This window comes from Oncorhynchus gorbuscha, linkage group LG11 (genome assembly GCF_021184085.1).
Source record: "Oncorhynchus gorbuscha isolate QuinsamMale2020 ecotype Even-year linkage group LG11, OgorEven_v1.0, whole genome shotgun sequence".
In the NCBI taxonomy this organism is placed as follows: Eukaryota; Metazoa; Chordata; class Actinopteri; order Salmoniformes; family Salmonidae; genus Oncorhynchus; species Oncorhynchus gorbuscha.
The window spans coordinates 23031075-23152970 of record NC_060183.1 but is presented as its reverse complement, the minus strand read 5'-3'; the positions used below and the strand labels follow the sequence as shown (position 1 = coordinate 23152970).

Sequence of the window (121896 nt, the reverse complement as noted above, 5' to 3'; positions counted from 1 at the left end):
GGTTTGACTGATGACTGGCTCTCTGATAAATTTGAGAAAAGGAGAGCGTGCAAAGCCTCACCGAGCGTTGTCAAATATAATGTCACTGCTCGGAGTTGTCAAGGGTAACGCAGTAGAATGTTCCACAGCATCAATAGCCAGGAGAGCTACAGGTTGAAATGGTTCTTAAACACCTTGAGACCAAACAAGGCACTGCTGCATTATAATGAGGATGGAAAATGATTTACGGTTATGTGCTACATCCTCCAGACAGACCACAGAAAGACTACCTTCATAGAGACATTTGAAATTGAAAGGCTCTTACTGATGACTCACTGTTTTACTTTATTTCTGGAGACAGAGAAGAAGAAAACAAGAAATTAGGCCACCTGTTGATCTCCTTGTAAAAGCTAATAAGTAGAGTTCAACACAGAAGGAAATGACCGCCACATTTTCACTTAAATTCCACTTTCAGGAGTGTCAGGATGCCAGACATGTTGCGGAGATGCCAAAACCTTAACCCTGTCTGCAGACACACACACACACACACACACGCCCTGGGTCAATACTGATTACACACTGGGCAAGTGTGAAGTGTGTCTCTCCGCACCAAGTCACCCAGCTCAGCTGCCTGATCTATCAATACACTGTATCCACTCCATCGTCACAGCGACACACTCCCACAGAGCACCAAATAATGCATGGGATACATTTAAAGACAGGCATGCATGTTGAGAACACTCAACATCCTCACCTCTGACTGAAAAGGCCAGTTCAGTAACACCTGACAGTGTAGTAACCTGGGAACACAACTGATATGACCACGTTGTATGTAGAGCTATCTGATATGACTTTGTAGTCGTCATGAAATTAAACTGTGACAGGGGGCACAGAGAGGACATGAACAGGCAAGAGGTTGCTACTGTAATGTGGATTGGGCAGTCAGTATGTAGCAATGTGTGAGATCCCCCAACAGTTACACTCTGTTTGAAGTTCTGTCATTTACCAAAATAAAAACTATTCCCAATGTGATCTGAAGGCAGCATGTAGACACTGCTACACTGTCCTGGGCATTTGAATGATACGTCTGTCGATCAGGTTACTGTCCACAGACTGTGCCATGCTGTGGGAGAGGGAGACAGAGAGACAGAGAGAGAGAGAGAGAGACAGAGGCAGACAAACAGACAGACAGAGACAGGCAAAGAGAGACAGAAGGGAGGGAGGGAGGGAGGGAGGGAGGGAGGGAGGGAGGGAGGGAGGGAGGGGGAGGGAGGGAGGGAGGGAGGGAGGGAGGGAGGGAGGGAGGGAGGGAGGGAACAGTGGCTGCAAATGGCAGCTTCTGTGACACAACGAGAGAGAAGGGAGTGGGAGAAGAGATGCAGGGAGTGAGTGAGCAAGAAACAGTGAGAGAAAAAGAGAGCGAGAGAGAGAGAACTGCTGCCAGCAGAACTAGATCAGGTTGCAAATATTGATAGAGAGGCTGTTCAGCTAATAAGCAGAGGTAATTATCTCTTTTAATTCAACATTTTTATGGGAAATGTGACAAAGGACTTCAATGTTACTAAAGATTGTCAATGAACAAGAGTGCTGAGGGAGTTCAGAAGATGGGGATACAAAGCCTTTTTTCACATTGGGAAATTGTTAGATACCTTTGTTTACGCCCAGCAACGGAGGACAAACTGAGGACAGAGTGATTCAGTCAAAGAGAAGAAAATACACACATTTGTCATGGTTTTGTTCTTTGTGGGGACCAATTGACCACAGTTGCATTGCACGTATGTGCGATGTATGTAGGAAGAACTCGCTGACTGACAACAACAGAGGAAGGAAAGATAGCAGATATAGAGCTCAATGATGAAGAAATTCAAAGGGTTTCTGTGTCTGTGGCTCAAAAGGATGGAGTGGTTCTACCCTTAGGAATCACAGAGGGAGAGACCAGCTCTGGTGGCTTAAACTCGGAGGGAGAATGATGCTTCAGATTGGTTAGCTGGGATATGAGCCAGGAGGACACTGTGTTTCAGCTCTAAAGTGGGGAAGAAGAAGAACCAGGTGGATAATATAAGGTAAGAAACTTCACATCATGTTTGACTCTGCTCTTTCATCAACTGCTTTTCCTCATCATTGGTGTGATATTGGTGGGGACAGCAATTACGTAATGGGGTTTAGTGTAATAATAAATGCAAAGTCCTTTGTCTTGTCCAATCTAAATTCATATAGTGCAGGTATGTTGCTGTGTAAAAGAGAAGGCAGATCTTCTTGTCGATATGAAAAGTTTATTTCCAAAACGCTTTATCCCCCAATGTTTGTGTTTTTTCATCTGATATGATGACTTATGGGAAGTTTCATGTGTGTGTAAAATATTACTGTTCTCAGATTTTGTATTCATAGATTTGAGATGTGTATGAAAATGTTTATAGTTTTTTTGTGCAAAATGCAACATATCCATTGTTTAGCTGGAAAGGAACATTCGTATTCTGTATATTTGACCGTGATACGTGTTTTTCTCACCTAGCTATCTTATGATGAATGCACCTACTGTAAGTCGCTCTGGATAAGAGCATCTACTAAATGTTTTACATACAGATCTCCTATTACTGTATTGAAAAAAAAGTTTACAAAAAATATATACATTGATGTCACAAATGTAGCATTTGTACAGTTGTTTATTAAAAATGTATTTTTTTGTTGCATTTGACTGTAAAACCAGGCAATACTGCTTATTTCTGAGAGTGAGGGGGATATATGGCATTTAGCAATAAACAGGATTATTTGTTTCTCTGAAATGAAACCATCACGTGATAGATTTGAATCAAATACATGTAATTGAACAACCCCATGCCACAATTAGATCATGAAAAAAAACACACCAATCTCTTTTCTTATGATTTCTTTAAGCAATAAAATCTCATTTACCAACATTTCTGAAAATGGATAGATAGTGTTTTGAAGTATACAGTGAAGTGTTCCTCATTAACAGCCCAGTATATGGATTGTGTATATGATCCTCCTGACACCTACAGTATCACTTCACATCTAAGGCTGGTATGAGATGACTGTATGATGCTTAGCCTACACCTGTTCCAGACGGCGCTACATGTAAAAATACATTTCAATCCACACGTTATGCACACGTTCTACCCTCAGAATTCTAAACGATTGTCTGAGTACCAAATCAACACATATTTCTCTGAGGTTAAATCCATTAAGGAGATCGTATACAATGATTATGGACCACTAGTTGCAATCATGCCAGGTTTTGTTTTGGCATGATGCGCACTAAACTTGATTATTCAACTTGATCATGTATGGATGGAGCTTTGTCCAGCAGACAGCTGTCATGATCAAATCCACAGGAAAGCTGTATTATCTGAGTGAATCTCCTAAAAGTACTGTACTCAAGATATAACCAAAGAGTTTACATTTGATTTAAAAAATGCCAAGAGCATTCAAGTTGATGTACGGCAATGCTCTGTGTTTCCCAGATATATCAATGGTCAGATCCTGCCTGCCTGTCATCTCAATAGCACACCACAAACCTTAGCTTCATATTGCGTACATAACTGATGCCATTAGATTGTCTTGGTTGAATCCATTCATTAAACATACTTGATGTTAGATTTGAATATGTGGTCAGATATGAAAATAGAATAAAAAATTCAAGACATTTAAGTTGTATTATATCATGTAAGCTACTCCTGGCCTACGCAGCATGTCGCACTATGTGCAATACAAATGTACATCTATATTAGAGTTTATGTATAGTAAGGTTCATATTTTATATGTACTACTTATATGTACTACTTACTACATTTATTAAACTGGGGATTTCATTCCGAAGCACTATATGTTGGTAAAGTAGCTTTTATTGTTTAAAGACGTTATGAAAGAGATTGGTGTGTTTTTTCATTATCTAATACATGACCCGGGGTTGTTAAATGACAGACATGTACTTGTTTAAAATGTATCACTTGATGGTTTCATTTCAGAGAGACAAATAACCATGTTTTTTTGCTAAATACCATATATCCCCCTCACTTTATTTTTTGTGTTTTACTAGGCAAGTCAGTGAAGAACAAATGATTGTTTTCAATGACAGCCTAGGAACAGTGGGTTAACTGCGTTGTTCAGCGGCAGAATGACTTACTTTTACCTTGTCGGCTCGGGGATTCATTCTTGCAACCTTTCGGTTACTAGTCCAATGCTCTATCCACTAGGCTACTTGCTGCCCGACTCGCAGAGAAATAAGTAGTACTGCTAGGTTTTACACAGTCAAATGTAACAAATAACCACATTTTTTAAAATAAAGAACTGTACAAATGATACATTTGTGATATCAATATTAAAATAATAATAAGTAAATACGGTAATATGAGATCTGTAGAAAACATTTACATTTGACATTTTAGTCATGAAGCAGATGCTCTTATCCAGAGAGACTTACAGTAAGTGCATTAATCTAAAGATAGTTAGGTGAGACAACTACACACCACAGTCATATATACAGGGTACGAACATGCCATTCCAGCAACAACAAAAAATGGATATATACTGTTTTGCCCCAAATAAATCATTTTCATGCACATCTAAAAATATATTAATAAAAAATATTTTCTGATGAAAAAACACAAATGTGATATAGCGTTTTGTAAATAAACGTCTAATGTTCACTTGCTTGGTGTCATAAGCTAAGAGGTCAATTAACAACATAAACAGCATGGGGTTTCCGAGCCATGGACCTTTATAGAGCCGAGCCTTTGGGACGCCCCCTAGTGGGATTGGCCTGTAATCACTTAATTGATCAAAAGAATACAGGTGGATGAAAAAAAGTGACCACGGGAGATATTCAGACAGATTGTATATATATAGTGTTCAGTAACACATAGAAGTGACGATAGGATGATCGGTAAATCACGGATTTGCAATAAAGCAATGAATGATGAATGATCATGATGCACCCTGCATAAGCACAAATACACACACACACACACACACACACACACACACACACACACACACACACACACACACACACACACACACACACACACACACACACACACACACACACACACACACACACACACACACACACACACACACACACACACACACACACACACGCTTATCTCTTTTGGTTTCAGCTGAACAGTAACTTCAGACGGAATTTCAAACACAAACTATTGTCCTAGCCGCTAGAGTGTGACTTATCAGTCTGTCTTTTATCAGGAGAGACACATAACGTTGTAGAAAATGGCTGACTATCAGAGTTTGCCTTTCCCTTGCCATGGTCAGATCCTGTCTTGAATGAAGTTCACTATGATAGAAATAGAATGAACAATAGTCATTCTATTTCTGTGGTCACTATTATTTTGTCGAATGCATTAAACGTAGTAACAAACTGCCCATGCAACTGGACACGGCAGATGTACAATGCTATACTACGAAGGTGTGCTCCCAAATTGTGTCCCCTGCGGTTAAGTGGTGAGCTACTCAATAGGAAAATATGTAGGTCACTTGAGACTACACGGGTGATGAGGTGAGCCATAGGAAAATACGATGCCACCTGATCCTGAGCTCTTCCTGAACAATGGACAAAGGGTGCTGGCTGTGATCACAGTCGCCGTGTTCAATTTCCTGCTTTCCTTGAGATGGAGTACCCCCTTTTCCTCCCGGCCTCGTGTTCCACCCCCCCCCCCATCCTTCGTCATTTTTTTACACATAATCGAACCCCATCAGGATCATTCAAAAGCATTTCACCTTACCTGCACACTCAAATCACCTCCATGCTTTGTTCACTTATGTATGATCCTGTGTGTTATCCTATATGTGAGTAATAACCACATTGTACTTTCTACAAAGATGCACTCATGAGTTATACTTTGGTTGCTATTTCAGACATAACAAAGTCATCCTGTAGTCAGGTTATTTGAAAGTGAAAGGAATGACAAAGTAGAAATGTAGCAAAGGTTTGCCACACAAGGTATGATTTCTCTCACGTGCCATGGTATTCTTGGCATCGACTCTGCAAATGTCTTTTCACACACACACACACACACACACACACACACACACACACACACACACACACACACACACACACACACACACACACACACACACACACACACACACACACACACACACACACACACACACACACACACACACACACACACGTATGCTGTATGTGTTCGCTGCAACATAAAGGTAACGACTGCATTTTGCCATATTTCCATATCTCAATGAAATCTATATAGCACATAAAGCAAATAGAATTAAAGGCAGAGTTATAGTTGGTGTAGCGGTCTACTTGTGTTGCATTTATAACATAGACAGACATAAAGTAAGGTAAGAGGATTGGTGAAGCTCTATACTGTACATGACTAATCTAGATTCAGCTGTGCTAAAAGAAAATCATCACCTAAACCACCTACTGTCGAATACAAATAACTTCGGCATTCTAACAAAGCAAACATTCTCCGCATTGTGACTTCTAAATTCCATCTCCTGCAAATCCATTAATGCAGCATGTTGCGAAATACTTTCTCCAGCATAGACCTGGAGGCACATAACTAATGACTTGAAGCACACACAGGGGGTTTTACTTTCATTGAATCAATTCATGTGTTGCCTGATATACTACTACAGACAGTATGACATGAGGACCGTTGTCGGCCGTAAGGGGATGGGGAGCAAGCTAGAAGATGGATGGCATGGAATACAAACATAGTGAAATGCTGAAACCTTCCGTAGACTCTGTACATTGCAAGCTGTGTTTTGCGATATTAGTGATTAAGAAAACATATGTATTGGGTTCAAATGATATATGGTATGTGTGCAGTAACAGTAGTGGTGAGACATTATCATGGGATAATCAAATCCTTTGGAAGAGGGCACAAAAGCAGACATAGCTGTCATAATATATTACAGCAGTTGACATAGCAACTCTGTTAGACCTGGCTGTAGAGTACAGCCAACTACTGTGCGTTCATGGTGAATGGAGTGAGACTGAGAGGCTGTGGTAGAGAGAGAGGGAAGGACCGGAGGGATTTAGTAGTGCACGTCGGTGGACGGTTGTACAACGTCAAGCCTTCAGAGTGTTGATACGGGGTATAGGGATGAGACAGGGACTGTCTGGGGATCCAGAGGGACCTGTGGCTGGCTACTGGGGGCCTATAGACACTTTTACCCTGCTCTGCTGGTTACCCTGGAGACTGGACATGATGTGGACCAGGTGACGTCTGTGGCCCAGGTCACATCTGTGGCCCTTCGTAGCCGAGGTCTAGTAAATTAGTAGACAATATCTATACAGAGATGGATAAATCATTACAGATTGGCAAAGGTGTTTGTAAACCTAAGGCTAGTGTGATGTACGGCGTGTGTGGCGCAAAATAAAAAGTTATATACAGTGTGTGTGTTTCTGTGTGTGTTTCTGCGTGTGTGCGTGAATAAATATGTTATTCTTTAGTGTGTACATGTTTTTTTTTTATTCTATACAAATATGTTTTAAATGTGAATTGATTGATCACTTAACCATGAGAAAGGTTTCACATTGCGTCGTGCCTAAGATCAGCCCTTAGCGATGGTATATTGGAAATATATCAAACACCCAAGTTACCATATTGCTATTATAAACTGGTTACCAAAGTAATTATACCCCCCCCCCCCGGGCGTTATTGCTTAAAAATATAGGTGTAAATCTTACACCATCCTCGTTGTTGCGTGATTAATAATACTGCAAATTATACTGAATCAGGTCAAGTAAATAGAGCTTGAAACCTGGCTAAGTAGTGACAGAACATTTTCATTTTTAGACCAAGTGTGTCTCTCCCTCTCCTTCTGTCCCTGTGCTTAACATCTGTGATGGCGCACCCATGAAAACTGTGGCACGCACAGGAGTCCCCTGGGAATCCTGAATTAAACACATGCATACACACACACACACAGGCAAAACAAAAAAAAAGACTTGATCAAATTGAGTGCAATGCTGACATGACAGCCAGAAGAGCTCAGTACGTAAATGAACACACCACTGAGATAGGAAGCTTTACCATGTTGAACTTTCCACTACGTCCTAGTGTTGATGTAGCTGAAATCTGATCATTCTGCTGACTGTGTGTACTATAGCGTACAGAAGGCTGCAAAAAAAATAGTGAATGATGTCTGGTAGCATCTCATCGGTTCTAAGCAAGTGGCCGATAAAAGCACAGGAAACGTCTTGTGAGAGAAGTGTCTGGATCTAGCTAGCTCCTCTCCACTTTGCCCGGCAATCAACAAAAATACTTCTGAAAAGGGCCCTTTGGAGTGAATGTGTGAGTCGTGATCAGGCTTCGGAAGCAGGAGGTAAAGGGGGGGGGGGTGAGTCTTTTGCCATTCATATTGAAAACTAATTCATGATAAAAATCTAGCATTTTGTCAAGAATCATGGTAATAGCACTAAGGCCATAATAATATCACCATAATGTACAAAACATTTAAGGAATCTTATACAGTATGGTGACTACATCATTTAAGGTTTTGGTGTCAATGGATTATGTGAAATGTGGTTATGTGGCATGTGGCAATAGCCTGAAGACTTCTTATGAAAGCCCAGTGGCATAATGGATTATGTGTGCATGAATTACACCTAATAAATGTCTTTGCAGTGCACTTCCCCAGAGTCTTAAATGGTGAAGTACTTTGATACTGATATGCTGTAATATGACAGTTATTTCAAAGTACTGACGTCCGTATCCCTCTCTTCTCTCCTCAGGGAGTGGTCGGCCGAGAGTACAACAACCCACACAGCACACCTTTTCCCTGGCTATGACCGGCTGAGATGGGGCTCTGGCAGTGACACCACTGGAAAGGACCTCTGAGTGATCGCACATTGGGACATCCGGGACCTCCCACCTACTCCCGACTCTGCAGCCCGGGCCTACGTGGCCAGCATGAGTGTGGGGCGTCTCAACCGTTACAGCATTGTGTCATCCGAGGAGGAGGCGCTGCGGCTCACCAACATGCACGGCGGCAGCAGTGGTGGAATGAACGGCTTTGGCAACGGCAAAATCCACACACGCCGCAAGGTCCGCAACCGCTTCGTCAAGAAGAATGGCCAGTGCAATGTGCAGTTTGCCAACATGGAGGACAAGTCATCGCGCTACATGGCCGATATGTTCACCACGTGCGTGGACATCCGTTGGCGCTACATGCTGGTGCTGTTCACGCTGGTGTTCGTGCTGTCTTGGCTGGCCTTTGGCCTGGCCTTCTGGGTCATAGCGTTACTCCACGGCGACCTTGACAACCCGGCTGGAGACGACAACTTCACGCCCTGCGTTCTGCAAGTCAACGGCTTCGTGGCCGCCTTCCTGTTCTCCATCGAAACCCAGTCGACCATCGGCTACGGCTACCGCTGCGTGACGGAGGAGTGTCCTGTCGCAGTCTTCATGGTGGTCTTCCAGTCCATCGTGGGCTGCATCATTGACTGCTTCATGATTGGCGCCATCATGGCCAAGATGGCACGGCCCAAGAAGCGGGCACAGACGCTGCTGTTCAGCCACAACGCAGTGATCGCCATGCGCGACAGCAAGCTGTGCCTCATGTGGAGGGTGGGGAACCTGAGGAAGAGTCACATTGTAGAGGCCCATGTCAGAGCTCAGCTCATCAAACCCCGGATCACTGACGAAGGGGAGTACATCCCCTTGGACCAAATAGACATCAATGTGGGCTTTGACAAAGGCCTGGACAGGATTTTCTTGGTGTCGCCCATTACGATTATCCATGAGATTGATGAGGATAGTCCACTCTATGGGATTGGTAAAAATGACCTGGAGACGGCAGACTTTGAGATCGTGGTCATACTGGAGGGTATGGTCGAGGCGACTGCCATGACCACACAGGCGCGCAGCTCCTACCTGGCCGCGGAGGTGCTGTGGGGTCACCGGTTCGAGCCGGTGCTCTTCGAGGAGAAGAACCTGTACAAGGTGGATTACTCTCACTTTCATAAGACCTACGAGGTACCGTCCACCCCGCGCTACAGTGCCAAGGACATGGTGGAGAACAAATTCCTGGTGCCCACCTCCAACTCCTTCTGTTACGAGAATGAGCTGGCCTTCCTCAGCCGGGACGAGGACGAGGAAGAGGATGTGGTGGGCGTGGGCGTGGGCGGTGGTGTCAGAGTGCTGGCCAACCTGAACAGTCCGGACCGGACCAGTCGACACGAGTTCGAGAGGATACAGACCACTAGGGGACTGGATCAAAGGTCGTACCGCAGGGAGTCAGAGATATGACCCCTGCCCTTGTACCTACCCGGGGTCAACTTTTGATACGTTTTCTTTCCTTCCAAGGGTAAAAATGCAGAACAATGCAAAGTGCCATAGGAAAAGTTGACTACTGTAATAGGTTGGAAAGAAAATAAGGGGACAGTGAAAGGGAAAGAGGGATACTGTTTGGAAGGAAAAGGTGAAAGCAAGAGTACGCAGCTCGCAAAACTGTGGTAGAGAATGTCGTCAACGAAAGGAAAAGGCCTGTGAAGGACCTTATTCCTTCATGGAAACTTGAATATTTTTTTCATAATGTCATTTGAGTTTCAATGATGCATCAAACAGGTATAATGACAAGACCGAATAATCCGATACTAGGTGTTCATATTATTGCTTAGATAAGTTGTTTTGTGTGGAGTACCGTTTTTCAAAAAACATACTTTAAAAATATTTTTGCTATTTCAACTTGCTGTCGGGCACAAATGATAGTGTTACAGTTTAAAGCTACCCATACGCTTCCCACATTGCTGGAATTCCCAATCGCTGTAACGGAGTTCGATGACACTCGATGACAATTCCTGGGAAAAAAAGTGTACTGCAGCATTCAGAAGCAATGAACCATGCTAAATCATTTAACCATCCACGAGCCATTGAAGCACAACGTAGTTTCACAACTTTAATTTGAACCAGTTGTGATGAATACATATAATTTGCACTCTTAGCCGAATTTAGGAGTAGGCCCAATAGTAATGCAGTAAATTAATTTAGAATGGGCAGGGGGGAACATCTCAAAATTCTCTAGAAAGAAAATAAATTGAATTGATCATTTTGATACCGCCTTGCTTAAAACATTAAAATAACACAGGATTATTCTGACCTCAATGAAGTTTGAAGCAACTGTAGGGAAAATATCATTACATTTATTTTTTTCTCTCTTTTTTTAAATTCTCTTTAAAACAAATCTATGCACATCATTAATGATATCAAGGGACAGAAACTGAATGGATTTCCGTAGAAGATGTTATGATGTCGTCCAATCAACATTGCATAATTCTACAAAGAGAACCGGTTTGATGAATGTGTGTCTGAACTCAATGAGGATTGAGGGCCTTCACATGTATAAAGTGTTTCCTCTCTAATATCTTTATAAGTGAAGAGCAGTTATTGTATGCTATCAAATCCCTTTTGATAGAAAAGTTCAAATAGTATGCAGAAAGAATGGTACTTTACCAGGTAAATTGATGTGTGTTAAAGGAATACTCCACTCATGATGATGGTGTAAGTGACAATTTGCTTTTTGAAAGTCCTACATCTTGAAAACTTGCTGACATTTTCGGACGATATCGACAATGGACTAATGAAAAAAATACTAAATATAGTTTAAAATAGTGTATTATTCCTTCAAGCTGTGCTGGAACTGTTATTATCAGTATTGTCCTAATGGTCTACACAGGGTATGCATGTGGGACAAGGTTCAAATTTGTAAAATGATTAATCCCGTGTTTTTAGAAACATACTGTAAGAGCAAGCTATAAACCCCTATTAAGCACGAGAAACTATCTGTGATATGTTGAATAAAGTCCTTAGTTGATTTGATTCAATTACATCTCAGAAGCAATAGGCTTACATGATCAGGTGGACAGACAATATGAAAAGCAATAATACTGAAATGTACCTCCATGTTATGTACTAAACTTAAATGGTGAATGGCACAGAGCTAAATTTGGCTATCATGAGTCTATTTGCGGAACCCGCTTGGCTAGTCTGGTGACTCCATTCCCTCATGGTGCACCTGTTTTATAACTGGCACCACACTTAACTCTCTGACAGTGATGTTTTGAGTCTCGAGGAGCGCTTTCACCAAAACATCACGTATAGACATCTTTCGTCCTTCATTTACTGGAGTGATCTTCAAAGTTCAATAACTCAAGAAGTAGCTGAGCAGCTGAGTTAAGTTGGGTTCGGAACAACATTATATACATTATATTAAGAATGAGTACAATAACAAAAAATATTTGTACGGTCTCAATTTAAAATGCAAATTGGAATGGAAGTAACAAAAGGAGTCATAAATAGGAAATGTGTCTTGAATGTTAATAATCTAGGTTAAACTTCACGCGCAAAATCAAGCAAAAAATTCTAAATTCAAAACCAAATAAATGTCATATTTTAGTATCTACAGATTTGTTTTTGTCTTAGTTACATATACTGACTAGTTTGTAATTTATCAGTATCTAGGTAAAGCAAGAAAACTAAGGTGCATGACAGACTAATTTTAATCTTTGGCATGAATTGTAGTATATGAAATGTATACCTTGAATTTATGCCTACCCATAATGCACTGCTCTACTAAATAGCACACAATATATTATGCTGTGTCATGAAATCATTGAAATCCTCATTGAAATGTGCAGTTCATGTCCCCTAAAATACTACTTTTCCTCTTCCACCAAAATAACTGTCCTTGTATCTAAGAACGGGGGAAGTAGGAGGTATAGTACTGTAAGACTAGCACAAGAAGAAACACCATGGTCATTCAGCTGGCGACAATGACTGATATTTTCCTAGTGGTCCTTTTATCCCAGGGGTATCCTTTGCCCTAAATAATTATACATAATGTGTTGCTTTTTAGAACTTTTAGGCTAAGAGAGATTTTTGGGGAGATAAATGAAGCCTTTTTGTCCCAATCCTAGACTTTATGCTCATTGCCTTCTGGGAAGGCTCTGGTATCCTAATGTGTGACACCTTTGTACCTACTTTTAATGTTTCGGTGGTATCCATGGTAAAGCATCATCAGCTTCTATGCTGCATCATCGGAATGCAAAATTCCATCATGCCTTTTTCTTTTTTATCTGAAGAAGTTTTAATATTACCCAACCTGACTCCATGAAAACAGATAGTGCACTAGCTGTACACAACATCAATAAACTATATTAGGCAACAGCTAAATACACACAAATCAACACATCTGTTTTAAAAGTAAGTTATTTTTAAATGACAGTATTTCATTGAGATACATTAGAATAAAATCATCCATATTTATCGATTTTTGTACCAGAAGAAAATCTGAAGAAATCACAAAGAAAGAGGCAAAAATAGATTTATTGCCTCAGGTTATCAATGATTTGATTTTGTTTCATTTCAGCACAGAAGCTTATGATTAAACAGGTATTTCTCTTAAAGGGATGATTGGAAAACCTTTGACCTCTGTAGAAGTCTTCCTATGGCCCAGGTGAAGAAACGTGCCCTGGGCTTTTATTTTAATGCAAAGTCAATTAAATTATTCGATTAAAACCTAATTGTAAATGAAAACTGGTTGGAGTGCATATTTTGTTAAATTTGCTTACTTCATGTATTTATCATTGTAAAACTGAAAACATTGGTATTACATTACAGTAGTAGCCCACAACACAACAGCTGCTGTGAATTAACGTAATATTCCAGCATTTTGTTTCTCCCACCTAGCAAATTTCTGTGTTACGAATCAACACTAAACACAGGTGGTACTCATAAGGCCTGACTAATCAATCGACCAACTAACAGAGAGCTGTATCATGATGACAAATGTGATCAGACTGAGATCACAGATCAACATCTGTGTTGCCGAGGTGACCAGATGCCTCTCTGGTCTATGGACAATTATTCGATCCAGTCGTTCAATAAATCACTGTGACATACACTCACACAAACAGTCTGGCGGGTTCAGGAGCCTTTTGGGACCCCATGGACCAGAACCGGAGGATAATCAGAGACAGGTGTAGAGAGAGAGATCAATGGAGGAAACAACTAGATGCATCATCATTACTCTACTGACAAAATAATAGAGAAAATGTTGGTTATATTTCTAATACTCGTTTCAATGTCTCACTTCTGGGATTCTCTCTAGCAGATCACGAACTTAACAAACCAATCACACAACGTCTGAGTGGCAAATGAGATGAGCCCCTCCCCTCTTTATAAGGTACCACTCGCCCAATTGTTCTCAGGCAAACCGTGAGGTTAGCGCTGCCAAACGTAGAACCTCAGCTCCTGTCGATAGTGTTGAGTACTGACCAAAAGGAAAGTTTTGCTTAGAGTATAATTGATTTGGAAGCTAGCGTCACACGGCTAGCTATCGAGACTTGGTTAGCCCATGCAGCAAGGCTTTAGCTAATTTAGCTAGCTAGCTGGAAAGCTAGCTAACCACACCCAAGGGCTAGCTCTTGCTGCAAGGCCAGATCAACCCACGTTCACCCGTGCCGAGTTGATTAAACTGACTACCCTAGATTTACAGCTCGACGGTCGAGAGACATACTTTGTTTGTCGAGACACAAAGAACACACACACTTTCTCCAGCTAGCATTGTGCTAACTAGTTAGGCTGTTAGCCAAAAGGCAAGGAAAACTATTTTCTCGAGGAAAACTATTTTCTCTGAGCCATGGAGCCTTCTACCCCTGCACAGGGAGAACCGAGCAGGACTCTTGCCCCACTACTGTCACACTTGTATCCGTGTGGGGCTATGCTATCAGGCAAGGACACACACTCTTTGTGTATCATCTGCCTGGGGGCAGAGCATGCTGAAGCATCACTCGGTAACTCCTAGTCCTGTGTGCACTGTAGGGACTTTCATAAGCCTGCCCTTAAGCCAAGACTGCATAGATCAAACCCTTCACGGGCCCCATCGTCCTCACAGCCTGCGGGTGAGGAGGCTACCCCGCAACTTCAACCCTCATGGACTGAGGTGGAGGAGGCTTACCCGAGGACCTCCAACCGTTGTTAGATTACTCTACAGTGGAGGAAGAAGAAGGGGACCTCATCATCAATGAGTTCGATAGGACTGGACATCGATATCCGATGACCGATTCAGGCTTATTGAAGTCTGCAGACTGGCAGCGGCCATACTCAATATTGAGTGGCACACACCCGTGGGGGGTGGCAGTGCAAAAGGGGATTAATACGACAGGAGGAGTCTCCCCTCTCGCACCGTCTCAGGAAATAAACTTCTCCCAGCTGTCCCAGCTTGCGTGGAGGAAGCCCAGCGCAACTGGGGCAAGCCCTTGTCCACTAAAGTCCAGACCAGGACATCCCTTGGTAGTTGAGCAGGCGCTGGCCAACCACACCAACCCCAGTGCAACGTCACAGACCGGCACTTTTCTGAATCTATCTTCAAGAAGAACATAATGTCCCTACTGTTGGCTTATCAGGCAGATTTGCCGCTGGTACTGCCAAACAGGACCTATGAGAGGAGATCTGCGTCATTGCCGATCTCAACGTCTGTGCCTCCAGAGGACGTGTCATGAGCCTTGCTGTGGTGGGGGAGAGAGCCCTGCAAGTGTGGGAACGTCTCTCATCTCATTGGATAGCGGAGGCTATTATATTTGCTTATAATAGCAAGGGTTTACAGCCCTGGAGGGACTGAAGGCTCATTCCACCAGAGGTGGGCAATGTTCAAAGTAGAGGTCGACCGATTAATCGGAATGGCCGGTTAATTAGGGCCGATTTCAAGTTTTCATAACAATCGGTAATCGGCATTTTTGGACACCGATCATGGCCGATTACATTGCACTCCACGAGGAAACTGCGTGGCAAGCTGACTACCTGTTATGCGAGTGCAGCAAGAAGCCCAGGTAAGGCGCTAGCTAGCATTAAACGTATCTTATAAAACTAGTTAACTACACATGGTTGATGATATTACTAGTTTATCTAGCTTGTCCTGCGTTGCATATAATCAATGCGGTGCCTGTTAATTTATCATTGAATCACAGCCTACTTCGCCAAACGGATGATTTAACAAGCACATTCGCGAAAAAAACACTGTTGTTGCACCAATGTGTACCTAACCATAAACATCAATGCCTTTCTTAAAATCAAAACACAAGTATATATTTTTAAACCTGCATATTTAGTTAATATTGCATGCTAACATGAATTTATTTTAACTAGGGAAATTGTGACACTTCTCTTGCATTCTGTGCAACAGAGTCAGGGTATATGCAGCAGTTTGGGCCACCTGGCTCGTTGCAAACTGCGTGAAGACTATTTCTTCCTAACAAAGAAAGCCAACTTCGCCAAACAGGGGATGATTTAACAAAAGCGCATTTGCGAAAAAAGCACAATCGTTGCACAAATGTACCTAACCATAAACATCAATGCCTTTCTTAAAATCAATACACAGTAGTATATTTTTTTAACCTGCATATTTAGTTCAAAGAAATTCATGTCAGCAGGCCATATTAAACTAGGGAAATTGTGTCACTTCTCTTGCGTTCATTGCACGCAGAGTCAGGGTATATGCAACAGTTTGGGCCGCCTGGCTCGTTGCGAACTAATTTGCCAGAATTTTACGTAATTATGGCTTAACATTGAAGGTTGTGCAATGTAACAGCAATATTTAGACTTATGGATGCCACCCGTTAGATAAAATACGGAACGGTTCTTATTTATGTTATTATTTATGTTATTATATTACAATTAAGTCTATGATTTGATAGAGCAGTCTGACTGAGCGGTGGTAGGCAGCAGCAGGCTCATAAGCATTCATTCAAACAGCACTTTATTGCGTTTGCCAGCAGCTCTTCACAATGCTTCATACCCCACTAAAGTACCTATTAGAACATGCAATAGTCAAAGGTATATGAAATACAAATGGTATAGAGAGAAATAGTCCTATAGTAACTACAACCTAACACTTCTTACCTGGGAATATTGAAGACTCATGTTAAAAGGAACCACCAGCTTTTATATGTTATCAGGTTCTGAGCAAGGAACTAAAAGGTTAGCTTTTTTACATGGCACATATTGCACTTTTACTTTCTTCTGCAACACTTTGTTTTTGCATTATTTAAACCAAACTGAACATGTTTCATTATTTACTTGAGACTAAATTGATTTTATTAATGTATTATATTAAGTTAAAATAAAGTGTTCATTGTTCATTCAGTATTGTTGTAATTGCCATTATTACATATATATATATCTTTATATATATATATATATAAAAATTGTCCGATTAATCGGTATCGGCTTTTTTTGGTCCTCCAATAATTGGTATCGGCATTGAAAAATCATAAATCGTCCGACCTCTAGTTCAAAGGCATCTTATTGCGACACATTTGCAATTCGGCATGTTGGGCCACTCCCTATGAGGTTTTACCGACTGGATGTCACTGCATCTTCGTTGGTGCATACTGCTCTCAGTGCCTCTGAGGTGTGATGCTGTTGGGACTACACTGACTTCGGAGAGCATGTCTGCGATATGGGAATTGGCCATATCCCATAAGTGAGACATCGAAACAAGTATTAGAAATAGAACTTAGGGTTACTTGCATAAGCCCAGTTCTACGAGAATATGAGTGAGATGTCTCACCGCATTTCCATGTTAGCAAGAGCACAAGGAAGAAAAGGCTTACCCTACCATCCAAATCATCTTGTCTCCTGGACTCTGTCCAAGCATTTCAAGGCTTCGTTGAGACAGTGATTTATCAATGACCCAAGACCAGGTCAGTTAATTCCTACCATTGTGTCACTGAGTTGTCATAATGCTGCAGCAAATGTAAATTATCCAAGGGTTGTTGGCAGACACAATGTAAATAACTTAATTTATGTCCCCGTAACTGCCTCTGTTGATCCTACAGCTATTGTATGCAGTAATCATGTGCCTATGAACCAAAGTTTTACTGTTAGCACTGAGACAGTGTGCCCTAGTAGGAAGTCCACTATATGCAGCTCACCATGTACTTTCAGCTCAAATATAAATAACATGAGCATGTCTACTTCTGATACGCTTCCCAGTAAAGCAATAAAAAAACAATCAAACATGCCAGAAAAGTGATAAAAATAGCCTACATTAACATATGTAGCCTTTTGAAACATGAAGTCAATAACTTACTAGTAACATATTCTGACTATCTCTGATAATACCTTTGATGATACAGTGGTAGCAGCACATGGTTATAACATCTACAGAAAAGACAGAAATGCCAATGGTGGTGGTGTTGCCGTCTATATTCAGAATCACCTTCCTGTAGCTTAGAGAGGATCTCATGTGAAACACAAGTAATATAGCTACAGGTTCATCTGCTTCACCTAAAGCCCATTTTTGTTGGAAGCTGCTATAGACTACCAAGTGCTAACAATCAGTATCTGGTTAATATCTGTGAAATTCTTGATAATGTATCTGACATCAACAGAGAGGTAGATTTTCTGGGAGATTAGTCAATCTACCAGGGTAGTTACAAACAGCACAGGAATGAAATCAATGTATTAATCACATCTTTCCTAATGCTGCAGAAATTAGCTTTAAAGCAGTATCCAAATCCATCGGATGTAGTGATCACAATATAGTAGCCATATCTATGAAAACTAATGTTCCAAAGGCTGGGTCTAATATAGTGTGTAAGAAGTCATACAATCAGTTTTGTAGGGATTCTTATGTTGATTATGTAAATAATATTTGCTGGTCTGTGGTGTGAAGAGCAACCAGACGCAGCACTTGACACATTTATGAAATAGCTTATTCCAGTTACTAATAAGCATGCACCCATTACGAAAACGACTGTAAAAACGGTTAAATCCCCTTGGATTGATGAGGAATTTAAAAATTGTGTGGTTGAGAGGGATAAGGCAAAAGGTATGGCAAATACATCTGGCAGCACAACCAACTGGCAAACATACTGCAAATTGAGAAATCATTTGACAATACTATGAAGCAAAGAAACGCTAAAAATATTTGGAGCTTTGGAGTATCTTAAATTACATTTTGGACAAAAAGGCAAACTCAGCTCCCTCAGTCATTGAATCAGACTGGTCATTCATCACAAAGCCCTCTGATATTGCCAACAACTTTAATGGTCTTTTCACTTGCAAGATTTGCAAACTTAGGCATGACATGCCAGCAACAAACGCTGACGCTACACATCCAAGTATATCTGACCAAATTATGAAAGACAAGCATTGCCGTTTTGAATTCTGTAAAGTGAGTGTGGAAGAGGTGAAACAAATATTGTTGTCCATCAACAATGACAAGCCACCGGGGTCTGACAACTTGGAAGGAAAATTGCTGAGGATAATAGAGGATGATATTTGCCACTCCTATTTGCCATATATTTAAGCCTACTAGAAAGTGTGTGCCCTCTGGCATGGACGGATGCAAAAGTAATTCCACTACCTAAGAATAGTAAAGCCCCCTTTACCGGCTCAAGAAGCCGCCAAATCAGCCTGTTATCAACCCTTAGTCAACTTTTTGAGAAAATTATTTGACCAGTATACAATGCTATTTTATAGTAAACAAATTGACAACAGACTTTCAGCACACCTATAAGGAAGGACATTCAACAAGCAAATGATTGAGGATTGGCTGAGAGAAATATATGATAAAAAGATTGTGGGGGCTGTTTTGTTAGATTTCAGTGTGGTTTTTGACATTATCGATCATAGTCTGCTCCTGGAAAAACGTGTGTGTTATGGCTATATTGTGGATTAAAGGTTACCAAACAGAACACAGAGGGTGTTCTTTAATGGAAGCCTCTTCAACATAATCCAGTTAGAATCAGGAATTCTAGAAGAAAAGAAACGCACACCTATTAAGACGAGGTGCTGGCTAGCGGAGTAGAAAACTTGAAAATAAAAGAGAGCCGCACACTCTAGGAGCTCAGATGCTCCTAGAGTGTGCGGCTCTCTTTTATTTTCAAGAATCAGGAATTCCCCAGGGCAGCTGTCGAGGCCCCTCACTTTTTTCAGTCTTTACTAACGGCATGCCACTCACTGGCTTTACGTATGCGGATGACTCAACACTATACACATCAGCTACTACAGCGACTGAAATGACTGAAACACTTAACCCCCCTGGGATATGTGGGACGCCAGGAAAAATGCAGAGTGCCAAATTACTATAAAAATCAAACTTTCATTAAATCACACATGCAAGATAGCAAATTAAAGCTACCCTTGTTGTGAATCCAGCCAACATGTCAGATTTCAAAAAGGCTTTTTCGGCAAAAGCAAACAATGCTATTATCTGAGGATAGCACCTTCATAAACAAAGAGAGAAACCATATTTCAACCCTGCAGGCGCGACACAAAAACGCAGAAATAAAAATATAATTCATGCCTTACCTTTGACGAGCTTCTTTTGTTGGCACTCCAATATGTCCCATAAACATCACAAATGGTCCTTTTGTTCGATTAATTCTGTCGATATATATCCAAAATGTCCATTTATTTGGCGCGTTTGATCCAGAAAAACACTTGCTCAATGTGACTACAAAATATCTCAAAAGTTACCTGTAAACTTTGCCAAAACATTTCAAACTACTTTTGAAATACAACTTTAGGTATTTTTTAAATGAGTAATTGATAAAATTTAAGACGGGATGATCTGTGTTCAATACATGAAGAAAACAAACTGAAGCATGCCTTCTGGTCACGCGCGTCTATCTAACAGTACACTTCAAGTGACCCTCGTTCAAGATGGCGGTACTTCTTCATTGCACAAAGGAATAACCTCAAACAATTTCTAAAGACTGTTGACATCCAGTGGAAGCGATAAGAACTGCAACAAGGTCCCTTAGAAATCTGGATTCCCAATGAAAACCATTGAAAAGAGAGTGACCTCAAAACAAAATATCTGAATGGTTTGTCCTCGGGGTTTCGCCTGCTAAATAAGTTCTGTTATACTCACAGACATGATTCAAACAGTTTTAGAAACTTCAGAGTGTTTTCCATCCAAATCTAATAATAATATGCATATCTTATCTTCTGGGGATGAGTAGCAGGCAGTTGAATTTGGGCATGCATTTCATCCGGACGTGAAAATACTGTCCCCTGTCACCAAGAAGATAAAGAGCTGCTGTTAGTTTCAGGGTAGTGGCATGGAATAAGTTATTCCTAAATATTTGAAAAACTAAAAGGATTGTATTTAGGATAAATCATTCACTATACCCTAAACCTCAACTAAAACTTGTAATGAATAATGTGGAAATTTAGCAAGTTGAGGTGACTAAACTGCTCTGAGTAACCCTGGATTGGAAACTGTCATGGTCAAAACATGCTGATACAGCAGTAGCTAAGATGGGGGGGAAGTCTGTCCATAATAAAGCACTGCTCTGCCTTCTGAATGCACCAAGCTGTTTGTATAAACTACTAGCACACGGCTCAGACACCCATGCATACCCCACAAAGTCCAGAGCATACTATGGAAGGCGCACAGTACTACATAAGAGCCATGACTAAACAAAACTCTATTCCACATCGGGTAACTGATGCAAGCAGTAGAATCAGATTTTTAAAAACAGATAAAAATTCACATTATGGAACAGAGGAGACTGTGAAGAGACACATACACAGGTACAGAAACGCATACGCACACAAACGTTAGCACACACGTACATTGTAATATTGTCGTATGGTGATATTATACATTTTGTATTGTAGATATGTAGTGGTGTAATAATGTTATATGAAGTAATGTTGTATATTTTGTTTTATGTGTAATGTAAGTGCCTTAATGTGTTTGGACTACAGGAAGTGAATGGGTATCGCTAATAAATACAAATGCAGATAAGGAGGTTAGGGGCTCACAACAGGTGTTGTGTGATTGATTCTTCAAGTTACTGATCCGCTACAGCAAATGACATCTCAGTCATGTTCTCATAGAACCAGGGTTACGCAGGTGGACCTAAGTTCTGTTGCTTTGAAACCAGCCTTAAAAGTACTTTTGATATATTCTTATGATATTATGTTGTTGACACAGCACATGCAGTTTTACACCACTTGTGGTAAAATAATCCTGTGTAGGGTATAACTTCCAAGATGGCGCAGCAAAAAGACCTGTTTGTTATCGTTAAGTATTGTCTTTTTCGTATTTCTTTTGTATAAATTTCAATGTTTATTTTCCATTTTCAAAATAACTATACATTCCTGCAACCTGCCTCACCCAGTGTGGTACGGATCAGCTTGTAACGGCTCTCGTTTGTTGAATGAAAAGTGAACCAAGACGCAGCGTGGAAAGTGTTCATGATTTTAATATTCAAAAACACTCAAACAAAATAACAAACATGAAAATGACAGCGAACAGTTCTGTCAGGCGAAAAAAAGGAAAAGAAATAGAAAACATACTTTCCCACCCGAGTCACACTCTGACCTAACCGAACATAGAGTATAATAAGGATCTCTAAGGTCAGGGCGTGACACAGCTATTTCTTTTAGACCTTATAACTGGAACCTCCATCAGAAGCTAGCCAGCTAATTAGCTACTAGCTATTTAGTCATTATTAGCCTCTGCTAGCGGTCTTTACCTTTAGCTCAGACTCCTGCTGCTTTAGCCTGGATAGCCCGGATAATACCTGCCAGTCTGCAAAGAGCGATACCAGCCCTTAGCATATCGGACTGCTTTTTTCCACTACATCACCGGATTTCTGCCACAAGCTCTGGACCATTACACGGGATATTCTAAAGTTAGCTGGTTGCTACCGAGGAGCTATTGTGGCTAACAACCTTGTCCAGAAGCATGCACCAGTTAGCCCCGAGCTAGGCCAATTTCCCAGCTACCAAATGAAGTACACCAACTACAACACTTCTCTTGTCAATTGGCCTGGACCCTTTGTCGACACGGAGCCCGCCGATCCATCACGACTGGTCTGCTGATATAACTCGGCCGATGTGTTCTCAACCGGGCTCTGCGTCATGGATGTTTGGTGATGATCCATCTGCTAGCTCCGGCCTGCTAGCTCCCTGAACGCAGTGACTCCCGCTCGCTCAATGTAATCGACTACCGAACGGTTCCCAGTTTCATCTAGTGCTGCTCATTGGACCCTATGGTCACTCGGCTACACAGCCGATGCCTGCTGTACTGTCCATTAACACGGTACTTCATTTTGTTTATCTGTCTACCCCAGCCTCAAACTCAGGCCCTGTGTGTAGCTAACTGACCCTCTCTACCCATTCATTGCCATATACCCGTTGTTGTCCTAGCTGTTTACCCGTTGTCGTCTTACCCGTTGTTGTCTTAGCTCTCCCAATCAACACCTGTGATTGCTTATGCCTTTCTCTAATGTCAATATGCCTTGTATACTGTTGTTTAGGGCAGCTCTCATTGTTTTATTTTACTGCAGAGCCCCTAGTCTTGCTCAACATGCCTCAGATAGCTACTTTGTCCCACTCCCCACACATGCGGAGACCGCACCCAGAGATGCAACCTCTCTCATCATCACTCAATGCCTAGGTTTACCCCCACTGTACTCGCACCCTACCATACCCTTGTCTGTACACTATGCCCTGAATCTATCCTACCACGCCCAGATATCTGCTCCTTTTATTCTCTGTTCCCAACGCACGAGACGATCAGTTCTTATAGCCTTTAGCCGTACCCTCATCCTACTCCTCCTCTGTTCCTCTGGTGATGTAGAGATTAACCCAGGCCCTGTGTCCCCCCAGGCGCTCTCATTTTGTTAACTTCTGCAACTGTAAAAGCCTTGGGTTCTTGCATGTTAACATCAGAAGCCTCTCCCTAAATTTGCTTTATTCACTGCATTAACACACTCCGCCAATCCTGATGTGCTAGCCGTGTCAGAATCCTGGCTTAGGAAGGCCATCAAAAACTCTGACATTTCCATCCCCAATATTTCACTGGTCATCCCCAAAGCCAACACCTCATTTGGCTGCCTTTTCTTCCACTTCTCTGCTGCCGATGACTGGAACAAACTGCAAAAATCACTGAAGCTGGTGACTTATATCTCCCTCACTAAGTTTAAGCGTCAGCTGTCAGAGCAGCTTACCGATCACTGCAGCTGTACACAGCCCATCTGTAAATAGCCCATCCAACCAACCAACTACCTACCTCATCCCCATATTTGTTTTTCTGCTCTTCTGCACACCAGTATTTCTACTTACACATCTATCACTCCTGTGTAAATTGCTAAATTGTAATTATTTCGGCACTATTGGCCTATTTATTGCCTTACCTCCTTATTTGCTCACACTTATTTACACACACTGTATACAGATTTTTCTATTGTGTTACTGACTGTACGATTGTTTATCCCATGTGTAACTCTGTTGTTTTTGTCACACTGCTTTGCTTTATCTTGGCCAGGTCGCAGTTGTAAATTAGAACTTGACCACAACTGGCCTACCTGGTTAAATAAAGGTGAAAAAATATATATATTTAAAGAGTGGAGGCTGGTGACGTGAAACATTTAGGAGGATGGAAGACCCACAGTATAGGCGCGGACCAAACGGACACGACAAAGGTTGTTTCAAAAATCATCGAAGACAAATTATTGTAGAACCCTTTCCTGCAGCCTCATGAGTGGAATGTTATTCATATTTGTAATTTCATAATTAAATCAACATTTAAAAAAATGTAACTCTGAAAATCATGTCAAATGTCCATGTGTGAAGTGTATACTTTTGTTTCAAAGTAGATTTGTTTAAGACTACCAAGAAACACTGATTTAGCCCACTGCAGTAAAAGATGAACCTATAACATGAATTGTAAAAATACTATGGGGAATGGAAATGAGAGGGCTACTGCACAGGGTTGGAAAGGGATCACAGCAGTGATTGAATGAGGTATTGAGGCATGAGTTGAGGTGTTCAGAGGCTTCAGTGCAGGACAGGCTCATCATCGATGAATGGTGCAGGAGAAGAGCTCGACTCTTCAACTAAGGGCAGGACAGAATTTTCCTGGGAAGGAAAAAACAACAACAATACAGTTAGTTCAAGCAAGGATTAAAATCACCTTAAAATAAACATAGCAGACACATGCTATTACAACAGAGCCATCTGCCATTTGGGCAACAAATTCCTCCATAAAATTAAAACTCAGACATCTAAAAATTCACAAGGTCAAATAGACTTCCCGAGATACGTTCCTGAATAAAGCCCTGATCATCCACATAACCGATGATGACTGACAACTGCGAGCGACAGCTGATGTTTGTTGTATCTTCCATTTGCGATGTGAAAAAGAATCACTGATTCAACCTCTCTTTTAATCTCACTTTTAATGGATGATGCAACGGAAGCCATCAAATCATTCTGAATTGATTTCGACATCCCAGAGAAGACAGTAGAAACTTCCATATGCTCAGCAAGTAAAGCATGGTAAAGTATAATTACCTCTGCAAGCTCCTTGTAGTAGCCAAGTGTTAGCTTAACTTTCCCTCCCGTAAAAGCCAACTCTTACATGCCCGAAAATGCAGTAGTGTTGATGAGCTGCTTGAGACATCCCTGTTTCTTCTTACCTTGCCGTTGTGTTGCGCAGTTTGAATACGCAGACCTTCTTCCAGTACATGATTAATGCATCTTTTTCCCAGAAGCTTGAATCTGATGTAGACTATGTGAGGAGTTCCTCAACAAAATTCCACTATATTGTCATTAGTGTTAGCTAGCTATTCTGACAGAGAAAGCTACAGTCTGCTAGATACTAAAATTAGCAAGACAAATTTAAATAAATTGATTTCATTTTAAATAAAGCTCTAAAACCAAGACAAATATATATAAATCTACCTCCTCCATCTCCTGTAGTTTGAACAAACAAATTTGAATAGAATAATATCCTAAATTCCTCAACTATCCATATTACTATCTCAATCTATCCAACAATGTCATCAACTCACCAAGTTTCTAAATCACACATGTGTAGTACTAGGTTCATTCTCTGATTCTTTGATCGGATGGACAACATGTCAGCTCATACTGCAAAAGCTTTGATTGGTTGGAGGACGTCCTCCAAAAGTCGACGTAATTACTATGGTCTATGAAAAGTGGGTGAGGTTTTCTTATGAAATCAATGTAGCCAGAGAATGGAAAATAGCTGTCCTCCGGTTACACATTTACATTACATTTACATTTAAGTCATTTAGCAGACGCTCTTATCCAGAGCGACTTACAGATTGGTGCATTCACCTTATGACGCCACGGTAATACCCTAGAGGGTGCTGTTGAGACTACTATAGACAATCACAAAACAGTTTTAATTAGGTATTTGGTAACATGTGAATATATTTAGTATAGTTTTATCTGTTTTATAAATTTGGTATTTTTCTAAAATTCACTAAGTAGGATGGTCCTCCCATTCCTCCTCTGAGGAGCCTCCACTTATGGCAGTGGGGTTAACGTGACAGCCGAGTTGAGACATTCGCTCCTAGTTAGGCAAGCTATGTCAAGCTATGTACGGATGGCACTGTGATAAACTGCATCCAGTTTGCTGAGTAGAGTGTTGGAAGCAATTTTGTAGATGACATCGCCGAAGTCGAGGATCGGTAGGATAGTCAGTTTTACTAGGTAAGTTTGGCGGCGTGAGTGAAGGAGGCTTTGTTGCGGAATAGAAAGCCGACTCTTGATTTGATTTTCGATTGGAGATGTTTGACATGAGTCTGGAAGGAGAGTTTACAGTCTAGCCAGACACCTAGGTACTTATTGATGTCCACATATTCAAGGTTGGAACTATCCAGGGAGGTGATGCTGGTCAGGCGTGCGGGTGCAGGCAGCGAACGGTTGAAAAGCATGCATTTGGTTTTACTAGCGTTTAAGAGCAGTTGGAGGCCACGGAAGGAGTGTTGTATGGCATTGAAGCTCGTTTGGAGGTTAGATAGCACAGTGTCCAAGGACGGGCCGGAAGTATATAGAATGGTGTCATCTGCATAGAGGTTGATCAGGGAATCGCCCGCAGCAAGAGCAACATCATTGATATATACAGAGAAAAGAGTCGGCCCAAGGATTGAACCCTGTGGCACCCCCATAGAGACTGCCAGAGGACCGGACAGCATGCCCTCCGATTTGACACACTGAACTCTGTCTGCAAAGTAATTGGTGAACCAGGCAAGGCAGTCATCCGAAAAACCGAGGCTACTGAGTCTGCCGATAAGAATATGGTGATTGACCGAGTCGAAAGCCTTGGCAAGGTCGATGAAGACGGCTGCACAGTACTGTCTTTTATCGATGGTGGTTATGATATCGTTTAGTACCTTGAGCGTGGCTGAGGTGCACCCGTGACCGGCTCAGAAACCAGATTGCACGGCGGAGAAGGTACGGTGAGTGACAGATGAGTGACAGATGTAGGATTAGCGTAGCTGGCCTGGGTTGTGGTGAGCTCAGTGAGCGAGTGACACTGGGATCACCGGGTCTGGAGAAGAATCAGCTCATGGAGTTATGTAATGGGGTTTGGTTGTGTTGGTGAGAGGCTTTGGGGGGTTTTGGGATGTCAGTGTCACATGTATGGGTGAAGTTGCCATATGTTGGATTACTGGTGGATAGTAATAATGGAAACATACGGTATCACATGAAAACAGCCCTCTATGATGGTAATTGCAAGACATAGTCAGTGAGGTTCTGTGCATGATAGGTAGCACACACAGATTCAAAATGGCTATCATCACAAAATGTTAGTAATAGCTGTCATGCTCCTTCAAAGTTCAAGCAATGTTGTAACATGGATTTGTGTTGCAGCATGGTAAGGGTGCACGTGCACGACATGGGAGAAGATAAGCTCTTTTGTAACTGAGACTAATGAGTTAAGGGTCACTTTAATTTCAGATATGTCATACACATGCCACTCTGAAAAGCTTGGACCTAAAGGACTTATTCAGGTTAATGTATCAAGAGTAATCGTAAGGGTTACAAATATACTTTGGTTAACTCGAATGATAAATGTTTGTTTGAACTTGCAATGTCTATTCCAGGGGCAACTTTAGCAGTTTGGGGGTGCGTTTCAAAATGCTGTTAATTATGAAATATATAGGCCATATACAGCTGTTTTTAACACTTGTGCATCACAATTCAGTCAGTGAGGGGCCCCTGGGCAGCTGGTGCCTGTTTCAATTGACACCTATGAAACATAGCAAAGTCTGCTTTTGGTCTATTCTACTCATTCCCCTTACGCATATAGAAGTTTGATGGTGCTGGGAACAAAACATGGCAGAATATTACAAGAAAAAAAGATTGAATGTGTTCTTAATATTTGGCTATTTGGTTAAGTAAAGAAACTCGACCAGAATAACATTTGAAAAGTGTCATTTTCTTCAGATTCCAGCATGTTCCCAGCTGTACCCCCTGTGGCTGGAAAGGCTTGAATTCAAATAGGTCTATTAGCAGCAGTCTGAGCCCCTAGGGTGAGTGTGTCACCACTGCCCCGGCCTCTCCCTTGACACCCACGCCATGGTCCCTGTGAATAAAACCCATTACAGTTTTTTCCAAGCAATTTTTGGATCTGTGTTGAAAAGTATCTATAGCAATGGTCAAATACATTAGCAGAACATCTGATGATTGTCTTCCCTCAGTACCTCTTGCATATCTTAAACCACCTTTTGCAAAACTTTCATCAGTAAATTCACTGATAATGATGACTATAAGTGAGATTTAAAAAAATGGACAGATTGTTTCTCAGACAAGATTATTGTTAAACACACAAACGTCCCTTATTTATAAGATGTATATGTTTGGTTGTAGGCCCACCTCTTTCAAAATGTGTTAGCTGGGGCTGGGGTGTGTCACCAATCAAGCCCCCGAGCACAGGAGTTGAAAATTTACTGACCTAGATTAGAGATAAAACTAGCTAGTTTTAGAATGTTGTGTTGTACAACAGCTGACTAAAGACAGGGCATTCAGATCAAGAACATGACATGTGCAGTTGAATGTTTCCATGGTAACGGTGTTGCTTAATTTCATGATGAAATTTTAAAACAAAGTTGCCACTTGTTGTGGAAAACGAGTGTCATGAAATACATATACCAGAAATAGGGTACAGTTTTAGACTTGTCAGAAATGTCAGCAAACCAGGCTAACTGTGTACAGCAAAATAGCTAGCTAGCACTCTTTGGCTAGCTAGTTAACGTAAACTCACCCCATTCCGTACAAATGTGCGCAACCGTGACATTCAAACGAGGCTGCAAAGAAAACTAATGGGACTGTAGTGACTGTGTTGACTTCAACATCTGGGGTGTGAACTACGTTTCTATTCAAGCGATGATCGACATGGTAATGGCTCTATAGTAATGGAGAAAAATGGAAAAAAACTGACCCTCCGTTACATCGTGACGTGTCATGCCGTAACGTACAGCACGCATAAAGCAACTATTTCTGTCTTACAATCTCTCTCCACCAGGTGTAGCACCAGGTGTAGCACTCTCATCGTTTAAAAACAAGAAATGGACAGTGACGGGGTAAGGGGGGATACCTAGTCATTTTTTGCATCATCACTGTAAGCGATCGTCACTCTCAAAGCCATCGTTTACTTCTGAAGATCACTTTAGCACCACCCTAAAACACCAATTCATATTCGACACAAACCTTCAAATAGGTATGTAATGACACATTATATAAACTCTTTATAGTGTTTTATTTACATTTTAGAGGCGATAAGGTGATAAGTTGGACAGATCGAGTGGAAAAAAGGCGTTTTCCCACACATCTCCTCTCCTTCCCACTACCACGCATTAGTTTCGCTTCCCCACCCGCCATTTTTAAAAAGACCTGAAGGAACTCATTGTCTTCTTCAATCATGCAGAAACGGGCAGCGTGGAGGTCTCGGCATGAATTATGTTGGAAAGGGGAGAAATTGTGCTTTACAATGGTATTGACATTACAGTTGATCTGGAAGTATTACGTTTTTTGGGCGCTAAAATAAGGTCAAATGTACGGACCAAGGCGATGTACAAAAGTGAGTGAGTTTACGTTAGTTGCTTTGCTGAACACAGAACGTTAGCGCACTGCTCTTTAAATGGCTAAATGGACCTGTCTCGTCGCAAGACTTTGACTAAAGTTGATATGTTGAATCTCGAATACTCCAGCCAATGACATGAGACGTTCTAAAACTAGACTGTTCAGATCTATTTACAACCAAATAGCAACATTTCACTTTATATCTAGAAAGATACATAGCAAGCTTGCTATGTCTTACCTTTTCAGCAGGAAAAAAATCTAGTTCTCGGTCAGTTATGAATCCCTTCAAGTTTTTTCCCATGTGTGAACGTAAATCTGAGGTTTACTCTCGTCTTGGCCCGGGGCTCTGTCGCTTCCTTTTTTACATGTCTGCTCTCCAAATTTCTGCCTGAGAACCGCTGCATCATTGCTGCTGGGTCAGGTCGTTAGGCCATCGCGTCTGCAAAGGTGCTGTAAGCTAGCGAACTCCACTAGCCATTAGCCAAGTGTTGGCCATGGGCTAAACTACTAGCTAGCGATCACACCCCCTCCTCACTGATGGAAAACACACCACTCATTGTGCGTGCCACAAAATGAATATAGGGGTTCTCAGGCAGGCTAGGAGTACACTATTGTTGGCATCACATTGGATGAATATAACGAAGGTTACATATTTTACCCACGGTTATGTGAGCTATATGTATCACTCCAATATATTGTTATCACTCCACGGTAGAGGTGAGGGTTTACAGATTTACTCCCTTGTACACCTGTGTCATGGCTGGGGTCCGCCAATACCAGTGCACCAATCGCCAGTGCAACTGGCATGCCATGGTTGTATCCGGTGCCCTTGTGCTCTGCATGGTGTACATTACACCCTCCTGTAGTCCTAACATGGACCATTGGTGCCATTCAGGGGCCAAGCCCACAGACTGAGGCAGTGTGGTCTCGGATGCCACAGAATCCCCCCGACCTGAGACAACAGGGACAGGAGAAGGCTGAACCAGGGTGGTCTGGGCCAGTATGGGGCCACCAGCTGTAGACGATGCTCCACCATCTTGGTCCTGTCCAGCCCTGGTCAATCATGAGCCAGCGCATCCAATCCCAGAGGCCCTGGTGGCTCCGACATGGAGTACCACAGGGGGGCAGTGTGCATTCTTCCGAACTTGTCCCACAGGTGCTGCACCAACTGGGGATGTAGGCTCCAGTCCCAAGGTGGCGGGCCCTCGAGAGCATATCCGCTGCTACATTCAGGATGCCATGTACATGCGCTGCGCGTAGAGACGCTAGACATCCCTGAGCCCAGAGAAGGAGCTCCTGTGTCATAAGATGGAGGCGGTGGGACCTCAGTCCACCCTGATGGTTGATGTAAGCCACCACTGTGGTGTTGTCCATTCTCACAAGTACATGTTTTCCCTTCAGATGTGGAAGGAAAGACAGAAGGGCCCGCAGTACAGCTCAGAGCTCTAGTGTATTGATGAGCCTGTCCCTCCAAGGGGGTAGCCAACAGACGCTGGCCAACCTGTCCTTGGTCACACCACCCCAACCGTTCTGGGAGGAGTCTGTGCTGACCAACTCTCAGCATCTCCGCCCCGCCTGAGAGAGAGGAGCGACAGCGCCACTTCAACAATGCCCTGAGGCACTGTACGGTCACCCGCAGCTGGCGGTGACGGTGACGCTTCGGGTGCAGCCGGTGGGAGTTGAACCACTGTTGAAAAGGCTGGAGATAAAGCAGGCCCAGGGGAATTAGCAACGAGGCCACCATCAGCAATCCCAACAGGCATTGGCATGTCAGGGAGGTTACCATCCGCCCCTGCCGACAGTGGTCGGGACAAGATAAGATCGCCTGAACCCGTCTGGTGGGCAAGCGTGCTCTCATGAGGATTGAGTCCAGTTCCATGCCGATGTGGGTCAGGAGCATGTCTCTGTCTGACGGGACCTGGGTCCTGGTCGTGGCACAAATTGGCCAATCGTCCAGGTAATTGAGGATCAACAATCCTCGGGACGTGAGTAGTGCCAGGACAGTGTCCTTGCACTTTGTGAATGTGCTGGGTGCCAAGGAGAGACCGAAGACAAGAACCATGAATTCGTAAGCCGTTCCTTCGAATGCGAATCAGAGGTACTGCCAATGAGCTGGGTCCATTGAGCTGGATGAACAGGAACATGGAAGTACGCACCCTTAGGTCCAGCGTCACAAAACACTGGTCCCTGTACACGGCCTGCAACACACTGGCTTGGGACAGCATGTGGAACCTCAGTACCTTCAAGTACCCATTGAGGTTGCAGAGGTCCACAATTGGTCGAAACCCTCTGTCTCTTTTTGGGACCACAAAATAAGTGGAGTAGAACCCACCTAGCCATTCTGATATCTCAATACTGTGGATGGCACCCTTGTCCAAGAGTGAGGAGTTTTCTGGGGGGTCAGCAACCATGGTGACACGAAGGCCCCTGAAGGACGGGGGCCAACACTGGAATTGGAGTTGGTACCCCTTGAACATTGTGGACAACACCCACGGGGACTCTTCACCCTCCTCCCACTTTGCCCTTTGAGACCGGTAGAAGCAGCCAAGGCCAGGGAAGGGTGTGTCAGGAGTCCTGCCGGGGCCCGCCTCAGAGAAGGGCTCCACCTCACGCTGTGCCCCTCCCCGCTGTTGTCCCTCAGCCCATCACCTGTCGTTCGGGTGCAGGCGGGTGGCAACGGTCTGTCAGGCGGGTGGCAACGGTCTGTCTGCCTGAGGAGGTGGAATGAACCCTGTCCCTACGAACCTCTCCTGCAAGGCCTCGCAGAACTCAGCAGAGATGGGGACAGGTGGAGAATCATCACTGTCCACCAGTTTGATGTACAGTGAAGTGGCTACCCAACTGAGTAGGCTCCTCATAGCCTCTCAAGCCGCTGTGGGCGATTAAGCCCAGCTGCCGGCTTCTGATGGACGGTCAGCCTGGTAGCCCCGCTCACAGTGGAGAACAGTGCCAGCATTGTCCCCCAGAATAATCCTATCACTGGCCAACAGGGAACAGCTGTCGTCGCCTTCGAAGCTATCAACCTTCTGACGCAGGGCATGCACCCTCCGTCCAAAGTGGTCCCAGCAGTTTGCCTCCTGCCCCCATCCAGGACTGGCATCAGCTATGCTCTACCTGCATTGGCTCCCGCCACACTTCCTGGGAGGGGTACTGGGCGCAGTACAGGGACCAACAGCTCGCTGGCGCACCACTCCTAATGGAAGGAGCTCGTCTCCAGCCTGAGCCCGAGCCCGAGCCTGGCCACCCACTCACGCATGGTCTCCAATCGCACTAGGGTCAGGAGTTCTGAGAACACCACACAAAACAGGCATCCAGTAGCGCACTCCACCGCCCTCCCTGCGTGGCTCAAACCCAGGCAGTGCATACACGAGGTATGTGGATCCCACCATCAAACCTGTCACAAAGGGAAGCCATAAGCTCAGCCAAGCCAACAAGGCCTATGAGCATGGGTCCAACGCCCTGGGAAAGCTTATGTCATGACCCGCTTGGAGGTATAGGAACCTGGTGAAGGATAAACTATCCAGTACCAAAAAACAGGGAAGACCCGTGTGGTAAAAGCAGGCATATAAAAAAACAGCAACCAGTTAATGGATTTGATTTTTATGTCATTTATTTATGCCAACTGCAATATTACCTAGCCGTTTAATATCCAAGCAGTAAAAACAGCACCATATGATGGAGTAACCCCGTTAAGGAACTCCAAAGCTAATGTCTCAACATAGTGAATAGTCCAACATGATACACTCTGCAGGGGAAAGAACAAAAAATAAAAAAACCTGCATGGTAATTAGCAGAGAACCAGACATTTAAGCAATTCAGAACACACACATAGAACAAGCCAGTCGGCAAGTTGTGTAAGGTAAATGACAGTTTGTGGCAGCAAGAGCCACCATACTAACAGGCTGACCACACCGCTCGCATCACGTGCGTTGCAAAATAAATTTAGAAATCTGTGTTATTCAATTATTGCAGCCACACTGCTCGAGTGTCTGCGTTGCCACGGGCTAAAATAGAAATGCGTTCTATTTCTGACGCAGATCGCACTGCAAGTCCTGCCTCTCCCATCTCCTCATCGGTTTATAGAAGCAGGTACCCACGTGCCATCTCCTCATTGGTTATACTCACGTGGGTGACAAAGACGAGCGAGGTCAGTGGCGGTAATGCACCTAATTTATGAAGGTTGCCAATTGCAATATAAAGTCAAGAGAAGAAAAAGCCTGGAAGGAAGAGAGTTGACTAGAAACGATTCGGTTGACCGTTTTGTGGGTGGATTAATTGGCGGAGTAGAGGACCTTGTGCATTTCAGGTAAAATAACAACTCAATGTTTATATCCTAGGACAAATTAGCTAGCACAGCAAGCTAGCTAAATAGGACAACTTAGCTAGCAAGTGCAAGCTAGCTAGCTAAATTGCCATAAAGGTTTAATAATGCTTTTTCGACCTGTCCCCAAATGAATGTAATTGTAGTTCGTTTTGATATTTTAACCTGCGTGTCGTGATGGCGTTTGGTGTGGGGGACAAAATAAATGTATGCACGATGGCGTACGAGCACAGCCGGTTTGGGTTCCATGTAATGGATGCTCACAGAGTCATAGGGTCGCTTAGGGTCCCAGGAACTCAGTCAGGGTCTAAACTTACTGTTATAGTAGAATGCAAAAGGTGCAATTTTTCTCTTGTTATGTCAGTCGCTGACAGTCACTCAGGCATGCAGGGCCCTGTGAGAGCTAAACTCATGACTATGATTATATTTCCATTATTAGCAGCATCTAGGCTGTCCACTTTGAAGAAGCTGAGACAGAATGGCTATATAAGGAATGGAACATATAGGACCAGGGTCCTGCTACCAGGGCCCTGCTACCATTTTAACCTATACAGCTGTCAGATGTGGGCGTTAAGTAGCAAGAACTGAGATTGAAAGATGGAGAAAGGTCAAGGGAAGCTATTTTCATATAGAGGGAGGGGACTCTATACGTTATGCAAAGACAGAATCCTATAAAGGCAGGACTCTGTAAAATGAGAATTTAGTCTTCACCATGGAAGGGCTCGTCTTTGTTACTTTGTATTAAAGTCTATTTTGAATTCACAAGTTCTAGTAAGAGTGTTATATTTCTGAGTCAATATCAAGATACACTCAGATATCATACACTCAGATATCATTAACATGGCATTAGTCATAGCAAAATGCGTAGAATTGCAGGAAATCAGCTGTAAAACTGAACATTTTTTCTCTGCTCCATGGCAAAATTTGTAGAGTAACATGAAATGTGTCATGAAATTGTCACACTCTGATCTGTTTCACCGGTCTTTGAGCTTGTCTCCACCTCCCTCCAGGTGTCGCCCATCTTCCTCATTATCCCCAGTGTATTTATAGCTGTGTTCTCAGTTTGTCTTGTCAGTCTGTCTTCTTGCTTGCTCAAGTTCTGTTTCCCCGGTTGTGACCATTCTGCCTGCCCTGACCCCGAACCTGCCTGTCGTTCTGTATCTGCCAGACTCTGACCCGTTTGTGAACCTCTGCCTGTCCTGAGTCTGCCTGCGGTTTTGTGCCTTATTGACTCTGCCCTGAATTACGGACCTCTGCCTGCCTTTGTCTTTTGCCTGCTCCCTATTTGAGTCAATAAACATTGCGTTAATCTTTTTGCAGGCAGTAGTGTTCTTTTGATGAATCTACTTGTATTTATGTTTTGAGAAGGCAACTACATTTTGAAAACGCATTTACTGTTTTGCACAAGGCCCCAGAGTTCTGTGTCTTGTGAACTCTGTTTTGAAAATTGACAATTGTTCCAAAGAAATGCTTGTAAACAATTGAGGAAAACTGTAATTAACATACGGAGGCTGCTGCCTGCCATGTGACCACCCCGGCCAAGAAAAATTAGCCCGCAGCTGGGGAACCATACACTGAGACCTCCCCAATGTGTACCTGCCTGGCCCTCCCCTTTATATGTTTCCCACCTGTTTTTGAGGCACCCAGAAAATATGTAATCAGGTTTTTTTGATGAAATTGTGAAAAAAATTGAAAGAGTGAGGATGACCTCCAAGGGAATGTCAGCCCCTTCGGTGGTCCAAATTAGCATATCCACACACACCCCGGTCAGCTGGGGGCTTTCATTCACATACTATGAAACAAGGAACAACCCAACAACACACACATTCCTTTCAAGAGAGGAGACTGACAGACTATGGGAGCCAGAGTGTGTAGTACATTACTGTACAGTCAGCCATGCTCTGTGTGCCTGCCATATAGGTTAATTAGCCCCACATCACACTCCCAATGGCCGGGGCTCTTGGTGACAGTAAAACGATGGGCAGTCGTGTTGAAGGGGCTATATAAAGCACTATCATGTCAAGCTGTACGGCTCTCCGGCCGCTTTCATTGCTCAAAGTACTCGCTATTAGTTACCAAGATGTTATCACTGAGTGATATAGACTTTTAGCTCGGAGGTCTCTAGCTATTCAATCAGCCTACCTCCGCTTTTAAATACATTAATAGAACATTCTTCCACTGCAAATCCACCACCTTGTGAACAGTGTTTGATGCCAGAAGGCAAGATGGATTATTATCATATGTACAATTGCATCACAATTAGGCCGAACCTTTATAAAGCCAACATTACTACGTGGTAAACATAGCCCTGAATCCAGGGGCCTTGCACCAAGGTAGAAAAATATTATCAATATATTCTAACATGAGAAGCATTGGCCAACTTTATCACAATGAAATTCAGTATCAATGGTTTTTAGAATAACTTTAGTTAGCTCTATCTTAGCCTAGTATAGTGCCCTGTGTGGTGAAGTCATGAGAAAAGACCAGCAGCTCTTTGGTCTGTCTGGGAGGGAACTGGCATCTGTCATCAACTGCTCCAATAGCCCTTTCACTGGGAGAGAGCAGGGATTTGATTCTCATCTCTTTAGCCCTCCATCCACCCATCCCTTCTCTCCATCCATGCCAGCTGGAGTAGCATCTTTCTATTACTGATATCACTGTGTCCCAATTGGACACAGGCCCTTCTCCGGCCGAGACAGAGTCTCCTGTGTAAGGCAAAATGGGGGCCATTGTAGAGGGGGGCTCTGGGGAAAAGAACATCCACACAAAGACAGGCTGGGTTGGAGGCGTGGGGTGTTCGGGGAGACAGCACCTCGTCCAACCTGTCTGGCTATTCCCCTTTAAGCCAGGCACAACAACAACCAGGGAAACCTGACCTCACAGGACACCTCACTTGTGTGGGAGGTCCACTTTCAAAACATAGTCATGATAGGACTGATGTTATTACCCGATTAGTGATAATCATGATGACATGGTATCATTTTGAGAATAAAATAGTATAGTATGGCACAAGCTAATATAAGCTAAAAGTAGCCAGTAACCCTCAAGAGTGTCAGTCAAATGGAGTTTCAGCATCCTGCATTTAATGGCATGCACGTCACTACCTTTCAACTCCAATGGTTTGTATGGTCACTAAGGGCACTTAAGGATGGGCCATTGGCAGAACTCTAATATGGCGCCTGAGACGGGCACACAGAGGACATTGCTGCTGACAAAGACAAGTGAAACTGGAGACACACAGTGACAAGTCCCCATTGCTACAGACAAGGACCTTACTGAGAACCCCAAAAAATGAATGACCCTATTACATAAGAATTTCTTTCTCAAGTCATTTATTCTCTTTGGTAATCTAATGTGGTATAGTTACATTATGTAATATGTCAGATAACACTTGTTGTTCTTAGATTTTCCAACATTAATTTAACGGCGGTATATTCAAAACAACCCCTGAAGGGGGAGGGGGGGCAGTAGACCTATTGTGGCATTTTCAGTGTCATATGTTAAACCATTAAATTAGTAATTGTGTATCAATATCAGCTGTATTGTTATTCTACACCTATCATCTGAAGATTTGTTCGCGTTCCAAGTTCTCAACTAAACTGTGACAAAGGAGCGCAACATAAGTGTGAAAGGCGTGACATCTAGTGGCGAAAATTGGCGGTTTGAACGAAAGTAACCAATGGGCCTGTTGTTTCATCAAAACTGTCTCTCTTGACCAATCAGTGTATACGATGTTTTTCTCGTAGTTTAAACAAAAGATGGCGTTCATTGTCTTGTAAATCCAACATTATGCTACATTTATCTATTAAATTCATACATTGTCGACGTTTCATGTAAGTATTTATTTAACTGGTTATTTATCTAGCTAGCTACGTATCATAGTCTTCACATTGAGTATGCCAAGGCTCTCGGTGCAAGCTAAAACAGTAAGATACTGTTTTACTTTGCTGTGGAAGACAGCTTGCTAGCTAGTCGTTGTTACTAGATATGTCAAATGTACATTGCAATACGTCAACAACTTTCCTGCAAACAATCTACACGGTGAACAACAAAAACTTATCTAGAAAGGCACTCTGGGTACGGTAGTTTCATACTAGTAACGTTATGTGCATGATGCATAATTGCTCTGGTAAATTACATGACGTTATAGTTTTTTAAAGTTCTTCAACATGACCTTTCCAGAATGTTGTTTAGTGATGGCTTCAATATACTGTTGTTACTCGCCAAATAGTGAAAAGCGACATCTCACCAAACTAAAGATGTCGGTAGTGTGTGAACGACCTGTTATCTGTTAGCTTCGACCGCAACTAAGGATTCTGAGAGGACATTGCGTTGGTAGCGTGGTAAGTTTGGAAATTAAACTTTTGTTCTCGTATTGTATCCCGTGTTATATAGCAGCTTTTCAGGAACACAGAACACTTTTTTCACGAGGATATGACTTATTTAGGTCAAGATAAGGTGGTCTTAGTCCCTTTCGGAGACACTGACAGCCAAATACTCCATCAAAAAGTGAATAGATTCTTACTTGCAATGCCTTTCGTATCACATCAAAATAATTTCACAAATGCAAAATACATACTTTGTCCCAGTTGCAGCCAACAGTATTTTTCAGCGACCACACGTTTCTGGCGGCCTTCCGTTACACCCGGGTGTTCAGAGCATTTCAAATAGCTAATTAGCACTGGCAGTTTGGGAACGCTAACATTAACCCTATAAAATTGTGTATCAATTTAACGTTTCGGTTTATTTCTCGCTGATATGAAAGACAAGGTCATTGTGCCAAAAAATCAGGTGGGGCACTTTATAAAACTCCCCCATACAAAGAGGCTTTCCTCCAATGACTCAGGTGTAATGTAATGGAATTGAGTCACGATCAAGAGCTAGGACTTACTATGAGATATCTTCTTTTCAAGTGATCAGAAAAGGCAGAAAAGTTAATGGACAGGTCAATGATTCCCATGTCAATAAGAAACCAAATCATCTGTCTGGAGTCTTAAATTCCAAATAAAATTGTATTTCTTACATGCTTCCTAACCACCGGTATATACCAACAGGGAAATACTTTCCTTCGGGCCTTTTCCAATAATGCAGAGTTAAAGATACAATACAAATATACATAGTGACACAAGGAAGAAATACACAGTGAATAATGTGTAAAAATAACATGTCCTATATACAGGGAGTACCAGTACCGAGTCGATGTGCATGGGTACGAGGTAACTGAGGTAGATATGTACATATAGGTAGGGGTAAAGTGACTAGCTAACAGGATAGAGAAGACTTGAGTTGTAGCAGCAGCAGCATATGTGAAGCAGCAGAGTGGGTGTGGGTAGAGTCCAGGGTGTGCATAGTCAGTGCAAAAGAGTTAGTTAAAAAGGGTCAATGCAGGTAGTCCAGGTAGCCATTTTATTAGCTATTTAGCAGTCTTGTGGCTTGGGGGTAGAAGCTGTTTAGGGTTCCTGTTGGTACCAGACTTGGTGCACTGGTACCACTTGCTGTTCGGTAGCAAAGAGAACAATCTGTGGCTGAAGTCTTTGAGGCCTTCCCCAGACACTGCCTTGTATAAAGGTTCTGGATGGCAAGGAGCTCAGCCCCAGTGATGAGCTGGGCTGTATTCACCACCCTCTGTAGCACCTTGTAATTGGGTGTCTTACAGTTGCTGTTCCAAGCAATGACGCAGCCAGTCAAAATGTACTCAATGGTGCAGCTGTAGAACTATTTGAGGATCTGAGGGCCCATGCTAAATCTTTTTTTAGCCTCCTGAGGGGGAAGAGGTGCTGTCGTGCACTCGTCACAATTGTGTGGCTGTGTGTAGACCATGTTAATTTTTTAATGATGTGGTCACCGTGGAACTTGAAGGTCTTGACCCGCTCCAGTACAGCCCCATCGATGTGGATGGGGGCGTGCTCGTTTCTCTGTTTCCTGTAGTCCACGATCAGCTCCTTTGTCTTGCTGACATTGAGGGAAAGGTTGTTGTCCTGGCACCACACTGCCAGGTCACTGACCTCCTTCTTATAGGCTGTCTCATTGTTGTCGGTGATCAGTCCTACCATCGTCGTGTCATCTGCAAACTTGATGATGGTGTTGGAGTCATTCGTGGCCACACAGTCGTGGAACAGGGAGTACAGGGGGGGACTAAGCACACATCCTGAAGGGCCCCTGTGTTGATGTTCAGGGTGGCGGAAGTGTTATTGCCTACCCTCACCGCCTGGGGGTGTCCTGTCAGGAAGACCAGAATCTTGTTACAGAGGGAGGTGTTCAAAATTCAACACTTTGTCCAATATCTCAAGATACAGTGGTCATGTTGTTATATTTTCAGGGCTGATGTAGAACACGGAGATTATTCAAATAAAAGTAAAATACACACACCAGGAGGGGTAACAGAGTAGATATAACTGGGATTTTCGTGAACAAAAAAGCAGAGTTACTAATTAGTAACATTTTGGCTGTATATATCACAGGTATGTTGTATTTTTAGTAGCCCAACTGATTAAGCCTAGAGAGACAAATAATACCTCCAACCTTGTGCCCTTGCCACCTGCATGCGCACACACACACACACGCCACACAACGAACACATTGCTTAACACAAGACACAAACTTCTCAGCATCTGCACACATTTACACATCACTCCCACCATCACACACACCAGGGTTAGAAAAGCTGATAAAACTTACTGTTAACTTCCCCAAAAAATCCTATTGGAAAATAATGCATTTTATATTTATTGCTGGAAATACCAGTGCATTGAAATACATTTGACCATCATGCTTATTGGTCTAAAGGTTAATTTGCATAATGTAGTGGAATTAAATTGCGCACAACTATCAGCGCACAGCATACAGAGCCTGTTTTGAGCAAGATTTCTCCTGCAGCTCCTAAACTGGTTGCTGCTGGAGTAAAACGTGCGCTTTTATAACCTCATTCATTGCGCAACAATTCTAAATGCAAACGCATGATAAAAAAAACCTAGTATTGTTATTGCCTCCTATTTACCATTTCAGTGCAGGCAACAAGCTGACAGCGCATCACCCACCACTTTTCAATGAGAGCTGGGGGCAGTATGCATTTTGAAAACATACTTAATTGTTTGAAACCTGAATGTTTTATTTATGAGGCATGTTTTACCTTTATTCAAAGTAGCCTATAGGGAAAATCCGACCATGAAAACGTGGAGGCAATTATTTTATAAAGACTTCATAGGCGGCGCAGTGAGTTTCGAGTTTGATTAAGCTTAGGCTACAATTTATCCTACAATTTCTACAGTTCTGCTTGCCCGTTCTGATTTTAATTTACGCATTTTCGTGGAACACCTTCATTTCATTAATAACGTTTTAGTTTCTCAAAGTCATTGTCACGTGTTTAGTCATACAAATCTGACTTAAAATGATACAAATCAAGAAGTTAAAAGTCAACTAATGCGAGATCATCAGCCTCTACCGTATGGACACATTGTGATCTGTTGGCGGCTAAATATGTTAACTCGTAGCCTGTAGGCCAATGCAGCATTGCTTTTTCACACTGAGGATTGGTGATTATGGAGGGGGAGTTTGATAAAATCTTTCTTCCAATAGCTTACTTTGAGAAACTATAGTTTTAATATATTATCATTTGCAATGGATGTTAAAACCTCTTTAAGCTAGGGGGCAGTATTTTGATGTTTGGATGAAAAACGTGCCCAAAGTAAACTGCCTATTTCTCGGGCCCAGAAGCTATAATATGCATATAATTGGCAGATTAGGATAGAAAACAATCTAAAGTTTCCAAAACTGTCAAAAAATTGTCTGTGTGTATAACAGAACTGATATTGCAGGAGAAAACCTGAGGAAAATCCATCCAGGAAGTGCTGTTTTTCTGAAACTACTCTTCCATTGCAATCCTCCATTTAAAGGGATATCAACCAGATTCCTTTCCCTATGGCTTCCACAAGGTGTGAACAGTCTTTAGACGTAGTTTCAGGCTTTTATTCTGAAAAATGAGCGAGAATGATCACATCATGTCAGTGGATAGCCAGATGTCCTCAGATTTATGCATGCGCGTGCGCCTGGAGCGAGACCTTTTCTTTCTCTCTTCTATTGAAAATGCTACCGTCCGGTTGAAATATTATCGATTATTTATTGTATAAACAACCTGAGGATTGATTATAAACAAATATTTGACATGTTTCTACGAACTTTACGGATACTATTTGGAATTTTCATCTGCCCGTCGTGACCGTATGAGCCTGTGGATTTCTGAACAAAACGAGCCAACCCAATGGAGGTTTTTGGATATAAAGAGAATCTTTTTCGAACAAAACAAACATTTATTGTGTAACTGGGAGTCTCGTGAGTGCAAATATACGAAGATCATCAAAGGTAAGCGATTAATTTGATTGGTCACGAAAGTCAGAAAAGCAATCTACTTTGCCTGCTAGCTGTTTGTGATGCTTTGTCTGCTGAGAGCTGTCCTCACATAATCGCATGCTTTCACCGTAAAGCCTTTTTGAAATCTGACATGCCAGGTGGATTAACAACAAGTTGTGTTTTGGTATATTGCAATTGTGATTTCATGATAATGAAATATTTTTAGGCATTTTAATTTTGCGCTATGCAATTCCCCTGATGTTGACAAATTATCCCGCTAAAGGGATCTGTGCGCCAAGAGTAAAACATTTTTTTTAAACTCTCCTACATTTCTGTGCAGTGGTGGAAAAAGTACTCAATTTTCATACTTGAGTAAAAGCAAAGATACCTTAATAGAAAATGACTCAAGTAAACGTGAAAGTCGCCCAGTAAAATACTACTTGAGTAAAAGTATTTGCTTTTAAATATACTTAATTATCAAAAGTAAATGTAATTGATTTGAAACAATCCACAGCTATTTGTTTAAAGAAGCTAATGATCCTCAATTCCTTTGCGGCTAAGTCATGCTTTCTGGTGAAGTATTTTATTTATTTCTGTATAGAAAGGAGTAATTACGCTGTATATAAAGAACAAAATGTAAACGCAACATGCAACAATTTCAACAATTTTACTCTGTTATATTCATATAAGGAAATCAGTAAATTGAAATAAATTCATTGGGTCCTGATGTATGGATGTATGGACCTTTCGGTTACTGGCCCAATGCTCTAACCACTAGGCTTTCCGCCCCAGTAGCCATTGAAGGTGAGCATTTTCCCACTGAAGTCGGTTACAATGCTGAACTGCAGTCAGGTTAAGACACTGGTGAGGATGACAAGCACCCAGATGAGCTTCCCTGAGATGTTTTCTGACAGTTTGTGCAGAAATGATTTGTTTGTGCAAACCCACAGTTTCATCAGCTGTCTGGGTGGCTGGTCTCAGACGATCCCGCAGGTGAAGAAGCTGAATGTGGAGGTCCAGGGCTGGCGTGGTTACACACGGTCTGCGGTTGCGAGACCAGTTGGACGTCCTGACACATTCTCTAAAACGAAGTTGGAAGCGGCTTATGGTAGAGAATTTAACATTTAAATTCTCGGGCAACAGCTGTGGTGGATGTTCCTTCAGTGAGCATGCCAATTGCACGCTCCCTCAACTTGATCACAGAAATGTTCCATATGCACAAAAAACGTATTTCTCTCATATGTTGTGCACAAATTGGTTTACATCCCTGTTAGTGAGCATTTCACCTTCTGCTACCATTTCTGTCAAGCCGTCTTCTTCGCATACAATTTGATGCATATGTTCGATAAATCCACCATATGCACCACACAGAACGCACTGCAACTGCCTATTCAATGCAATGCTGCAAGGCAAAAGCAGCGTTCCATTAGAAATGAATGTACTTCTGGTGTACCAAAACGAATCCCTTCTTAGTTGCGGCAGAATCCCTTAGTTGTGGTCAAATAAGCTAGTTCTTTGTGTGTGCAAGGTGTAATTTATCCAAAATAAACAACTTTTGAACACTTTTTCTGTTTACCGCCAGACTACTTCTGGTTCATGTGCATGCGTTGGATCTGCACTACGAGCTTCATTGAGCATCCGACGCTACATGCATGGGCTAGCATCAAAGTGAGCCAGCAGTGTCACCAGGCACAGCTTTGTGGCTGCAGTTTCACCAAGATGTACATAATGGAGCTGATCCATCTTATGACATTTTCATATGCTAAAAACTCTTCATTTACATGTATTGCATGTGTTTGATAATGTGTTTAGCTCTTGTCGGTAAGAAGGTGGTCAATTTGAAACAAGCCATACTCCAGGCTTAGAAGGAGCCTAGTCCCATGTGGCTCCCTTTCCACCTCAACCTGGTAGGTCAGCTGACTTGTGTTGATCATCCATGTAAATGTATGCGATGTGGAAAGTAAACAGTTAATTAATATGATTTCAGGGTATGAAATAAGTCATTTCTTTATTTCACTATGTTCCAGAGGCTCTTATGGAGCAGGCAATGATTGGCCCTTCTCCCAACCCGCTCATCTTGTCCTACCTAAAGTATGCCATCAGTTCCCGGGTATGGTTGACATTTTGAAACCCATCGTTTATCCTATACATAGCGTCAAAATAGACATGATCTGTATTCTTTGGTTGTAGCGATATTAAAGGGTTAATCTTCATATTCTGCACATAGTAGGAAAGGCAATGTTCAAGATTGGCTAGTGTGCTTGATTTATTATGCACAATAATTACAAATGGAAATGTCTTTCCTCAGATGGTGTCTTATTCAAGTGTACTCTTAGCCATCAGTTTGGCCACCTTTTTATACCTCTCTGGCTAATACCAACTGTCTGACCACTACTAGACATGCATACTTTCATCGGCTGACAACTTGTCTGACAAATGCCCCTGTTTGATGATTTCTCCAGGGAGCTCTGCGTCAAGTCCCTGTTGTAGATTCTGGACATGTGCTCCCACCGTCTCAGGTGCGCATCCTTTCAATAGTCCTTCCTTTAAATTGGGCATTGGTGTTAGCTCTGGAAAATGTTTCATCCTGGCTCTGCGTATAAATAGATGCAACCTGACAAAGATGACATACCTTCTATTCACCATTTGTTATTAAATATGGTTAAAGTACTATTCGGTATGAGTCTGCTGCTCAAATAATTTTCTCAGGGCTAAAGAGAGTGAGTGCATTTCTGATGTCAAGTCACCTTTTCATATTGAAAAATAATCTGCAGAATAATCCCAAACCTCAATTTGCATGGCAGTGTGGTTGCTGACAGGCTGTGCCTGGTACTGCGAGAGGCTCGGGGAGCTGGGGCCAGCGGCCAGCACTGAAGCCAGCCATAGGGCCTGCCAGGAGAGGCTAAGGGACCTGGTGAACAGGACCAAGAACAGGGCCCTGGTCCACATCGCATGCCTGGAGAACCAAGGTCAGTCAGCAGCGACGGAATCTTCTAAGGGATTTTCCTATCACTACCTGTGCTTGGCTGCATTTTATTGTGATCAAACTGAAATGACAGTAAAATATTAATATTGTTGTTGTAGCATTTGATTGAATGGATTTCATTGGTATTGTTAGAGTTGCGTAAATTGAAATCTGGTATCAGGATAAATATAACAATGAGTCACTGATTTTATACTATGTATTTTTTATTAGCTATGTAATAAATGGCAAATGCAACTTTCGTATATACGGGCTCACTGTAATGCCACGCAGGGCAGAACAGAGAACTGACAAGATGTACATAAACAGTTGTTCTTATACTGTGATAGACATAGGCCAACAGACGGGTTGGAACTATCACAGTAGAGGCTGGGCGTGGTTTAAACTTGCCCAGCCTATTGCAGGTGCTCAGGCGGGTCCCCGCCTCTTGGCGCTTCTTGGAGTCCTCCCTCCATCGATGTATAGATCCTTACTGTTGTGGTATCACCCCCTAGTTATAACAGTTGCTCAGTTCCTGTTATTGTGTTGTTCAGTATTTTTCCATCTCATCTCACTTTGTAAGATACAGCAAGTCACACCAGGTGCTCAATATTGTTACATGCAAAAACAAGGACAAAGCATCTGCTGGGCTGTTATCTACAGTTTTGCAACATGCAGGTCACACCATGTTACTCAGTTCTTGTCACACACAAACAGGCAAGTAGCAAGCAGTTGTTTAATCTCATAATGATGCTCCAGTGCACAAATGCAGACACCTCACACAACCAACATCAGATAATATTTAATCATATATATGCTAATGGCTATAATGTAAAATACAGAATCCAACCGTATGTTTAACTCCACATCATATTTGAGGGCTTGGCTCCGTCCATTGTATGTGTATTCTTTCAGTTAGTAGGATAAATCTTACTTTGTCTTATACTGATTTTCTGCTTTTCCCCTGATATGTTTTAAAAGCCTCCTGGACCAATGTGGAGCAAGCTTTTCTCAAAGTGACAGAGGGCCTCAACAGTCTAACCAATCAGACACTGAGAGGCAAGCTGGAAGTGTGTATTTCATTGGTGAAGAGGTGAGAATGTAGCACTTTTGGAGCAGAAGCCATTGCCTTTGTAAACAATAATTGAAGCCACAATGGCTGTTTAAAAAAAATAATCATCTGACCTATCTTCCCCCTCAGTATTCCTACGATAGTGTTGGAACAGTCCGACCCCCTGCATCACTCATCGTTCCCCTCGGTCCACGCCTTCATCGTGCTGGAAGGAACCATGAACCTGACGGGGGAGACTCAGCCACTGATGGAACAGCTGATGATGATCAAGAGGGTGCAGGTGAGCCTTGATTGGTCTAGAGCACGGTTTCGTAAATATTGGTCGGGACCCAAAGTGGGCCCTGGCCATGTGAGAGGTGGATCACGAGTAGTGAGAATAAATCTATAATCACACACTATTTATACTTAATTTGGATCACGGGAGGACAGTCAATTTATAATTTGGGTTCTTGAGCTGAAAAGGTTTAAGAACCCCTGGTCTCGAGTTAACGTATGCAAAGCACATGCGAGTTTCACTTTAAATTGAGGTAAAATTGTAATTCAGTTTACTTTCTGAATTGAAATGGAATACTGACCCCCCCCCCCCCCCCCCATTGTGGTGCGTTCCCCTGTGCAGCGTATCCCTGCGCCACGCTTTGTGTTGGAGATCTGAAGACGTGTTTCACTGGCCTCATAGTCACCAGAGGGCACTGAAGAGCTTGAAGTGGACCGCCTTCACCATCCTCGAGGTACTTCTCACAATGAAGGCCGGATAGTTACAGGATGTGAATGTCTTATTTTCCTTGGAGCCCGTGAACCATCTCTCATCTCTAGATCCCCCCCCCCATGTTCTCCTCAGACTGAAGAAGTATCCCCAGGGAGAGAATGTACAGTACAGATATAGTGACTGAGTTATTCTCTTGACATCATAACAATCAATGGTTATAATGTCTGTTTCAAGTTTATTTACCAGTAAAAAATACATTCAGTCACCACTGAATGAAATGAATGTAGGCTAGTGAATACTGCTGGTCTAGTCTCTGTCAATCTGCAGCAGGACTTCATGGACGATGTGAACATTGCCTTTAAATACCCTCTGAAGCTCACACCACTGCTGGACATGGCTGACGAGCAATGCATGTGAGTGATCCAGAACATAAGAAGCATGGTAATCATGTTTTATGCCATGGCATTGTTGAATTCTCGTTTCTGATTGGCTTGAAGGGCATGCTAGAGCGTGCATTATTTCCCTATAAAGCACAGTAGAATTCAATGGTTATAGTTATTGCTTACATGTTCCAAGTGTGAGCTGCTTTTGAAAGCAATGTCAAACATTGTTGAATTCGATTTTCATAATAGCAAGTTAGGACTGATGGTTTGGTTAGCTAAATAGCAAGTCTGTTTGTTGGTTACCAAAGCAACTAATGTAGCTATCTAGAAAACATGCTAGCTACTTCAGTGGATGTTCAACACATTTCTATCTGTAAATTAGCACATCTCTAGTGGCAAATGTGTTTTTTTATAGCCATGGTATAAAAGGTGTTTTTTTTATAGCCATGGTACAAATGGGATAATCAAGGGAAAGGAGATACCTAGTCAGTTGCTCAAGTTAATGCATTCAACCAAAATGTGTCTTCTGCATTTAACCCAACTCCTCTGAGTCAGAGAGGTGTGGAGGGCTGCCTTAATCAACCTCCTTGTCATCGGCGCCTGGGAAGCAGTTGTTGTTGGCAGTTAACTGCCTTGCTCAAGGGCAGAACCTCAGATTTTTCCACCTTGCCGGCTCGGGGGTTCTACCTAGCGACCTTTCAGTTACTGGCCCAACGCTCTTGACCGGTAGGCTATCTCCCCCTTTCACACATTCCTATCACTACATCACTGTCTGTCTGTCAGTGTATTTTTCTCTCTTTCTCGTGTAACCTTCGGGGTGAGGACAGGGTGTACTCCCCACGGCTGAAGACTGCAGAAAATGCCAACATCCAACCCAGGCCTCATCCTGTGAGCCGAGCCCACCGTCACCAACATCCTCAAGGTCCTCCTTCTCCCCATGCCAACCCTACCTAGCCTTAAAGTCAGCAGGGTCATGATGTTCACCAGGAAGTCCATTGCAAAATGTGTGTTTTAATGAACACAATGCTGACTTTTACCCGCTACTATATCCCTGGATTAGTACTGATGATAAGACCGTTAGTTCACCTTGTCATGAAGTCATATCACACTGTCATCGCTGTATCTGTCTTCCCCTGTTGTGTTAGACAGTGGACGCAGACCACTCCCAAGTCTCCAGAGGGCTTGCTGGTTGTGCAGTGACACATGCTGTCTGGAAAAGGCATGGACCCCCTCCTGGCTGCATATTGCAGCCACGGGAAAACTCACATCCTTTGCCCGGATGTTCATCAAGTGAGACAGACATTAACATACTGACATGTATTATATTAAAGTCCATTAGGACAGTTCAATCCACTGTATTGACAGACTCAAATGATGTTACTGTGGAGAGTCTTAAAGATGCAATCTGTAATTTGGTATTGGTTACTCCAGCCCCATTCCTCAGCTTAATAGCAAACCAAGTGGCGGGGCAGCCGTTTTGGTTGAAGAACAAATTACGGATTGTGGCTTTAAAGTCCAAATGGGAATGTCCAAATGATGGAAGAGGAACATAATGTTTGCAGGAGATGATTTTTTGATGCTTTGTCTTTGCTCTTCAGGCTGAATGAGTTTCTGAAGCACTTCAGTGGAGAAGGATGTGAGTACATGAGTTAAGAATGTTTCACAGTTCCAGTGTTACTGAGTATGGGACTTTTTGAATGAGATTTTACATTAATGTTGAAGACCTGCTGAGTGTGGGAGCTATTGAAACCAATTTAATATTAACATCGGGCACTATTTGTTCTATCTCGTTGTTGCCAAGTCGTCCTCGGTGCGAGCCCTGCTGTTCGACATATCCTTCTTCATGCAGTGTCACGGGTTGCAGACCTACGGATCAGAAGTTGGTCTCACACCTAGTACTAATGCTATCTATCATAGGGATGTAGGTCAGTATTCATAAAGTGTCACAGAGCAGGAGAGCTGATCTAGGATCAGGTCCCTCCTGTCCATGCCAAATTACAATGACACTTATCCTGAAGAGTTTGCATCATTGTCCTGCTCTTTCAGCACAACACCACTAGGTGGCCAACCACCCAATAGCTTTCTGCCTGTGCTGTCTGAGTGGCACAGCTGCAAGTGGCTTTGCCACATTTATATGATGTGTAGTATGATTCATGTAACATAAGTGTCATGGTCAGAACCTGGTCCTCAAATAAATGGATGTTATGTCCCCCACTCCCTATTATTATATGATATGAATCCATGTTGCGACCCCTCAAGGTGATCCTGTCGGACCTCGGCCCCTCGGAGGAGAGCAAGACCCTGAACCCAGACCACCCCCGCTTTAGGATGGAGTCTGGCAAGGTGGAGAGCCTGGTGGCCCTCCTCAACAATGCCACTGAGCTGAAGCTAGTGTGAGTGATATTTCAGAATCAGACTGTCTTTGTGTTTCTCAGCTGCTGGGTGAAAAAGGAGGAAGGAACAAGCCCATGCTATGGTTAAAATGTTGTTCCCCATGTTCATTTTTTATTCTATTTTTAATTTATGAGTGTAATTTAAACCAGTGAGTCCTTTCTGCACCTTCTCTTTTCCCTCCTACAAATCTTGGCATGACTCATTGTTTTCCTGAAGCTGTACTGATTGTTTTGTACCGCTGTGTGTGTCAGTCAAATGAAGTGGCACGAAATCTGCCTCAGCACACCTGCAGCCATCTTGGAGGTGTTGAACGCCTGGGAGAATGGTGTGCTGTATGTGGAGGCCGTGCAAGTGATTCCAGTATTGTGTGTCATGGTCTATTTTGCTCTCGGAACCATGTCGACAGTCAACCGTTGAACCACAAAAGTGAACTTGCTCTTGCTGTAGTGGAAAATGAGTCATAGCATATGACCGCTGGCATTATGACTTGAGGTTGCATGTGTGCTGTTTTTAGTCCCTTCCTCATTTAAACCATTCATAAAGTTAGGTAATTTTTTGTTTGCGTGGCCTGTAAGCATGTTCAGAGTTCACACACAGTGTAGAAGATAACAGACAACATTAAGGGCAAGGTGTGCATCATGGCTATCTGTGCTGTGGCCTGGCTGGTAGCCCATGTGAGGATGCTGGGGCTGGACGAGAGGGAGAAGCCCCAGACCATGATACGTCAGCTCATGACCCCGCTGTATGAGGAGAACACACTGCAGTTCTACAACGAAGGGTACACACACACACACACACACACACACACACAGATGGATGCTCGGTACACACACCAGACTCGGGTTCAATACATGTGTATTTGATTATTATTTAATATTTATTTTCTGTGTGATTGACTATTTTCAAATAATGTGGCCCAAATCAACTACTATTGGAAGTATTTTCGAATAATTTCCTATAAATAAATAGCTTACTATTTGATAGTATTTTCAAATACCATGGTTAAATGAATAGAAGTTCATTTGAGTCAGTCTTTTTGAGTGTTTTCAAATACATGCCAATACTTTCCAAATGTATTTCTAAATACTTTCCAATATTCAACTACATATTTGTCTATTCAAATAAAATATATCTGAATACTTCAAAATGTACAGTACCTGTTAAAAGAACACTCAACTTTTTCATTCAAGGGTTTTTCTTTATTTTGACAATTTTCTACATTGTAGAATAATAGTGAAGACATCAAAACTATGAAATAACACACACGGAATCATGTAGTAACCAAAAAGTGTTAAAACAAATCAAAATATATTCATATTTTAGATTCTTCAAAGTAGCCACCCTTTGCCTTGATGACAGCTTTGCACACTCTTGCCAGTCTCTGAACCAGCTTCATGAGGAATGCTTTTCCAACAGTTTTGAAGGAGTTCCCACATATGCTGAGCACTGCTTTTCCTTCACTCTGCGGACCAACTCATCCCAAACCATCTCAATTGGGTTGAGGTCGGGTGATTGTGGAGGCCAGATCATCTGATGCAGCACTCACTCATCTCCTTCTTTTTCAAATAGCCCTTACACAGCATGCGGAGATCATCCTTTCACCTACTCTGCGTCTCACAAAGACACGGCGGTTGTAACCAAAAATCTCAAATTTGGAGTCATCAGACCAAAGGACAGATTACCACTATACTAATATCAATTGCTCGTGTTTCTTGGCACATGCAAGTCTCTTCTTCTTATCGTCCTTTAGTAGTGGTTTCTTTGCAGCAATTCAACAACGAAGACAAGATTCGCGCAGTCTCCCGAGTGGCGCAGCGGTCTATGGCACTGCATCTCAGTGCTAGAGACCCCGTGTTCGATTCCAGGCTGTGTCACAACCGGCCGTGATTGGGAATCCCATAGGGTGGCGCACAATTGCTACGTCGTCGTTAGGGTTTGGCCAGGGTAGGCGGTCATTGTAAATAATAATTTGTTCTTAACTGACTTGCCTACTTAAATAAAAAGTATCCTCTGAACAGTTGATGTGGAGATGTGTCTGTTACTTGAACTCTATGAAGCATTTATTTGGGCTGCAATCTGAGGTGCAGTTAACTCTAATGAACTTATCCTCTGCAGCAGAGGTAACTCTGGGTCTTCTTTTCCTGTGGCGGTCCTCATGAGAGCCAGTTTCATCAAAGCAGTTCAAAGCTTTCGCTCTGTATGGATGTTGCCTGTAATTGATGGCTTCTGGTTGGGGTATGTACGCACGGTAACTGTGTGATGTGATGCAGATACTGGGACGAAGATGTTGTCAATGTCACGACTTCTGCCGAAGTCGTTGCCTCTCCTTGTTCGGGCGGTGCTCGGCGTTCGACGTCACCGGTCTTCTAGCCATCATTGATCCTTTTTTCATTTTCCATTGGTTTTGTCTAGTCTTCCCACACACCTGTTTTCTATCCCATTTATTACCTGTTGTGTATTTAACCCTCTGTTTCCCCTCATGTCTTTGTCAGAGATTGATTTGTTGTCAGTGTAGTGTGATTGTTTGTATAGGTGCGCGTCGGGTCCTCGTACCCATGTTTTGTTTGTTTGTTACATTTATTGTTATGGAGCATACTCTTGGAACTTTATTAAAAAACTCCATATTTACACTCCATTTGACTCTCCTGCGCCTGACTTCCCTGCCACCTATTACACCTATGCATGACAGTCAATGCGCTAGTTAATGAAGCTGGTGACTGTGGTTAACTGCTTAATGTTTCGAACGAATCCCGGAACATATTCCAGTCTGTGCTAGCAAAACAGTCCTGTAGTGTAGCATCCGCTTCATCGGACCACTTCCGTATTGAGCGCGTCACCAGTACTTTTTGAGTGTTTGCTTGGAAGTGATTTGCCAAATGGAGGGCAAGGGAGGGCCTTGTAAAGAGTAATCTAGAGTTTTGTCACCTCATTGCACAGGTGACGTGCTGCCTCTCGTTCTTCAGGTCGGCAAACAGCTGGAAGAAGTAGTGCGGGTCTGTTTTCATCTGGAGCATGTTGCCACTCATCAGGTTGAGGAGGGACAGGCAGCGGTCCCAGGAGATCTCCCTGACGGTCTCCACCAGGAAGGGTCTCAGTGGGTAGGAAGTCTCGTTGCAGAAGCAAGTCCGATAGAAGCAGGTGATCACAACGTCCTGCAGCTGGTGCTCTGTTGCCACCTCCAAGGAGACCACCTTGCAACAAAGCATTAAGACAAAAACCACATTGGCCGGGGCGAGGGTGCTCTGTTTCCCCCAGCCATGGCCAAGCAGGAAGTGGTCCACACTCTGCAGCCACAGTTCTGGGTCATTGGGACAGGTTCTGGAGCCGGGAGCAGTGCTTGCACAGGAACTAACCCAGGCAACACAGTGGCTCGCCAGTGGAGGCCTGGACCATCACCCTCTTGGGTGTGTCAGAGCCTCAAAGTGGGAGCCTTCTTGACCTGCGAGGAGGTGTTGTCAGAGCCCTTTACTAGGTCTGGGGTGCTCTGATCCTGGGTGAGAGTGGACAGGTTGGTGCATGACTGTGGCTTCTCCAGGATCTCGTTGAGGTGGATCATGTTGTTTTGGTTGTTCTAGTTAGGCAGCACCTTCTTGGAGCACTTCTTCCACTTGATCTTGAGCGAGCGGCGCTGCATCTGTTCTTGTCTTTGGCGTTGTTGCTGTACTGAACTGCCATGTCGTGCCCCACTACATTTTCCCACTTATTCAACGCCATTGTGCATCGACATTAGATTTATGTGTGTTCGTAAATGTGAGAAATATAATACAATTGATTTGTTCCTGTCTTGGCTAAGTAAATGACTTCTGTGTGGCTGCTAGTGCTAGCAAGCCTATTGTGTTGCATTTCAGTCTACAGCGTATGAATAACGTGCTTGCTGATGGTTTTGCATTGATCTGCAGTACCAGTCAAAAGTTTGGACATACCTACTCATTCCAGGGTTTTTCTTTTATTTTTTACTATTTTCTATGTTCTAGAATAATATTAAAGAAATCAAACTATGAAATAACACACATGGAATCATGTAGCAACCAAAAAAATTGTTATAACAAATCAAAATATATTTTAGATTATAGATTTTTCAAAATAGCCACCCTTTGCCTTGATGACAGCTTTGCACACTCTTGGCATTGTCTCAACCAGCTTCATGAGGTAGTCAACTGGAATGCATTTCAATTAACAGATGTGCCTTGTTAAAATGTAATTTGTGGAATTTCTTTCCTTAATACGTTTGAGTCAATCAGTTGTGTTGTCAGGGATGCTATCCAGAAGATAGCCCTATTTGGTAAAAGACCAAGTCCATAGTATGGCAAGAAAAGCTCAAATAAGCAAAGAGAAACGACAGTCCATTATTTTAACCTCCGCTGGATCGGTGTCTCCCCGATAAACATGTTTTTTTCTTTATAATGTTTTACCAGTGTGACGACCCTCCCATTCTGTCTGCCGAATTCTTTCTCTTTGCTCTTGTTTTCCTTAAGTCTTTGTTGAGAGCTTATTGTACTGAGATGGATAAGGATTGGGAGGAGGGGTTGCCTTGGTTACTGTTATCCGCTAAGGAGGTTTCACAGGAGAGCATGGGTTTCAGTCCAAATTACCTTGTGTTTGGACATAAGTCGCACCCTATCTGTTTTCCAGGATGACTGGAAGTCTCCCGAGCCCCCTCAGTCCCTGGTATCTTATGTGTGTGATTTCCGGCGATGCCTGTATGCCGCTGGTGAAATGGCTATCTTCACAGGAGAGGATGAAGGGCATATTTGATCTGGGAACTGAGCCTCGTCACTTTAGTCCAGGTGACGGGGTTCTTGCTCTGCTGCCAATTGTTGGTTCTCCTTTTCAAGCCAAGTTTCAAGGTCCATATACGGTTATGCGTCAGTGCACTGAGCAAAACTATCTAGTTGCCACTCCAGAATGGATTGAAGCACCTCAACTGTGTGAATTTGTTAAAACCCTATTAAGCACGTTCCTTCGATGCTGAACAGGGGGAGTCTACAAAGGATGGAAAACCTGTTCTTTTGGCTGATACCGTTATTTCGCTGGGTTCTTGTCATGCTAGGTCTGTGCATGGGGAGGAAGATGTTCCTGGTCCCGACGATTGCATACTGCAGGGTAGATTGAAAAGACAGTCTTCTCACTCCACTACCTGTTGATGGGATTTCTAGGTTTGTTTTCTGATACACGTACAAACTTAGTAGAACACGTTATTGACGTTGGAGATACTGACCCCATTCTTCAGCGGTTCTATAGAGTTTCTTCAGAGAAACTACATTGTCTGGATGCTAAGGTCAGGTACATGCTGAAGAGTGATATAGCAGAGCCTTCTTTCTCCAGTTGGGCTTCTCCATGTATCTTGGTCAATAAACTGGATGGGACAAACAGTCACTAAGCCAGATTAATTTCCTCTTCCTCGGATAGAGGACTGCGTTGATCAAGTCAGAGCAGCTAAGTTTGTGAGCAAATTTGACCTGTTAAAGGGCTATTGGCAGGTGCCACTGACGAGTAGGACACGTGAAATCTGCCTTAATTACACCCTCTGGTCTGTACTCCTATTCGATTGAGTTTTGGCCTGCGTAATGCTCCTGCCACTTTTCAGCGACTTGTGGACAGGGTGAATGTCCATGTGACTGACCACTATTATTTTGTGTTTGGTATTTCGTCCTGTTCTATTGTTCCTGTCTGTTCCCTTCTGGTCTCGTTTTCTTCTTTCCTCTTAAAGGTTGCTTCTTGTGTGCAAAGGTTGCTGAGGTCTGGGGAGGACGAGGTTTGCTGGGGCAAGTGGGAGCGTGAACACGTACCCCTCATGGATTTGGTACGCAGGCTGGGTCAATTTGGGAAGCAGGCTGGGTCAATTGGTTTGTGATTGGTATGGTGTTCCGGGGTCCATGTTGGTCCCTGGTTTTATGGGGGGGGGGGACACCTGGGTCCGGGTGTGTCCCAGGATAAATGCACCACTTCCCCATTCATTGAGGAGACTCTCTCCATGTAGACACAGATTTTGGTTCTGGCAATTTGCGTTGGCACCTTTCAACACCCCTCATTATCATTTATGCACGCAACCACTCACTTACACTACTGATTACTGACACACATGTCATTGTTAATTGTATTTAGTTTACCTTAGTTAATAAATATATTTTGTTATTCCTTATCTCCACGTTGTCTCCCTTTTTTGTTACGAACTTTGAGCCGGTTCGTGACACCAGATCTAATGTGATGTATTTTCCTACATTAATTTCACATTTCCACAAGCTTCAGTGTTTCCTTTCAATTGGTATCAAGCATATGCATATTCTTGCTTCATGTCCTGAGCTACAGGCAGTTAGATTTGGGTATGTCATTTTAGGCTAATTTAAAAAGTGTCCGTTCCTTATTAAGACATGACGGTCAGTCAATCTGGAAAGTTTCAGGAACAAAAAGTTTCAAGTGCAGTTGCAAAAACCATCAAGCGCTATGATGAATTGACTATGATGAAACCATCACAGGAAAGGAAGACCCAGAGTTAACTCTGCTGCAGAGGATAAGTTCATTAGTTACCAGCCTCAGAAATTGCAGCCCAAATAAATGCTTCATGGAGTTCAAGTAACAGACACATCTCAACATCAACTGTTCAGAGGAGACTGCCTAAATCAGGCCTTCGTGGTTGAATTGCTGCAGAGAAACCATTACTAGGGTACACCAATAAGAAGACTTGCTTGGGCTACACCAGGAATGGACATTAATAATAATAATAATAATATAATAATAATAATAATAATATAATAATAATAAATATAATAATAATAATAATAATAATATATGCCATTTAGCGGACGCTTTTATCCAAAGCGACTTACAGTCATGTGTGCATACATTCTACGTATGGGTGGTCCCGGGAATCGAACCCACTACCCTGGCGTTACAAGCGCCATGCTCTACCAACTGAGCTACAGAAGGACCACTTCAAGGCACACTTAACCAGCATGACTACCACAGCATTCTGAAGCGATACTCCATCCCATCTGGCTTGCGCGTAGTGGGACTATCATTTATTTTTCAACAGGACAATGACTCAACACACTTTCAGGCTGTGTAAGGGCTATTTGACCAAGAAGGAGCAGGATGGAGTGCTGCATCAGACGACCTAGCCTCCACAATCACCCGACCTCAATCCAATTGAGATGGTTTGGGATGAGTTCGACCGCAGAGAGAAGGAAAAGTGACATATGTGGGAGCTCCTTAAAGACTGTTGGAAAAGCATTCCAGGTGAAGCTTGTCCGGAGAATGTTCAAGAATGTGTGCAAAGCTGTCATCAAGGCAAAGGGTGGCTACTTAGATTCTTCAAAAATATTTTTGGATTTTAACACTTCTGGTTACTACATAATTCCATATGTGCTATTTAATAGTGTTGTAGAATAACAGCGAAGACATCAATGTAGAAAATAGTCAAACAAAAAACCTTGAATGAGTAGATGTGTCAACTTTTGACTGGTACTGTATGTCCCAGAATGTCTGTGGAAACTGCTTTAGGTGCACATTGTTTAATCCCCCTATTTGAAATGGGGGGGGGATAGAAAACAGTTCATGTCTCAAGCCTCACTGGAGGAATAAATGCGCTACAAACATAAATTGCCCTTTTCATGTAAAGCTCAACATGAGAAACTTTATTGATACGAGATGACGCTAGAGAACAAGGCTGACGTTTGATGTATTCCTAACCAATTGTGTTTTTTTTGTCTTTGCGTTGTTTATCTTATTTTCTACATAATGTTGCTGCTACCATCTCTTATGACCGAAAATAACTTCTGTGCATCAGAAATGCGATTACTCACCATGGACTGGCAGATCCCTTTTTTTCCTTTAACGAGTCCGACGAGCCCGACTTGAGTTTTTTACTGCTTCCCCAGGAACAGGCCCAGATCCCCATCATTTGTGTGAAGAGAAGGCAGAGAAAAAGGGGCCAGAGGGCGAGCTGCCTTCTGAAAATTCGTAGGCGATTGTATAAACCCCACTTCCTTCCATTCTGCGAGCAAATGTGCAATCTTTGGAAAATAAAATTGATGACCTACGCGGAAGATTAAACTACCAACCTGACATTCAAAACTAATCTCATATGCTTCAGGGAGTCGTGGCTGAACAGAACAGCGGCATCTGGTAAGACAAAGGACGACGGACTATGTATTTTTGAAAATAACAGCTGGTGCACGATATCTAAGGAAGTCTCAAGGTTTTGCTCACCTGAGGTAGAGTATCTCATGATAAGCTGTAGGCTACATTATCTACCGAGAGAGAATTTCATCTGTATTTTTCATAGCTGTCTACATACCACCACAGACTGATACTGGCACTAAGACATCACTGAATGAGCTGTATTCCGCCATAAACAAACAAAGGCGCTCCTAGTAGCCGGGGACTTTAATGCAGGGAGCTTAAATCCGTCTTACTAAATTTCTATCAGCATGTTAAATGTGCAACCAGAGGGGAAAAAACAATGGACCACCTTTACTCTTATTATTCTATCCTCCTGATTCCTGCTTACAAGCAAAAGCAGGAAGCACCATTGACTCGCTCAATAAAAAAAGTGGTCAGATGAAGCAGATGCTAAGCTACAGGACTGTTTTACTAGCACAGACTGGAATATGTTCCCGGAGTACACCACATCAGTCATTGGCTTCATCAATAAGTGCATCGATGACGTCGTCCCCACCTTGACTTTACGTACATACCCCAACCAGAAGCCATGGATTACACGCAACATCCGCACTAAGCTAAAGGCTAGAGCTGCCGCTTTCAAGGAGTGGGACTCTAACCCGGAAGCTTATAAAAAATCTTACAAACCATCAAGCAGGCAAAGCGTGAGTTTGGGATTAAGATCGAATTGTACTACACTGGCTCTGACACTCGTCGGATGTGTCAGCGCTTGCAAACCATTGCAGACTACAAAGGGAAGCACAGCCGAGAGCTGCACAGTAACATGAGCCTACCAGACGAGCTAAACAACTTCTATGCTCGCTTCGAGGAAAATAACACTGAAACATGCATGAGAGTACCAACTGTTCCGGAAGACTGTGTGATCACGCTATCTGCAGCCGATGTAAGCCCTTTAAACAGGTCAACATCCACTAAGCCGCAGGGCCAGATAGATTACCAGGACGTGTACTGCAATCATACGCTGACCAACTGGCAAGTGTCTTCACTGACATTTTCAACCTCTCCCTGTCTGAGTCTGTCCCCAAGAACACTAAGATAACCTGCCTAAATGACTAACGACCCATAGCACTCATGTCTGTAGCCATGAAGTGCTTTGAAAGGTTGGTCATGGCTCACATCAACACCATTATCCCAGAAACCCTAGACCCACTCCAATTTCCATACCGCTCTAATAGATCCACAGATGATGCAATCTCAATTACACTCCACACTGCCTTTGCCCATCTGGACAAAAGGAACACCTATGTGAAAATGCTATTCATTGACTTCAGCTCAGCGTTCAACACCATAGTGCCCACAAAGCTCATCAATAAGTTAAGGACCCTGGGACTAAACACCTCCCTCTGCAACTGGATCCGGGACTTCCTGATGGGCTGCCACCAGGTGGTAAGGGTAGGTAACAACACAACTGCCACGCTGATCCCCAACCCGGGCTCCTCAGGGGTGCGAGCTCAGTCCCCTCCTGTACTCACTGTTCATTCATGACTGCATGGTCCAAGCACACCAAGACAGTTGTGAAGAGAGCATGACAAAACCTATTCCCCCTCGGGAGACTGAAAATATTTGGCATGGGTCCTCAGATCCTCAAAAGGTTCTACAGCTGCACCATCGAGAGCATGGTTGCATCACTGCCTGGCATGGCAACTGCTTGGCCTCCGACCGCAAGGCACTACAGAGGTACTGGGCCATACGCACTACCATCACTGGGGCCAAGCTTCCTGCCATCCAGGACTTCTACACCAGGCTGTGTCAGAGGAAGGCCCTAAAAATTGTCAAAGTTTCCAGCCACCACAGTTATAGACTGTTCTCTCTGCTACTTCACGGCAAGTGGTCCCGGAGCACCAAGTCTCGGTCCAAGAGGCTTCTAAACAGTTTCTACATCCAAGCCATTAAACTCCTGAAAATCGAATAAAATGGCTACCCAGTCTATTTGCATTGCCCCCCCCCCCCCCCTTTTACACCACTGCTACTCGCTGTTGTTATCATCTATGCCTAGTCACTTTAATAACTCTACCTACATGTACATATTACCTCGATTAACCGGTGTCCCCGCACATTGACTCTGTACCGATACCCCCCCCTGTGTATAGTCTCACTATTGTTATTTGTTAGTTATTGTTATTTTGTTATTTTACTGCTACTCTTCAATTACTTGTTACTTTTATTTCTTATTCTTAATCATATTGTTTTAAAACTGTGTTGTTGGTTAGGGGCTTGTAAGTAAGCGTTTCACTGACCACCTGTTGTATTCGGCACGTGACTAATAACATTTGATAACACAATCGCATTGTGTGCACATATGCCGCGTCCATGTGCTAGTCGTAACTAGGAAACTCTGAAATTTTAAACTTGCTAACTGGTTGTAGTTATACACTTGAAACATTCAACAAGTCAGCAAGTCTGACATTTCAGAGTTCCAGTCTTGCATGTGAACGAGGCATAAAACCACCAAAAGACGCAGCCTAATTGTAAACAAAGCCACTTGTCTGAAGCACCAGCAGCTCAATGCGCTGTTATTTTTTTATTTTAAAAACCATTTGTATTGGGATGGTCTATCCTTGCATGTAAAATAAGTCACATGGATATAGATGTTTTTATTTTGACCAAGTGTTTTTAAATGGCCAACACTTTTCCCAAAAAAATTAACTCTGCAAGAAAAGAAACATCCTCTCACTGTCAACTGTGTTTATTTTCTGCAAACTTAACATGTGTAAATATTTGTATGAACATAACAAGATTCAACAACGGAGACAAAAACTGAACAAGTTCCATAGACATGTGACTAACAGAAATGGAATAATGTGTCCCTGAACAAAGGGGGGTCAAAAGTAACAGTCAGTATCTGGTGTGGCCACCAGCTGCATTAAGTACTGCAGTGCATCTCCTCATGGACTGCACCAGATTTGCCAGTTATTGCTGTGAGATGTCACCCCACTCTTCCACTAATGCACTTGCAAGTTCCCAGACATTTCTGGGGGGAATGGCCAAGGCCCTAGCCCTCACCCTCCGATCCGACAGGTCCCAGACGTGCTCAATGGGATTGAGATCTGGGCAATTCGCTGACCATGGCAGTACACTGACATTCTTGTTTTGCGGGAAATCACGCACAGAACGAGCAGTATGGCTGGTGGCATTGTCGTGCTGGAGGGTCATGTCAGGGTGAGCCTGCAGGAAGGGTACCACATGAGGGAGGAGGATGTCTTACCTGTAATGCACAGCATTGAGATTGCTTGCAATGACAACAAGATCAGTCCGATGATGCTGTAACACACCGCCCCAGACCATGACGGACCCTCCACCTCCAAATCAATCCCGCTCCAGAGTACAGGCCTCGGTGTAACGCTCATTCCTTTTGACGATAAACACAAATCCGACCATCACCCCTGGTGAGACAAAACTGCGACTCATCAGTGAAGAGCACTTTTTGCCAGTCCTGTCTGTTCCGGCGACGGTGGGTTTGTTCCCATAGGCAACGTTTTTGCGGGTGATGTCTGGTGAGGACCTGCCTTACTACAGGCCTACAAGTCCTCAGTCCAGCCTCTCTCAGCCTATTGCGGACAGTCTGAGCACTGATGGAGGGATTGCGCGTTCCTGGTGTAACTCGGGCAGTTGTTGCCATTCTGTACCTGTCCCGCAGATGTGATGTTCGTGTGTGTGTGTACCGATCATGTGCAGGTGTTGTTACATCTGGTCTGCCACTGCGAGGACGATCAGCTGTCCGTCTTGTCTCCCTGTAGCGCTGTCTTAGGCGTCTCACAGTACGGACATTGCAATTTATTGCCATGGCCACATCTGCAGTCCTCGGGCAACATGCCTGAGGCACTTTCATGCAGATGAGCAGGGACCCTGGGCATCTTTTCTTTTGGTGTTTTTCAGAGTCAGTAGAAAGGCCTCTTTAGTGCCCTAATTTTTCCTAACTGCGACCTTAATTGCCTACCGTCTGTAAGCTGTTAGTGTCTTAACGACCGTTTCACAAGTGCATGTTCATTAATTGCTTGTGGTTCATTTGAAAAAGCATGGGAAACAGTGTTTAAACCCTTTACGATGAAGATCTGGATTTTTACGAATTATCTTTGAAAGACAGGGTCCTGAAAAAGAGACGTTTTTCGTTTAGTCATTGAAGTATTTTTTTGTAAATAAATTATTTAAATGTGTGTCTGTCTCTGTATTTACTCTTGCTGTATATCATTTAGGGTATGTATCAATCCATTTCTCATTCCTACTTCCTATGTGTCTCAGGAGCTGCTGAAGGAGACTCGCCAGGAGTGGTCCAACCGGGTGGTGCAGCTGCTTTACAGCATTTTCTGCCTGGACACCCAGCCGATCACCTTCACCCTGCTGGGCCACACCCTGCTCACAGACTTGGCCTACTGGCACAGCCTGGCAGACCCGCCCAGCAAGGCCCTGGCCAAGTAAGACTGAGTCCTCCGAGTCGAGTTTCTCGGATTCTCAATGACAATGCTATGATAATGTGCCATGTGCTAGCTAAGTCATAGGGGCTTGCTATCTGGCTTAATAGGTGACTGTAGGGGACAGTTTCCAGAACAGAGATTAAACCTAGTCCTGGCCAAAAAAAAACACTTTCAATTGAGATTCCCCATTAGTCCAGGGCTAGGCTTAATCTGTGCCTGGGAAGCCGGCCCTAGTTAAACATGGTCCCTGTACAGCAGGGTTCCCCATCTGAGCGTCTGCTCAGCTCCAATGAGGACGAGCCGGTGGTCCTCTCTTGTCTAGGTGAGACTGCTGCTCTCTGGTGTCAAACAAAGTACATCAGGGACCGGTTCAGCAGGCAGACGTTGGGTAAAGTTGCAGATAGAAATGATATGAAAGAAAGTTATAGAACATGTTAAGATAAAAAAAATATATATAATCATAAATAAATAAAAACAACATGATGCCACGATACTTTAAAATACAATGGGATCAACAACATTGCATTCAACTCATATTACTGGCCTTTATGACAAGGTGAAAAGAAAGAAGCCTGTGTTAAAAAATCCACTCCAAATCATTCTGTTTGCAACAAGGCTGTTAAGTAATACTGCAAGACAACACGGCAAATGAATTCACTTTTTGGCCTAAATTAAAAATTACAGGTTTGGGTCAAATCCAATACAACACAGAGTGAAACCCTCTCTATTTTCAAGTATTGTGATTGCATGTTATGGGTATGCTTGTCATCGACCGGGACTGTGGAGTTTTTCAGGATCAATATAAATATGAATGGAGCAAGGCCCAGGTAAAAAGTTAGAGGAAACCCCGCCTCAGTCTTTTGAATATCTAACCCTGGGATAGTTTTATTTTTCAGCAAGACATTTATTCAAATGTTTATGCCAAAAACACACAAGAATGGCTTTCCAATAGGTGTTCCTGAGTTGTTTAGTCTCAGTCCTGACTTAAATGTGCTTGAAAATGTTTGAATATTGCTGCCCATTAATGATTCCCAATTGAATCAGCTTGAACAATTTTGACAAAAATAATGAATATATGTTTCCCTATGATTGTGCAAAGTTGGCAGAATCTTAATGGAGAGTAATCCAAGTATGATATTTAAGTTTCTTTGTTGTTGTTATTTAATTTGGAACATTTTCTATAACTTTCTTTCACTTTGAAGATGTGGAGTCTGTTGTGTAGATCTGTATGAATCTGTAATTTAATAGATGTAATTTTAAGGTAGAAAATGTTGAAATAAGTTAAAGGGGGGTGTAGACTTTCCATCTATATGGAGAGCCAATTTTCAAAATACAATTTTTACATGGCGTTTGACTTTTTACTGTGCCTTCGGGGTTGACTGCATTCACCCAGATTCCATGAAGGTTTTTAAGACCCGAGTAGGGTTCTGTACCTCCATCAACTGCAAGTAGACACAAGCTCTCTAAACCAAATGACAGGCAAACAATAACTGTTTTCATAAGAAAAAGGGTTACTTTTCCCCCCATATCACCAGGGTGAAATGGGCAATTCTAAAAGCTAGGTAAATGTAGTTTACTTGCCTTAACATGATTTAAACCTGCCTTGGGCAAAACTGTGATCACGGAGTACAACTTGAAATTTGAGCAATCGTGGCCATTCTGTATAGAATTGAAACTTCCCTGCGTCAAATCACACAGTATATTGCATTACTCTGGAAAGCAATAGCACACTTCTGTTGAATGACGAGGTTTAGTGGACTAATTAGTGTCAGGTAGAAACCCAGTGTGCAAGAAGGTGGTGTAGAAGAACATTTTGGGAAAACACGCACTTTAAATATTACTTACACACTATACATGTGTATGTATAGTGGAGGGAACAAGGTCATTTAGAAACTTCTATTTCCCTGCTATGGACTTGAAATAGGAGGAAGTGTCCTCATAGACTCACTCATATGATAAAAAATGTTTTAATTTCTTACACCAGTACTTCAATTGAAATCCATAAGGGAAGAGGAATTTTTCCTAACTGCGACCTTAATTGCCTACCGTCTGTAAGCTGTTAGTGTCTTAACGACCGTTCCACAAGTGCATGTTTGCAGTTTGGCGTCAGTGTGCAAATGCTCACCTTCGATGGCCACTGGCACACTAGAGAAGTGTGCTCTTCGCGGATGAATCCCAGTTTCAATTGTACCAGGTAGATGGCATACCGCGTTTATGGGGTCGTGTGGGCGAGCGATTTTCTGATATTGTTGTGAACCCCATGGTGGTGGCGGGATTATGGTATATGAGCAGGCATAAGCTACGGAAAATGAACACAATTGGATTTTATCAATGGCAATTTGAATGCACAGTGATGTTGTGCCATTCATCCGTCGCCATCACCACGTTTCAACGTAATGCACGGCCCCATCTGTACACAATTCATGGAAGCTGAAAATGTCCCAGTTCTTCCATGGCCTGTATACTCACCAGACATGTCACACATTGAGCATGTTTGGGATGCTCTGGATCGACGTGGACAACCGTTTGTTCCACTTCCCGCCAATATCCAGCAACATCGCCCACCCATTGGGACAACAATCAACAGCCTGATCAACTCTATGCGAAGGAGGTGACGCGCTGCATGAGGCAAATGGTGGTCACACCAGATAAAGATTTTTTTGTTATCCACACCCTACCTTTATTGTTACCAACAGTATCTGTATTCCCGGTCATGTAAAATCCATAGATTAGGGCCTAATTAATTTATTTAAATTGACTGATTTCCTAATAGGAACTATAACTCAGTAACATCGTTGAAATTGTTGCATTTATATTTTTGTTCAGTATATTAATCTGACGTCACAATAATCGTAATATTGTGTGCATGTAACCGTACTCACTGACACAACTTCCATATGGGGTCTTTAACCTTGGTTGCCTATGAACCACAATAAATCCCCTACTCTTTTGACTTTGCTAATGAAGACACTTTTTCCTCTTTCTCCATTCCTGTTGATTGTCACTATAATGACCTTTAATCTTGTCCCTGTCTCTTGTGGTTGTGTTGTAGGTGACCGCTTCATGTCCACCTCCCTATCGGCCTCCCAGCTCCAGACGGTCAACATGAGGGACCCTCTCAACCACGTCCTAGGTTAGAACCATGCGCCGGTCTCAAAGCTTTAGCACCTTTAGGCATTGTGGCTTACCAATATGGCTTACCAGGGCATGCCTTTAATGTTTTAGTGCTTCTCATAACAATTTCATTCTAGCTTATATGTTTGATTAAGTTGCTCTGGGTAAGAGCTTCTGCTAAATGACTCAAATGTGATTTAATGGAGCCCAGGACGGATCCACTCTGCTCTCTCTCTTTCTCCCTCTAAAGCCAACCGGTTCCTGCTGATCTCATCTGTCCTGGGCTCCAAGACAGTGGGGCCACACACCCAGTTTGTGCAGAACTTCATGAAGGAGTGTGTGGAGTGCCTGGAACAGGGCAGCTGTGGGAGCATCTTGCACCATGGTGAGTGGGAGAGAGGGGAGTTGACCGTGGGGAGATGAACTGTGGTAGTCTAGGGGAAGGAGAGTAGTTATGTAGTGATAACAGTTGATTGTTAGTTCTACGCAACTTAGGTAAGAAATGTGACCTCGACATGGGATTTTTACTCAACACATTCTGGGGAGACATATTCCTGCAATGAGATTTTTTTTCATTTATTTTGATAATGATAATTTTACTATTTCTACCTTCTATGTTTAAAAAAAATCTTAGAACATCTGGCCCCAAGTATCTAGCTGACCTCATTCTTGCATCCACACTTTTATAATGATGCTTTTAATGTATGATTTTTTTAAATTACTTCTCATTCCTCTTGTTTCTTTGTTCATACTTTTATTGAATGTATTATTTTATGATTTGAAGAGCTACATTTGAAGTTGGAAGTTTACATAAACCTAAGCCAAATACATTTAAACTTGGTTTTTCACAATTCCTGACATTTAATCCTAGAAATAATTCAGTTTTATGTCAGTTAGGATCACCACAAGAATGTGAAATGTCAGAATAATAGTATAGAGAATGATTTATTTCTGCTTTTATTTCTTTCATCACATTTCCAGTGGGTCAGAGGTTTACATACACTCAATTAGTATTTGGTAGCATTGCCTTTAAATTGTTTAACTTGTGTCAAACGTTTCGGGTAGCCTTCCACAAGCTTCCCACAATAAGTTCGGTGAATTATGGCCCATTCCTCCTGACAGAGCTGGTGTAACAGAGTCAGGTTTGTAGGCCTCCTTGCTCGCACACACTTGTTCAGTTCTTCCCACAAATGTTATTTTGGATTGAGTTGGCTTTGTGATGGCCACTCCAATACCTTGACTGTGTTGTCCTTAGGCCATTTTGCCACAACTTTGGAAGTATGCTTGGGGTCATTGTCCATCTGGAAGACCCATTTGTGACCAAACTTTCATTTCCTGACTGATGTTACTTCAATATATCCGCATCATTTTCTTGTCCTCATGATACCATCTATTTTGTGAAGTGCACCAGTCCCTCCTGCAGCAAAGCACCCCCACAACGTGATGCTGCCACCCCCATGCTTCACGGTTGGGATGGTGTTCTTCGGCTTGCAAGCATCCCCCTTTATCCTCCAAATATAACGATGGTCATTATGGCCAAGCAGTTTTATTTTTGTTTCATCAAACCTGAGGACATTTCTCCAAAAAGTACGATCTTTGTCCCCATGTGCAGTTGCAAACTGTAGTCGGGCTTTTTTTATGGTGGTTTTTGGAGCAGTGCCTTCTTCCTTGCTGAACGGCCTTTCAGGTTATGTCGCTATAGGACTCATTTTACTGTGGATATAGAATCTTTTGTACCTGTTTCCTCCAGCATCTTCACAAGGTCCTTTGCAGCTGTTCTGGGATTGATTTGCACTTTTCACACCAAAGTACGTTCATCTCTAGGAGACAGAACACGTCTCCTTCCTGAGCGGTATGACTGCTGTGTAGTCCCATGGTGTTTATACTTGCGTGCTATTGTTTGTACAAATGAACGTGGTACCTTCAGGCGTTTGGAAATTGCTCCCAAGGATGAACCAGACTTGTGGATGTCTACAATTGTTTTTTTTCTGAGATCTTGGCTGATTTCTTTTGATTTTCCCATGATGTCAGCAAAGAGGCACTGAGTGTGATGGTAGGCCTTGAAATACATCCAAGGGTACACCTCCAATTGACTCAAATTATGTCAGTTAGCCTTTCAGAAGCTTCTAAAGCCATTACATAATTTTCTTTCTGTTTAAAGGCACAGTCAACTTAGTGTATGTAAACTTCTGACCCACTGGAATTGTGATACAGTGAATAAGTGAAATCTGTCTGTAAACAATTGTTTGAAAAATTTCATGTCATGCACAAAGTTGATGTCCTAACCGACTTGCAAAAACTATAGTTTGTTAACAATAAATTTGTGGAGTGGTTGAAAAACGACATGTAAACTTCCAACTTCAACTGTATATAAATAGTTAGAATTTGGAGAATGCCACGTAAGAAGTGTGTCGTGTGTCGTCTGTCTGTCTGTTTGTCTGTCTGTCGGTCGGTCGGTCGTGGGCATCACTGACCTGACTCTGCCCCTGGGGAGGAGCGTAGCAGCAAAGGCCAGCTTAGTCTTATGGTTCCCAGGGCTCAGCTCACCCACCTCTGCCTTCTCCATGGATTCTATTTCCCCAGTCACTCAGGGGCAAAACCAGCTTCACAAATAAATAACTATTTTACTTAGTCATGTATTAGTGTCAATGTGAGACTAAGAGAAGATCTGACAAAGTGGAAGTTAAGATTCACACTTCAAAGTTTTGGACTCCACTTAGATGGTGTTTCATCACTTTGGCATAGAAATGCCAGTTTCACAATACTCCAAAGTTGGTTAACAACTGTTATGTAATCCTGATTGCTTCATCATTCATTCAAATGTAGGTTTTCTTTCATTTTGATAGTCTCTATGGTTTCTCATTTCAATAGTCTATATAGTCAGTAATAAAAAACTGTCAAATTAAATGTTTTCACAATCTTGGAATCATTATTCATAAAAAGTGTACATATTGTCATCTTTATAATAACGCCTCATGAAAATGTAAATACCTTCTAAATTAAGATATTTTATAGGTGTTTTTCAGTATGCTGATAATTTTCAGAATTAAAATATTTTCACTTAAATACAAAGTATATACAGTACCAGTCAAAAGTTTGGACACCTACTCATTCAAGGGGTTTTTCTTTATTTTGACTATTTTCTACATTGTAGAATAATAGCGAAGACATCAAAACTATGAAATAATATATGGAATCATGTAGGAACCAAAAAAGTGTTAAACAAATGTAAATATATTTTAGATTCTTCAAAGTCGCCACCCTTTGCCAAATATAAAATATATTTTGATTTGTTTAACACTTTATTGGGCATGACATGATTCCATATGTGTTATTTCATAGTTTGTCTTCACTATTATTTCACAGGTGTAGAAAATAGTAAAAATAAAGAAGAACCCTGGAATGACTTGATGTGTCAACTTTTGAATGGTAATGTGCGTTAATTGACCTTCAGTGCTCCTTGCTAGAGTAATAGTCTACCTACCTGTAACATTGTTTACAGTGACTTCCTCCCGTTGCTTGCTTTGTTTTTGTCGTTATCAAACATATGGCTACTGAATGTCACTATCCCATCACTAGGTTCCTATGTTTTGTTTCGTCATGTCACATGACCTGGATTTTAACCTTATAAAAAGAGGACAGTTTGATAAAACTTTAAGTCAGATGGTCCAGCACCATCCTCAGATTTTGTGTCTTATTCTCATTTCTGGGTAAGGAAAAAAATCTAGGTCATATGACATGAATAGCCAAAACACAGGGCCTTACCCATGACGGATGATCACATGGCATGGTTTTGAGACAGAAAGGGCCTTATTCTTTAGGGCACATCATAGCAGAATGTTTTGCAACTGAAAATGAAAATAAGCATTTGTTATTGGTAGTTAATCCCTTTTTCAGACCATTTTCTTCCGTTTGATGCCAAATGAACATGACCACAATAACCATAATCCCGCATGTTCAACCTCTTCACTGTCACATGGTGGTGTGATGCTCTCTGAGTGATATTCCCCGGGCCTTTGAAGGAACACCACTGGTGATTCTTAGTGAGCTTGTGCTTATCAGTCATCTAGCCTTGCATAACTTCCTAAATGAAGTCCCTGGATGGGGGAGGGAAATAAGGGATGTCATTAGATGTAACAGTCTAAATGTTACTTTCGGGTTCACAGAAGATGCTTACTCACTGTCTAATAATCCTTCATTTCCTCTGTAGACGGTCAACCAAGCATCTAGACACAAGGCTTTTAAGGAACAACTGCTTTTACTAGACAACCCTTGTCCTACCATATTTGGCAATTGCAAACCTAATTTTTGTTATTATACTTAACACAAATATAACATAACATGCAACAAGTTCATAAAAGGAAATCAGTCAATTGAAATAAATTCATTAGGCCATAATCTATGGATTTCACATGACTGGGAATACAGATATGCATCCGTTGGTCACAGATACCTTAAGAAATATATATATTTTTTAAGGTGTAGATCAGAAAACCAGTCCGTATCTGGTGTGACCACCATTTGCCTCATGCAGCGAGACATCTCCTTTGCATAGAGTTTGAACAGGCTGTTGATTGTAGCCTGTGGAATGTTGTCCCACTCTTCTTCAATGGCTGTGCGAAGTTGCTGAATATTGGCAAGAACTGGAACACGCTGTCATATGTCGATCCAGGGCATCCCAAACATGCTCAATGTGTGAAATGTCTGGTGAGTATGCAGGCCATGGAAGAACTGAGACATTTTCTGCTTCCAGGAATTGTGTACAAATCCTTTCGACGTGGTGTATTATAATGCTGAAAGATGTGATGGCAGCGGATGAATAGCACAATGGGTCTCAGGATCTCATCACGATATCTCTGTTCATTCAAATTGCCATTGCTAAAATGCAATTGTGTTCATTGTCCATAACTTATGCCTGCCCATACCATAAACACACAGCCACCATGGGGTATTCTGTTCACAACGTTAACATCAAACCACTCGCCCACACGACGCCATGCACGTGGTCTGCGGTTGTGAGGCCGGTTGGATGTACTGCCACATTCTCTAAAACTTAACTGGAGGTGGCTTATGGTCGAAAAATAAACATACAATTCTCTGACAAACAGCTCTGGTGGACATTCCTGCAGACGGCATGCCAATTGCACGTTCTCTCAACTTGAGCCATCTGTAGCATTGTGTTGTGTGATGAAACTGCACATTTCCGAGTGGTCTTGTATTGTCCCAAGCACAAGGTATGTAATGATCATGCTGTTTAATCAGCTTCTCGGTATGCCACACCTCTCATGTGGATGGATTATCTTGGTAAAGGAAAAATGCTCACTAACAGGGATGTAAACTAAACAATTTAGAGAAATAAGCTTTTTGTGCATATTTAACATTTTTTGGGTTCTTTTTTATTTCAGCTCATGAAACATGGAACGAACATGTTTATATTTTTGTTCAGTGTATATTTGGTGAGCGCTAATGCATTGCATTTGACAAAATAAAATGTACCAATAACTCCAAAATGAAGTATAACATACAGATACTTGCAAGCAATTGTCTCTGTAAAAAACAGTACATTTTCATAGAACTTATGAAATACAAATGGTGGATTCATGTATAACCCCTAAAAAAAACTTCCACAATGACACCCTGGGACAAAAGTTTAACAGCTTATGAAGCTTACTACAAAGGTTGCTCACAAAGCATACAGGCCAATAATTGAGTAGGCTTGCAGTGCATTTGGAAAGTATTCAGACCCCTTGACTTTCTCCACATGTTGTTATGTTACAGCTTTATTCTAAAATGGATAACATTTATCTACAAACAATACCCCATAATGACTAAGCGAAAATTGGTTTTATACAAAATAAAAAAACAGGGCCTCCCGAGTGGCGCAGCGATCTAAGGCACTGCATCGCAGTGCTTTAGGTGTCACTACAGACCCAGGTTTGATCCCAGGCTATGTCACAACCGGCCGTGACCGGGAGTCCCATAGGACGTTGCACAATTGGCAGTTCTGGCCGGGGGGGCTTTACTTGGCTTATCACACTCTAGCGACTCCTTGTGGCAGGCCGGGCGCCTGCAGGCTGACTTCGGTGGTCAAATGAGCTGTGTTTCCTCCGACACATTGGTGCGGCTGGTTTCCCGGGATAAGCGGGCAGGTGTTAAGGAGCGCGGATTGGCAGGTCAAAAAATGTACATAAGTATTAAAACCCTTTGCTATGAGACTCAAAATTGAGCTCAGGTGAATCCTGAGGTGAATGTCTGCTGCATTGAAGGTCCCCAAGAACACAATGGCCTCCATCGTTCTTAAATGGAATGAGTTTGGAACCACCAAGACTCTTCCTAGACCTGGCCGCCTGGCCAAACTGAGCAATCGGGGGCGAAGGGCCTTGGTCAGGGAGGTGACCAAGAACCAGATGGTCACTCTGACAGAGCTCTAGAGTTCCTCTGTGCAGATGGGAGAACCTTCCAGAAGGACAACCATCTCTGCAGCACTCCACCAATCAGGCCTTTATGGTAGAGTGGCCAGGCGGAAGCCACTCCTCAGTAAAAGGCACATGACAGCCCACGTGTAGTTTGCCAAAAGGCACATAAAGGTTCTGACTGAGAAACAAGATTCTCTGGTCTAATGAAACCAAGATTGAACTCTTTGGCCTGAATGCCAAGCGTCGCGTCTGGAGGAAACCTGGCACTATCCCTACGGTGAAGCATGGTGGTGGCAGCATCATGCTGTGGGGATGTTTTTCAGAGGCAGGGACCGGGAGACTAGTCAGGATCACGAAAAGATGAACAGAGCAAATTACAGAGAGGTCCTTGATTTTAAAAACCTGCTCCAGAGCACTCGGGAACTCAGACTGGGGAGAAGGTTCACCTTCCAATAGGACAACAACCCTAAGCACACAGCCAAGACAACACAGGAGTGGCTTCGGGACAAGTCTCTGAATGACCTTGAGTGGCCCAGCCAGAGCCCGGATTTGAACATGATCGAACATCTCTGGAGACCTGAAAATAGCTGTGCAGTGACGCTCCCCATCCAACCTGACAGAGCTTGAGAGGATCTGCAGAGAAAATTGAGAGTACAGGTGTGCCAAGCTTGTAGTGTCATACCCAAGAAGACTAGGCTGTAATCACTGCCAACAGTGATTCAACAACATACTGAGTAAAGGGTGTGAATACTTATGTAAATGTAATATATATAAAAAATTAACTGACTTGCCTAGTTAAATACATTTAAGAACAAATTCTAATTTACAATGATGGCCTAGGAACAGTGCCTTGTTTAGGGGCAAAATGACAGATTTTTACCTTTATAGCTCTGGGATTCGATCTAGCAACCTATCGGTTACTGTAAATGTACATTTGCTAAAAATTCTAAAAACCTGTTTTTGCTCTGTCATTATAGAGTATTATATGTGTAGATTTGAGGCGGGGGGGACAATTTGGTCAATTTTAGAATAAGGCTGTACTGTAACAAAATCTGGAAAAAGTCAAGGGTTCTGAATACTTTCCAAATGCACTGTAATTGGAACATGTAAAAGAGCATTTAAATGATATTTTACGCATTTTATAAATACACATCTAATCATAAATAGACTAAATATAAATAGGTCATAAATAAATAAATAAATAAAATAGATCACCATAAAAACATGGCAATTTCAAGTCAGTTTTGGGTCAATCGCTCTCCCCATTTGCTTGGGCTATGTTCCTTAGACTGCGGACTATGTCCTGGCCAAAGCTTTGGAGCTGCACCAGAGTCAGATGTGTGGCTACCTGAACCTCATAGTCCCCAGTGAGACGAGAGGCCAGGCTTGTGGCTGTGGGCTGCACCGCCACCGGGCTCTCCGCCACTTGGACCGCTTTCAGCATCTGGAGATACAAAGAACTCTATAATCAATCAGCATTTATGTCGGAACAGTATTTGAATCCAAGGGATTTTATAATACTGTGTATGCGTGCATGGTGTATAAGTCGTTTTACAGGGAGCCTCACCCTGTTGATCTGGACGCGGAGATCTCTGATATCAGTCAGCAGTGCAGTGATTCTCTCTGTGTTGGCCAGGCGTTGTACGACAGCTCTTAGCAGGTCCTGGTGCACCTGTAGTCCCTCTGACATGCGTCTCAGACAGGTCTCCTGATTGATGGAGAGACCTCAAATGTCAAAGCAATGCCTTATTTCTAGGGCTGATATCATTTTCAGATGCCATATTTCTTATAGTTTCTAATCCGGGCCTAGAGTTGTTTCTGGGCAGGTCTGTCCGTCACTATAGTACTATAGGCTCCAGGTAGTAACCTATTTCATCCTGAACCTGGTCTTCATATTCACGTGAATTAGGCATAGAGGCTGTAGTGCAGAGTCTGACGCTCACCAAAGTAAAGTTATCGGTCAAGGCTTTGAGTGTGGGAGCAGAGGGGATGCCAAGGTTGATCGCCAGGTATTGTAGTTTCCTGTTCTCGCTGCTCGAGTTAAGAATCAGGGTCTGAGAACCAAAAGAGAGGATTAGAAAACAAATGTTTAGAATAAGAACATTGGACGTCCATTAAGTACTTATCTAAACTGAGTGGAATTTCCAACTAAAATAACTGATTCCACCTATCAAAAATGGATACATTTTGTGCGTAATAGTAGGCCTATATAGGCTACAGTTGACATTTTTGGTGCACGATCAGACCACCATAGACATAAAAACATCGTCCAGAATGGCAACAGCTTCTTCAATGCTTATGTATTCTATTAAATGTAAAGTTCCTGTAATATGGAGAATGATAATACATCTGATTGGATTTAGCCTATACAGCTCACTCTCCCCACAGATACACAAACCGTGGTGTCTGGTACAGCCTGCCACGGGCAGAAGTAACGTTAGTGGGCTTAGCCGAGGCCGATCAACTTACCTCAGAATGAATGCACGATGTGTGTGTCTCAGGAATAGCATCCAACACCTTTTTGATCAAACTCTTGCTGTTTTCTACGGACAGGTTGAATTCAGGATCGTCGACTAGTTGACCCGCCTCACCAGAATATTCCAAGATCGGTGCGCTTTGACCGTAGCTGGCCATGTTGCAGAGAATGGCGAAAACTGTAGAGAACAACGTTGCCTCTGTTATAGCTTCCGAACCTCCGGTTTAATGCAATGTCGAAATCGGGGTTGTGATGAAACTGTGTGATCATTGGTTGATATGAATATGCAATATCTGTCCCATTTGCCCTAGCAAATTACACACATCCCCGTGAGTATAACCTAGTTAAAAATAGCAACAGGGGAACAGGAACCCCTGTCAAAAATACCTGCACCTTTAAAAATAAATCCATAGCTATAACGTCAAACTATCTTTTACAGTGATAACTCAATGATAGCCTTGATTCCATCAACTATTTGACTTGCTCTGAAGTATCCTTCTTTCTCTGAAATAACTTTTGTCTGAACTAAAAAGTTAAAACATCCTAATTTTACACATTTTTTTTGTCGTTTAAAAGCTGTCCATCTAATAAATTGTCTACGAGAATATATTCCACGTTTTACTTTACTTGTTGCATTCTTTCTCATATCCAGTTGTTGTGAAGTCAGTCAGTCTACCAGCAGTGAAGGAGGGACTTGTACTACTCACCTATCAGAATATTCATTGCCTTTGGGTTGATGGCACTTCAAGGAATTTGCTGATACAATTGACCGACCAGTGAACGCAAGTTGTTAGATACCATCATAGCCTTTACCCACTATATTTATACTAGTTGATGGGAATTCCCTTTCTATCACAATACTAGCTGTACAGTATCGAGTTGAATCAGTCATCTTTTCTGGTGGAAGTGTAAAAATATTGCAATTGAATGGGCTGTATTATAAACACATTTTAATTGAATACATATATACTACATGTATAGTAATATGAACATTGTAAGTCGCTCTGGATAAGAGCGTCTGCTAAATGACTTAAATGTAAATGTAAACATGAAAATAATCTTGAAACAACTTGAACATCTAAAGCATCTTTAAAATGTGTTGGCATGGTGTTATAATTCGGCAGCTGTGTTAAGTGACAATGGAGCCTGGGTTGGCAAATTATGACAAATGACAATAACTTAACGTTCATATATACATACATTTTCTGATTTTGGTTAGGAAAAGCTGTGTAGACCAGCAATATTGAAGTCATTAAATTCTGGAGAGAAAAAAAACTATCTGGAATTCCTACATTCCAAAAACTGAGCCTATCCTCAGGCAATGTTAATTAGAGGAAAACATACGTATCTGGAAAGCCCAATGAAACAGAACTGTCCTGACATACATTGAGAATACAAAACACTAAGAACACCTGCTCTTTCCATGACATAGACTGACCAGGTGAATCCAGGTGAAAACGTTGATCCCTTATTGATGTCACTTGTTAAATCCACTTCCATCAGTGTGGATGAAGGGGGAGAGACCGGTTGAATAAGGATTTTTATGCCTTGAGACATGGATTGTGTATGTTTGCCCTTCAGAGGGTGAATGGGCAAGGCAAAATATTTAAGTGCCTTTGAACAAGGTATGGTAGTAGGTGCCAGGTCTGTGTCACCGGTCTGTGTCAATAACTGCCACGCTGCTGGGTTTTTTCACACTCAACAGTTTTCTGTGTGTATCACGAATGATCTACCACCTAAAGGACATCCAGCTAACTTGACACAACTGTGGGAAGCATTGGAGTCAACTTAGGCCAGCATCCCTGTGGAACACTTTAGACACCTTGTGGAGTCCATGCCCTGATGAATTGAGGCTGTTCTGAGGGCAAAAGCTGTTCCTAATGTTTGGTATACTCAGTGTATACTGGAGGGGGGACCACCGAGAGGTCCACGGTAGTTTTCATCACAGGTCTGAAAATACTACATTTTAGTATTCCACTATAACAAAACATTACATTTCAGGAATTACATCACCTTTATGAAACAAAACACATCTCACATGTGCAGTGGATTCATTAATATCCTCATTTCCTAAAACTCTGGATTTGATAGTGTGGTCACTGTGGTCAAATAATAACTTCCACTTAGTTTCACTTCTGTTCTCTTAGTCTCGTTTGCCATCAGTGAAAATTCTTCTTAAATGGAAGTTAGGATTTGCCCCGATGTGAGCAAGTGGAGAGAGTGACGTCAAATAAAAATGAAATTGGCCTCTGTGGGGTTTCATACAAGTCTGCCATCTTGTGGCCTCTTGTTACCCAAGCCTCAGTTTCTGATTTACTCAACAGTGGCATTCATCAGCACCAGCAAATAGGTTCCTCTCAGCCTATAGGTGTGCTTCCTAGTCTTAATTAGCTTCTTCTAAGGGGGAAATCTCAAACTGACATCCAGCCACGGCTCTTCTCTTATATGTCACTAAATCACTATGTATTTGTGTTTTATTGACTGTTGTTTTGACTTATGTATTCCTTTCAACATCATTTGTACAAATTGACCAAAGGCTGTCTTATGGATTCCAATTCTATACTAAATACCTTGCAGTGTTTTGTCAGCCCTTCTCAACCATGTCTTGTATAGTTGTATAGTTCTCCTTGTAACAGATCCGGTTTCTCTTCATGCTTTGACACTAAAACTGAGCCTGTGATCAGTCAATGTGGATTGTTACATCTGGCCATGCATGGAGAGCTCCACCAAACCAGACCCCTGAAATCCACACGGCCTCTATCTTCATTCAACCAAACCTAGACATGAAAGGAGGCCATTATTCACTGCCGTGCTCAATGTAAATGTTACTGACCTGGGTATTGAACCCAAAGTTTCCACGCAACTCAAGACAGTGTCAGCTCGCTGAGCTAAAGCCTAGAGCATTAGCTCCAGAACTAACATGAGTCTTTAGTTCTCAGGCGAGGTCACTTGTCACACATACCATAAAATGTTTTTGCACAGTAAAAGGACCGGTTACACTTGGTATAGACCTACTGCCTGTACATGGGTAATCTGGGGGATACAACTCTACAGCAAGTGTGCAGCCGGGAGAGATTGGCATTTCTCCGCCGTCTTGAATGTATGCAGGGTGAAGCAGCTTGATGTACAAGATGGCCCCCAGGACATAGGGTCTGTGTATAGAAACATTGGTCTCCCAGCAGGGTTAAACCATGTTCCCTGATAGCGACACAAAGAATGTGAATAACTGGTCCAAACAGTATATAGTCAGAAAGTCAAATGTTGGGATTCATATTTATTTTACTTGGTCATTTTCATTTCTGACAGCTACATGCTTTTGTATTTATCTCTGTGACATATCCTGCGAGAATTAGGGTGTGCTGTACTGAAGTCTTACTGTAAAGCCTGAGTAGATCGACGAGTCACAACTCTGTGCTGGAAATTACAACGACGTGCAATCCAGTTGGAGTGATGTAGATGTTTTACATCTGACACTGATGTTGGTCAAGTAGGAGTCATGGAGGAGTTGAGCAAGAACAAATGGTTGCAGTGGAAACGGAGCAAGTGTGTGTTGAGCAAGACAATGACATCAACTTCAAGAAATGGGAGAGAATACTGCATGCCAAGGCACTAACCATGGGCCAAGATACTTTTCTCAGCAGACCCAGAATAGGTTTGTTCTAAAGGAAATGGTTCATCCCTACCCTCCCTCTCTCCATTGAAATTGTTAACAGACATGTTCTAGATTGTTTATATACCTAGCGACTACTGTGTACTGTATGTACAGTACATTGTGCATACACTTGCCAGAGTCTTGTTCAAACTTACCAAAATAAATTGGTCATAGTAGCAAAGTAATTACAATTTAGCTAATTAAAACTGGAGTGATAGACTTACAACTGCGACCTGGCCAAGATAAAGCAAAGCAATGCGAAACAAACAAACAACACAGTTACACATGGAATAAACAAACGTACAGTCAATAACACAATAAAAAAAGTATATATACAGTGTGTGCAAATGGCGTGAGGAGGTAAGGCAATAAATAGGCCATGGTAGCGAAGTAATTACAATTTAGAAAATTAAAACTGGACTGATAGATGTGCAGATGATGATGTGCAAAAGAGCAAAAAAGTAAATAAAAACTATGGGGATGAGGTAGGTAGATTGGATGGGCTATTTACAGATGGGCTGTGTACAGCTGCAGCGATCGGTAAGCTGCTCAGATAGCTATGTTTAAAGTTAGTGAGGGAGATATGAGTCTCCAACTTCAGCGAGTTTTGCAATTCGTTCCAGTCATTGGCAGCAGAGAACTGGAAGGAAAGGCGGCCAAAGTAGGTGTTGGCTTTGTGGATGAAACGGATGTTACTGTGATAGACTGCATGTAGTTTGCTGAGTAGAGTATTGGACGCTATTTTGTAGATGACATCGCCGAAGTTGAGGATTGGTAAGATAGTCCGTTCTACGAGGGTATGTTTGGCGGCGTCATTGAAGGAGGCTTTGTTGCGAAATAGGAAGCCGATTCTAGATTTAATTTTGGATTGGAGATGCTTAATATGAGTCTGGAAGGAGAGTTTACAGTCTAGTCAGACACCTAGGTATTTGTAGTTGTCCATATATTCTAAGTCAGAACCGTCCAGAGTAGTGATGCTAGTCAGGCGGACGAGTGCGGGCAGCGATCGGTTGAAAAGCATGCATTTAGTTAGCGTTTAAGAGCAGTTGGAGGTCACAGAAGGAGTGTTGTATGGCATTGAAGCTCGTTTGGAGGTTAATTAACACAGTGTCCAAAGAAGGGCAAGATGTATACAGAATGGTGTCATCTGCGTAGAGGTGGATCAGGGAATCACCTGCAGCGAGAGCGACATCGTTAATATATACAGAGAAAAGAGTTGGCCTGAGAATTGAAAGCTGTGGCACCCCCATAGAGACTGCCAGAGGTTCGGACAACATGTCCTCCAATTTGACACACTGAACTCTTTCTGAAAAGTTAGTGACCCAGGCGAGGCAGTCATTTGAGATACCAAGGCTGTTGAGTCTGCCGATAAGAATACGATGATTGACAGAGTCGAAATCCTTGGCACGGTCGATGAATACAGCTGCACAGTACTGTCTTTTATCGATGGCGGTTATGATATCGTTTAGTACCTTGAGCGTGGCTGAGAGGCACCCGTAACCGGCCCGGAAACCGGATTGCACAGCGGGTGAAGGTACGGTGGGATTCAAAGTGGTCAGTGATCTGTTTGTTAATTTGGCTTTCGAAGACTTTAGAAAGGCAGGGCAGGATGGATATAGGTCTGTCACAGTTTGGGTCTAGAGTGTCACCCACTTTGAAGAGTGGGATGGCCGCGGCAGCTTTCCAGTCTTTAGGGATCTCGGACAAGGTTGAACAGACTGGTAATAGGGGTTGCAACAATGGCGGCAGATAATTCTAGAAATAGAGGGTCCAGATTGTCTAGCCCTGCTGATTTGTACAGGTCCAGGTTTTGCAGCTCTCAGAACATCTGCTATCTGGATTTGGGTGAAGGAGAAGCTGGGGAGGCTTGAGCAGGTAGCTGCGGGGGGTGCGGAGCTGTTGGTTGGGGTAGCCAGGAGGAAGTCGCTGGGAGGAGGTGCTCTTATTCTCCATGGACTTCACAGTGCCCCAAAACGTTTGGAGTTAGAGCAAATTTCTGTTAGGAAAACAAAGGCTAGCTTTTTCAAACTGACTGCATGTATTGGTTCCTGACTTCCCTGAAAAGTTGCATATCAAGGGGACTATTCGATGCTAGTGCAGTCCACCACAACAGGATGTTTTTGGGCTGGTTGAGGGCCTGCTATTAGTTCTACATTTTTTGAAAGGGGCATGGTTATTTAAGATGGTGAGGAAATTACTTTTTTATTTTTTATTTGACCCCTTTTTCTCCCCAATTTCGTGTTATCCAATTGTTTTAGTAGCTACTATCTTGTCTCATCGCTACAACTCCCGTACGGGCTCGGGAGAGACAAAGGTTGAAAGTCATGCATCCTCCGATACACAACCCAACCAAACTGCTTCTTAACACAGCATGCATCCAACCCGGAAGCCAGCCGCACCAATGTGTTGGAGGAAACACCATGCACCTGGCAACCTTGGTTAGCGCGCACTGTGCCCGGACCGCCACAGGAGTCGCTGGTGCACGATGAGACAAGGACATCCCTACCGGCCAAGCCCCCCCTAACCTGGACGACGCTAGGCCAAATGTGCGTCGCCCCACGGACCTCCCGGTCGTGGCCGGTTACGACAGAGCCTGGGCGCGAACCCAGAGTCTCTGATGCCACAGCTGGCGCTGCTGTACAGCACCCTTCACCACTGCACCACCCGGGAGGCTCGGAAATTACTTTTAAAGAACCAGGCATCCTCTACTGACGGGATGAGGTCAATATTCTTCCAGGATAACTGGGCCAGGTCAATTAGAAAGGCTTGCTCGCTGAAGTGTTTTAGGGAGCGTTTGATAGTGATGAGGGGTGGCCGTTTGACCGCGGACCCATAGCGGATGCAGACAATGAGGCAGTGATCCTGAAAACAGCAGAGGTGTATTTGGAGGGCAAGTTGGTAAGGATAATATCTATGAGAGTGCCCATGTTTACGGATTTAGGGTTGTACCTGGTTGGTTCCTTGATAATTTGTGTGAGATTGAGGGCATCTAGCTTAGATTGTAGGACTGCCGGGTGTTAAGCATATCCCAGTTTAGGTCACCTAACAGAACGAACTCTGAAGATAGATGGGGGGCAATTAATTCAATTCAACTCATGGTAATGGCTGGAACAGAACTAATGGAATGGTATCGAACTCAAACATGTTTGATACCATTCCATTCCAGCCATTATTATGAGCCCATCCTCCCCTCAGCAGCCTTCTGTGATGACCATGTTGATCTGGGGATGGAGATTTGATCAAAAGTGGGGAAGCCTGTTTACTCTACCATCCACTTACACATATTCGGGGACAGGGGAGCTGTGGTGTACCAATAGAAGGGGAGCCAGAGTGGGGAAAAAGGAAGAGAAAAGTTTGCATCTCAATAGTCTTATACAGCTTTCTCGTCTGGTATCCTTTCATTCACACTGAAAGAATTAGACAGGTGAAAGCACGTTTATTTTAGGCATCCAACATATTGCTTTTATGGGCTTCCGAATCATCATACAGATGAAGGAAAGCAGACTGGGAAAGGAAGCAACTCTAGACTATTGAGATGTACTCAGGGACATCCTCACTCACTCCTTGTCAATAGCCTTCACTTTAGGCCGGGAAGAGGAAACAGTCTGTCCATCCAGGCCCTGGCTGGAAACATTTTTAATCTGCAACCCAATGCCATGTTGGGCTGCGCTCTGTGGGATTGGATGGGTAACCTTATCCCCCACTTTGTGTCCCATTACCCAGCAGTTGTAATACTCACACCAGTGTAACATGTCTGGGGGTAGCGGGCGGGGCAAGGTGAGCCTGAAATTTAAATTAACCACAGCGACAGCTACTGCATGTGCTAGGGAACAGGGGTGTTACATTACACGTGTGCTGCCCCACATACTCACAAAACAATACATTCAGATACACAGACACCCATGCACAGGTTCACACACACACATTTGTCACACACAAACACAGAACTAATTTGTGTTTGTTTACTCTACCATCAAGCCCCCCGCCACACAAACACCACAGGCGGCCGGTGGCAACTCAATTGGGGAGGCCGGGCTCAAAGTAATGGCTGGAACAGAATACTATTGAATGGTATCGTACACATCAAACACATGTTTTCCATGTGTTTAATACTGCTCCATTCACTCCATTCCAGTCATTATTATGAGGCGTCCTCCCCTCAGCAGCCTCCTGTGACACACACACAAGTATGATACTGGGAAGGGCGGGACTGGCCAGCTAGCTGTGTTAGGAAATGTCAGCAAGGGAGGCTTACCATCTATATTTCAGTGCTGTTGAACCTCCTGCTCGTCACGGAAACCCGTTTCCTTGAGATTAGCTCTGTTAGGATCAATAACACTGTCCTGTAAAGCAAACTCAGCCAGGAGGAGAAGTGCTGTGAATAGAATGCTGATGCACCAGAGAAAGCAAATTAATGATAAAGGTTCTTCCTTATTAAAGTTATGTCTTAGTGTCTTCGAGTTTGCCCTCTAAACTAAGTCAAATATAGAGCAAAATGGATGAACAAGCTACTGGAGAGAGTGGACTCTTAAAAGCGGATGTGTTGCCTAAGGGACTAAGGAAGTGTAAAGCCACAACGAGCATCATACACTCTGCTGGGCAGCTCAAGGGCACCTCCTGCCCAGTCAACATGGAGAGGGCCAGGTGGTCCCATTTTGTCCTCCGCAACCCCAGAACAGGGTCACCCAAGTTGAAGGATTCCTTCCCAGACTTTTTATGGCCCTCATACATAGTTTATTGGCTTGTTCTACTCTGGAGGCATGTGTTTTCGATGCAAGGATACCCTTGTTGACAAACCCAGTTACAGGGTGTGCTGCGCTAACAGCCGATTTCATTATTCATCATCGTGTTCTGTGTTAAATCTCACCAGTTCATGTCGAATAGACACAAATGCAACATTTTATAAGGCTTTACTTATTCTAATAAAAGATTCAATTAGGTATTTTGTGTCCTTTGTAACCTGCATAGTAATAAGGTTACTTAAGGCAGATTGGAGGTCTTGTTTTAATGCTTGGCTAGGTTTAGGCAAGAAATTCTAATTGGTTAAGATTAGGTTTAGGGGTTGGAATACGTTTAGGTAAGAAATGTGACTGGTTAAGTTAAGGGTTAGGATTTGAACCAGTAATGTTTTGTGTGGCAACCCGCAAATCAACTGTTTATTTCACACCAACTGTGCTGACTGTTGAGCTTTCATCCAACCAATCACATTCATTCTACCCTGGAAGCATCGGAACAAAAATTAATAAGGAAGCCTCCACTGAGCATATTAAAACAGGAGTTTACTCTCTTGGTTTACCGCTTGCTGTGTCATGTTCAATTCCACTCTACTTAAATCCACTCTTCTCATATTCGATCCTCTCCTACAAAATTACACGGAGGGGAAATGGACATGAATTTCCTTGTGCCTGAGTCTGTCCAATTAGGCAGTTCATATCAACCACAGCAGCAACTGGACCAGCAGGTCGCAGCCCCTGCAATGCAGTTTGGAAAGCCCCAGGGAAATGGCCTCGGTAGACGGTCTGGCTCCCACCATGACGCCAGGCTCCCTCAGAGACACTAGCGGGAAGAGGAGGACAGGAGGCACCCCTATAATCTAGAGATAGCTTCCTATTCCTTGTCTCTTTTTATGTGTGATATGTCTGGGCTGTTTTCCTGATCACGTGACCTTAACCAGGACATTGACCATAAATAGATTATAGGCTAACTAGGGCCCATAATTCATCCTAGTCAGTGCACATGATCACCACTGTTCTTAATGGATCTGACATTTATCCCGTTCTTGTACTTATCAGTTGTATCTAAAGGGAGAGATTCGAGAGTATTGGGACAGAGCCCAAGGTTAGAATATCATTAGCATTTGCTGGTTTCTGAATAGTAGTCAGTGCTGCCAGCATTGTGAAGTTTGAATTTCAGCTATCAGGTAGACTGAGGGACTGGACTGACTATGTCCTACACCCCTGGGTAACGATATGTCAGTCAGTGTGTTTCCCTTGTCGAAGAACAACTACATCAGAGTATCCCAAACAATCTAATTTATAATCTCTTTCCGTTTCTTGGAACCCACCACAAGGTTAATTCTGCTGAGTAATACAACTCAGACAAGGGCAAGTACATTTTTAAAAAGCCCTTCCCTTTCAAATATTAAACTGCTGAACGTGTGTATTAGCTCTTATTGGCAATTTTAGTCCCAGTGGACTCAGCCCACAGTTCTGGAAGCATTGTGTTGTGCCAGCATGAGTGATTAACACACTGTAAACCCCCACAGCAGGACCTTAATGTGCACTTTAAAACAGAAGGGAACTAAAAGGATCATTGTGCCCTGGTGTGTAGGCAGGAATGTTCCTATACTGTACTGGCTGTTTCGTTGTCTTGGTGAGAACAACAAAAGGTCGCTATAGTACAGCGAGGACGGGTTTCCTGTACAGCCGTTCTACGACACAGTGCATAACAGCAATGCAGCTTGTATGTGTACTGTTTGATAGTGGTGTGTGGATCAATCAGATCTCTGAGCCCTTTTACCGGTTGGAGCATTTCATTGATTAATGATTCATGTGTATCATTCTAGTGCAGTGGCCTGAACACATTATAGGCAGATTCAACTGATGGTCCAGTTGACATATGCACATACATTTGCTTAGTTTCTTGGAGGTAAAATAAGACCATTTGCACCAACGATAATTTAAAAAAGAAACCCATGGAATACATTGTTTTATTGTAAAGAACTACATTTCACTGTTTATAGACTGCGTATACTATATGGATGTTGTATGGAAAACAACAATTGTACATGGAAGGATACGGAATGACAGAGTTGTTCATAATGTGTGTTGCTATCCTGTTGTTCTGTTTGCTGTTTTATATGGCCAAAGGACCCTTCACAGGCACAATTTTGATAATGGGCCACTCCTGGTTCAATTATTAATCTGGGTTATGTACGGTGCCCAGGTCTGGATGGGCTTCCTGCATATATGGACACAAATCCTAGTGCCGCTGTGGCACCCACCTAAAAGCCAGACAGAACTCTCCTTGGCTGGCACTGAATGGCCTGAAGTGTGGGTGCAGCCAGGTTACGGCCCTATAATAACCACCTCCTCTGGCAGACTTAGCCCTCCAGCCTAAGCCCCCATCTGGGCTCTCCTGGTCCTGGGCTATACCATAGTGCTGACAGTAGAAGAGGCCTCGGACGGGCCCGGCTTGGTGGGCAGAGACTTGAGGTACTCCAGGTGGCGGCGGGCGTCCTCCGTGTTGTGCCGGACGTAGTAGACCAGGTAGGAGATGACCATGGAGAACCAGCCGAACATGGTGACCAGCATGGCCACGTCCGTGGTCTTCTTCATCACCACGCACAGGTCCAGGTCCTGGGCCAGCAGGAAGGGCACACCCTCCGCCCCCACGTCGGGCGGATCTGACGTCTCACACACGATGCCCGTCAGCGAGAGGGGCTCCAGGTCAATGTGGGGCATGGACATCTGCAGGCTGCAGTCGCAGTGCCACGGGTTATTGGTCAGGTTGGCGCGCGCCCGCAGCCCCTCGAAGGCCTCAGGGTTAAAGTTGACCAATTTGTTGGAAGACAAGTCCAGGAAGGTGAGCGAGGGCCCCAGGCTCCTGAAGGCCCCTCGCTCCAGCTTGGCCAGCTCGTTGTTGGAGAGGTCCAGCTCGCTGAGCAGGGGCAGACCCTGGAAAGCATTGCTGGGGACCTCGGTGAGCAGGTTGAAGTCCAGGTAGATGCGCCGTGTGTCATTGGGTAGGTCCTGGGGGATCTCCGTGAGACGCTGGTTGCTGCAGCGCACCGTCTTTCCACGGCCGTCACTCTCAGAGCAGTAGCAGCCCTGGGAGCAGCTGGTGGCGGCGTGGTGGAAGCAGGTCATCAGCACCACGCTGTGCAGCAGCAGACACATGACCACCGAATGGCGCAGTAGCCAGCCGCTCGCCAGCAGGTGCATGGTGGGATATGGGCATGCTCCAGGGAAGACCAACCTGGGTGAAGGGGCGGAGCCAGTGTCAACCTCCCCAATAGCTGTCAAGCCTATGGAGAAACAGGAAGCATGATTGGTGGAGGGAGACAACACAACCCACTGATAGGAGAGGTACAATTGGTCACGTACCATGCAAAACATTTATTATAAATAGATGTGTTACTTCAAACACAGATGCAGGATAACTAGTGGAACTGTGGTGAGGATGCGGAGGGGATCTTGCGGTCTTGTTCAGCACAGTTGGCTGACTAAACCATGTTAATATTTACAGCTTTAAGGAAAACATAAGGATAAAAAAGTGCCCTCGCAAAAAGTGCTTTGGTGTCAGTGGGACTGATAATTGACATCCCTGCAGTGCTGGCTTATTTCGGCAGGTAGCCTAGTGGTTAGAGCGTTGGACTAGTAACCGAAAGGTTGCAAGATGGAATCCCCCCGAGCTGACAAGGTAAAAATCTGTTGTTCTGCCCCTGAACAAGGCAGTTAACCCACTGTTCCTAGGCCGTCATTGAAAATAAGAATTTGTTCTTAACCGTCTTGCCTATTTAAATAAAGGTCAAATAAAGTAAAAATATATTTTTTTTTCAGTGCATCAAATTGAATCAAGCTTTATTTATAAAGCACATTTCAGACATTGTGTGCAACAAAATTTGCTTTTACAGGAAAAAAACAATGAAAATAAAAGCTGAAATATTTACTACACAACAAAAATAAGACAACAACAAAAAGAATGACACACTGACCAACTGAAAAGCACTCTGAGGAAAAGCAAAGCTAAAAATGAAGAGATCTCTTTTAAATATGCCCACAGTTTCAGCTCCCCTCAGGTTCTCTGGCAGGCTATTCCAGAGGCTGGGGGCATAATAACCTCTCCATGCTTCTTGGTCTTTGGCTTTGGGATAGTTAAAGGCCAGTGCCAGATGACCTGAGGGAACTACTGGGTCCATATCTTAAAAGCATGTTTGACATGTATTGGGGTGCACAATCGTGGATTGATTTAAAAACCAATAGAAAAACCTTAAAATTATTCTAAAAGTAACAGGCAGCCAGTGTAGAGACCAGTGTAATGTGTGTGCTCTGTCTGGTCTTGGTCAGTACCCATGCTGCAGCATTTAGTTTGTTTTTCAGTTGACCGATGGCTTTCTTGGGAAGACCAGACAGGAGAGCATTAAAGTATCAGTCAGAGAGAAACAGCTGCACCTTGGCAATTTGGTAAAAAGCTATTTTGGTCACATTCCTAATGTGTGATTTGAAATTGAGTTCAGAATCTAAAATAACAACTATCTTTATTGCGCATGAATTAAAATGTGCAGCCAGTTTCTCTCTCTGTGCGTTGGCTCCAACAATAAGTACTTCGGCCTTGTCTTGTGAGCAATCCAAGTATTTAAATCACTAATACAGTCAAATCATTTATCCATGGAGTTCAAATCCTCTGGTGATACAGAAATGTAAAGTCGTGTATCATCTGCAGTGAAAATCAATGCTGTGCTTTCTGATGACACTGTCAAGGGATAACATCAGTGGCGGTCGGTGCCGTTTAAGATGGAGGATGATTTTATTTTGTTATGAGCATGGCCTTCTTTCTATTAAAGCATATTGGATGACTGTCATTCATATTCCATTCACCCACAACAAGTGAAGAATCAACAACAAGTGGGACACAATCATGAAGTGGAATGACATTTATTGGATATTTCAAACTTTTTTAACATCTCAAAAACTGAAAAATTGGGCGTGCAAAATTATTCAGCCCCCTTAAGTTAATACTTTGTAGCGCCACCTTTTGCTGCGATTACAGCTGTAAGTCGCTTGGGGTATGTCTCTATCAGTTTTGCACATCGAGAGACTGACATTTTTTCCCATTCCTCCTTGCAAAACAGCTCGAGCTCAGTGAGGTTGGATGGAGAGCATTTGTGAACAGCAGTTTTCAGTTCTTTCCACAAATTCTCAATTGGATTCAGGTCTGGACTTTGACTTGGCCATTCTAACACCTGGATATGTTTATTTTTGAACCATTCCATTGTAGATTTTACTTTATGTTTTGGATCATTGTCTTGTTGGAAGACAAATCTCCGTCCCAGTCTCAGGTCATTTGCAGACTCCATCAGGTTTTCTTCCAGAATGGTCCTGTATTTGGCTCTATCCATCTTCCCATCAATTTTAACCATCTTCCCTGTCCCTGCTGAAGAAAAGCAGGCCCAAACCATGATGCTGCCACCACCATGTTTGACAGTGGGGATGGTGTGTTCAGGGTGATGAGCTGTGTTGCTTTTACGCCAAACATAACGTTTTGCATTGTTGCCAAAAAGTTCAATTTTGGTTTCATCTGACCAGAGTACCTTCTTCCACATGTTTGGTGTGTCTCCCTTGGTGGCTTGTGGCAAACTTTAAACAACACTTTTTATGGATATCTTTAATAAATGGCTTTCTTCTTGCCACTCTTCCATAAAGGCCAGATTTGTGCAATATACGACTGATTGTTGTCCTATGGACAGAGTCTCCCACCTCAGCTGTAGATCTCTGCAGTTCATCCAGAGTGATCATGGGCCTCTTGGCTGCATCTCTGATCAGTCTTCTCCTTGTATGAGCTGAAAGTTTAGAGGGACGGCCAGGTCTTGGTAGATTTGCAGTGGTCTGATACTCCTTCCATTTCAATATTATCGCTTGCACAGTGCTCCTTGGGATGTTTAAAGCTTGGGAAATCTTTTTGTATCCAAATCAGGCTTTAAACTTCTTCACAACAGTATCTCGGACCTGCCTGGTGTGTTCCTTGTTCTTCATGATGCTCTCTGCGCTTTTAACGGACCTCTGAGACTATCACAGTGCAGGTGCATTTATACGGAGACTTGATTACACACAGGTGGATTGTATTTATCATCATTAGTCATTTAGGTCAACATTAGATCATTCAGAGGTCCTCACTGAACTTCTGGAGAGAGTTTGCTGCACTGAAAGTAAAGGGGCTGAATAATTTTGCACGCCCAATTCTTCAGTTTTTGAATTGTTAAAAAAGTTTGACATATCCAATAAATGTCGTTCCACTTCATAATTGTGTCCCACTTGTTGTTGATTCTTCACAAAAAAATACAGTTTTATATCTTTATGTTTGAAGCCTGAAATGTGGCAAAAGGTCGCAAAGTTCAAGGGGGCCGAATACTTTCGCAAGGCACTGTAAGTAACACTGAAATTTGCATGAGAGCATCAGCTGTTCCGGACGACTGTGTGATCACGCTCTCCATAGCTGATGTGAGTAAGCCCTTTAAACAGGTCAAAATTCACAATGCAGCAGGGCCAGATGGATTACCAGGACGTGTACTCCGAGCATGCGCTGACTAACTGGCAAGTGTCTTCACTGACATTTTCAACCTGTCCCTGACTGAGTTTGTAATACCAATATGTTTCAAGCAGACCACCATAGTCCCTGTGCCCAATAACACTAAGGTAACCTGTCTAAATGACTACCGACCCGTAGCACTCACTTCTTGAGCCATGAAGTGCTTTGAAAGGCTGGTCATGGCTCAAATCAACACCATTATCCCTGAAACCCTAGACCTAGACCCACTAATTCGCATTGCGCCCTGACAGATCCACAGATGATGCAGTCTCAATTGCACTCCACACTGCCCTTTCCCACCTGGACAAAATGAACACCGATGTGAGAATACTATTCATTGACTACAGCTCAGTTTTTAACACCATAGTGCCCTCAAAGCTCATCACTAAGCTAAGGACCCTGGGACTAAACAGCTCCCTCTGCAACTTGATCCGGGTGGTACACTTTGCACTCCGGTACTGCTTGCCATGCGGTAGTAGAGAGAACAGTCTATGACTGGGGTGGCTGGGGTCTTTGACAATTTTTAGGGCCTTCCTCTGACACCGCCTGGTGTAGAGGTCCTGGATGGCAGGCAGCTTTGCCCCAGTGATGTACTGGGCCATACGCACTACCCTCTGAAGCGCCTTGCGGTCGGAGGCCGAGAAATTGTCGTAACAGGCAGTGATGCAACCGGTCAGGATGCTCTCAATGTTGCATCTGTTGAACCTTTTGAGGATCTCAGGACCCATGCCAATTCTTTTTAGTTTCCTGAGGGGGAATAGGCTTTGTTGTGCCCTCTTCACGACTGTCTTGGTGTGTTTGGACCTATCTTGTTTGTTGTTAATGTGGACACCAAGGAATTTGAAGCTCTCAACCTGCTCCACTACAGCCCCATCGATGAGAATGGGGACGTTGTCATGTTTTGTCATTAATTATCATGTCTTGTCCCTGTGCTTCCCCTTCTATTCGTTTCCCTCTGCTGGTCTTATTAGGTTCTTTCCCTCTTTCTATCCCTCTCTCTCCCCCTCCCTCTCTCGCTCTCTCGCTCTCTCTTCTCTCTATCGTTCCGTTCCTGCTCCCAGCTGTTCCTATTCCCCTAATCAATCATTTAGTCTTCCCACACCTGTTCCCGATCCTTTTCCCTGATTAGAGTCCCTATTTCTCTCCTTGTTTTCCGTTCCTGCCCCGTCGGATCCTCATCTATAATTCACCGTGCTGTGTCTATGTTTTGCCCTGTCGTGTCGTGTTTCCCTCAGATGCTGCGTGGTGAGCAGGTGTCTGAGTCTGCTAGCTTCAAGTGCCTTCCCGAGGCAACCTGCAGTTCTCGATCAAGTCTCCAGTCTGTTCTCGTCTTTACGAGTAGTATTATGCTTTTTGTTTTGTAAAGTTTCTTACTGGATTAAAAACTCTGTTTTCGCCAAGTCGCTTTTGGGTCCTCATTCACCTGCATAACAGAAGGATCCGACCAAGGAATGGACCCAGCGACTACAGAGGCTCGTAACACTGCCGTCAAGATCCAAGGAGCCATGCTCGGCAGACACGAGCAGGAATTGTCTGCTGCTCGCCATGCCGTGGAGAACCTGGCCGCTCAGGTTTCCGACCTCTCTGGACAGTTCCAGAGTCTTCGTCTCGTGCCACCTGTTACTTCCTGGCCTGCCGAGCCTCCGGAACCTAGGGTTAATAACCCACCTTGCTACTCCGGGCAGCCCACGGAGTGCCGCTCCTTTCTCACCCAGTGTGATATTGTGTTCTCTCTCCAACCCAACACATACTCTAGTGAGAGAGCTCGGGTTGCTTACGTCATTTCACTCCTTACTGGCCGGGCCCGAGAGTGGGGCACAGCTATCTGGGAGGCAAGGGCTGATTGTTCTAACAATTACCAGAACTTTAAAGAGGAGATGATTCGGGTTTTTGACCGTTCAGTTTTTGGTGGGGAGGCTTCTAGGGCCCTGGCTTCCCTATGCCAAGGTGATCGATCCATAACGGATTACTCTATAGAGTTTCGTACTCTTGCTGCCTCTAGTGACTGGAACGAGCCGGCGCGGCTCGCTCGTTTTCTGGAGGGACTCCACACAGTGGTCAAAGATGAGATTCTCTCTCGGGAGGTTCCTTCCAGTGTGGACTCTTTGATTGCTCTCGCCATCCGCATAGAACGACGGGTAGATCTTCGTCACCAGGCTCGTGGAAGAGAGCTCGCATCAACGGTGTTTCCCTGCTCCGCATCGCAACCATCTCCCTCCTCTGGCTCTGAGACTGAGCCCATGCAGCTGGGAGGGATTCGCATCTCGACTAAGGAGAGGGAACGGAGGATCACCAACCGCCTGTGCCTCTATTGCGGATTTGATGGACATTTTGTTAATTCATGTCCAGTAAGAGGCCAGAGCCCATCAGTAAGCGGAGGGCTACTGGTGAGCGCTACTACTCAGGTCTCTTCATCTAGATCCTGTACTACTATGTCGGTCCATCTACGCTGGACCGGTTCGGGTGCTACATGCAGTGCCTTGATTGACTCTGGGGCTGAGGGTTGTTTCATGGACGAAGCATGGGTTCGGAAACATAACATTCCTTTCAGACAGTTAGACAAGCCTACGCCCATGTTTGCTTTAGATGGTAGTCATCTTCCCAGTATCAGATTTGAGACACTACCTTTAACTCTCACAGTATCTGGTAACCACAGTGAGACTATTTCTTTTTTGATTTTTCGTTCACCTTTTACACCAGTTGTTTTGGGTCATCCCTGGCTAGTATGTCATAATCCTTCTATTAATTGGTCTTGTAATTCTATCCTATCCTGGAACGTATCTTGTCATGTGAAGTGCTTAATGTCTGCCATCCCTCCCATTTCTTCTGTCCCCACTTCTCAGGAGGAACCTGGCGATTTGACAGGAGTGCCGGAGGAATATCATGATCTGCGCACGGTCTTCAGTCGGTCCCGAGCCAACTCTCTTCCTCCTCACCGGTCGTATGATTGTAGTATTGATCTCCTTCCGGGGACCACTCCTCTTCGGGGTAGACTATACTCTCTGTCGGCTCCCGAACGTAAGGCTCTCGAGGATTATTTATCTGTGTCTCTTGACGCCGGTACCATTGTGCCTTCTTCCTCTCCGGCCGGGGCGGGGTTCTTTTTTGTTAAGAAGAAGGACGGTACTCTGCGCCCCTGCGTGGATTATCGAGGGCTGAATGACATAACGGTTAAGAATCGTTATCCGCTTCCCTTATGTCATCAGCCTTCGAGATTCTGCAGGGAGCCAGGTGCTTTACTAAGTTGGACCTTCGTAACGCTTACCATCTCGTGCGCATCAGAGAGGGGGACGAGTGGAAAACGGCGTTTAACACTCCGTTAGGGCATTTTGAGTACCGGGTTCTGCCGTTTGGTCTCGCCAATGCGCCAGCTGTTTTTCAGGCATTAGTTAATGATGTTCTGAGAGACATGCTGAACATCTTTGTTTTTGTCTATCTTGACGATATCCTGATTTTTTCACCGTCACTCGAGATTCATGTTCAGCACGTTCGACGTGTTCTACAGCGCCTTTTAGAGAATTGTCTCTACGTAAAGGCTGAGAAGTGCTCTTTTCATGTCTCCTCCGTTACTTTTCTCGGTTCCGTTATTTCCGCTGAAGGCATTCAGATGGATTCCGCTAAGGTCCAAGCTGTCAGTGATTGGCCCGTTCCAAGGTCACGTGTCGAGTTGCAGCGCTTTTTAGGTTTCGCTAATTTCTATCGGCGTTTTCATTCGTAATTTCGGTCAAGTTGCTGCCCCTCTCACAGCTCTTACTTGTGTCAAGACGTGTTTTAAGTGGTCCGGTTCCGCCCAGGGAGCTTTTGATCTTCTAAAAGAACGTTTTACGTCCGCTCCTATCCTCGTTACTCCTGACGTCACTAGACAATTCATTGTCGAGGTTGACGCTTCAGAGTTAGGCGTGGGAGCCATTCTATCCCAGCGCTTCCAGTCTGACGATAAGGTTCATCCTTGCGCTTATTTTTCTCATCGCCTGTCGCCATCTGAGCGCAACTATGATGTGGGTAACCGTGAACTGCTCGCCATCCGCTTAGCCCTAGGCGAATGGCGACAGTGGTTGGAGGGGGCGACCGTTCCTTTTGTCGTTTGGACAGACCATAAGAACCTTGAGTACATCCGTTCTGCCAAACGACTTAATGCCCGTCAAGCTCGTTGGGCGTTGTTTTTCGCTCGTTTCGAGTTTGTGATTTCTTACCGTCCGGGTAGCAAGAACACCAAGCCTGATGCCTTATCCCGTCTGTTTAGTTCTTCTGTGGCTTCTACTGATCCCGAGGGGATTCTTCCTTATGGGCGTGTTGTCGGGTTGACAGTCTGGGGAATTGAAAGACAGGTTAAGCAAGCACTCACGCACACTGCGTCGCCGCGCGCTTGTCCTAGTAACCTCCTTTTCGTTCCTGTTTCCACTCGTCTGGCTGTTCTTCAGTGGGCTCACTCTGCCAAGTTAGCTGGTCATCCCGGTGTTCGAGGCACTCTTGCGTCTATTCGCCAGCGCTTTTGGTGGCCGACTCAGGAGCGTGACACGCGCCGTTTCGTGGCTGCTTGTTCGGACTGCGCGCAGACTAAGTCGGGTAACTCTCCTCCTGCCGGTCGTCTCAGACCGCTCCCCATTCCTTCTCGACCATGGTCTCACATCGCCCTAGACTTCATTACCGGTCTGCCTTTGTCTGCGGGGAAGACTGTGATTCTTACGGTTGTCGATAGGTTCTCTAAGGCGGCACATTTCATTCCCCTCGCTAAACTTCCTTCCGCTAAGGAGACGGCACAAATCATTATCGAGAATGTGTTCAGAATTCATGGCCTCCCGTTAGACGCCGTTTCAGACAGAGGCCCGCAATTCACGTCACAGTTTTGGAGGGAGTTCTGTCGTTTGATTGGTGCGTCCGTCAGTCTCTCTTCCGGGTTTCATCCCCAGTCTAACGGTCAAGCAGAGAGGGCCAATCAGACGATTGGTCGCATACTACGCAGCCTTTCTTTCAGAAACCCTGCGTCTTGGGCAGAACAGCTCCCCTGGGCAGAATACGCTCACAACTCGCTTCCTTCGTCTGCTACCGGGTTATCTCCGTTTCAGAGTAGTCTGGGTTACCAGCCTCCTCTGTTCTCATCCCAGCTTGCCGAGTCCAGCGTTCCCTCCGCTCAAGCGTTTGTCCAACGTTGTGAGCGCACCTGGAGGAGGGTGAGGTCTGCACTTTGCCGCTACAGGGCACAGACTGTGAGAGCCGCCAATAAACGCAGGATTAAGAGTCCAAGGTATTGTTGCGGCCAGAGAGTGTGGCTTTCCACTCGCAACCTTCCTCTTACGACAGCTTCTCGTAAGTTGACTCCGCGGTTCATTGGTCCGTTCCGTGTCTCCCAGGTCGTCAATCCTGTCGCTGTGCGACTGCTTCTTCCGCGACATCTTCGTCGCGTCCATCCTGTCTTCCATGTCTCCTGTGTCAAGCCCTTTCTTCGCACCCCCGTTCGTCTTCCCTCCCCCTCCCGTCCTTGTCGAGAGCGCACCTATTTACAAGGTACGTAAGATCATGGACATGCGTTCTCGGGGACGGGGTCACCAATACTTAGTGGATTGGGAGGGTTACGGTCCTGAGGAGAGGAGTTGGGTTCCGTCTCGGGACGTGCTGGACCGTTCGCTTATTGATGATTTCCTCCGTTGCCGCCAGGGTTCCTCCTCGAGTGCGCCAGGAGGCGCTCGGTGAGTGGGGGTACTGTCATGTTTTGTCATTAATTATCATGTCTTGTCCCTGTGCTTCCCCTTCTATTCGTTTCCCTCTGCTGGTCTTATTAGGTTCTTTCCCTCTTTCTATCCCTCTCTCTCCCCCTCCCTCTCTCGCTCTCTCGCTCTCTCTTCTCTCTATCGTTCCGTTCCTGCTCCCAGCTGTTCCTATTCCCCTAATCAATCATTTAGTCTTCCCACACCTGTTCCCGATCCTTTTCCCTGATTAGAGTCCCTATTTCTCTCCTTGTTTTCCGTTCCTGCCCCGTCGGATCCTCATCTATAATTCACCGTGCTGTGTCTATGTTTTGCCCTGTCGTGTCGTGTTTCCCTCAGATGCTGCGTGGTGAGCAGGTGTCTGAGTCTGCTAGGTTCAAGTGCCTTCCCGAGGCAACCTGCAGTTCTCGATCAAGTCTCCAGTCTGTTCTCGTCTTTACGAGTAGTATTATGCTTTTTGTTTTGTAAAGTTTCTTACTGGATTAAAAACTCTGTTTTCGCCAAGTCGCTTTTGGGTCCTCATTCACCTGCATAACAGACGTGCTCGGTGCTCCTTTTCCTGTAGTCCACAATCATCTCCTTAATCTTGATTATGTTGAGGGATAGGTTGTTATTCTGGCACCACCCGGCCAGGTCTCTGACCTCCTCCCTATAGGCTGTCTCGTTATTGTCGGTGATCAGGCCTACACTGTTGTGTCTTCAGCAAACTTAATGATGGTGTTGGAGTCGTGCCTGGCCATGCAGTCGTGGGTGAACAGGGAGTACAGGAGGGGACTGAGCACGCACCCCTGGGGAGCTCCAGTGTTGAGGGTCAGCATGGCAGATGTGTTGCTACCTACCCTCACCACCTGGGGGCGGCCCATCAGGAAGTCCAGGATCCAGTTGCAGAGGGAGGTGTTTAGTCCCAGGTTCCTTAGCTTGGTGATGAGCTTTGAGGGTACTATGGTGTTGAATGCTGAGCTGAAGTCAATGAGCAGCATTCTCACATAGGTGTTCCCTTTGTCCAGGTGAGAAAGGGCAGTGTGAAGTGTGATTGAGATTGCGTCATCTGTGGATCTGTTGGGGCGGTATACGAATTGAAGTGGGTCTAGGGTGTCCGGGAGGATGCTGTTGATGTGTGAGCCATGACCAGCCTTTCAAAGCACTTCATGGCTACCGACGTGAGTGCCATGGTGCGGTAATCATTTAGGCAGGTTACCTTCGCTTACTTGGGCACAGGGACTATGGTGGTCTGCTTGAAACATGTAGGCATTACAGACTCGGTCAGGGAGAGGTTGAAAATGTCAGTGAAGACACTTGACAGTTGAGTACACGTCCTGGTAATCCATCAACTACTGATGTGAACTGTGTTCAGTAGGCTAATCCATAAACTGTTTACGCACTCAGAACCGGGGTCAGTGCAAACAACACTGAGCTAACAACTTGTTAACCTCTTCAGTCGACCCTCTACTTTTTCGAACATTCTGTTAAAAATCACGCAACATTTCAGCACCCTGCTACTCAGGCCAGGAATATAGTATATGCATATGATTAGTATGTGTGGATAGAAAACACTCAGACGTTTATAAAACTGGTTAAATCACGGCTGTGACTATAACAGAACGTGCGTTTCATCGAAAAGTGCAAGAAAATCTGATCACTGAAAATGGAAATAAATATCAGGTATTGTTCAAAGTGAACCGAATTACATGAGACCGAGGTTTCAGTGCCTACAGCTTCCACACGGTGTCTAGAGTCTTGTCATTTGATTCAGCTTTGATTCTTGGTCAAACTGAATCAAGGGAACCGATTCCCTCCGGTCTTCGAACGGATGTTTTGGTCGAGCTCTCTTCAGACATATTTTAGAGACGGACAGCTATAGAATTTACATCGCCTCCTGATGAATTTTATCGCTTATTAACGTGTACTAATACCTAAAGTTGCATTACAAAAGTATTTGTGAAAGTTTATCGTCGACTTTTTGAATTTAAAAAAATGACGTTACGTTATGAAACGCAATTTTTTTCCGTTTATCACACAGTCTTCATAGATCGATATCTAGGCTATATATGGACCGATTTAATCGGAAAAAAAGAGCCAATAGTGATTATGGGACATCTAGGAGTGCCAACAAAGAAGATGGTCAAAGGTAATGAATGTTTTATATTTTATTTGTGCGGTTTGTGTAGCGACGACTATGCTAATTATTTTGTTTACGTCCCCTGCGGGTCTTTTGGGGTGTTACATGCTATCAGATAATAGCTTCTCATGCTTTCGCCGAAAAGCATTTAAAAAATCTGACTTGTTGCCTGGATTCACAACGAGTGTAGCTTTAATTCAATACCCTGCATGTGTATTTTAATGAACGTTTGAGTTTTAACTAATACTATTAGCATTTAGCGTAGCGCATTTGCATTTCCAGAGCTCTAGATGGGTCGCCTGCGTGCCAGGTAGGAGCAAGAGGGTAATGAGTCCTGTAATTTACACTTTTTATTTAGCATGTAAGCCTCTAAAAAATAATCTGTACTTTTACCCTAACACCCTTCATTAATACCTGAACACCAACCATTTGCTATCCCATTACTAATCCTCTTAAGGAAAAACTCACTTGACATGTATTTTGGCCACCCAACAGCACTGTAAGGCCACATGCTAAAGCTAAAAAAGGCAACAAAGGCAACCCAAACAGCCTTAGCATGTTGTGCTAGCAGCTATATCCTCTCCTGTAAAAAATAATTTAACTTAAACTCTCGGACTTCGGCTGGTTCTTTAAAATGGCAAGATCCACTTACCAAGATTTTAAAAATGAAATCGATCTCTAAGTACCACATGACCGGGGGAGTCGTCTAAATGACGCATCCTAACAAGTCTCATTGCAATAGGCCAGACCAGTTGAAAGTTCAAGACCGTCCCTATCAGCCCTGACCTTCTTCTTTCAAAAGACACACTCAGATGATTATCCCAATTTATTTATTAAAGCCAAACAAAGAGGATATAGTGGAACAGCCCTGACTACAGATAAGACTAAATGCTCGAGGATATGAAAAGGATGCCTAAAGTGTTACTGTGTAAGAAAAGCGGTCATTTTCCCACCATGATGCATGCTGCCCTGATGAGGTGGAGCTGTGGAGAACCAAGGAAACTGGACACATGAGGAGAGAGAGAGAGAAAAAAAAGGAGATCTGAGGAAAATAGGTAACATGACAATGGAGAAGAACACAGAGGAAGGCCCACTGAAGAGAGATTAATGAGATGCATCGGAGGAAAGAGGGAGATATTAGCATGTCATGGGCTGAGAAGGACAGCTGTTAATGAAAAGCGGAGGCTGGAGGGGTGATGGAGGGAAGGATGTGGTGATGGAGAGACAAAAGTGAGTGAGGGATAAAGCTATGGGACAACAAGAGAGAAAGAGTGCAACACCAACCTCATTAAATCAAATGATCAATAAAATCAGGTTAATTAAGCTATAAAGACATCACCAACCCAACTATAATTGACCTCTCCTGCGTTTAAATTTACACTATGCTCAAGACAAGTGCCCAGAGGTCAGTTTTGGCAGTTCATAAATTGACTGCAGTCAATGTTAGAATAATAGGCTACATCTCAGGCACCAAGTGCGCAAGAGCAATAATTTTGACATGACGCAAATTTAGGACCTAACTCAGCAAAACCATTATAATCCGGAAGGAATAGAACTACAATGTCCTCCAAGCAAAGTCAAAGTTGTTCATGTATTATTTTGTTGTGATTGTTCATTGTATTATCATTCTGTCCAGACAACCAATGATATACAAGTTAGGCCTATGTAGGTCATGAGGATGAGACACAGAAAGGGAGGTGAGGAGAGAGGAAGCACAGAAGAACAAATACAGCTGTGAGGGAAATATCTCAATGATATGTTGAGATGCAGACACTTACACATGAGTCTAACCATATTACCATGCTCTCCCAACTCTGTCCCTATCCACCCCAATTATGAACAAATTTCAGTCGGTTTAGGGACTCTGCCTGTCTGATTTCCATTGAAAGCCTTCATGCATTTATTCCCAGAATTGTATATTATAGTACTGGTGCTTGCCTAGCCAGCCATGTGTTAGAGAAACAGGAACACACGTTTTCGTTAAGAGGCCATCTAGGGTTCAAACAATAACAAAGTGCGCCACCCAGCCACTGTTTTAGTAAAGAGCGGAGGGATGGGCTGGAGAAATGTAACCACTCTCAAATGTATAGACAGACCTATGAATCCAAGGACTGACCATGCTTAAATATCATTTTTTCCCCAAGAACAAAATGGGTACATATCCTTCATTTAAAAGTCAAAAAATCTATTTAGCAACATTGACCCTTTAAGCAGAACATCATTTGGATTCATCGACATGGCAATTTAGAGCTGCAGGAATGAATTTCCATTTTGAACTTGACCACTGTGGTATCAACTAAAATTGAAGCAATAATTAAAGGATTAATAATCAAGTGTATTATTTAAGTTCAGTTCACTTTGAAGGGTATTCTGACATACAATACATTTATAAATACATATTATTTTTAGGCTATTAATCTACTATTGTTACTTACACACACATATTTTACCTGCACATTTTCTTTGGCGTAATAGTCACTATTTTCATTGTAAGCAACAAGCGTGTCAATAATAAACTCCTATTGGGTGTAGGCTAGACCAATGCCTCCTGGGGAATTGATAGCCTTTCGAAGTTAGTCTTCTATCTTGTCAGGCTAAATACGGTAGGTTATAAGCTACTGTTTGCCCCATTCTTCAACAAGCATTTTTGCAGCCTGAATGTATTAAACAAGCTGCAGTTATTTCCACAATCATAAAAGCCTTATAGTAGCCTGTATCACCGCATGCTGTGTTAAACAGTATATGTAAATGTATGTCTATGAAATGCATGAATTTTGAATAACATGCAGAATAAGCATTACTTACATCTTTAACGTTCTCCCCCTCCTTCGCATGGCGTGTGACACTCAACCGAATCACTTTAGTTTCAAGACGCCCACTTTAAATCTTCAAAATAGATAATTATTCATTCCACTCCAAACTGGAATTCGGTCGCTTCCATGGGGTCCTCTGTTGCATATCGCCAAACCAACGGCGCGCAATGCACCTTGAATTGAGTGCTTGCTCAATGCAGCTTTTTTAGTTTCCACGCAACCAGAAAACTAACATTGCTGTAGCCATCGGAAAATTGGCAGGGACGCAACACGCGAGTGTACGACGCCTATGGAGGGTCTCATCCAAGTGTGATCCTGCCAATTATGAGAAATAATTATAGTGCAAGTGCAGCCACGGAGCGGAATATATTTTAGACACTGAAAAGACAACGTTTGGCTACTGACATCTGAAATCATTGTCCTAAGTGGGCACATAATAATGAAACACCATTTGTTTGGTATTATACTCTTGTCTTCCGAGAGCTTGTGTTTTGACAAATAGTTTACAGATTTGAATATATATTTGAGTTGTGTTAGAACACACACACATACAGACACACTCACACAGCCATTGATTCTCAATATAACTTATAAATGCCTCATGAGCTTAGTTCAACTGTCATTCCCCATCAGAACCCAAGATATAAGCTCCTTTCTCTCCAATATCTGTAAATAAAGTCAATGTAAACAAACAGTGTAAAGCTTCAAAACATGATTCAAAGGATCATTTTCATCTCATGGATGGTCAGTCCTTCCATCCATAGGTCCATCTATGAATTTGAGTGGTTACAGCCCCATCTCTGAGCTATTTACCAAAACACTGGCGGGGTCGCCACTTAGTTATCGTTTGAACTGCAGATTGCCCTTTTAAAAAAGTGGGGTTTGACTAATCATGTTTGATCTGCAGGTTATTGTTTCAGTACTGTGTTGCCAGTGCTGTCTATCTTTGGCTGTCTCCGGGCCTCTTCCTGTGTGTTGCCAACCGATAAGGAAGCCATCCAATCAAAACCACACTGTGATAACAGACACAGGCTGGGGCCCAAGAGTGGCTGCCAAGCAAAAAGGGTATTAATGGAATTTAAATCAATCAAAGCACCCCACGTAAGTCCCCCTCAATGTCCCCTCAAACCATCAAATCAATGTCAATGACAGGATGTGTGTGTGAGACTGAGTTATGAATGTTTGTTGCTTTTACAAAATAGCTCAAGAATAGACTTGATGGGAATTCATTTGTGTTTTATCACCTGGGAAGACTAAAGATGCTATTGTGTATGTATTGGCCACATGATTACAGGGCTCAGCGAGAGTGGATTATGCCGCTTTTCCTTGTCAATTAGGTACGGATTACATACGAGGATGAGCATATGAAGATGAAACAGCAGAAAATGCGACTAGTTTCTTATCATCGACAGGATACGCGTCCCAAATGGCACCCTATTCCCTGTATGGTGCACTACATAGGGAAAAGGGTGCCATTTGGGATGCAGGCAGAGGGGAGAGGAGGAGATAGCAGCACTTTCAGACAGTCAAATGCCTTGCCTTCATCTTCTGCATGCAGCAACAGATTACTTCAAACGGCCCGCAATGGTGGATGTATGCATTCTGCATTAACAGAGTGTACCTAACAGTGGAGGCCGCTGAGGGGAGGACGGCTCATAATAACGTCTGGAACGGAGCAAATGGAATGGCATCAAACACCTGGAAACCAAGTGTTTGATGTTATTGATACTGTACCTTTCCACGTATTCCACTCCAGCCATTATCATGTGCCTGCCCTCCCCAATTAAGGTGCCACCAACCTCCTGTGATACCTAATACTGATAGACTACACTCCAAGTGCTCCAACTCCTTCGAGTGAATCAAAGTTAATTCTCCCCTCTTTGATTCAATCAGCTGGGCCTCTAAGGAGGATAAGTTGCCTGGATTGCTCCCATCAACATGGTGGTGCTGGAGTGCTGCTAAGTGTGAACTCAGCTGAGGTGCATACTGAAGTTGCTGTAATGTTGTATTAACAATGGAATGTGAACGTTGTGCCAAGATTAGCGAGGCTACGCTTCGCTCTCTCTGGCACAAGAACAAAAGGAGAGTAATTAATGAGATCCAGGGTCTGCGGTCCTCCCCTCCGTCTCTCTCTCTCTCTGTCGATCTTTCTCTCTCTCACTCCGCCTGTCCCTCTCTCTCTCTCTCTCTTTGTCTCTTTCTCACCCTCGCGCTCTGTCTCCTCACTGCTCTCAGCTCACTCCAAGATCAAAGCCGTGGCTTGTCTTTGTGAGCATGACAGTACTTCCAACTTATTTATTTATTTCCCTGGCAGCTAATAAAAATAAAAAAAAATCAAAAGCGACAAGAGTATATAAAAATAATTCCCCGACCACCTTGGGGAACAGAGTTACTGCCGGTCAGCCTATCTGTGAGGAACGCTTGCATCAAAGTCCACAATGCAATTAAACAATGCACCTCACTGTGGAAATTGGACATAGTTATACTTAGTTTCCTTTGAGTTGTTATATGAAATGAATTCCCCATGGTGGCATTGAGCAATCCGAGTCTTTTTCCAAATGTGATAGAAATAAGCCATAGAACTAGAATTACACTGACAATGTCAGTTACCATGTCAGCCATATTGAGTGTAAGACTGTGTTCTAAGGGGCTTTACCCGTTCTAATAACTATATATTTGTATGGGATGGATCAACCTTGTTCCTAGAGAGTTGATCACATCTCGGGAGGATTCCTTCATCACAAGGAAAATTCTCAGTGCGCCCATATGACAAGCTTATGAAAACGTTATTCGCATTTCTGCAGATATGACGTGAGAAGCATTGGCAATCAGGGTTGGGGTCAATTTATTTGAAGGCAGTCAGCTCAGAAAGTAAACGGAAATTACAATTCAATAATTGAAACAAGAGCATTTATTTTCAATGACTTCTCAAAGTAGAACCTTAAAATCACTTCCTGAATTGACTGCCTTTAATTCGAATTGACCCCAACCCTGTAGGCGATGTAAAAATGATGGAGACCCAAATGGATTTGTGAATCAAGTCTTAGTGTCTGATAGTTTGTAAAGGGCATGTGGAGATGGGGATTCGATTGACACAGTCATGACGACACACGCACACATCCACTCCCAGACTATCTAATTTAGCTTCGTCTCCCTCCGAGCCTCAGTCAGACATAATCTGTCAACAGGAGTGGAGGGACAAAATCTGAATGTGTCAAAATCAATGCAAAACAATGTCTGATTTTTTCACTTCCAAATTGTGGCCTTGTTGAAATCCAGTCAAAGCACTCATGTTATGTTTTAACTAGTGCGACAACACTAGCTAATGGACTACTCCATTGTGTCCTCCTCCCAGAGCGCTAAGAACCTTGGCGTGATCCTGGACAACAAACTGTCGTTCTCAACTAACATCAAGGCGGTGGCCCGTTCCTGTAGGTTCATGCTCTACAACATCCGCAGAGTACGACCCTGCCTCACACAGGAAGCGGCGCAGGTCCTAATCCAGGCACTTGTCATCTCCCGTCTGGATTACTGCAACTCGCTGTTGGCTGGGCTCCCTGCCTGTGCCATTAAACCCCTACAACTCATCCAGAACGCCGCAGCCCGTCTAGTGTTCAACCTTCCCAAGTTCTCTCACGTCACCCCGCTCCTCCGCTCTCTCCACTGGCTTCCAGTTGAAGCTCGCATCCGCTACAAGACCATGGTGCTTGCCTACGGAGCTGTGAGGGGAACGGCACCTCAGTACCTCCAGGCTCTGATCAGGCCCTACACCCAAATAAGGGCACTGCGTTCATCCACCTCTGGCCTGCTCGCCTCCCTACCACTGAGGAAGTACAGTTCCCGCTCAGCTCAGTCAAAACTGTTCGCTGCTCTGGCTCCCCAATGGTGGAACAAACTCCCTCACGACGCCAGGACAGCGGAGTCAATCACCACCTTCCGGAGACACCTGAAACCCCACCTCTTTAAGGAATACCTAGGATAGGATAAAGTAATCCTTCTCACCCCCCTTAAAATATTTAGATGCACTATTGTAAAGTGGTTGTTCCACTGGATGTCATAAGGTGAATGCACCAATTTGTAAGTCGCTCTGGATAAGAGCGTCTGCTAAATGACTTAAATGTAAATGTAATGTTAAATGACTAACATTTACTGGGCTGGTTTCAGTATGGGGCTATTATCTAAAGAGTGACTGAGGTTGTAGGCTAGTGCACAGTACCTCAAAGGTGAAATTATTATGGTAGCCCTTGCCATTCCTTGGCCCTGTTTCCTAATGCCCTTTCATTATGATTAATATTTCTCACCCTTTCATTGTGTCAAGCATATTCACAAAGGGAGGCAGGGAGGGGCATACACTTCAAAGGTCACTGCATGCATACCTCTCCAAATATACATCTTCTGGGAGTGACTTGGTCAAAACAGGAATGGGACTTAAAATGTTGTCAGGTCAGATTTCAGGATGTATTAACGTTGCATATGATATTGGATATTTATCTATTTACAATGTTGTGTCCATCCGACCGTGATTGGGAGTCCCATAGGGCAGTGCACAATTGGCCCAGCATCGTCCGGGTTTGGCTGTGGTAAGGCCGTCATTGTAAGTAAGAATTTGTTCTTAACTGACTTGCCTAGTTAAATAAGGGTTCAATAAAAAATGTTTTTTATTTTACGATCTACATGAGTCAATAAATGACCCTCGTGTGAACTGAATTACATTTTTACACACCCTGAACATTTTTAATAGACATTTCTGACATGCTTCACAACTGCTCAGTAAAACGCGTTTGGAGAGTTCATTGCAAGCAGATGCTTAAATAAACATTTCTCTACCTCTATCCCAAAAAACACTATCCTTGTCTGACAGAGGACATCAAGCAACAAGCAACTCGAGATCCCTGTTAGACAGCTATCCGCAGATCTGCGACAAATCCTGTTTCCGTCTCCCCTGCTGCCACAACAGTCAGACTGCATCAAGGCCCCAAAAACACGCCATCAATAAGTAAACAGGAAGGGAGGCAGGCAGCGAGTGTCCATCTCACTTCATTACCAATGTGCCTCTTCAACTTCAAATGGGTTTCTATTTCCAGATGCTTAGCGTGCTTGTGTACTCTGATGTCTACCCCCTGGTCTGTGTTTGTGAGAGACTGTGTGTATGTATGTAATGCATGCATGCATGCATGTATGTATGTATGTATGTATGTATGTATGTATGTATGTATGTATGTATGTATGTATGTATGTATGTATGTATGTATGTATGTATGTATGTATGTATGTATGTATGTATGTATGTATGTATGTATGTATGTATGTATGTATGTATGTATGTATGTATGTATGTATGTATGTATGTATGTATGTATGTATGTGTGTGTGTGTGTGTGTTTGTCCCTCTAGTATTGGTTTATTCAGAAAGTGGATAGTCTGTTGTACTGATTGACAACAATCACACACTTTTCCACTGAGTATACAAAGTCTCACTGCACCACTTTCTACACGGACAGGCCAGCCAAGGTGCATAATTAATCATGCAGTTCATTTACAGCTGCTAGGTTATCCTTAAGGACCATTAACAAATTAGAATCTTAAGAGTTTTTCTTGAGTATGCAGTCTGCGTCATATCTGTGAATCTACAGTATTTTGTGTAGCACAGGAGGTTGTTGGGGCCTTAATTGAGGAGGACAGGATCATGGTAATGGCTGGAGGGGAATTGGTGGAATGGTATCAAATACGTCAAACATATGGTTCCATGTGTTTCATGCCATTCCATTTACTCCATGCCAGACATTATTATGAGCCGTCCTCCCCTCAGCAGCCTCCACTGTTGTGTATGTAGAACCAGCCATATATACTGTACTGTATTATATGGGTCACAGCATCATCCAGTATAGTCTACACTATAGTTCTGAAATAAAACATTGCCAAGCGTTTGACATATTCATTCTTAGCAGGAAAACAAACCAACAGGGACATGAAGCCTTGGCCACCGCCTACTAGTGAGATTAACCCATTTAGTACTGAGGGGCCTTGAGCCATGGGTTAAATAATTCAAACGTTTTTGACAAACCTGTAAGGCAAAGGCCAATAAAAGGGCTCCCTCTCCTGGTCAGGCAGCACTCACAGTAGGAAGCAAACTAGGAAACAAACTCACTCTCTGAAGATTATTTGAAGGCTTCAACAGTATGATGACATGTTAACTAAACATTGGAATACAATTTCTAGTCATTTGCACTCATGCAAAGATAATGTCCCTCTCCTTACTATCTGAAGAACAAGTGCCTAAAGTCCCTGTCAAGTGATCCAGTACCTTTCTTTACTTCTACAGCTAATGTATTGATCCTGAATCAAAGGGAAATTATGATACTCCAGTCTCACTGATTGGGCGAAAAATTCAGAGTGTAGTTTATCCCCCCCCTCATTATTTGAACGTTCTTTGTTCTAGAAATGGGCGGTATAATAATGCTTCTGGTTAGAGATCATTGGCTTACGCCGGAGGGAAAAAAAATATTAACCTGTCTGATAGGTCCATCTTGTTGGCGGGAGGGAGAACGTTCGAAATTTGAACATTTCAAACGTTATGAGCAGAGGAGAAACAAGCGCCAGTTAGAGGTTGCAAATATCAGGGACAGAAAGTGAATAACGTTTACGGATCTAAAAACTAGCTAGATAAATTTGTCAGAGGCTCAGAAAACTCAAGTTATCAAGCTTCAGGAACAGAATACAGCAGAAGCATGTCTGAACCATTGAAGGTAAGATCGCTAACACGTTCATATTGTCGATACGATAGGCTACAAACACGATATAACGTTACACACTTTCATGCAAAATACATGTCTTTCGATTTTTAAATGTATGGCTTTTTTAATGACTTACTACATTTTATCTAGCTGGTAAGTGGTAGTTAGCTAGGTAACTATGATTGACCTTAAAGTAATGTAAGCTAGGTAGCTAACTAGTCGCCTCAGTAAGACACACGGATAGAACAATGAGGCTGAGATTTAGCGACAGGGACGTTAGCTAGTTATACTAAAAAATAGGCCAGTCGGTGATTACGCCAACCATAGTCCTCCCATTCAGTCCAGAATGTTACTTTTCAGAAGTACATAAGACTTACGTAACCATACCAAACGTAACATATCATATTAATTAGACTGTCACATATTTACGTTTACCGTGTTACGTCTAGTCTGGTGGTCATTTGAAACCGAAGTATTTCGAATGTTTTAATTTTAAAAAAGTGTACTTGTGAGATTTGCTCGAACGACTCCAGGGAGCTTGTGCCCTCTGTTTGTTTCATCAGAAGGGCGGGAGAGGGGCGATAGAAGAGCTAGGGCTAGTGCGTTACTTTACGGTATGGCATGCTGGGAGATAATAGCCAAACCGACCCACCCTAGTTAGACAAACTTCGTGCAGCCATAACTTAACGATCATGCCATCTAGTGCCTGTCTTGGCTGAGTCAAATCGTTGTCAGAAGCTAGCTAACTAGCTTTAGTAGCCAGCTATAGCTAAAGTGGATCTTTTTGCTGCGCTCCCTGTGCAATGTACAGGCTACCTACCTGTTAGTTGAGCATTATGGCCAAATTAATTCCATTGAGCTTTTTATTTTATTTTTTAGAAATCTACCACTTCACTTGCTACACATGGATCCTCCGACTGTGGTGCTGCTTTTATTGACCAACAATGTGAACTTTGTTTAACTTTTCTTTAACTAGGCAAGTCAATTAAGAACAGTAACAACAAGCAAAATGTGTAGGCTACGGGTGGTGCTTTTTTATGGGGCGCACGCATAAAAACAGTGTACAACTGTTTTAGACAATTTGCCATGTTTATATCCTTGTAGGCAATGTAGCAATGTCACAGATCATTTTAGAGGAACCCCCCCCCCCAATACTCGCCTGAGTAATCGAATACTAACGGCCATTTGGATGAGTGGTCATCTCTCCATAAGACCTAATGGTACTTATATTAAGCCATCAACTAAAGGAGAGCTGATGGGTGGGAGGTTTTATTTTGCAGTTGTGGCCTTGCATGTACGGGAAACACTCCCTAGCCTAGCTATGTTGTGCCCCCCCCCCCCCCCCTTATAAATTTGTTTTATTTCACACAGAGCTTGTTTGAGAACAAGGCGGTAGAGAAGAACAAGAAGAACCCTAACCGCCTGTCGGTGGAAAGGATATACCAGAAAAAGACTCAGCTGGAGCACATTCTGCTACGTCCAGACACCTACATTGGCTCTGTGGAGCCTGTCACACAGGTAACTAGTGCCATGCTACCTTATCAAACAAGTACCACACTATGTCAATATTCTCCCTGAAAACTCAGAGCCCTGTTTGTTTAAGAGTCATACACACATTTGATTGTGGGGCAGGGGTGTCAAATTAGAGTAAAATATAAGCAGACAATGATTATCTTTAGAACACAAACAATGGTTGCTGTTTCCTGTTTATTGTTAGAATTGTCACCAACGCATACTCGCTTTCCTCTCCAGCAATTGTGGGTGTTTGATGAGGATGTTGGGATGAACTGTCGAGATGTGACCTTTGTACCAGGTCTCTACAAGATCTTTGATGAGATCCTTGGTGAGTGAACTCCTATTAAATGAGTAATGTTACTGTATTCATTTCACGGATGGTGTATTGTACAGTTAAACCTTCACCATATGAAAATCCCTTACAAAATTGTGAAGTGCCTATTCTCCGATTTCCCTTCTAACTACAGTGAATGCTGCCGATAACAAGCAAAGAGATAAAACCATGACCTGCATTAAAGTAAACATTGACGCGTGAGTATTCTCGTATATTAAACATGACACTGTTTAATATGAATCCTGAAGTGATGGCGGCTGTCCTATGAAATGGAAACTTTTAAGTGTATTATACCATGCTGTATATGTCACTATTGGGCTATACAAAATTGTTTAACAGTTGAAGGACATGCATCTGGTGTAGTAGAAACAATTATTGGTACACATGATTGTCTACTTAAAAATAAAATTATTTCCACTTATGTTCATTTTTCTGTTCACTGTAATGGGGAATCCTGTCTTGTGCTAAAAATGCATGTAGCAACTTCTGTGGCTTTAATGAAAGGGGAGCAGTCATTCTCCCCTGATGGCAGTAGTCAGGATTTGGTTCAATCACGGTGAATCAATTAATGTGAATCCAAATAATTTGTCAAACAGTAGTTTTCCTTTTGGATTATGTGGCTGCAAAACTTGTTCTGTAGATGGATACTTCAGGTTGATATGAGCATTACATTTATGGTACATTGCAACTCAATCGATTCTTGTCGACACACAAAGTAAACACTACTAAGGTAAGTTAAATATGATAACTAGAAAAGGTCAATTTCCTGAAGAAAATGTGCTTGCTTCAGCTCAAATTTGTATGGTAGTGGGGGGGGGTGTTAAATGTAGAATTCAAGCTGAATGGAAGTAGTCAGTTATAGGGAGAATATGCTTGATTACATTAGTGCTTTTTATTATTTTTAACTAGGCAGTTAAGAACAAATTCTTATTTTCAATGACAGCCTAGGAACAGTGTGTTAACTGCCTTGTTCAGGGGCAGAACGACAGATTTTTACTTAGTTAGGTCTGGGATTCGATCTTGCCACCTTTCGGTTACGAGTCCAACGCTCTAACCACTAGGCTACCTACTGCCCCAATTGTTACATAAATTATAAAGAATGCCAGCACTATGCCTCTGAAATGAACTGTGCCTAAAACTCTTCTACTCTTTCAATGGTGCTATCCAACTCCTGACACCATTGTAGTTAATATGGGGGGGTACCCTGACCAGGGCTCAAACTGAGGTCCCTGTGTTAGTCATTCCAAAACCATTATACCAAAAGGCTAAAATCTCTTGGTAAGGTCTCGTACTAGGGTTGCTTTAGTATTTTCTTTTACAAGGGGTCACGTGTTTTATTGGCTCGCTCGTCTCAATTTTCAGAACATGACATTTGTTAAACAGTTAATGAACTTTGTATGGCCTTACTGTAAGTGACCTGAGCCTGTGCTTGGTTTTTTTCAGTGAGAACAACTCCATCAGTGTGTGGAACAATGGGAAGGGCATCCCTGTGGTGGAGCACAAGGTGGAGAAGGTCTATGTGCCAGCTCTCATCTTCGGACAGCTCCTCACTTCCAGTAACTATGACGACGACCAGAAGAAAGTCACCGGTAAGACTTTTATTGTCACTCGTTATTTACTCTCCAAGAAAAAGTGTACTCATTCCAATAGAGGAGTCTTGCATATTTTAAGAACATGTTATTGTACTCCCATCTTTAGGTGGACGCAACGGCTATGGTGCCAAGCTTTGCAACATCTTCAGCAACAAGTTCACCGTGGAGACGGCCTGCAAGGAGTCCAAGAAAACCTTCAAGCAGGTTGGTCAAACTACCAACGGCACCTTACAATACACATCAATTTCTTGGAAGTCTGCTCAGGCTTGTGACGATGTATCCTATTACCGAAGTCTTAATTCTAATTGTTGTTACCTGTTCTCTTTGTGCCCCTGCAGACGTGGTATGACAACATGGGGCGGGCTGGGGAGCACAAGATCAGGTCGTTTGACGGCGACGAGTTCACGTGTATCACCTTCCAGCCGGACCTGTCCAAGTTCAAGATGCAGAACCTGGACAAGGACACGGTGGCCATCATGACCCGACGGGCTTACGATATCGCCGGTGCCACCAAGGGAGTCCGCGTGTTCCTCAATGGCAAGAGGCTACCCGTAAGTGCAGGCTAACCTAGTGGTAAACTAGGCTCGAATGCCACACTATTACTCTGCGCTATAGTGACTTTAACAATAGGATAACATCTGTTAAAGGACAATCTGTCCATACTGACGTCTCCAAATGCTGTTGGACTGCAATGTTTGTCGGTTTTGATTACAAACATCTCTGTCCCTCCAGGTGACGAGTTTCCGGAGCTACGTGGACCTGTACCTGAAGGACAAGTTGGATGAGTTGGGCTCACCCCTCATTGTGGTCCATGAGGTGGTGAGTGAGCGCTGGGAGGTGTGCCTCACAATTAGCGAGAAGGGCTTCCAGCAAGTCAGCTTTGTCAACAGCATCGCCACCACCAAGGTAAAAAGGACAGTGGTCTAAGGGGCATGTGGTTTTGTTGTGATCTGTGTGTACAATGTTGGGTTTTGGATTGAGCTGCGGTATGGAAGATAAATGCAACCGTGAATGTACTCTAACTGGATAATATTGTTTTGGATTTTAATGTTACGGCTTACCAACCACTTGGTTTTATTACCGGAGTCATTTTCTATTTTTGGCTACAATATGTCGCCATCTTGGTTCCTTTTCCACAAGTCATAATCTTAAAATAGTATGCATAACAAATATGTGGGACTACTATACATGGTTTCTGACTGTTCCTGTTCTTTGGCCCCAGGGTGGGAGACATGCTGACTACGTGGCAGACCAGGTGACTTCCAAGATCATTGAAGTTGTCAAGAAGAAGAACAAGGCTGGCGTGGTCGTCAAGCCTTTCCAGGTATATTTGACATTTAGCAGATGTTTTTTAAAAATCCAAACTGACTTAGCCGTGCGTGAATACATTTTTAGGGCTCTCGAGTGGTGTAGCAGTCCAAGGCACTTAATCTCAGTGCTAGAGGCGCCACTACAGACCCTGGTTCGATTCCAGGTTCTTACAACCGGTCGTGATTGGGAGTCCTGTAGGGCGGCGCACAATTGGCCCGGCGTCGTTAGGGTTTGACTGGGTAGGGCATCATTGTAAAATAAGATTATTTTAACTGACTTGCCTACTTAAATAAAGGTTAAGTTAAAAATATAATTGTGTATGTGTGGTCCTGGGAATCGAACCCACTATCGCCAGGGTCTACCTAAGCTAAGAAAAAAAGGACCAGGTACACCACCAAAGTGACCCAGTCTCCCTGAGATGCCATATTTGCTGATCAAAGATGACAAGATGAAAATGTAATGGACAATACAGTTTTATAACATGACTATTTTAATGAGATTGTACTTTGTCCACCTCTCCCCAGGTGAAGAACCACATGTGGATTTTTGTCAACTGCCTGATCGAGAACCCTACTTTCGACTCCCAGACCAAGGAGAACATGACCCTGCAGCAGAAGAGCTTCGGTTCCACCTGCCCCCTCAGTGACAAGTTTATCAAACAGGTAAACAAGGCCTAGCCTTAAGTACATTGTTCCTTCTCTCCGTAGAAAGTCCATTGACACTCATACAAAATATCATACTCTTGTTTGGATTGAATCATTTTGTACATGTCTTATTGTCTGTCAACCAGGCCAACTCCTGTGGGATAGTGGAGAGCATCATGAACTGGGTGAAGTTCAAGGCCCAGACGCAGCTCAACAAGAAGTGCTCTGCCGTCAAGCACAACAAGATCAAGGGAGTGCCCAAACTGGACGACGCCAACGACGCAGGTAAATCACATTCGTTATGATATGCATTTTAGTCTAGTCTGTCACGATTTCACTTAGAGGTTAGGCCTTAGTTCACTTCTAGTTGCTTATAATCTACAGTTTTAAAACAAATCAATCAACTTGTTGATCTAGTAAACTTTTACACTTAGTAATGATGTCATACGATTCAAAATAGTGAAGTTGCTGTGTTTCTCTACAACCAGGTGGTAAGAACTCCAACAGCTGCACTCTGATCCTGACGGAGGGAGACTCGGCCAAGACGCTGGCCGTGTCTGGTCTGGGCGTGGTGGGCAGAGACCGCTACGGAGTCTTCCCCCTCAGGGGAAAAATGCTCAACGTGCGGGAAGCCACTCACAAGCAGGTCAGAACAGGCATAAACATTTTTTTGAAGTTGGTGATCACTAGATAGATATCTCAAAGGCTCTGCTGGGCATAATTGGGAATGCAATTGATAATGCTTTATTATCGCTATGGGGAATTTTTTTGTTCTGTGTTGAATCAAATCAAATGTATTTGTCACATACACATGGTTCGCAGATGTTAATGCGAGTGTAGCGAAATGCTTGTGCTTCTAGTTCCGACAATGCAGTAATAACCAACAAGTAATCTAACCTAACAATTCCAAAACTACTACCTTAAACACACACTAGTGTAAAGGGATAAAGAATATGTACATAAAGATATATGAATGAGTGAATCGATCCTCACCATATGTTTTACAAAGGGCCTCAACCTCTAGAATGTTAGGCATCTGCTGTGGTCGTCCACTATTGAACTAGTTGTTAATAGTTTGATCCCTGTGTCAGATCATGGATAATGTTGAGATCAACAACGTCATCAAGATCCTGGGGCTGCAGTACAAGAAGAACTACAGCGACCCAGAATCCCTCAAGTCCTTGCGTTACGGCAAACTCATGATCATGACCGATCAGGTCTGCACTGTCTACTGGCAATTTCTCTGTGGAATTTAGAGCTTTTTGTCTACTCGTTTATTTGTGTAGCTCGTTGGAATGTTTTGTTTTTAACTGTAACCTTTATTTAGTCATGAAGTCCTATTGATTGAGATACTTTTCTCATGGTGACTTAGCCAGTAAAGCAGCTCTACTCCTAGAACGGAAATAATAATTTCTCTTAATGGCCCGAGTCAGAGTAGACCAGTTGTCTCACTGACAGAACATTCCTCAGATCATTGATGCTCTCCTGTGTGGTTGTTTGACAGGACCTGGATGGCTCTCACATCAAGGGGCTGCTTATCAACTTCATCCACCACAACTGGCCCTCACTGCTACGCCACAACTTCCTGGAGGAGTTCATCACCCCCATCATCAAGGTACATGGTACAATCCAGTTGAGACTGGCGGTTGCTGTTTTGGGCACTGTGATACTTCAAGGCAACTCCCCATAGTGAACATCAATTTTTAATCCAGCTATATTAAATACAGCCATGTCGACAACGTAGAAGCTTGCTTGTACAGTCTCCTGAACTAGTCTTTACATGCAATGCCAGTGCCATCTGTTGGTGACATTTCATAACTGTAACAAATGCATACTGTATTTATATTATAGTTTTACAGTAGCAAGAATTGAGGTTTTTGCAAATATAGAGATTGGTTAATATTAACAAGTATAGCAGAGTCAAATGTCAATTTTTGATTTCTTCCAGGCCACTAACAAGAAGCAGGAGCTGTCCTTTTACAGCATCCCAGAGTTCAACGAGTGGAAGGACATACAGCCCAACATCAGATCTTGGAAAGTAAAATACTACAAAGGTTTGTGCCCTGTGGTAGTGAAGCTGAACGTGTAAGCAGCCACTTCGTATTTTTCCCATACCTGCCCCAAATATTAAGGTGTATTTTTTTTATTTTATCATAACCCCCTCCCCATATATTTAATGTGCTTCTAATATCACCACTTGTATCTATCCAGGTTTGGGTACCAGCACTTCGAAGGAAGCGAAGGAGTACTTCTCTGACATGCAGAGACATCGCATTCCCTTCAAGTACGCTGGACCTGGTGACGACGAGGCAATTACCCTGGTACGTTGGCCATTCACCCTCATTTGAATCCCTGTATAAAGGTTGGATAAAAATAAATCGACTCCCGTGACCAAACCAAGATCTTTCTCAATCAGCAGATCTTTATATTTTGATTGGAGAATCTTTCGCCGTCTATAACCACATTTTTATGCGATAAGTCATGCCGTATACAAACATGTTTACCTCATGTTGTTGTGACGGAAACATGACTTGTCAGTACAATTACATAAATGTAGGAAGACAATTTGTTCGGTCGACAACATGGTAGAATCTTTTTGTGTATGTAAAATGAATTATGTGACAATTCCAGCGGAAACTGCAAATGCATAAAATAAACCATTTCAAGGCAAATGAGTCACATGATCATATGTTCATGTTGTAGTACAACTTAGCAAGAGTTTACGGGCATATGAAATACAATTATCTTCATGGTGGTTAAGTGATGAGCTTGATGGAAATTTCCAGTAAATATTGAGGGTAATATTTGAATGCTGGTGACTTGATTGGCTGAAATTATTGGGGGGTGTGTATTGCTTCATATAACCTGCCTGTCCAATTGATCAGTGATCTGCTGTCTATAACATGCAGAAATGACCAATAAAATGCACCGAAACCAATAGGTAGGGCTGTAACCAATGGTTATGGATAATCTTTCTTTGTGGAACAAATGGCTGACTGAAGACCGGACGGCCAGGCATTCGTGTCGTTGAGTCCCTTTCTGTTGTAACGTGGACTACAATGTGATGACTTTGTTGCGCCTTGCTGAAACAAGCAAGTTGTTGTAGCGAACAACTATTTGGTTGTCTAGGCCAGGGTTTCCCAAACTGTCCTGGGTGCCTCGCTGGGTTAACTTTTTTTTTTAATGTTCTTTTTGCCCAGGTACTACACAGCTGACTCAAATAACCAACTCATCAACAAGCTTTGATTATTTGTATCCGATGTGTGTAGTGCTAGGGCAAAAACCATAGGGCCCCCTCCCTGGGTGCACAAAGGACAGAGTTTGGGAAACCCTGGTCCTGCAGCAGCACATATTTCTCTCTCCTGACTGCATGTTCCGTGGCCAGTTTATATACACCACACCATTCACAAAAATGGTTTGCTTCTACAGGCATGGAGTCACTTGGCGTGCCATTTGAGTCAAGCAGACTGGCATCAATCTGTCGCCAATTGGCTTGAAACCTAGCTTATGATTCCTATAGTGGTAGTTTCATCATCTGTGATTGAGTCTTACCCTTTTTTTCCTCCCTAGGCCTTTAGCAGGAAAAAGATTGAGGAACGTAAAGAGTGGCTGACCAGCTTCATGGTCAACAGACGCCAGCGCAGGGAGCACAACCTGCCTGAGGTAAATCACTGGTGACCTTTGACCCTTTAGACAGCCCAACCATAGAAATGGAATTGGGAATATCTGTTCTTCCCAATTCAAGTCTGCTCCGTGATGGGTGGCTCATTCTAGTAATTATATTTTTATGAGGCTAGTCATACCACCTTCTGTCTTTGTGTTCCAGGAGTACCTGTATGGTCAAGCCACCAAGTCCCTGTCCTACAATGATTTTGTCAACAAGGAGTTGGTGATGTTCTCTAACTCAGACAACGAGAGGTCCCTCCCCTGCCTGGTCGATGGTCAGTGGTGAAGGGGGGTTATTTCAAGTTGACCTTAAACAGTACCTGTTAAAGAGGGTAGTGCCTGCTGCAAAAAAATGTATTTAAAAAATGTAATGTTTTTTTGTGCAAACCAACCTTTTCTGTTGCAACTGTTTGTTGGTTTTACGGTGCTCCAGCCAAAGTTCTTCACTATAAACAGTTACTTAGTTCATCCAGGAAATATATAAATCTATACCACTTGAAACATTAACTATATAGACTTGAACTATCATTACTGTTATTTATTGAATAATTACCTACTATATTTAATTATTACTTGATTAAAGTAACTATTAACTCATTAGGAATTTTGGGCACCACAGGAATGGTTCTTTAACGAGTTACTACCTCCCAACTTCAACTCTAAAGACATTAGAAATATCTCTTACATCAAGAAGTCAGTTATTAATTAATACCTCGTCAGCCTCTCCTCTGTCATTGTGACCAAGAAGCGCACAGTGGTAACTGTAAATCTGCACGAACCCTAACCTAATTGATGAATCAGCGATACACAAATTGCCTTAGTAAATAAATTACTAATCACACACTCACACGGTATAGGTTGTTGATTACTAACAATGCGATAAAGTCCCTAGTGGACTAACCCAACAGAAAAGGGCTGGTGAAAGATAAAGAGCAGGAGAGGGGGAGAGTGAGCACTTATCGTACATGCATTTACAAACTGCTCACTGTAAATGTGAATATTTGTCGCCCTAACAACCGCTCATTTGGATTAGAAATGCAACCTGTATTTACGCTTAGATGTCTTGCTCTGTCTCTGAAACAACTCGGTCCGTCTACGAGAAGTAGTTCGATGCAAGTCTCTGGGTGTCCACCAGAGGTCACAGTGTCCTTAGTTGTGGGCTTCTTTGTCTTGAATGTTTGTTGGAAGGATACATCAGATGTACCATACGGTGTTGAGGGAACTGTTCTTCCCTAGCGTCTTGGTCAATTGTCCTAGACCCCTTCACATGCAGAGCTGCAGACGGTGCATGTTTTAGTCTTCACCTTCTCTCGTTGTGTTTCAGTCTTACCATTTTCTGGTAGATTTAACCACTTCAACATGTGGACTGTTCTCTGGTCTATTTAAATTCTCAGCTAGTCCTATTAAGCCTTCTGGCCGTGGAGGGCAGTTCCGTCAAGTATGCATGAACTCTGACCTCATTATGGGTGTGGTTTAGTGTGCAACAGACCTGAAACTATTCTCATTAGACTGAACTCACATTTCTAGCTTTTCAAACCGTTTCATCATTCTTCATATTGTATGAACATCCTATAGGGTGGAAACATTACAGCTAAGTTACAGTATTTCTGATACTTTTAATGACATCACAAAATAGACATTAATTTTCCATATTCCACCCCTCATCATCGGATGTTGAAATATATTGTCCCTGTCTTTTTATGAAGTTTTGGCAAGAGTTTCTCTACCCACAGCACATTCCTTTGTTCAATATTGCAGGGCGTGAGAGAGTTTACAACTGGCGTTAAGTCCTAAAACGTTGTCATGACAACTAGGAGAGCTAAATACACACAATCAACTGATATACTGTTGTCTCCCAGGTCTGAAGCCGGGCCAGAGGAAGGTGATGTTCTGCTGCTTCAAGAGGAATGACAAGCGGGAGGTGAAGGTGGCTCAGCTGGCTGGTTCCGTGGCCGAGATGTCAGCCTATCACCATGGAGAGGTGAGACCCAGTGAACTGTGGGGAAATGTAGTGACGACTTTCAATATCCCTTGACTCAATTTGTTGGTTTCTATTTTGTTTATTGTTGGATCGGTATTGTAGTACTCACAAGGGTATTAATAAGTGACCGTTTTTCTGACATACCATGGTAAAAGACAACATGTAGACTAGTTTGTCTTCAACCTCTTTCAGAATGGACTGTCATCCTCTCTATTTCTCTCTGTCAGAGCTCTCTCATGATGACCATCGTTGGCTTGGCCCAGAACTTTGTGGGCAGCAACAACTTGAACCTGCTGCAGCCTCAGGGTCAGTTTGGCACACGGCTGCACGGTGGCAAGGACTCTGCCAGCCCCCGTTACATCTTCACCATGCTCAGGTCAGTGCCACAACGTGCTCTGGATATGCCACTCCCTGTTATGATGCAGCGTACTTGGTTCCGTGAAGTTTTTTGGCGACGACCACATAGACATGAAGCTTTTAGAGTCGCCTCCATTCCATGTGACTTGCCTAAGCGGCCGCTGCGGTCTTGGCGATACATAGACGGAGGGCTTAGGAGGTCACTTCGATTCCAGAGATTGACATTAGCACAGTTTCGACCACTGTTCGCCAGGCTGCCGTGTTTGTCAGTGACGCAAGACTACTCGCTCTCCCCCCTAAAGCCCCCTGGCCCGTCTACTCTTCCCTGCGGTGGACGACAACCTGCTGAAGTATAACTATGACGACAACCAACGTGTGGAGCCTGAGTGGTACATCCCCATTATCCCCACCGTGCTAGTGAACGGCGCCGACGGCATCGGCACGGGCTGGGCAAGCCGCATCCCCAACTTCGACGTCCGCGAGATCGTCAATAACATCCACCGCATGCTGAACGGGGAGGAGCCGCTGCCTTTGGTGAGGGGAGATTCGTTAAAGGCCTATATAAATGGGAGCTAAGATTTGGGATGGGTCTAAGATCGAATGCCCTTTATGCGTTCAGAATGTGTACAGGACGAGTCAATCAAGGCCTAATCCATACTCAGTATTTCTTTCGGATGTGAAATCTAGATAAAATATGTTTTAGTGACTGTTCCTTTGCAGGTTTGGGATTGGCCCATAGTTTCAGATCCAGTTATAGTTTATTGACGTTTTGTTACAATCAAGTTCTCAATCAAACCTTTCCTTCTCAAGGATTCAAATGTAAACAAAATGACTTGTTCTGTTCAGCTCCCTGGCTACAAGGGTTTCAAAGGCACCATTGACCAAGTGATGACGAATCAGTACATGAACAGTGGAGAGGTGGCCATCATCGACAGCACCACCATCGAGATCTCTGAGCTCCCAGTCAAGACATGGACACAGGTTGGTACATAGTTTTATACCCTGGTCTTGGGTAGATCAGTTGGGTGGTTTATCTTTACTTGATAGAAGTCTGTGTCAAGTCACTGTCCTGCTATATGAATATACAGTAGCATAGTAGTGCCTTGGATCCATAAGAACAATGGTTAGAATCTAGTTATCTGTTTGCCCTTTGCAAACGGAAAACGTAAATCTTGTTCTTATTTGACAAGTTCAGGTTATACCTGTTTCAAAAACATGTCCACCTACTGAACACAACCCAGGTAAATTCTCAATGTCTTCCCCTCTCCCTCAGACCTACAAGGAGAACGTGCTGGAGCCCATGCTGAACGGCACAGAGAAGGTCCAGGCCCTCATCACCGACTACAAGGAGTACCACACGGACACCACGGTGCGCTTCGTGGTCACAATGACAGAGGAGAGGCTGAGGGAGGCCGAGGCGGCTGGCCTGCACAAGGTCTTCAAGCTGCAGCAGTCCCTCACTTGCAACTCAATGGTAATGATCACCCTACCACAAACATGCTACTACTCCCTCGAATAATGTTTAGTCCCACCGTATAATTAATTATTGACTTCTGGCTCCATTTTGTAATGATTGTTTTCATTTGCCTTAAATTGATACTCTGAAGGGTACTACTCATTCCCCAGAAATATAGTACTGCAACAAGACAGTAGACAAGCAGAACATTCAATGTGATGTTTTATATCTATCAGAATAACCTCTCTCCTTGCCCCTCAGGTGCTGTTTGACCATGTGGGCAGCCTGAAGAAGTATGAGTTGGTGCAAGATGTGCTGAAGGATTTCTTTGAGTTAAGGATGAAGTACTACGTTCTGAGAAAGGACTGGCTGGCTGGCATGCTGGGGGCAGAGAGTGCCAAGCTCACCAACCAGGCCCGGTTCATCTTGGAGAAGATTGAGGGAACCCTGGTCATCGGTAGGTATCAGCGCTGTCTCCTTCCCCCATGACAATTATTTTTGCTTACCTATGGGGTAAGATCTGCAAACATCCAACAGTTGATTCTGTGTTCAAGCCCACACACACAATGCTCTTGTGTTTTCATTCACCCTCAGATTGGCATAGGCAATGTAATGTTAGCTGTTGTACTATTTCTGTGAATTTCATGAAAAGCCCATGCCACTGGTTGGGTGACATTTTGTTTCTTGCTTTTTTTTAAAGGTAGCCATTGTATGTCTGTCTCGCCCTTTCTCCAGAGAACAAGCCAAAGAAACAGCTGATCCTCATGCTGACTGAAATGGGCTACGACTCCGACCCCGTCAAGGCCTGGAAAGAGTCTCAGGAGAAGGACATGGTAGTTAATTTCATTCCCCAATATCTGACCATACTCCTAATTTGTTTGTCTTGTTTTTCTTTTATCATATAATCCAACATCCAACCCACAGTTATGATATCATGAGCGTACGTGGTAGCTTTAACCCAGGAAAGTAAGTTGACTTTATTTGTCTCCCCTATTGAAGACTGTGGAGGAAACACAGGATGATGAGGACAAAGAGGAAGACACCACTGGGCCAGACTACAACTACCTGTTAAACATGCCTATGTGGTACCTCACCAAGGAGAAGAAAGAGGAGCTGTGCAAACAGAGGGATGCCAAGGTCATTTGTGAACTAATGTTTCATTTTGGTTTTATAAATGGGATTGTAGCATCGTGAGTTTGTAGTTCAAGTCGATTACAAAATCCAGAATGCAATGCTCTTTATGGGCTGGCTAGGTAGCAAGCAAACATGGCTACACAGTACTACCAAAGACAATATTGCTGTCTAAAGTAGCTAGTTAGTGCAGTTTAGGCAATTTTACAGCTATTAATTTAAGAGTCCAGCATCTCACCATGTTCAACCTGCAGATCGATGTTCCTCCGAGCGGAGTTCGACACTCGTAACGGCAGATACTTTTGAGGAGATGGGGAGACGTTGCCCATGCTACGTCAATGGGCCACGCAGTGCATTCTGGGACAATGAGTTCTCTCCGGAGTGAAGGGGAGGCTATTGGGTGCTAGCTCAAAACAATATTGCTAGATGTGCGATAATTAACTTGCTATCTGTAGTATCGTATAGCTTTGGAATCGTGACATTGCGTACTCTAGGAAAATAGGCACATTTCTCAACATATACATTGACTTTGAGGGGGGTCGCATGGCGACTAGTTTAGCAGCCACGTGACTCAGCATGATGTTATACGTTCCTTCATTCATTGGATTCCTATCTCCTTCCTTTAATATCTCTGGCAATGGTACCATGCAATGCACCCTGGATTAAAGCCCTCCTTTAAATGGCACATTTCTCGAGTTGGGAATGCCGCAAAACAATTATCAATATCTCATTGGAGAGAAGACAACCTCCAGAGTTAAGAAATCTGACATGTATCATAGACGTTTTCGCAGTCCCAACAGTCATGTTCCTGTTAACTTCCAGTGTATAGTGAGTGACTTTATCACAGTGTGAATTTCTGCCTGCTTTAACGCCAATAACTGAACCAGGGAATCGATAGAACATCACTGATGCACTAAATGGCCGTAACTTCGCTCCTC

The 121896-nt window shown here is 43.3% G+C and overlaps 5 protein-coding genes and 1 pseudogene across 5 annotated transcripts in view; 3 read left to right on the top strand and 3 right to left on the bottom strand.

Annotated features, from left to right (window-relative positions):
* The first annotated feature begins 1394 nt into the window (after positions 1–1394).
* Positions 1395–13526, top strand: kcnj12a (potassium inwardly rectifying channel subfamily J member 12a). The gene is made up of 2 exons (XM_046368981.1): positions 1395–2042; positions 8732–13526. Exon 2 carries the CDS (start codon positions 8910–8912, stop codon positions 10245–10247), a length of 1338 nt encoding a protein of 445 aa, XP_046224937.1. The 5' UTR covers positions 1395–2042; positions 8732–8909; the 3' UTR covers positions 10248–13526.
* A 30115-nt stretch (positions 13527–43641) lies between these two features.
* Positions 43642–66665, top strand: med24 (mediator complex subunit 24). Its single transcript, XM_046367948.1, is given in 21 exon segments — positions 43642–44635; positions 44988–45044; positions 45330–45494; positions 46469–46580; positions 46689–46839; positions 47176–47206; positions 47209–47233; positions 47235–47256; positions 47258–47287; positions 47398–47406; positions 48471–48517; positions 48519–48570; positions 48794–48814; positions 48816–48890; positions 48892–48938; positions 49247–49284; positions 49450–49527; positions 49908–50041; positions 62463–62635; positions 65688–65768; positions 66000–66665. Coding segments are annotated over 18 exon segments (1161 nt in total). The 5' UTR covers positions 43642–44502; the 3' UTR covers positions 49976–50041; positions 62463–62635; positions 65688–65768; positions 66000–66665.
* LOC124047628 lies at positions 52964–53818 on the bottom strand (annotated as a pseudogene).
* A 6353-nt stretch (positions 66666–73018) lies between the features above and the next one.
* On the bottom strand, positions 73019–75269 carry csf3a (colony stimulating factor 3 (granulocyte) a). Its single transcript, XM_046367913.1, has 4 exons — positions 74635–75269; positions 74109–74219; positions 73733–73873; positions 73019–73609 (listed from the first exon to the last, which is right to left on the bottom strand). Exons 1-4 carry the CDS (start codon positions 74797–74799, stop codon positions 73415–73417), a joined length of 612 nt encoding a protein of 203 aa, XP_046223869.1. The 5' UTR covers positions 74800–75269; the 3' UTR covers positions 73019–73414.
* A 9699-nt stretch (positions 75270–84968) lies between these two features.
* On the bottom strand, positions 84969–100511 carry lrrc3ca (leucine rich repeat containing 3Ca). The gene is made up of 2 exons (XM_046367912.1): positions 100230–100511; positions 84969–86319 (listed from the first exon to the last, which is right to left on the bottom strand). The coding sequence occupies exon 2, from the start codon at positions 86234–86236 to the stop codon at positions 85442–85444; it is 795 nt and encodes a 264-aa protein (XP_046223868.1). The 5' UTR covers positions 86237–86319; positions 100230–100511; the 3' UTR covers positions 84969–85441.
* Positions 100512–106791: 6280 nt separating this feature from the next.
* Positions 106792–121896, top strand: part of top2a (DNA topoisomerase II alpha) — a 24919-nt gene continuing 9814 nt past the window's right edge. The window contains exons 1-26 of the mRNA XM_046368980.1: positions 106792–106983; positions 108343–108489; positions 108724–108814; positions 108954–109017; positions 110264–110409; positions 110519–110616; positions 110751–110963; positions 111145–111318; positions 111635–111736; positions 112248–112385; positions 112514–112652; positions 112856–113013; positions 113459–113584; positions 113872–113982; positions 114316–114421; positions 114579–114688; positions 115938–116030; positions 116194–116308; positions 117893–118014; positions 118242–118390; positions 118674–118905; positions 119218–119352; positions 119645–119845; positions 120089–120284; positions 120563–120660; positions 120827–120964. Coding sequence (XP_046224936.1) covers positions 106966–106983; positions 108343–108489; positions 108724–108814; positions 108954–109017; positions 110264–110409; positions 110519–110616; positions 110751–110963; positions 111145–111318; positions 111635–111736; positions 112248–112385; positions 112514–112652; positions 112856–113013; positions 113459–113584; positions 113872–113982; positions 114316–114421; positions 114579–114688; positions 115938–116030; positions 116194–116308; positions 117893–118014; positions 118242–118390; positions 118674–118905; positions 119218–119352; positions 119645–119845; positions 120089–120284; positions 120563–120660; positions 120827–120964 — 3420 coding nt within the window. The 5' untranslated portion in view covers positions 106792–106965. The remainder of the gene's footprint in view (positions 106984–108342; positions 108490–108723; positions 108815–108953; positions 109018–110263; positions 110410–110518; positions 110617–110750; positions 110964–111144; positions 111319–111634; positions 111737–112247; positions 112386–112513; positions 112653–112855; positions 113014–113458; positions 113585–113871; positions 113983–114315; positions 114422–114578; positions 114689–115937; positions 116031–116193; positions 116309–117892; positions 118015–118241; positions 118391–118673; positions 118906–119217; positions 119353–119644; positions 119846–120088; positions 120285–120562; positions 120661–120826; positions 120965–121896) is intronic.

Excerpts from the sequence above, each read along its gene's own strand:
- kcnj12a (XM_046368981.1), top strand. The coding sequence starts at position 8,910 with ATGAGTGTGGGGCGTCTCAACCGTTACAGCATTGTGTCATCCGAGGAG.
- csf3a (XM_046367913.1), bottom strand. The coding sequence starts at position 74,799 with ATGGCCAGCTACGGTCAAAGCGCACCGATCTTGGAATATTCTGGTGAG. Across the intron at positions 74,220-74,634 it reads CATCGTGCATTCATTCTGAG|ACCCTGATTCTTAACTCGAG; the intron begins GTAAGTTGATCG and ends TTTGGTTCTCAG. Across the intron at positions 73,874-74,108 it reads TGACCGATAACTTTACTTTG|GAGACCTGTCTGAGACGCAT; the intron begins GTGAGCGTCAGA and ends TCCATCAATCAG.
- lrrc3ca (XM_046367912.1), bottom strand. The coding sequence starts at position 86,236 with ATGCACCTGCTGGCGAGCGGCTGGCTACTGCGCCATTCGGTGGTCATG.